This window comes from Pteropus medius, unplaced genomic scaffold (assembly GCF_902729225.1).
Source record: "Pteropus medius unplaced genomic scaffold, Ma_sr-lr_union100, whole genome shotgun sequence".
Lineage (NCBI taxonomy): Eukaryota > Metazoa > Chordata > Mammalia > Chiroptera > Pteropodidae > Pteropus > Pteropus medius.
This window is the reverse complement of record NW_024344240.1, coordinates 8,923,526-9,067,704: the sequence shown is the minus strand read 5'-3', so window position 1 is coordinate 9,067,704 and position 144,179 is coordinate 8,923,526. Positions and strand designations below refer to the sequence as shown.

The window sequence follows — 144,179 nt, the reverse complement described above, 5'->3', positions numbered from 1 at the left end:
ATACAAGATGAGCCTGGAATTTCTTGTAGTATCAAAATTAATAAAGTGCTAAAACACACACATACACAAATACACACACAATGATGAGGGCCTGCCAAGGAGATACAGGAATCAACTAAAAGAGTTCCCAATTGCCAAAGCTGGAATAATTTAAGCAACAAAATAAACAAGATAGTGCTAAATTTTAACCCAAGATGTAAAATAAATAAATCCATAAGTCCATACTGGTATTTGTTTGTTTGTTTATTAAAGAGAAGGAGCAAATCCTTCATGTAGCAGAATTCTAAATAATTCATGTGAATACTCTACTCTCAAGGAACAGAAAAATAACTTTTCACTCCCTAAGTGTGGGCTGAGCATAATGACTTTCTTCCAAAAAGTTCAGGCGGAGTGGGGAGGGAAGGAACATTGCAGTGCAGAAACCTGACAATACTATCTTAGGGGATTGAGATTAGCATAAACAGTAATAAGTCATGTTGATAGTGTATACTTTTGATAGATGTGATGAAATGACATCTTACTTCTGTTGTCTTCATCCTATAAACCCATAATCCAATCATGAGAAAATATCAGACAAATCCCACTTGAGGGATATTCTACAAAATTCCTGAACAAAATTGTCAAGGTTATCAAAAACAAGGAAAGATTGAGAAACTGTCACAACCAAGAGAATCATAAGAAGACATGACAACAAAACATAGTGTGGCATCCTGGGTGGGATCCTGGAGCAGCAAAGAGACAGGTAAAAACTAAGGAAATCTGGAAAAGTATGGACTTTAATGAATAACAACTTTTAATATTGGTTCATTAATTGTAACAAATTACCATAATAATGTAAGGTGTTAATATAGGAAACTGGGTTTAGGGTATACAGGAACAATCTGTACCATCTTCATAGTTTTTCTGTCAATCTAAAATTGTTCTAAAATAAAAATTATTCAAACAAAGCCTATTTATGCATAATTTTTCCAGGTTTATTGAGATACAATTGGCACAAAATATTGTCTAAGTTTAAAGTGTTCAACATGATGATTTGGTACACATATATTGCAAAATGATTACCATAATAAGGTTAGTTGGTGAATCCATCACCTCATATAATTACTTTTTGTTTATATATGGTGAGAACATTTAAGATTTACTCTCAGCAACTTTCACGCATATAATACAGTTTTGTTGATATAGTCACCATACTGTACATTAGATCTCCAGGACTTACTCATTTCCCCATTTTAGTTTATTAATCAGATCCATGTGAGTTTGATTAGCAAAACTTATTTTCTCCAAGCATGCTTTACCAGACTGAGTTGATAATTGAACTTCTGGTATCTACCATGTGCTCTCAAATTTTAGTGAGCTTAAGAATCACTTAAGAAACTTGTAAAACATACAGACCCTCTCCAGAGAATCACTAAGTATGGCCAGAAAGAGATCTGGTCATCTCCATTTGTTGCTACGGCTCTTCAGTGGTTCAAATACAAGTGATCAAGTACGCACTTAAGAACCTCTACTATACACACGAGAGCTTCTCACTCAATTTGACATGATTTTAATTATGACATTTATTTTCACTACTTTGGAAGATTCTTACTGCTAAAGTATTTGGAGAATTATTTTATTTAGGGCCAACACTCACCAAGAATCCATCAACTTCTTGGCCCAATGAAGGAAATCATTTGTGGAGGATGAAAAAGCACTGATTTTCATTTAAGATCTTATCACCATTACTTGTTAGCAGTATTGAAAAAAAAGGTGTTTTTGCTTAACCCTGATCTTTTGACTCTGAATATCCTGAGGCTTGTCACATAAGGTGCCTGAAGGTCTTCATAGAATAACTAATAAAACACATTATTTTATAGCAGGTCCTCAAATAAGGTCATTTCATTCAACATTGTTTTATTATAATGTTGATGAGATGCTGTGGGAACCTAACTCTTGTTTATATCAATTAGCCCATGGTAAAATTGATTTTGTTGTATGTTGTTTCTCTTAAAGTTTCAGAACCTATTGGTGATGTTAAATGAGGACTTACTGTAGTTCAAATGTTGTAAAAAAGTTAAAACATTTAAGTAGACTCAACAGGAGAGTAAAGTATGTTTATATAATTTTGATTTCATTCCTAAGGAGGACTGGAAGTATAGTAAGTCAGGAAACAGTCTAGTTGAAGTTTTGATAATGAATAACCAAGATTTAGAAGCAACTCTTTCTCTTCTTCACTTGTGAATTTGGGCAAATAACTAAGAGCTCTGAGTCTTAGCTTCTTTATCAGCAAAACAGAGTAATTCTATTATTTGTTGTGCCAATAGCACAAAGAATTTAAAAGTTTCCAGTGAGATTATGATGCAGGAAAACATTTTTTTATTTCAACTACAATAACTCATATACTCCTTGTGATTAAGAACCATAAACAAATTAATTGATTGCTATCTTTAGAATAAAAGGAATTACTGAAATGAAGAGTACCTTAAGAGGAATTAACGGTATATTAGATGAAGCAGAGTATCAAATCAGTTATTTAGAAGATAAGATAGCAGAAAACATCCATTCAGAACAGCAACAAGGAAAAACAATCCAAAAAAATGAAGATAGTTTAAGGGGCCTCTGGAACATCATCAAGTATACCAACATTTGCCTTATAGAGGTACCAAAAGGAGAAGAGAGAGAGAGCAAAGAATTGAAAACCTAATTGAAGAAATAATGACTGAAAACTTCCGTAACCTTGGTGAAGGAAACATACAACCCCAGGAAGCTCAGAGTCCCAAACAAGATGAACCCAAAGAGGCCCACACCAAGACACATCATCATAAAAATGCCAAAGGTTAATGACAAAGAGGGAATCTTAAAGGCAGCAAGAGAAAAGCAATTAGTTAACTGCAGGGGGCTCTCATAAGACTGTCAGCTGATTTCTCAACAGAAACTTTGCAGGCCAGAAGGGATTGGCATGAAATATTCAAAGTGGTGAAAAGTAATAACCTACAACCAAGACTATTCTACCCAGAAAAGCTATCATTTAGAATCAAAGGATAGATAGAGAGCTTCCCAGACAAGAAAAAGCTAACAGAGTTCATCATCACCAAGCCAGTACTATAGAAAATGTTAGAGAGACTTCTTTAAGAAGAAAAATTTTTTAAAAAGATCAAAAATATGAATGCTAAAATGGCAATAACTATATATCTATCAACAATTACTTTAAATGTAAATGGATTAAATGTTCCAATCAAGATAGAGTGGCTGAATGGATTTTAAAAAATAGGACTCTTGTATATGTTGCCTTCAAGAGACTCACTGCATATCAAAAGGCACACAGAGCCTGAAAGCAAAGGGATGAAAAAAGAGGTTTCATGAAAATGGAAATAAACAAAAAAAGCTGGGGTAGCAATACTTCTACCACACAAAATAGACTTTAAAACAAAGGCTATAATGGGAGTCAAAGGACCCAATATTCCCACTTCTGGGTATTTATCTGAAGAAACCCAAAACACTACTTTGAAGGGACATTCAAATCCATATGTTCATTGCAGCATTGTTTACAGTAGCCAATATATGGAGGCATCCTGGGTGTCCCTCAATGGATGAATGGATAAAGAATCGATATAGTTATACAATGGAATATTACTCAGCCATTAGAAAGAATGATATCTTGCCCTCTGCAACCACATGGATGAACTTAGAGGGTATTGTGCTAAGTGGAGTAAGTCAGGCAGAAAAAGACAAATGTCATATGTGGAATATAGAGAACAGGATAAACAAACAAACAACAGAAACAAGTTCATAGATGCAGAGACCATTTCGATGGTTGTCAAACTGGAGGATTGGGAGATAAACGAAAGGCAGAGAGGGTTAAGAGGTACAAGCTGGTAGCTACAAAATAGTCATGAGAATGTAGAATACGGCATGGAGAATATAGTCAGTAGTACTGTAATAAGTATGTATAGTGTCAGATGGTACTGGATTTATCGGGGTGATCGCTTCATAAGTTATATAAATATCTAATCACTGTGTTGTCACATGAAACTATATAATATTGTATGCAACTATATTTGAAAAAATATAAAAATATAAAAATTGTAAAAAAAAGAAAAGGAATTAACCTTCATTGCTTAGGGCTCTCTGAAGTATTACATTCTACTTAGATTGTTAAAAATGAGTAAATATGATTAGAATAATAGAGGAAATGGCTTTTGCTACCTCAAGGGACTGTCAATTTACATGCCGTTTCTAGTTTTATTTTTCACTCTTCAGCAGCAGAAATAATGTTCATTTATAATAAATTTTGAGAAATATAATTTGAGAGATATAGATAGAAATATTATTTATTGCTTTAAGTAAACCATTCGCAAAATGATTTATTTCTTATGAATGGACTCTGTGCCACGAGTTGAATTAATGAATTTTTTCTGAGTGAGATTGATGATTAAGCTAAGAATACTGTGAGAGCGAAAGTCACTAGCCCTCCTACATTGCTGAGCATGTTAAGCTTACTATAAAGTTTGTTTAAATTTCTATCTTCTCTCTTCTTAAACAGTCTTTAATATAAAACAAATTCAAACAGTTTAAGAAAAAGTTACCTCATTTATCTGCTAATCTTGTAAATATCCGGAGGGTGATTAACATGATTACTTAAATCCAACTAAGCAAAGGGCATTTTTGATGGTTTTATGAAGGAATTAGTTACTTTCTATTTTATGGCTGATCTTTTTCCTCTCAGCTACTCAGTATCATTATGGGGCATCTCCAGGCTGCCTTTATACACCAAACCTGTGACAAGAAACTGAGCTGTGTTTCGTCTGCATTTGACACCTTCGTCTCAGCTTTGCCTCATTCAGTTAAATCCCAAGATCATACCATGGACATCTTACCTAAGAAGACTTTCCTTCAATGTTCCCTTTCTCACCTGTACTTCTTTTCGGGAGAGATTAAATAAACATAATGATTAAAATAATGTTTTCTTGCTTTTTTGCCATATTACTGCTAAATAGACTTCCCCCTTTTTCTCACATTGAATAAGTGTTTCTGCACTACCCACTACCACCCAGAACTTCAGCCCTGGGAGCTCAGCATTTTGGTTTGAGATATCTAGTCCTCTGATCTGCTTACACGTTACTATTACCAGAAATATTTTTACTAGTCTTAACACTGACCTTTCCCCTACTTCTCCAGATTTATGGGGCAGCCATTTCTATTTTTCATCTTGTTCAATTCTGTGCCCACATATCAACTGTCTTTCTTTTAAAAGGGCACTTAAACTGTCATTTCCCAGAAGATATAAAAACTAAAGCAATGGTTCTCAAAGAGGTTCTCCAAGCCTCACCTGGGAACTTAGAAATGAAAATCCTCCACACCTCTTAGATGTGCTGTCAGAAGCTCTCAGATGGAGCTGGTAATCTGGGGTTTAACAAACTGATGCAAGATGCTAATGCTTCTTTGTGGGAGAACCACCGAATAAGAGGATTAGTCAGGGTCCTAGTAGCAACACATGGGTAATTGGGATAATTATCCCAGCAAATTTGGGTAATTTGAAAAGAGTTTAATGAGTGGAGAATGAAAAGAAACTACAGGTGCTATTAACAGAGAAGGTACCATCAAGGCTCCTATGCTGCAGGGAGCAAGGGCAGGGAACCTGCAGACGGGGAGTGCTGCGCCCAAATCACAGCCTGGAAGGTCATGTTAGATAGCAGTGTCAGGAGAGAGCCAAGATCTCGATCTCCCTCCACTCTCTGGCCTGTGTTCCCCATTGGACAGATCCCACAAGAACTCTACGAACATCGGATGGTCCATAGTGACAGCAAATAGCTGGGTGGAGAAGAGGGGGAGGATGAATCAGGAGGGAAGAAGAGAAGCTATCCAGCCTAACATACTAAGAAGGCACAGTTCTTACCAGCAATGAAGAACAGCCCAGTGGGTGATATAAACACAAATATAGCTTACTTGATATAAAGAAGAATATGCTAGAATTAGGGTCATCAACAATCTCGGTTTGCCTGAGAAGAGGGGTTTCCCAGAACCTGGGACTTTCAGTGCCAAAATCAAGAGAGTCCAGAAAATGACAAGCATTGGTGAGAACGTGGAGAAATTGGAATCCTTGTGCATTGCTAGTGAAAATATAAAACTGTGCAGACACTGAGAGAAACAGTATTATGGTTCCTCAAAAAAATTAAACATAGAATTATCACATAAACCAGCAATTCCCCTTCTTGGTATATAGCCCAAAGAATTGAAAACAAAAACTTGGATACTTTTACACACATGTTTGTAGCAGCAGCATTATTCAATAAATGGTGCTGGGAAAATTCAGTATTCTCATGTAAAAGAATAAAACTAGGTCCTTTTCTTATACCACTCCCCAAAATTAACTCAAATTGGATTAAAGCTTTTAGGGATCTAATTTGAAGAGAAAGGAAGCTGGGCACAAGTGATCCTGGGAATCGAGCACTCAGAGCAGCAGCCCCTCAGAACTGAGACAGTTGGAAATGGAAGTAGGGGTAGCAGTGTGGGTTAGGGTGAGGCAGTGCCATGGGCTATGGTTTCCAAATTTGGTCCAACAAACAGGGTCATCCTGTCACTACAGGAAGGCTGTACAGAGTTCATTTTTCCAGAAGTCTGATGGTGCTGAGGTCTATTATGGAATAGATTGGGAACTTTTTGCTAGAAAAAAATACCACTATCTGCCTAAGAAGCTTAAAATAAGAGGCCATTTGGAAAGATTTAACAAGACACTGAAGATTCGGAAAGAAAGGATGTAAAACCCAAAAAAATTCTTTCTAGAGATGAGTGAAGATGAAAAATAAAATTGTAAAAACTTGTGCCAGCAAAGCTGGGTTGACCCATGGGCATGACAGCCTTCTTGCCTACCCCCAGCCTCTCACCTATGTAAAAAAATAATAGATTTTTTCAATTTTATTTCTTTGAAAAATAATTGTGATGTTTTCAAGTGTTGCCTTCCCTTTGTTCTATCCCCAATAAAAGTTATTGTCACATTATTCAATGATTTGACTACTTTGTGTCTATCTTGTTTCTTTTTAGTGGAAAAATCTCACAAACATGAAACAGTAAGATATATGAAAAAACACTGTAGAAATGTCCCTTTTTACTAAATACTGGTAGGTCAAACAATAATCAAAAATGTTTATGAATTTCTGTTGAAATCATTGTTCTTTTCTCAACCTGGATTTAGACAATATTAAAAAAATCAATATCCACTAACACAAATACATATGTCTATCATTTACAAGTCATAACTCTGAATGTACATAAATTACAGTTTTGAATTATACTAAAATTATTATTTTTTCCTTATGGGGTGGGGAGTCAAAGGATACATTTTGAGTTTTTTTTTTCTTTTCCTTTTCTTCTTTTAATAAGGGTATGGGTTTAGTTGGTTTTCGTTGTGTTTTATCTTACAAAGACTTGAAGCCACTTATCTATCCTTCAGTTCTGCTGAATCCTTTAGAAAGATGGTGCCCACCCTAAAAAGAGAGAATTCCCCAAATTAAAATTGCTCTTAATTTTGGAGCATTTTCTCTAATGTCTGATAGATATATGTAATTTTATATTATATCTCTCCATGTAAATTTGTTTTATCTTAAATAAAATTCTACAAAGGATCAAAAAATTTAGAAAATCAATTAGAAATTAAAATGCCAAGATTGTTCTATCATATTACAATGAATTTCTTCTCAAACTGACAATATTTTAAGCAGGATGAATTACAAATTAATGTGAAACATAAAAAAATGAAAATTGAAGGGTATTTGGTTAAAGATGATGGTTAAAGATTTGGTTAAAAGAAGGCATTTAAAGAATTTTATTATTATTTCTGGAAACCCTCCAAAAACTACAAAAAGAGCAAAATACACACATTCAATTTCAGAGAAACAAGTACCAGTAAATATCTATAACAATAACTATCCAAAGACTCTAGAATATCTACAAGAGTTAGACTAGCTAGGATATCTATGAGAGTTGCCTCTTAACACCTAGACAGGAGTGAAATTATGGGTAATCTCTTTATTTTTGCTGATGAGAGGACAATTTTTTTATCGTATTTGGCTTGAGTAGGGTGATTTTTATCTCAAGTTTTCTGTTTTGCTAGGCTTTCGCTTTCCTGATCCTTTCACCATGTAGAGCAAGCATCATCATCTACTGGTATGATTCATATCAGGCTAATTGAGAGCCCAGTTGTCCTATAAGCTCACATTTTATTTAGGAAATTCTTTAATTTCATAAAAAAGTTCTCACTTAGTTTCAAAATTATCTGCTCCCTAAATACTTTATATTATAACTAATTTCTGAAGTGTACTTAATTAATGGTTTTGAGAATGCCTAATATGCATTTTCTCAGTTTTTCTTCACCTCAGGAAATTAAGCCTCATATTTTCCTTCTCTTTCATAGATGCCAGATTATTAAGCCTTGTTGTAAGTTAAATTATTTATTCAAATTAATGGTGGAACTGTGATGTGTAAAACAGTTATTGTCTATATTAGAAGGTTTTCATTATGGAAGGTAGGTCAGAATTGTTCTGTATGCCTTCAAGAAAACTAATGAATTGGAGTTACAAGGAGAATATTTTAAGAATCAGAGATTATGCAAAGATGAAATAAACTATGCTGGGTGGTAGTAACTTTTTCATCTCTGGAGCATTTCAAGCATGAGTTGGATATCCCTAGGGAATTTATATGTATTACAGGCATTTAAGCATTGTTTAGGTTTTTGGAGATGATGGCCTTTATGGTCTCTGATATTTTATGATTTTATACAACTCTATTTATAATTTAAAATAGATTGAATTTCAGAATATTGAGGCTAAGGCAACTGTTTGATTTTATGCTTTGAATCTAAATTACAATGGAAAAGATCATATGCCATTTAAAGAATTCATCTATTAAAATTTTATGTTCCTGAGAAGTTGCCTACTAATTGAGACTAGATTTTAAGTAATTAATTTCAGGAAAACTATCAAATATTTATTATATGAATAAGATCTGGATAATTAAACATGTAAAAAATACATGTTTATATTAGATTTTTCATCCATTATGCCTGAGCTTAAAGAGAGATTTGAGCTAGATGTATGATAAAGAGAGGCTTGTTGCCCTCAGCATCTGTGAATATTAGCCAATTTTAAGGAAACAAGGTTAATTTCATATGCTCTTTTGGTGCTCTATTTATTAAACCAATTGTCACTTTTATAACGAGTACTCATAGATGTTAAGTAGAAGAGAGGAAATAAAGTTTCATAAACTTGATTACCAATAATTGAAACATCGCACTTACTTGAGCAAGATAGTTATTGTTGTTTTCAGTGGGACCATACTCTAGCAATTGTGAGATTTTGCCTAGTCTTACCTTCTGCCACTAGGAAACAAATCCAGGCATATTTTAGAGGAGCAGATGGGCAGTAATAATATGTGTTTCCTAAGTATATCACTCAAAATCTAAATGCCCTCTCTCTTATTTGTTTCCTTATTGTACTATTAGAGGAGTTCAGACTACTTGAGTATTGTTGATAGCTATCTAAATTAACTCTATTTAAGGCATCTCTCAAGGATATTATTTCAATTACTAATATGTGAACAATTTTTTGTGATAGCAATGGGTGATGAAGCCTTTGCGTACCTCTACAATGATGTACTTTGGAATATATATTTAAAGCCTTTTTGTAAATTGGTCCATAGGCTTTCGTAAGAAATTATAATGAAAATAAAATGGTCTTAGAAGTACTAAATGTAACCCTGTATGAAAATATCTTTCAATTGTGATTTATCCCTGTTTTGTCATCATTACTGGTAAAATAATTTTATTGAAGTATCATCACTAATATAAAAGAGAACTTTAATAGAATCATTAGAACATGTCTATGACCATTAGTTTGAGGAACACCGGCTCATAATTTATGTTTTAGATAATCTTTAGAATCATAAAGTTTACAACTTTAATGAATTAATGACCATTGTTTAGATCATGTTTAATACAAGAAGTTGTCAATATTAGGTTCGATGAAATAAAACTAAGTATCTAAGGCTATTTGTCATTTCTAATAAATCATGCTCTTAAAATAACAAATACTCATCAGTAAAAAAACTACTAATAAGTTACTAAGAAGATTGAATCACTAAAGCTATGCATAAATGCAGAGTAATTTTACTGAAATAAATCATAATTTATTCCTTGTATTGTTAATTTATACAGATTTGGGGGCAATGTGCTAATTATACAAAAGAGAAAGATATGCTAAAATATTTACCCTGTGCTTATATAAAGGAGGAGCATAACCATCTACTGTGTAGACTATCATTCAAAGCACTTAACACATGACAACTTTAATCCTCACAAACCCCCTTTGGGTTGCTAATATTACGACTATCCCTATTTTCATTGTATAGATGGAGGGACTGAATTATGGAGGTCACTGCTCCAAGGTCAGAACTTATGAATGGCGGACTCAGGATTGGAACTAGACAGTTTGCTCTACACTTCATGTTCTCAGCCTTCACATGACGTCACGTTAGTTTCTTCGTTCTTTATTAATTTAGTCACTGACCATAAGCATCTAAACCAAAACTAATTTCACCGGTTTTGCACGTCAAGAGGCTTTTTTTCCCCTTGACCTGTTTTAGGATGGCACTTGAGAGATTGTTATTAATTTGGTTGTCCTCATCTACAGATAGCACATTTGCATTTCTGCAAAATTAGCAATTAGTTTCTTGGCTTGGCTGCAAACATTTTTATATAACTGCTAAGATAATAAACAACTCCTACTTTTCCATAAGCAGAGTTATCTGTTAAAATGCAAGTCACTAAAGGGCCAAAATTTGAAATGGTCAGTGATCATCTAAGAAGCAGTATTTGCCTGCAATAGCAGTCTTCCACGTCATGCAGATGCTCAGTGGTCGTTGTGCATGGTTCCGTATACCATAAGGGAACACTGAGCTCCTTCTGCTGGAAGTCAGCATACTCACCAGGCTGGTGGCCAAACACACTGGATGCTAAAATGTTTAGTGAGTATCTTTGATTAGATTTGTTCCTGCCCTGAAGATGCTTACAAGGTAATATTTATTTATCACATAATTTCCTAATTTAAGGCAATTTTTAACATGTAAGTTTTAAATACATTAATTTAAAATTTGTTCATAAACAATATAGGGCATATAGAGAATAGACATTCCTTACAGCCATCTTCAGCAATGCAGGAGGAATAAGCACAGACTTTACTGATATTTCCTCTGAGGATACACTTGGACTTTCCAAGACTCCTTTCTGGGTCACTGCCCATGGCCATTGCAAGCTGGATTCAGTAGTAATGGCAGCAGACAATCTTTGTTTTCTAGATGTTTTCCCTTAGGAGGTGAGAGTCAGTTTATAATGTGAATTCAAGGGGATAAGCTGAACCTGGAAGGTGAGGTGTAGGACTAAATTTCCAAAGATAGAAAGCAACTGAGGTAGCTTGGACATCTCTCACCCAGCACACTCACTGCACTGTCTGACACACAGGAGTGTATATCACATGAGTTTGGTAGAAAGGCCTGTAAATGCCAGACTTTAGGTGCCGAAGAACTCAATGCTTGATAAAAAGCTGTTTCCTGAAACTCTTCAAAGGCTACGATCTAATAACTTGTACCACAAAGATTAATCCACGTTTGACAAGATTGCCAAAATACTGTTCAATTTTTTAAGACACCTAATTATAATTTTTGTTAGCCCAGTTAAGATTTGCAGCTCTGAGGTTTCCACAAGCAGTCGTACATGATGTAACTGTAGTGCTCATTAACCAAGTGGCACAAAAGCAATGTAAATACAAAGCAGAAACCCATAGACTAGAAAGAGAGAAAAAGAAAGAAAAATAGTGATAGGAGAAAGGCAGGCTTAAATTTATATGTAACAAATACTGATTTTCAAAGGTTTTAAAGTGACAAACAAAAATAAAATTAAATATCTTGATATAATGACTTTGATGCTACTGGAAAGTAGAATTTTTCCCTGAAAAGAAATTAAAACCCGCAAAGTAGGTGGATCAAACTGTTAAGACAACCATCAGAGTAAATGATGTGTGATTTAGACCATGGAGCTAAAATTTTTAGTTTCAATTTTCTCTTTTGATACATTCTATTAAAAGTTAAAAAAAAAAACAGATTTCAAATTGTTTAGAGAATTTCTTAGCATATTTTGAAGTAATTTGACCCATTTATTTATTGTGCTTAGTAACTTTCTTATTAATTTGTATTTATTTTTAATTGTATAAAATAGTAAACTTTATTATATTTGCAGAAATAATAGTTTCTTGTAAGCTGTTGACCATTTTATTTCGGTTATTACATTCACTGAAGATATTTTTTCATTAGCATGTAGATAAATCTATCTTTTTTCTTTTCTTTATAATTTCTTTCTTTCTTTTTTTTTTTGTAAAATCAGAAAGTATTCTCCCTTCTAGGGTGGTGATAATATTTAACTTGATCACTGTTCTTGCTTTTAAATGGTGTCTACAGTTTCTATCTTTGATTCATCTTGATGTTATTTTGGGCAAGGGACTACACTGATTTTTTTTTAAAGCAGGGCAGATGTCTCCTCTGCCTAAATTTATAAAGTGTGTTGAGTTGGATAAACTGGCCTCTTTTCCCTGCTGCTTTATAAAAGGGATTCACTTCTGATGTGATGTAGGCTTCAATGATGGATTAGTTAAGGGCAGAGAGAGCTGTAGGGTGGTCTTGGCCAGAGACTGAGACACAAGATGTAGGTTGAGATGAACTTTGTAAGATTTTATCCAGCACTAATAGGCACCAGTATGGTTGACCCAGAGAGCTCCTTTTACAATGTGAAGGGAAGTCTAGTTTAAAAACTCAAAATAAATCATCTCACTCTTATTATCTTTCCACCATCGTTAAAGATATGAAACTGGCTTCTCTTTTTCATGCATATATCTCCTAGGCTACAAGCTACATAATTTAATTCGATTAAGCTTGCATTTTAAAAAAGGGCAAATCATCTGTTCTGAGTACCAAATCTTTTCTAGGGATGTTGTTAACTATTGGAGCAATGCACTTTTTTGAAGTGTCAATGACTTTAAATTTTTAAATGATGAAAATCAAAAAAGCACAGCTTTTCTCCTTTTTTTTTTCCTTTGAAGTCCCTCTTTCTACCAAATTTATCCATGAGCAGACATGGACAAAAGGTTCTGTTGTCTAAAATTGCGTAACACTGGATTTTAGGTTAAAGAACTTCTCCAAAATGACAAGAAGGGAATAAATTTGTTCTGAGTGGCTCTGCTAAGCACTGTTCTTGCCCTTCTGGAACTCATAGCCTAGATGTGACAGTCAAACAGACAGGATGATAAATACAAGATAAAGACATACAAAGGTGGACAATAAATTTAAAAGTCTAAGACATTTTGCATGTATATTGGACATCTTAGAGTAGAAGTCCAATATGATGCTTACTATGTTTGCACTTTGGAGACCAAAGGGAAGCTAGTGGCATTTTGGAGAGTCAGACTCAACTGGAAAGATAGAAGCCTAGGTCCACATCCTTCACACTATATATCCTTCCACCCTCACAATGACTTTCATATAGCAGATAATGGGTGTGGGTATAAATGAAACATGGATTTTCTAGTTGAAGCGAAAGGAAAAAGGGAGAGTAATGCTGCCTGTGGTAGAAATGGGAAGCAGAGACAGGAGTTAATCTGAGATGAGGGTAATTCCATTTGTCTGTAATAGCTGAACTGGCGAGTAATGAATGGAATTCATGGCCCTGACCCTGAGCTTGTCCATTAATCTCTCTAAGTATCAGTATCTTTATATGCAAAAACAGAGAGAGAGATGCAATTCAAGGTTGGAAAAGATGGTGATTTGGCTTTCTTGACTCAATCTTTAAAACTCTAGAAAAGAAATAGGTTGTCAAAATAATTTGCAACTAAAGCTCTGAACAGTACTAATATGGGTAGTGTCAAGAGAAACAAAAGGGGCTATGAGCTTGCTAAGACTGTCCTTAGGGGAAAGGTTTTATTTGGGAAAAGCGTGGATAGAAAGAAATATAAATAAAGCTATAGACATTTATGGGAAAATAAAGCATATATGTGTGTCTTTATAAAGCAGTGATAATAACCACAAAAGTTTTTTTTTTAAGTATATAACTTTTACATAAGTACAAATAAAAAAGAAACAGGAAAAATACTGTCAATATCAGAAAAAAATAACATTTAAAATAAATGTTTTAAAAAATCAGCAATGTATTTTCTACAAAAGACATTTAAAATTTATGAAAGGTTAAAAATGAAAAGGTGGAGAAAAATATGTCAGGCAAATGTGGAGTGAAAAAAAGCAAAGGTAGCAATTAAATATAAGATGAAATATATTTTTAAAGCTAAAAGCATCACACAAAACAAAGGAATGTTGTGTAGAGGTTAAAGGGAAAATATATTGAGAAAATGTAACAATTATACATAGATCTGCTTAATAATATAACCTAAAATTAAATAGAGCAACGTATGAAGAAATAGTGAGAAGAAATATATAAATCGATCATTATAGTTACTTAAAAATTAATGAGTAAAACACACATATGAAGTCTATGACCATACCCATTTAACTCCACCCTAATGAAAACAGGCTATTTTTAGCACCCAAGTTTTCCTCATGCCCCTTCTAGAAAATTAACTTCTATCATGGTTGAAATGTCTGTTCTTGGACATCATGTAAATAGAATCATTTGGTATATAATCTCTTGTGTCTATAATTTTAAATTCATTATTATGTCAGTGATATTTCTTCATGTTGTTGGGTGTACCAATAGTTCATTCTTTTAAATTGCTACATAATATACCAGTGTGAATACGCTGCAATTTATCCATTCTTTTATTGAAAAGCATTTATATGAACAAAGATGGTAGTGAGCTCCAGGATATGTGCTGGCAGTGGTGACCCAGACATTTTTTACCATATGTTTTTTTATGTGTACTTTTTCTAATAGACAAAAATTAAAAAATAAAATAAAAGTGAAATGACATTAATAATGAGCCTTTCTTTTGCATTATTCGTATGCATTTTATATGTTTCTGATTGTAGATCTGAACTCCCACAAAAAAATTGTACAAATGTTTTGAGATCTCAGAGAAATAACAGGTAGTGCTATATCTGGGATTTTAATTTTCCCTTTTTTTTATTTTTAGATGATATCAATTTATTTTTAATCTTAGCATTTAGCAAAATTTTTATAGATATTTATTTATACAATCTTAGCATTTAGCAAAATTTTTATAGATATTTATTTATACAATCTTTGTATTTGCAATGTATGATATTTTAAATTATCTTTTAATTAAAAAAGTACATTTTTACTTCTTTGTGAATGGAAACATTAGCTACATGAAGAAATATTTATGTATGCTTTGGTTGTAATATTTGTATGAAATAAAATTCCATATATTCTTCATTAACTGACAACTAAAAAATCTCCTGATGTAAGTATTGATCAATTTCTCTGATGTACCCAGTGGGACTAGTATACCAAATTCAACTGTCTATAAATACTTGGCCACTGAACACTTAATGCCTTGCGAAAAATTCTTAGTTCCATCTAAGAATGCACCTGGCTCCTATAAAAATGGTTTCCGCAATATGTGCAGCTGTAATTGTGAAATTATGGATTCCTCTTTTTCTCTTCCTAGATTTACTCATGCTTCCTCAAATGTTCCATGAGCCCTTTTGAGGTCCAATCTAACACAATAGCTTGTTGATAAATGAGTTTCTTGAATCATTCTGGCAAGGAAATTTCTGTTAACAGACTAAACTCAGAATAAGAAAGCATTGTTTGACAGAAGTCAATTTTGATTAATTAGAACTAGGGAAAACCTACAGTTTGTTTGCAGTCACAATATATGCAAATTAAAGATCAAAAAAAGACCACATTTTTGCCTGAGATCTTTCTATGAAGACCTTAGACTATGAAGATAAATCAAATAGAGCTAAAGGATATAGATATGTGAAAGTGGTGATATAACTAGTGATCACTTTTCCAGTTCAATTATTTTTGAACTATACAAACTGATATAAGAAACATTTGAGGCATTTTTGTATTAATCCAAGAAAGATCTATTTAAATATTAAGATGATTAATAAATTTATTTGGAAATGAAAAAATAAATTTGTACCTATACCTCAATTCTTTTACTGGGTGATATGATTAGTTTTCTGAAATCTTTAATTTCTATGAGAAAAAAACAACAACAAAACAAACATTTTTCACATCGTTTTTCATGAAAATTATACTTCATTTTAGAAAAAAGCAAAATTTAATAGTGAAAATAAAAAAGATTGTATCTAATAAATGATATAAACTAAAACAGGGACCAAAATATTTACCATAGTCGCTAAAATAATTTTAAAATACAAAATATAGTTATTAAATAATCTTCAAGTGCTGCTACACCATTACTTTTGGAATGGAAATCTAAATATTTTATTTGTAAATTTTTGTCTTAAAATTTTTATCCCAAGGAAAACATAGGGAAGAGAGCAGAGATCTTTTTAGCATTCCTTTGTTTCCTTGAATACATGGATATCCTCTGCATGTATGTCTGAGGGCACTATGATTTAACTTTTGTGGGATTTTGATGGTAGGCTGGGGTTAGGGTGGGGAGCTTAAATATCTTTTATTATTATTATTATTATTATTATTAAACAAAATAATGACATTGATGAAGCTTAAGAAAACGACCCTACAACATCTAATTAGTGTTTTGAAAGCATGTAGAATCATTTTGAAATCTTTCTAGGAATGTATAAATATTTGCACAGCACTTTTCAATATGCAAAACACTCTCATTTTCTCTCATTGCTAGCATCACAACAAACTGAGGTTTATTTCTTACAGATAGAGAAATGGAGGCTAAAAAAGGTTACATGTTAACCAGTAGTTTACTTTAGAATCTGTATTCGAACACAGTTTTATAAACTAAAAATGTTCTGCCCAGATCAGAATGTTACATTTTACGAAACCTACAATTCTAAGCAGCAAGATTTGCATAAAACTGGAATTTCCCAGAGGAAACGTGTTCTAAAGATGCTTAAATTTAAAAGATTTACCAAATTAAAAGGATGGCTACATTCAAGTCATGCATTTTGGAAATTTGACTATGGATATTGATGATTTGGGGCTACTGATAAACGTGGGTGAGTTACAGTACTGAAATCCTAATGTGAACAGATAGTTGACTGAAAGCACCAGACACAGGCAGCTTGTGCTGCCCTCAGAGTGCACAGTCACTGATGCTTTACCTTCTTCGCATTAGGCCAAAGCATCGTTGTGGACCCCTTATTAAGTGTAATTGGTTCACTTGGGTTGATAAGGTTCAGAAGTTTTCCTTAGAGCAAAAGGTATACAGGCATACCTTAAAGATATTGCTGGTTTGGTTCCAGACCACCACGGTAAAGGGAGTCACATGAAGTCTTTGATTTCCCAATGCATATAAAAGTTATGTTTACACTATACTGTAGTCTATTAAGTGTGCAAGATCATTATGTCTAAAAAAGTACATACTTTAATTAAAAGTACTTTATTGCTAAGAAATATTAATCATTATCTGAGCTTTCAGTGAGTCATAATATTTTTGCTGGTGAAAGGTCTTGTCTTAATGATGATAGAAATGCAACCCCCGTGGGGTGCAACAAATTGAAGCTCAATAAAATGAGGTATGCCTGTATTTATTTCTCTCAGGTTCAAAGGCTAGCTAGATTCAGAATGACAAAGCCAACATTGCAAACTTAGTTTCTCCGGCATTATCTTTGAAAATGTGGACTACTTCCTGTAGTAGAGCTGCAAAAAGAAAAAAAGATTATTACAGAAAATAGTTAACACACTCCTTATCTAACAAACCATAGCCTTCCAAGGTATGCTCATGCCGTCTCTTACATTAACATGTAGAATTTGGTCCACTCATCACTTTCAGTAACATCACTCTGTTATCATACTCATCTTGAATGTATGGATTCCTCAAAAACTTTAAAAAGAATTTGTGAAAAAATATTGTGCAAAGTAATTTTAACGAATTGATATTCTACAATATTTGTCATCTTTCATTTTGCAATTGCAGCCTAATAAGGGATGCTGCAAGTGCTAGAGGCATTTTGCTTTGGGCCTTCTAAGCAAAACAAAACAAATTTTCCTTTTACATGAATGTGAAGATTTATTTAGATGTCAGGTAGTATTTAATGGAGAATTTCTGAACTTCATTCTAAAAAAATTTTAGTGACATGCTCTATAGTTAAAACAATTGGAAATAATATGATAGCGCTGAGCAGGTATTTTAGCATGTCAAAAGTGTTGAAATTTTCAAGATTTATGTAAGTAATCTGGATAGTTCCAATTCCAGGTTGTCTTATTCTAATAAATACTACAGAGAACACATGAAAGTAGGGAATCAGGTAACTTTTAGAACATGAGTAAAATTAGAAGAGTTTAAATAATTCAAGTAGTCTGGAGAAATGGTCCTAGAAGCTGTGGATGTGTAGCCGGGATTTTAAAACAATGAGTAGTTCAACCAAAACATGGATTTGGCTATAGTCTAAAGGACACATGACTAGAATATAAATATACTTCAAAAAATGGAAAAAAATAAAAAATAAGGAAATAAAACAAGAAAAAAAAAAGCTAATATATCTGGAGAAAAGAGAACCCTTATGGACTGTTGATGGGATTGTAAACTGGTGCAGCCACTATAGAAAACAGTATGGAGATTCTTTAAAAAATTAAAAATGGAACTATCTTATGATCCATTAATTCCACTTCTGGGTATTTATCCGAAGAAATAGAAAACACTAATTTGAAAAGATATATACACCCCTGTGTTCATTGCAGCATTACTTACAATAGCCAAGATATGAAAGCAACCTAGGTGGCCACTGAGAGATGAATGGATAAAGATGTGGTACGTATATACAATGGAATATTACTCAGCCATAAAAAAAAAAAAAAATGAAATCTTGCCACTTGGGACAACATGGATGGACCTAGAGGATATTATGTTAAGTGAAGTCAGGGAGAGAAAGACAAATACAAATGATTTCACTTAAATGTGGAATCTAAGAAACAGATGAACAAACAAAAGTCATACATACACAGACCTGCCCAATGATTGCCAGAGGGGAGAGGGGTGGAAGGACAGGCAAAAAAGGTGAAGGGTACTAAGAAGTACAAACTACCAGTTATAAGTTACAGGGATATAAAGTACAGCATAGGGAATATAGTCGATAATATTTTAACAACTATGTACGACAGATGGTTACTGGACTTACCATAGTGATTATTTCAAAAGGTAAATGTCTAATCAGTATGCTGTACACCTGAAATATAATACTGTATGTTGCCTATAATTTAAAAAAAAAAAAAATTTTTAAAGCTAACACTTGAATGATTGAAAAAGTCAGCATTAACCGAAGGCAGATGAGCAGAGAAAGCTAGGAAAGGGAACTGGTGGGAAGGATGTGTCAGTGTGTGAGTAGCATTGAGAGGGTGCATCCCCACATTAGACTATAGAGCTAGACCACTATGGCAATCTGACAGCTAAACCTTGCTCCAGTTTCCAGCTTGCCAGGCAACTTTTTGATAATTCTTTTTGGTAACAAGAGAAAGAATTAATCTATTCTATACTATATACTCTTGGCAACTATATTACCACAAATAAGTATGATTTGGGTTTATACTAAAATCACACCCCATGAAGTGGCCTGTCTTAATACAAAAGCATGATGAAAAATTCATACAACTGATTCACGACTCTTATTTTTTAGGAAAGTTTGAGTCAGGATAGTTTGAAAATAAGAGCGGCACCGACATGCTTGCAAAAGGAAAGTGATAATTCAATAAGAGCATATATATGCTTTAAGAGTGGAGAAATTTCTTTTGACATTCCAGTTATATCCACAAGCTTCTATGCACCTCAATATTCTGAACTAGGACTTAAAACTTAGCTCATGGTGAGATTGCAACTCTTGACTGAGAATACTGATTATGGATAACATAAACAGCCAGTTTTTCAATAAAATCAAAACTCGTTTGAAAAACCTCTCCAATGTTTTAAGTAATGCACAATTGTTTGTTTTTATCACCAGTTAATGTGGGGGTGCTTCGGGAAATATTAGGTACCAAAGTTGGAAGGTGACCTCTGACTGGCACTCCAGGTCTCCATGGAAATATCAGGATTAGCGATGAGAGAATTGCTGTATAGAGCAGAAGTTTTGAATGCTGTTACTCATTCTACATTATTATTGTTTGCAAGGCACCTCAGAATTTTAAGTTATGTACAATCATTTTAAGTGCTAATTGTAAGAAGAGCCCTCTCGTAAGATTTCCAGAGTGTAATGGCCATTGCCACAGCTGAAAAAGTTGCTCGTGCTCCCTCGCATTCTTCAATACAGGCTAAATTTGAGGAATATTCATGAAAATATATTTTTTAAAAGAACCTACTTAAGCACATGATGGCATAAAAATACAAAAGTATACCTTTCCACTTGACTATGTATTACCTGTTTTAAAAGTGATATCTATGTATATGTTACATCTCCAGAAATCATACTTTTCAAACAGGTTGGATGAAGAGATAAGCTTGTAATATATAACTGCAATTGCTGAGAAAATTCAGGCATCGAGTGTGCTTGAGATTAGGCCCTACACTTCTGTAGAAGTTTAAAAATTCATTCTTAAGAAACCAAACAGTTCATCTTAGAAACCTGAGCTGGTTGAGCAGACATTCATTGATGGAACAGAATTCCAAAGAGATTATAAGAGACATCGACATTAACTATTCACTGAGTAATCTTACTACTGTGATGAGTGGAGGAATTAATTGGTGGCACTCCTAAATCAAACTTGTTACATGTGCATTCTATTATTGCTTTGATTAGATGAGTACGTGGAGGACTAATCATTCATTGTTATATTGAGGGTTGCCACTTGTTTCTACTCACATAGAACCAGTACTGCTGCTAAGCCTTATCTGTTTTAAAGTGGGAATTTAACAGGTGGAGCTCAACGTAAATGGTCTCCGAGTTTGAAACACCTGACAAGTATATAAACCGAATAGCTTACAACCGACTGTACAGTCACATTAAGAATTGTTGAAAACATTTCCATCTTACCCATAAAGATCACAAATTATACAAAGCATTTTTAAAAATTGGCTAAATATGGCTTGTTTATAGCCTAAAAGTATGACTAACATAAAAACTATCAATTAGTGGACATTAACATTTTTAACTACTTCCCAGTTATCACTAGTAAGCGTACGTAAAATAGGTAAACTTATGAAACTTAGGTTTTAAAGTAAATATTAGTTTTGTGGCTTTAGGCATCATTAAATCACATGCTTTTAAATCTTCTCTAGACCTAACTTAAAAAAAATTGTGGTGGGTTAAAAATGAATTTTTGTAGCTATTCCTTCACTTTGAATCTGAGTTCACTCTGTGCCTTGGTTTTACCAATAGACTGCTATAAATGACGTAATTTGACTTCCATCTTACTCATAAAAACCTGAGCTCCTAATTCTGAAACATTGGCCAAGTCACTAATTACTCTGAACCTGTTTTCTTGTCTTTAAAAGTACAAGGCCAATAGTGATGTCACAAAAAAAAAAAAAAGGTGAATTAGCACCCTCAGAGAATTAGCTTCCACGTCAGCAATCAAAGGCGGAAAAATTCTTCAACAAAATACTAGCAAACTGAATTCAGCAGTACATTAACAGAATTATACACCATGACCAAAGGGGATCCATTACCAGGATGCAGGGCGGTTCAAGGCCATGATCATCTCAATTGATACAGAAAAAGCCCTCAACACCTCTTTGTGATAAAAACACTGAAACTAGAAATTGAAAGGAACTTCCTTTAATAAAAGCCATATATGAAAACCCCACAGTGAGCGACAATGGTGAAAGCCTGAAAGCTTTTCCTCTGTCAGGAACACAAGGATGTGCATCCTCACTGCTTCTGTTAAAGACTACTGAACATTTCTGAAAGAAATTAAAGAAGATATAAATAAGTTGAAAGACATGTTTAAGAATTGGAAGACTTAATATTAAGGCAATACTGCTCCCAAAGCGATCTACAGATTCAATGCAATCTTCATCAAAACCCTAGCAGCCATTTTCCAAAATGGAAAAGCCAATCCTAATATATACAGATATATATACATATATATATATCTGTATTTCTCCATATATATAGCCATAGAAAGGGATGGAATATTTACATTGTTCACTTTAATATAAAAAAAGGACTAGGACAGATGACTTCTAAGATTTTTAAAAGGGTTTAAAATTTTTCTATTTTCTGGATAGGAGTACAGAGAGGGATTAAAAATAGAGTTGGCAATCAGCTTTTTAATGCCTTATTCTTAAGCACGAGGAGATCAACAAGGAACATCAGACAACTAAGGAACACTTCCAACATGAAATAAAAACACCAAAATTAATAAGAAAATAAAGGTCATAGAGACAAAAGAGTACGGAAAAACAATTTATATCTTCAGAGAGATTTAAAAAGATAATGATGGATCCTATCATGAAGGGTAATCAGAACTCTTCAAAGTTAAAACTGTAATTGCCAACATAAAATTTCAATAAAAGTTTGAAACATTGATGAAACTCTAAGACTAAAATACCAATCAGATAAAAAATAAGAAATCAGAATACAAAGGAGATTTAAAAGGTCTAACATACAGGAGAAAACGAAAAATTAAATACTTTTCCCTAGAGCTGTAGGACATGCATCTTTAGGTTAAAAAAGTTCGCTGATTGCCTGTCAGCGAGAAAGGAGACTGAGAACTGCAAGACATCATCATGCTATTTTATAGTTGTAGTTTAAAAAGGGGCTTCCAAAGATTTCTGGGGACCATATGGGTGGGGTAAAAAACATATAACCTGGATGTTAAAAGACAATGGAGTATTTCTGAAAAATTCTATATCCAATTAAATTGTCAAGTGTGAGCCTATTTTATTTGCAGAGATTCAGGAAATTTATCTCCCCCTGTTTCTTTCCTAGAAAGTTACTTGCTCATAAGCTCTAGCAAGAGAGCCCAAGAAACAATGGCTTTCCAACAAGAATATTAACATTACTTCATATTCTTAGAATGGTGTAGCAGGCTTAGAGAGCAACCAGATCAGTTTGAAGAGCTAATGGTTCCAAAATGAGGTCTCTGAGAAAATGTGACTTGAAAGAACATGAAGCATTTAAAAAGATTAAACTATGGTAATTACATGATAATAGCACAGGAGAAAAAAAACAAAAGCTTCAAGTAAAGACTATGGCTGTACAGAAAGGAAATGAATGGTAGTCAGGACTTGGCTCAACAGACATTTAGAGTCACAATACAGTAAATGTTAATGAAGCAGCAAGAAAGCAACTCACTATATAAGAAGCAGAGAAAGTTCTTATGAAATAATTAAATCCTCGTATCACAAGAAAGTAAATCAATAATGTAAATTGATTTATCAAGAAAGGGCAGTATAGTCATAATTTGGCACATAAGATAAAAATGGCTAAGAAAAGGTAAAATTATCTCTAGGTGGCAAAACTGAGAAATATGACAAGGTTTAGGGGCATATTAATTTACGTTTTACACATAATTTTAAAAAATAAATTATAAAAGTTTAAATAATTTTGCTCATTTTGTTCTTAGTATATCCAGGTACCTTTGCCAAAATAAACTACCCACATAATTCATGTATGCTTAAAGTTTACTTGCAATAAAATGTGATTTAAATATTTATTTTAATAAAGCTACATTTCTATTAGAATTTGAACAGTGAATTCATAGGTTTTGTCAAGAAATCACAATAGCTAATGTTTTGACTGAGTACTTAATCTGTTGTTTTTTTTTTAAATTGTTCAAAGCATTTTAGATTTATATCTTCAACACTTAATCTTCAAAATAATCTTATGGGATTGGTACTATTATAGCACCATTTTATAGATGAGAATACTGCGGTTCAGAGTGTATGCAACTTGCTCAAAGTTAAAGTTAGATCTAGAACTGGAACTCAGGCATTCTGATGCCAAAGCTTGTGACAATGACTTTTGTAAACCACTCAAAGGTAACAACTCAATTGATGACTTTTGATTTCCAGGTTTCATTTTTCTTTTTAACAACAACAAACAAATTGCATTTCCTTTTTTGCTTTATAAACCTGTATGTGAACACTGACAGGATGGATATAAGAAAAACTATAAGCAACGAAATCTAACATTAAATAGCAACATTAATGAGACAATGGATTTGATGATGTGTTAGCCCAACACAACTCCACAGCACAAATGACGACATATTAAATTTGAAGGGTTCCAATTAAGTAAAAATAGGCCACCTGGCTGATTCATTTAGACTCAACCAAAGGGGCTTATTTAACAAGACCACTCTGTATATAAAGTAACTTACTGCTTTGGTATTCTTTGCATTAAGATGTCATGGAAAGATTAAATAGAAACATGTGAAGTCATTTGTTCATTTATTCATTAATATGTTGTCAAATTCAGTTTTCTATACACTATGATGTTTATTCCATTTTCTGTACTGTTAGATATACATATTTAAAAAAATATTTAACTTATTTTTATGAAGAAATTAAATATTTTCTGAAAAAAAATCATTTTATTGTTCTCTAGCAACAAACCTGAAACAAATCTCATCCAACTCAACTAACTCATTTAAATACCTTTGCACCACAGCAATTTGTCTAAAGATCTAGTTTACACAATTCTATTCTACATAACACTGTTTTACCCTGTTACACAGTATACAATTAAAGAACATTTTTTGTAATAAACGTTTCTTTTGATATAATACAGAACAAGTTTATCCCACATCCCAGCACTCAAATATATTAAAAATGTATCTTTCTTTAAAAGGCACACACATTTACAGGTTCAAATCTTTATTGTTTTAAAATTCTACATGTCTTTTACAATACAATATTTCGTTATTTAAATGACCTCTAAATGGTTAATGTACAATGAATGTTTCTTCAGAAATTGAACCATGAATTATGATTTCATAATATGACTATTCCAAACAGAATAGTAAAGAAGTTGGGAAGGCTGCAGTGCTGCATTTGAAACTGTCAGTAGCACAAACTCTTCCCTTTAGAACCCAGGTGACCAATCTGTTGAAAGTGCTTTTGAAGATTGCTAATTATGGCTGATCTTAAAAATCAGTCAGTTAAATTGAGTTCTTTTTTGTTTTGAAATCTCAAAGGGCATTTAAAAAAATAAGTGAAACAATCTGCTTTAGTAATCTACAGAGGCAAACTCAAAATTATGATTATCTGCATGCAATAACACTCCTCTTTAAACAGTTTTGAAGAGTTTATACATTTTATAAAGAATGTGTTAAAGAGTGCAAGTATTCCGATATTGATTTCACAAAAGGACAAATGCTGGTAATAACTAACATTTAATATCTAAGTTCAAGCTAATGTATATGTAACAGGCTATTAATATGGCTAATCATAAGCCACAATGCAGAGGGTATGCCCTTCGAGAAAATGAATAGTTTGGTCCGCATTTCTAGAGTTATTTGGGTTAAAAAAAGAAAACAACAAAAAAACAAAACCATTTTAATTCAGCCAAGGGTTTTGATGAATTTATTGTTCCTAAAACATAGCCAGTTAAAACGTAAATCATGTACACCAATGAAGTATATTGTCACGCTGATTTTTGTATAAAAGGATGGCCTGATGTTTCTGGAGTGATAAATGAGCACTGTAGGACAAATCAGAAAAATGTCACAGAATGTATTAATTTCTTCCATAAGTTATACTTTCTTATTCCACGACACAGCTTTCACTCTGTAAAACTTTGTCCCCAAAGGAACCTTAAATCTGTTTTGTGCCTAAGAATAAAAGAAAAAAGGGAATCACTTTAAATGATTAAGTTAAATTACACAAGTACCATCCTGTCATACTACTCAATGCTACAGTATTGGGGGGAGAAGTTATTGAACTATACAAGATCTATCCCTCAACATAGTGAAAATATACTGAACCACTAATACTGATGGAAGAACATAGTGCAAAGTGAGCCATGTCATTACACTTGTTCCTTGATTTATGCGGTACTTTTTTTATACGAGTTTTTTCATATGCAATAAATATTCCCCGTTTACGCGGACTTTTTATACGCGATTTTCATTTATGTGGTCTCATTTTATGCAGTTCTTTCTTTTTCATTTCCATTACTGCTGATTACTTTCTAAAAGATAATAGTTTAACTCAGCAATGTACAAAGAACTAATACTACTCATACATGATTATTAATGATCTTCCCATTCATTAGATGGCAAATAAAAAAGCATGGGTGACTACTGATGTTTTTTGGAATTAGTTTTACAAATGATTTGCTGTAGAAGCTGAAAGTCATATGAAGGAAAAATGTCTTCTTTTTAAAACACTTTTACTTTTAGATAATGTACCTGGTCATCCATGCAATTTAGAACATCCAAATGTAAAAGTTGCATATTTGCTATCGAATATAACTTCCTTGATCCAACCTTTAGATCAAGGCATTATTTCCATCTTTAAGATTAATTATATTAAATGGAGACAATATTTTTTAATAAACATGAATGAGTCAGTTACAGAAGGCTGGAATAAATACATAGTTTTAAGTTGTATCAAGAATACTGCTTTAGCTTTGAGTGATATAAAGCTATCAACTTTAAATGCTTGCTGGAAAGCAATATGGCCAGAAGTGGTTGTATCAGGGAATGTGATTAAAACAACTAAAGAGGGATTAACTGGCATTATTAATTTATTAAACAGATTTCAAGAAGAAGGCTCTGACAATCTGAATGTAGATAATATTAACGAATTACTGGTAGATCACGATAATGAATTAATTCATTTAATATCTAAAGCCTATCCTGCCGATGAATACGACAGTGACCTTGTACCAGGTTTCATTCACTGCAGAAAATATTTATAAAGCTCTTCAACTGGCCACGAAACTGGAAAATGTAATTCTAGATACATATCCAAACATCCAACGAGCCTTAACATTTCAAAAAGATTTTAAAAATGTTGTAGTGAATATCAAAAAATTTATGTAAACTTAGCAAAAGATGGGGTTGGAAAAAAAGATCATTCAAAAACATAAACATAAATAATAAAACCAAAGTAGTACTTTCAAATATTTTATGCGATGAAGACAATGACTTTGTACCAATTAAAAAAGAGAAGGTTGATTGCTTTGGATTACAGTACAGACACCAAGAATGAATAAAATTTATTTTGGTTTCTCTGAATTTTTGTTAGCATTTTTTTGTGTGAAAATATGTGAAATAATTATTTTTATGACTTATATTGGCCTATTTTTTTTTTTTTCGTACTGACAGGCTCTTTTTACAGTTTTCTTCTTCATTAAAAAAAAAAAGACGTGTGGAATGGATAACCCACATAAGTCAAGGGATGGGTGTTTTTTAAGTATCAAAGAAACTTCAGTACTATACAGTTTAAGCTCTATTAGTGTCCTGGAGCAGAGGGGCCCCAAATTACAGTGAGTTAGGAAGAATGTTCACTAGATTTCACTGATTCTATTGCACTAGCACTTAAGGTATTATAGCCAGCTGCAATTTTAGCCATCAAATATTTTACATTATCTTTCTTAGATGAAAGCAGCCTATGAAAATAAGAAAATATCAACTCTACCTATAAAAAATTCACTTTAATCACCAGCTACACTGTGTTCTTTTTTTGTTGTACACAAAAACACTAATATCAATAAGTCATGGAACAGAAACTTGTAGTTTTCTCATTTAGGTCAATGAATTATTGGTAATCTATCTCTACTATCTAAAGATAAATAACATAAATACTTATAAAATTACTGGCTCAAATTTACACTCATTAAATTCAAGGTCTAACTCAAGTGAGCGAAAAGGTCTAGGACAGCACTATTAACAATTTCTATATAAAGTAGTATGAGAATCTTCTAATTCCTAGGTTTATATCATATGATGTAGTTTTTACCTTTTTGGCCTGACAATATTCCTTTTCCATTACTTTTCCAAGTACCCAGGGTCTTCTAGATGCACCTGAAGCTAATGAATCAAATTGTTAGTTTCTTTTTGAAAGTACAGTTATAACCATCAATGACACATAACTGCTAGAGTCAAAACAGACTAATGAAGTTCTCAACAGTGAAAGAATGTGTAAGACTTTTACAACTGCTGGCATCATGAAAGTATACAATTTACAAAACAAAACTGAATTCATTTTACTTTTCAACAAGTAATTCTTGCTTTTTAATCATTAAATATAAATGGTGAGTCAAATTACAGAACTAATGAAATTCAAGAAATACAAATAATTTAAGTACAAATCATAAACAAATAAATCTAGGTATTCTAAATTCGCTCAACACTGCCATCTACTGAAAGTGCTAACAAAGATGACCTTTTACAGAAAAAAAATTATTTTCTAGGTTCAAAGCTGAGCACTGCTTTCCGAGGGGCAGTGGTTTTAGCACCAGAGCTCCAGAGCAGAAAGAACCACACGGTTCCTGGCATGGCAGTGTGAACAGAGTTGGTGCACAATAAATCACTAACGAGGATTAAGAAGCAAAGAAAGTCTAGAAGGGTAGTATTTGCGTAAAGGGGAGATGGAAAAATGTGAGATGAAACAGGATGCAAAAAGTTGTACTCACAGGGCCTAAGTCTGACAATCCAAGAAGAGTCAATACTCATTCTCTTTAAATTCATTAGAAGAAAAGCTGTCATGAACAGGCTGAATTAAAAAGTACTCAGCCAATAAACTAAAGCCTCTGAGATTCCCACGACAAGCCAAAATTGATTTTTATTCCATAAACATAATTTAGCAAGATATAAATGAAGGGTATCCTGAACAAACCATCAGAAATGAACATACACAGATACTACCCTGTGACAGAAAGATAATAAAGCCTCCAAACCATAGGATATGGAAAATACTCTGAAGAATAATATAGCATTTCAGGCAGTTCATAATTTCTGAAAAAAAAAAAAAAATCAGCTAAAACTAAAAGATATACACATGTAGAGATAATGCAAATGGGGGAAAAATTAACAAAAGGTGAACTTGGACAAAAGTATATGGGTTCTTTTTTGTACTGTACTTATTATGCAACTCTTTGGTAAAATTTAAAAATCACTTTCAAATAGGAACTTGAAACAAGTGAAAAACAAAAACCCACAAAAAGAAAACTGCATTGACACCGCTGAAAAAAAAAACTATCAAGTTCATTGTTTTTAAGATATAAAACCAGTAAATTGTAAGCTTATCCTCTAATTTTTCAGTTACACGAAAATATACATATCTACGGGCATTTTATATAACCCACCACCAACAGCCACGACGAAGTGATCCTGTGCCATTGGCTTATTTAGCTCAGGAATTCATACTTGACTAGGTTATCATTCCAATTAAGAACAGCAATATAAATGGACATATATTCTTTTTTTTTTTTTTTTTTCATAATTCTGTTTAGGTGACATATCTCAGGGTATCGATTCTGGTGTTTTGAATTCTTTAAAGATCATAGTAGTAGTAATAATAATAATAATAATAATAATAAAGAATAGTAATAGGATAAAAAAGGCAAGCAGGTGTGGGGAATCTCTTGCCCTGTCATTTATGTTCTAGTACCGTTTACATCTCTACGTGCCCGCTTTAACCTATGTGGTCTCTCTCTGGGAACAGCTGGGGGTGAAGATGAGAAGAGGCTCCTGTTCACTGAATGATGATTTCACCACTGTTCCAGGAGCCTGACCTTGGCCAACTTCTAAATAGTTCCTTCTAAGGAGTGAACATTTTTTTCCTACAGGCTTTTAAAATAAAAAAAATCATGGCTGAATGTGAAAACTTTGTCCTAATACAATTTCATCTGAAATTTTATATTCTTTGACTCTAGGGGAAAAAAGAAAACAAATGGAAACAAATGAGAGCACAGGAATGGATATGAGGAGGAATACAGCCAAGCAGTAGGCTGCCATACAGAAACACAGAGAATGGTTTCTATAAGGCAAACAAAGCCTGTCATGGGACAGGGAATAATAGGAGCTGGACCTGAATATAAGTACCACACATCGTTAAAAAAAATCAATGTGAGAGGGAGACAAGAAGAACATAAATGTATATTCTTTTCCCTCCCTAAATGGCTTGATAACTAACTACATTGAGCTGACAAAGAAAATTGCTGTATCATATTGGTCAGTATAGCGATAGCAGGTAACTGGAAAAATAATCCCCTCCCTCTCCATCTTTTTTCTCCTATTTTGAGGAAAGAAAACAGATACTAGGAAAAGTCGGGGGAAAACATACCTTGTGGCAGTGAAAAGCTAATTATTTTGAGTCTGCTTTTAGGCTAGACTATTAAGTAGTCTAGAAATTATTTTAGAAGATTTATACCTGATTGGGGAAAATAGTTCAGTATATCAGACCCAGCAATCACTGGTCCACAGCTACATCTCATAATAAAGCATCCAACAAAGTTTTTAAAAAATTATTTAAACATGGTAGATGTTTTTAAAAAGTAATAGATAAAAGTAATAGATAATTGTAATTCAGCTTACTGCCTTTTTAAAAAAAAATTGACAAACAATGAAAAACAAGGCAGAAATATGGGATAAGAGACAAAAGACATTTTGTATAATTTTTTTTTTGCCAAAAAAAGGGTAATAATGCCTTTATAAACAAGTAAGCATGTAAGCTTAAATAGGCTGTATTGATATGAAAATTGTAACAATTTAAATCTGCTGTTGTTAGGGTATGAGATATCTGACCAATCGCTATACTGGTTTTAAACTGTCCACAGAATCCAGGAAAATAATCTGGATAATGCAGATTTTAGAAAAAACAAACAAATAACAAAGTAGAGTTTCCTCTCAGTGACTTAATTCTGATACAATTAGACAACAGGAAAGAAAAATCTTTTAATATATTCTTTCCACTCCAGGTTTATTATTTTAGTTATAGATGTGACACTTACCACCCTCACCTGGTTGGAGATCCAGGGCAGGCAGGGACTCTGAATGCAGAAAATATAAGGTTGGACTAACAGTAAATAATACATAATTGTCGTGGCGTTCATCTAGGATGATGAGTACCAAATCTCCCACCTGAAAACTGAATAAAGGAATATCATTTTATTGCTCTAAAAAGTTACTATCACCCTTATCCTAAAAACTTTTAAGTACATATTCTGTAATGTTCAACTATGTATTGAAATATCAATGCAATGTTAATTTTCACATTTACATGATATATATATTTTTTATTCTACCCAGCTCCTAATGGAAGTGCCGATTATACATAGTAGATGTTCAAAGAATGATGTCAGCGACTGTCAGAAACCAAAAGTTTTTTAAAACAAAAAAAAAAGCTTGGATGAAGGGTAGAAAAACCACCTACTATAGTTCGCCTAGTTATAGGAAGAAGATATTCATCCTATCCTTCCATGTTATAAGAAACATGACTTCTGAGGGCACAAGCTTACTTAGTCACAATGATAAAAAAATTACACTATTTCTCTAGTTTCCAAGTATATTTGCTTTTCAATTTGAGGGAAAAACCAATTGAGGTAGGTTCATGTTCTTAATTAGTTTTAAACAAGTCAATGGAAGTTTAGAATGAAGGCCTGAAATAAGTAAGGGAGCAAGGAAAGAAAGAAATGATATAAGTGCCTACGTGCTTTAAGTGGTGTCTGTCTCTTCAGAGTCTTTTGTAGAAATGTAGTTCGAAATAATAACAGGCCTTGAAAGTTACCCTTGAATTCCCTAGTCATCAAGATAATTTCATTTAGTAGGTCCTACACCTGATAAATCATCAAAATCACTGGGGAAGCTTCTAATGATAACAGTCTTTTATTCATTAATTGTTTATCCTATGAATACTCGTTGCTTACCCAACAATATGTGGTAGGCACTGCTTTGGCTAAACACCAGAAGATAAAATCTAAAAAGGTAGATGGGGCCTCTCTGAGGAAGTTTTTTAATTTGTTTTTAAGCTCATCTCTCTCTAATCTTTGAAAGACCATAAATTAATTTGATTTGATGTACAGCTGGTAGGTAAAGACAGATATCACCCTTTTAAATCAATGAAAAAAGATAAAATTCGAATGAGGTTAAAGTAAACACTGATATTTGACAACCAAAATTTGGTTAACAGATCTATTAAAGACTAAATAAAGGGTCTGTAAAAAATATTTAGTTTACTGATTTTTGTATCGGTACCAATGGGTATAGGAGACTGACCAGTGTTCATGAACTGCTAACAATACTTTTCTTTCTTATTACAGAGAGCCTCCTTTCAAATAGCCCACACCAAAAACTGATATATGACAATAGGGTAATTTGGCCCAGAAAGATTGTCTACTAAATTGTTCAATCAATTTAATAGTGTATTATGAATTTTTAGCAAACCAATAAAATGAAGTCTGAAAAAAATGAGAAAATGCTGCAACTTAAAAAATCAAGACTTTCCAATATAAAACGAAAAAAGACTATGGCAACAAATGAGATTTAAAAGATGGCACCGGCTGAAAAGTGAACTAGAGTCAAAAAGGCTCTAATTAATAATGATTAGAAATAATAATTAAAAAAAAAAAAAAAACTCTTGCTCAGTGGCCACCTTTAAGACCTTATTTCCAAAACTCTGGTTTCACATCTCTGCTTAGTGGCCTCTTCTAACTGAACGTCATATTAGTCCTTCATAATTGTCAAAGAAAGATTAGAAGAAAATTTAATTTTAATCCACAGATTGGAAATAAGAACAAAGGCACATTCATACCATGTTCTGAAATTCATTTCTTATTTGTTCCCACTTTTATTTTTAAAAGACTCAAAAAATGTTGAATTACTCTAAAAAAAACCCCTTGCTTTTCAATAAAAGATTTTTACAACAGTTCAATAAACCTATACTTGAAGGATTATAGTCACTAAAATATATTTTCATTAACAATTTAATATTATTCAGTTCAGTAAATTTTTTTCAGAGAAAAAAATACAAAATATAAATGAAATTACTTACTCTCTAATAGCTATCTTTTCCGAATGCCTTGAGGATACAGAAGACATGCTTTGAGACATCTAAAAATAAATGAACAGTTCATAAAACTTATAAAATTAAAGTACCACATATAGTTATTAGGCCCTTAAGGCAAAACCTTCTTCCACACATTCACATCTGTAGTCGCAGCTTTTAAGAGTCCAAAGTTATATGGTTCATTAATATAATTTCTTTCCTTCAACATTACTTTCAGTGGACAAATTTACCTACCTTTATGTTATTTTCTGAATCAAATTTGGCTAAATAAAAAACTGAATATAGAATATTTTATTTGTAATTACATATTTAATCTTAAAACTATTAGAGGAATAGAGATTGACATTTTTCGAGAAGGCTTTGAAAATTACAACACATCAGTTTCAAATCTTTCCTTCTGGCAAAACAACAAACCAACCAACAACCTCTTTAAGAAAAATCTTATTCGAAAGCCCAATATCTAACAATACTATGATGACTGAAATGAGGATAGGAGAATAAAGTTTTGGGAGTTGCTAAAATCTCTCCTCTCTCACCTCTAAGGCGACTCCTGATATGCCTCGGTCTAAAAACCCACTATTCTGAGCAAGCACTAAATAACGAAAGGACACTTACACTTCCCGAGCAGAGTAGGCATAAGGCCTAGCTGTAGAAATAAATGAAAGATAAATGAATTTCTCCTTGCTTATTATCTAATTTTGATAATCGGAATTTCTTCCGTTCCCTCTGAACATTATCTGGAATAATGCAGGGTCTTAATTAGTGTTTAAAAACAAAAGAGAAAGAGTAACAACAAATAATAAATAGAAAGGCCTAAAAGTGTAGAGCAACTGATTATTGAAATCATCCAAATGGTCTATGCTGCCAGTGAAGACAGGTTTCACCATCTATTTTTCAGAATATATTTAACTTTTAGATTTTTTAAAAAGCTTAAGTTTTTCATAAATTTATTATAAATGAGGGCTTAGACTTGAGAAAATACTATGTAAATACAGCTGTAAATCATTATGAAAGTATGAGTGGGGAAGCGTGGGGTACTCTTTGGATCTGAAGGACAAAATTCTTTCATTCATAAACGTTTCCCAAGCATCTACTAGGTACTGTGCCAGTTACCATTCTAGGAGCAAAGAATACAGCAGTGAACTAAAACCCTTGCCAAATAGAGTTTATATCCCATTGAGGATAGGGCATAAAACAAAATGCTGAGTGATGTCTGAGACGTCTTTTTGAAAAACAGTTTGATCTACTTATAGAACTATCAAATAGCCTTAAGATTATTTTGGTAATAAATTAATGACTGACGGACGATCTAATCACTATATGTAATTTCTGCTGTTCAAATACGAAATAAAGCAGATGTTTCCCTACAAGACACACCTTAAACTGTTCTATTTCCTTGTAAATTATAATTATTAGAATTTAAAAAATGAAGTAATTGCTTTGTTAAAATATGTAAGAGTGACTGTAAAAATGACTGTACAAGTGCTTGGTTAAATTCACAAGGTGGAATAAAGCCAAAACAATTCAGCAGACCATACAGGGGTGCACCTCATGCAAGGTGTCAGGTTCAAACACCTTCGGTATGAAAAAAAAAAAAAACCACGAAAGGATATAATGTATTAATTATGCACTTGAGTGAACATGTTACTCTTCAAAAGAGTTATGAAGAGTACCTCTAACTTATTTCTGACTTAAGAATCTTAACTCGATGGTACACATTTAATTATGAAATCCTATGAGATTATATATTGTTAATAATCGGAAAAAACTGTCTTGATTTGTTCACTGCTTTAAAATTATATCAGGTAGGTACTTGGTCAGGTTCATAGTCAGAGACAGTATCTCTGACCTGAAGTCATCACTCTAAGAATCGCTTGTCATCAATTACCAACATGGCTCAACGAAAACCACTAAAAATAAATCAAATATCCTTCTGATAGAAGATCTTTATAACGGAATACAATGTAAAACATTTTTAAATGTTAAGATCAACTGAGCAAGAAAAAAACTTACCAGTCTTTGATTTAACCGCTTGTTTTCTTCTTCTTTCAATTGTAAGGTCTGTAGAAAAAAAAAAAAATAGATACCTGTGGTTTATCCTTATATATACTCAAATCTAAACATAATGATTATTAAAATATTCTTAATCTTCAGATTGATATTTAGTTCTAGAATCAAAGGTTAGTGGGAATATTCTATGAATCCTTTCCAATTGTTTTAATCATTCACTGGCTTAAAAGATAATTATCGCAATTTTAGTACATTTACCTAAGCCAAGGTTTCAAAGTTTAACATGAATTAGAAACATATCAACTGTGAATCTTGTAAATAAGTAATAAATATAACAGATCTATCCCCAAAGACTTTGCTAGTATGTCTGGTCTAACAGGAGAAATCTGCAGTTACAGCATATACCCCAGTTGATTCTGATGTAGCTGATCATGTAAGCCTTTAATAATAAACAAACAAAAAATAAGCATGCTAGAATCCATTGTATGATTTCAACTAGATTCTTACCAATTAAGCTTGTAAAGAGCAAAAAAAAAAATGCTGAAAATCTTAAAAGCCTACAGAATGAGAAGTGGTTTATAAACAAAGATATATTAAATTTGAATAAAAAATTACATATTATCTGATAGTATAACTGGAAGAAAACCCCTGTCATTTTTTTCCTGTTCATTTCAGTTAATCTCTAATAAAGAACATAACTTTTCCTCATTATTAAATTTTTCATTATTCATGCCCGATTCTAGTATTTAATGCTTTGTTTCTGAAATACGTAAAATTCATACTTATAATGTTTTAGTGAATTCTGAGCTATTATTGAATAAAACTTCTGTTCCATATATTTTATAAAGACCACTAACCTTTCCTCTAACACAGACTTCAATTATTGGGAAGATATAACAAATAAGAAGCCTGAAATAATACCGCCAATTGTTTAGCAACTTCTCAAAATACTAACTGCAAAAATAACTTTAAAAAGATCTAATTTATAAAAACAAAGTGAGTATGTTTTCAACATAAGGTTTATTTAATTACATCCCCAGAGTGAACATATTAAACACTGTACTTCAAGAAAATAATTTACTTACTCGTTCTAACAGCATTATCCTCTGTTTTTCTTCAGATAGCATATGGATATTTTCTCTAAGAGAGATTGATTTTAGTTTAAGTCTTTTAAAATTCTAGACTTTATATTCTTCAATAACATTTTAGAAGTTTATTACTACAAAGCACTTTAAAATTAAGAATCTACGTTAAATTTTTAAAAAAGCAGCCTGTTTAAATTAGGGTACATTTCAATAGTGTGTATTTGTACCAGAAGTCTTGAACTTAGACCTATAAACCTTTTGGAACTATAAGCAAAACATTTTGTACATGCATTTTTTAGAATAATGTCTTTTACATTTCAAGATTTTCCCCCCAGGAATTAAAACCACTCTTCTTCCTATGTGTGAAAACATGTTAGCGATAGTGTAGTAGTTCTTCAAACTTATAAACAAAACAAAACAAAAATGCTACATGCCTTTGAGTAAGCTACAGATCGTAGTTTCAGTTTACAAAAATAAACCAAGTCTTCAAAAGTATATCTAAGTGGCTAAAATGTGCTATCACTATGCCATGTATGGATTTGCCTATCACACTAAAATATTCAAAAACTAATTAAAAAAGAAAAAAACAGTGTACAGGCTTTTGTTTTATATTATTTTTTATTGAGGCATAAAGACAAAACTGTAAGATACTTAAAGTATATACATGATGGTTTGATATATGTATGTACAGAGAAAGGAGTCCCTCCTTCAAGTTAGTTACCACGTTCGTCCTTTTTTGGAGGGGAAAGGGGAACAACACTGAAGTTCTACTCACTGGCCAAATTTCAGCTATACAATACCGCGTTATCCCCTACAGTCATCATATTATACGTTCATCTTATAACCGAAAGTTTGCACCCTTTTACAATCTCTCCCTATTCCCCTATCCCCAGTCCCTGGCAACCACTTTTCTACAGTTTCTATGAGTTTGACTTAAAAAATAAATAAATAAATAAAAGATTCCACATATCATTAGAGATACCATGAAGTATTTGTCTCTCTGTCTGGCTTATTTCACTTAGCATAATGTTCTTCAGGTTCACCCACATCACTGCAAAATGCAGGATTTCCTTCTTTCTCAGGGCTAAATAATAATTCATTATGTGTATGTATGTGTGTGTGTGTATATATATATATATATATATAATTTTCTTACTCCATTTATCCATTCATGAACACCTAGGAGGTTCTCATATCTTGGTTACTGTGAATAATGCTGCAAAGAACATGGATGTACATCTCTTTGAGATAATGGCTTCATTTCCTTTGGATATATACCCAGAGATGGGATTGCTGGATCATATGGTAGTTCTATTTTTAATTTCCTAAGGAGCCTCCATACTGTTTTCTATAATGGCTGTATCAGTTTACATTCCCACCAACAGTGCACAAGGGTTCCCATGTCTCCACATCCTTGCCAGCATTTTGATAACAGCCATTCTAATAGATGTGAGGTGGTATCTCATTATGGTTTTATCTGATTTGTTATCTCTTGCCTTTTTGATAACACACATCCTAACAGGTCTGAGATGATTAATGTCTCATTGTGGTTTTGATTTGTATTTTCCTAATAATTAGTGATGTTGAACACTTTTTCATATACTGACTTGCAATTTGCATGTCTTCTTTGAAAAATTATCTATCCAGGTCCTTAGCCCACTTTTTAATCGACTTGCTTTTGGTGTGTGTGTGCGTGTGTGTGCGTGTATGTGTGTGTTAAGTTGTGTGAGTTCTTTACATATTTCAGACATTAACAATTTAAAGATATGTGATTTACAAATATTTTCTCTCAACCTATTCCATAAGTTGACTTTTCATTTTGTTGATGGTTTTCTTTTTAGTTTAATATAGTCCCACTTGTTTGTTCTTCTTGTTGTCTGTGTAACATCCAAAAAAATCACTGCCAAGCCCAATGTTAAGGAGCTTATCCCCTATATTTCTGACAAATTTTATGGTTTCAGGTTTTATGTTCAAGTCCTTATCAATTTAGAGTTTATTTTTATGTATGGTATAAGACAGGTTCAGTTTCATTCTTTTACATGTGACTATCCAGTTTTCCCAACATCATTTATTGAAGAAACTCTCCTTTCCAATTATTGGCTCCCTCATCAAATATAGCTGACCATAAATGCAGGTATTTCTTTCTGGGCTCTCTATTCTGTTCCATGGAGTTATCTGTCTGTTTTTATGCCAATAGCATACTGTTTGATTACTATAACGCTGTAATATAGTTTGAAATCAAGAAGTGTGATACCTCCAGCCTTGTTCTTGCTCAAGACTGCTTTGGCTATTCAGGGTCTTTTATAAATCTATATGAATTTTAAGACTGCTTTTTTCTTTCTCTATTCCAATGCCACTGACATTTTGGCAGACACTGTACTGAATCTGTATATTGCTTTGGGTAGTATGGACATTTTAATGATGTTAATTCTTCCAATCCAAGAACATGGGATATCTTTCCATTTATTTGTGTTTTCTTCAATTTCTTTCATCAAATACAAATATGATTCTTTGTATTTCTGAGGTATTAGCTGCAGTATAGGGCTTTTATAATTTTCAGTGTACAGATCTTTCCCTTGCTTGGCTAAATTTATTCCTAAATATTTATTCTTTTTGATGCAACTGTAAATAGAATTGTTTCCTTAAATTCTTTTAGATAGTTTATTGTTAGTGAACAGAAACACAACTGATTTCTGTATATTGATTTTGTAACTTACAAATTGACTGAATGCATTTATTCTAGTTTTAATGGCTTCCTGGTAGAGTCTTTAGGGTTTTTTATATATAATGTCATGTCATCTACAAATTTTACTTCTTCTTTTCTAATTTGGATGCCTTTTATTTACTTTTCTTGTCTAATTGCTCTGGTTAGGACTTCCAGTATACTATGGTGATGCTGAAGTTTGCCGAATACTTTTTTCTATGTCTACTGAGATGATTACATAATTTTTACCCTTTGTTAATGTGATATGTCACTGATTGATTTGTAGATGTTGAACCATCCTATATCCCTGGAGTAAATCTCAATTGATCATGATGCATGACCCTTTTATGTGTGGTTTAATTCAATTGACTAATATTTTAAAGAGGATTTCTGCATCTATGTTCAACTGAAATAATGGCCTAAAATTTTCTCTTCTCATAGTGTTATTGTCAGGCTTTGGTATCAGAGTAATACTGGCCTCATAAAATGAGTTTGGTAGTGTTCTTTATTATGTTTTTGAAGCATTTCAGAAGTTTGGTATTAGATCTTTTTTAAATAATATTTGGTAGAACTCACCTGTAAAGCTATTTGGTCCTGGATTTTTCTTTGTGGGGAGGTTTTTGATTATTGATCCAATCTCCTTACTAGTAATTGGTCTGTTTGAATTTTCTATTTCTTCATTATTCTGTCTTGGAAGGTTGCATGTTTCTAGGAATTTATCCATTTCTTCTAGGTTGCCCAATTTGTTGGCTTATAACTAACTGTTCATAGGGGATTCTTATGATTCTTTGTATTTCTGAGGTATTAGCTGCAGTATAGGGCTTTTAAATTCTTCTGCAGGTATAACTGCTCAATTATATTTTAAGTAATGACTAAAAGCAGGAACTGTATCTTCTTCTAAATGTTAATTCTTATAGGAAGAGACTCAGACTAATCTAAAGTCACAAAGATTTACTCCGATAAGAGTTTTATAACTTTAGCTTTTACATTTTAAGTCTATGATCCATTTAAGTTTATTTGTATTGTATGGTAAAGAACCAATTCATTCTTTTCTATGTCCAGCTGTCACAGCAAGAGTAGATAACCTTTTTCTTGATTTTAGGAGAAAAGCATTCAGTCTTTTCACCATTAAGTACAATCTTAGTTGTGAGTTTTCACAGATGCATTTTATTAGGCTGAGGAAGTTCTCTTCAATTCCTAGTTTGTAAATGTTTTTATAATGAAAGGCTGCTGTATTCTGTAAAATGCTTTCTCTTTATCCATTGATATTGATATGGTTTATTACATATATTGATTTTCAGATATTAAACCAACTTGTATTGCTGCAATAAATCCAGTATGCATCTCTTTTGCATATTGCTGGATTCAGTTTATTAGTATTTTATTGAGAATATCTGTATCTATAGTTATAAAAAATATTTTTTAAATACAGAAATGAATTTATTGATGTGGAGTTTCTGATTCAGTAGGACAACATGAATCCCAAGATTTTAATTTCTAAGAAATTTAATGGTAATTTTGGTGTTGCTCATTTAAGATGACTGTACTAATCTAGTGTTTCTAATTCTAAAACGAACAGTTTTGTTCTATAATTTTAGAAAAACAAATAGAAAATTAAGGGAGATTTCTAAATTAGGTTAAAACAGATGGAAACCCAGCCCATATGAAAAGCAATCAAGAAAGCACCAAGTTTGCATTACTAGCCCTAACCTTGTTTTTTCCTTTTTAGCTCTACTGAGCTATAACTGATATGCAAAACCTGTACATATTTAATGTATACATCTTGATGAGTTTGGACATATGCATATAACCCATGATATCATCACAACCAAGGAATTAAAACTATCTAATTTCAAAAATGTGTGTGTGAGAGAGAGACAGAGACAGAAAGAGACAGAGACAGAGAGATTAGATTGAAAGGTACTGATATTCTTTTCTTGAGATATATTTTGATTCTGGTATCGGCGTAATATTGATATCAAAGAATATATTGAGTTCTCTCCTCTTCTTTTTTTTGGAAAAGATTATGAAGAACTAGCGCTGATTACTTAAATGTTTGATACTTTGTACTTCCCTACTCCACATTTAGTCTTCTATTTTAAGAAATTCTATAAGTTAATAACATTTTTAGTCTTTCATATAGCTGTAATATTTTTTGGTATCTACTGTAAAATATGGTTTAACCTCCACCAATGGGTAACTAATTACTCCAATGTCTCATTTCTTTTTCCAAACTGATTTAAAATGCCATAATTATATTTTCATATGACCATGGGTTTATTTCAAGACTACCAATCCTAGTAATCTATTTACTTGTGACTTTACCAAAAAATATGCTGGCTTAATTATTATCTACATAACTTAAGACTATATCTTAATACCTAGCAATATAAATTCCTACGTAGTGCTTTTTTAAAAAAATTGTTATCAACTATTTTTGCATGTTTATTTTTCTATATGAATTTTAATTGGGAATAGAATAAATAACTGAATAAATCTGATAAGAAAATGGTATCTTTACAATACTGTATTTCCATCCATCATTAACTTTCATGCCTTTTAATATCTTTCATAAAATTCTGTAGTTTTCTCCAAAAGGGTCTTATACAGTTTTTGTTAAATTCATTACTAACAAATCATTTCCTTGAATATTTTTTGGAATCTTTTATGTATATATACAAATCAGCTTTTGCTGGTCAATATGCGAACCGCTCTTCTTTTGATACATCTTTGACCTATACTTTGATGTAGTCTTATTATTTCTAATAGTTTTGTTAGGTCTTTGTGGTTTGAAAAGAATATTATCTTGAAACAATGCAGTTCAGCCTTTACTTGCCAATATTTATTGTTTATTATACTGTCGCACTGAATAGTGATGGTAACGGATGGCATCTTTCATTCTTTCTAAATTATGGAAAATACATCTATATATTTCAACATTAAATATGATGTTTGCTATATGTGTCTCATATATACCCTCAAAATAAGAATTCCTCTCTATTTCTGGTTTGCTAAGGTTTTTAAAAAATATTATTTTAAATTAACAAGCACTGAATTTTTATCAATTGCCATTTCTGTATCTACTGAGATGACCATATAATTCCTTCTCATATGATCAGTAAATACGTTTACATTGAGAGATATTCTAACGTTTAACTATTATTATTGCATTCCTGAAATATTTCATTGAGTCATGCTAAATGTATCATCTTCGTACTCCATGGTTATTAAATATGATAAAATTGTCTTCAGGATTTTTTACATCTATATTCACAAGCGAGATTAACCAATATCTTAGTCTCTATTATTAAAACCATATGTGGGGGCATTTGAGATCTTGCTCCCCAGCATACGTCATCAGTTTGTCTCAAATAAACTCTTATAAAAATTCTCTAAAAAATAAATAAATAAATAAATGAAATAAAATAAATAAAACTATACTCATGGTTATGATTTTATTCATTCCATAATTTATTGGTACCTTTTTATTTAATCATTTTATTAAAGCTCATTTATTTTTAGTAATTTCTTTTAATGAATGTTCTTTAGGTTATATAGTTCTCTCAGTGTAGCACTTTAATTGTATCTCTCATTTCTGATATTTGTTTAGTCTTTATTAGCTCAATTTTCATTTTCCTATCAATGTCTATGTACAGATGTGAATATATAGGTATTCAAATTTCCATATAAACTTCTATTTTTGTTAGTTTTAATATTATTGTTTGTGTTCAGTGGACTGAATTATATTAATATTTAGAACTCTGAGACCTTTGTTGATAATTTTAACTATTTTTCTATTGCTTTATTTAGTATTTACTTCATTGTTTCCTGAGAGCAAGAAGTATCATACCCTAACTGTGGCTCTAAAAAGTTCTCATTTTAGTTTTTTGATTCATACAAACCATTTTTGATTCACAGAAAACTGATCAAAGTCACATTTTTAAGCACTAATTAACAACTAATTACTTATGGTGAACTATGCCTTCTCCATATATGAAATTTCCTCTTTAATTTTTTAAAACCTTTGCATTAGGTCGCTTGGGTATTTTTTCATTATTATTTGCCTTTTATATCATTCTCAATCACATTACATTAAATATTCTGTATCATTTTTCTTTAGATGTTTCTCTTGTACACAGAATGCAATTAAATGCTTTTTTCCCCTGACGGTTTTTTGTTGATAGGTTGGTTTACTTTTTCACATACATTTGGACTTATTTCTGTCATTTATGTTTTCTAATACCATGGTCTCTTTATGTGTTTATGCTCTGCCTTTTTAAATAAGTTACATTTATTTGTTCTGTTTTTCACATACGTTCTTAAGCCTCATACTTTTCCAGGACTCAATTTAACCAGTTTCTACTCGTTTCTTTTGAACTAAACAGAAAACTATATATATTTTTAAGTTTCAAAAAACTATTCTGCATTCTTTCACCCAATACACTTTCACCAAAATGAATATATTCATTACTACAGTAATGCTTTTTCCTCCTAGGTAACAAACATCAAAGTTTAATCACTCCCTCTAAATAAGAATAGTTTAACACTACTGCAGTGATACTTATCCTGGCAGCCTAAGAAACATTTTGCACATATATAGTATGAAAACATGCCAAAGTGATTCATACAGACACAGAATCAGTACTGTTAAAATATTCCTCATACTTATAGGTTAAAGAATTAAAATATCATAACTCTAAGATATATGTGCTATGGACAACCAGTAGTGCTAAATATATTTCCTATCTTCAGAAATTTTATCTTACAGAAATGCAATGGTGGTTTAAAAGCCTGTATTGCTTAAGACAGTTGAAGACAGGTGTACTTACTGTACAGACATCATGCTTGTCTCCATTGCCGAATCCACTCTTCCTTCCTCTTGGGTTTCTATGGCCGATCTTTCTGTTTCACCTGGGAGTTCAGGCGCACAAGCTCCATAAAGTTCTGGGGCTGTAGCTACAAATGCTGATGGAACAAAACTGCTACCACGCAACTTACTGACCTCTTCTTCAAGTTTTTTCTTTTCTTCAAGCAATCGAGCTCGATCTTCAGATAGAGACTCTATCAAATCTGAAGGATACCCCAAGTTGAAATAAGCATTACAAAACATTTCAAATAATTTTTTTTAGTTTTAAAAAAGAATTCAAAATATCGTATTACAAAGTATTGCTAACCTTTATCTCGCTCTTGCTGTTGCATTGTACTTTTCAACTTATCATTAAGATCATTGATTATGTTTTCTTTTCTCATTTTCTCTCTTGTTAAAACAGTGTTAAAATTGGTCTGGAACGACAGAAAGATGAGTACTTAAATTATCTGCATGCACATAGCAGCTAGAGCTAAAGAAAATAAACTTGCAAATATTTTGAAATGGTGCATTTACATGTGGAGAAAATAAAGTGCAATTTACAAATTACATTTATTTTTAAATAGAAATGCTATACTGTGGTAAATAAAACATTATTATATTTTCCTAATTCCATATTAAGATATCATTATTGACCACATATTTATTGTCAGAGGAAAAGAGCAATAGCAAATGATTTTAAAATTTGGGGGAAAGAAAGAAAAATGGTCAATAAATTAGCAGGTGTTGTTATACACTTTCCTTTTTTTTTTTTTTTTTTTAGTAATCTTCCTGCTTCGGGACTCTTCTTTGTTTTTAGTTAAATCTGAATTGCAATAATAATATTTCTGAGATGACTTTAACTCATCTCCATCTCTTATCTGGTTATTTGTAATGGACACTGCACCTCTGCTTTATAATGGCTACACTTGTTACTCCTCAACTTTTATAAAAACTTTCTTAGTGTGAAGCTCATGTATCCAAATGCTTGCATAGATCTAACTGTACCATTTCTTTTATAAAGATGGCTGAATTGTCAAAAACGTAATTATAAGATCTCCATTAAGTTCTTGAAACTTAAGAGCAATAGATAATGAAAGTATCTAAATTGACTTTTTCTATCTTCCCAGAATTTCCAATTCCAAAATTAAGAGTCTATGATCCTTTAATCAATGCAAAATGCCAATAATACTGGTAACAGGGAGATTTAACAAGAATATGGCATTTTTAGATCAAAATTAGTGAATTAAATATTGAGTTAAATGTCCTTTCTAGCCAGAAAGCATGAGGGAAGATCCCTCAAAAGGTATATTCATGATATGTGTTTGTATTAAGCTGTTTCTATACATATTATTCATGTACAGAAAATTAATAAACATTTATGAAGTATACTAGTCATTTTATTTATTTTCATGATCTTTACTGTTTCTGTAATATGAAACAGATTTTTAGAAAAATTAACATAATTTATAATAAACATATTAGAATCCAGGGTAGTTAAGAACCAACTAAGTTCAAGTCACCCATATAAAAGTAGTCACAAATCAACTTCAATTACTACAACTTAACATCGACTATTTTAAATTGGAAGATACTTTGGAAGGCATCTCTCCTCATCTCATTTTACAAATATTAAAAGAAGCCTTAAAATAAGAACTAAATTTAAATGAGATAGCTGCCAATATTATAATTTTGGTTTCAGTCAGCTAATTCATCCCTTAATTTTGTAAATCTAGAAGTACCAATGCTAACAAAGGAGCATACAGAGAAAAAGGCAAGACAGTAAAAGATCTATTTTATACATAATGAATCATGCAAAATAAAAAGGTATGTACAGAGTCAGATTTTTAAATAACAGACATATCAATTTCCTTGTTTTCCGTGAAGCCTTTTTTTGGTTACACTTTCTCATTCCTCTATTTCAGGCTCTTCTTTCTTTCCTCAGGTCTTAAAAAATAAAGTTCCCAAGAGTTTTGAGCAACATTTCCGTATTTTCTTTCTGTTCCCTGATTGCCTTTTTTTAAAATTCTAAAAATATAATTTAAAAATACCATTTTAGGAAAAGGAAAACAACACATATTAAATGTGTTTATCAGCTATAACATGTGAATCAGTTCCAGAAAAGTATTCCTCGGGATACAAAAGGTACATAGATATTACCCCTGGCCTGAATTACAGCAGCAGACACCTGACTGCTCCTACATGTGCCCAGGTCTTGCAGTCCTCTACTCCACATCCTAGGGAGCAATCTTTATTAAGTGTAACCCAATTGTGTCATTCCTTTATTTCCTCTTCAACTGCTGTCCAGAACCGCAGGTGAAGTACAAACTCCTTGACAATGCATGTTATAGTCCTTAATGGTCTGGCCTCTACTTACTTCACAAGATTTACCACTCACCCGTGATCGGTAAGTAAATCAGCAATATTCAACAAAAGTCAACTGTAATATACCAACAGTCTATCATATGCATAAGAATTATAGAAAATGCAAAAAATGTGTACTGATCAGCACGTAATTTAGAAAATGTTGGAGTTTAATATCTAAGTATTAGTATTAATCCTTTCATTTTGCAATAAAACTAATCTGAGTTTTAAAGAGGTTAAATGATGTATACAAGATAACATAGGTAGTTAGAAATTAGAAAAGCTCAATTTTCATTTGAACTTACCTATATCGCATAATGACCTTATAAGAAATCATCAATTGCACAAAGAAATTATATTTGCTAATTTATGTTTACTTACTTTAGCTTAAAATAATGAAATGGGGGCAGAACATACCTGTTGTTCAGCAATCAAAGATGTTCGAACATTTTGCATTTCTTCATTCTTTTTTTTCTCTTGCTCTTCAAGTTGTTCTAGAAACTTAGCTTTTTCTTCCTGAAGCTTTTCTTGAAGTTCAGCAACTAGGCTTGAAGAATCTTCTCTGGTGGATTCAATGGCAGAACTTGAACGTTAAATAAAAGTATTAATATTTTTTTCAAAATTGTAGATGTTACCCCAAATGTATCAAATATTGTAGCTAGTTGACATCAGAAAGGCTATAGATCTTCCTTAAACCTAACAGTAGTTAACTGGTGTTAAAAATATGCAAATCCTCTTCTTTTTATCTACCAAAGGAAAGTGAACAAGTAAAACAGAAAAGTTTCATAGATTATAAACTCTCAAACGCCAACATGGCTGAATGACTGTATCTGCTTCTACCTACAAATAGTAATGTTTTCAATATAAAAATCAATATACCTCTCAAGAGCTCAGCTTCAAATTTCAGTTTTACTATTCCTACAACTGCCAAACTACATGATAACTGAGAGGTAAAAATCTGAAGATTATATATGTTGAAAAGTTTTCCAATATTTATATAGGTTTGAGCTCATTTTGTTAGCTAATGGATAAATGACACAAAACTAAAGCTGAACTTAAATGTTCACACACAGCGAATCTACATATTCCTGAATTCATATTCATTTTCCTCAAAACCTGCTAACCCCTTTGGGGTTGCTGACAAAGCACCAGATAACAGAAGAGGGCAATGCAAGGAGAAAAGTATGAACACAAGTATCACTATTATAATTGCCGGAATAGAAGTTACTCTTATCTACTTTCAACCTAATAATCCTTTATATCTAAGTTTGTCCAAGAAGTAGATAATTACATACAAGGTATTAGAATTTGCTAAGTCACAGGAAAAGTCACCCCATGTTAGTAAATATTCCCAAATTACTTGAGCAACTAGGCCAATTGATTTTTTTATATGTGCACTTACTCAGTTTTAGATGATACTTTATCAATAAAGGCTGCCCTATTCTCGAAAAAAGGAAAAATTACACAACTCTACCTTTCATATATTTAATACCATAAAAAGGCCTGGAAATTAAATTTAAAAAGCTGATACATTTGTTACTAGTTGAAAACTTCTACACTATTATACATGGAACTTGAAATAAAGCATCTTTAGTTGCGTTTCCCCACCATTAATAAACTATGTGTATAGCAAAAGGTTCTATTATACCCAGGATTTCTAGTAACTAGGAAATCTGCACTGAATACAAACTAGACTGTCTTGATGCTAGAATTCTCTTACCACTGACTATATTAGATTTGGGCCTAGTAAACAATTACTTTTTTATCTTGAGTTTTTTTTAAACTCATCTCTTGAGATTAAAAAATTAGATTAAAATTTAAAAATTCAAATGCTGCTGTACTTCCCTAGATCCATATCAAGTACCCCTGGAAGCATGGCTGTGAAAAGTGTAGTAAGTAGATTTTCAGATATATGCAAACCACACACATTTGCATTTTTTTTTTGTACACGGATGTATGAGAAAGCTCTTTCCTCTAAATTCTCAAAACTAATGCATGCTATCGATTTATCTTTCCCAGTTATATGTTATTTTAATTTTACATTTCCTTAATCTCAAGTAGACTGAACAGCTATTTGCATATAGGCTATTCACACTTTTATTTTTTAGTTAAGTATAGCTAGTATACGATCTCATATTGGTTATATTAGTTTCACGTGTACATCACATTTTTTATACTTTATGATGTGATCACCCCACTCACTCACTGTGTCACTGAGTAAACCGACCACAATATTACTGACCACACTTGCTTCCCTTTGGGCTGTTTCTGAAAGTCTGGTTTTTTTTTGCTTAATCTGTCTATTCATATCCTTTGCTCATTTTTCTAATGGATTGTTTGATCTGTTTTTTCTTTGACTTGTGGGAGTTTTTCCTCTGTAAGGCAGAGAAGCTGATAACTATATTCAGAATTCCCAGGAAGTTCTGGGGGTTGAAATTTGTCAATGAAAGATACCACACAAAATCTGGAATGCTGAAGAGAAAGTCCATCATTCTCCAGAGGTGGCTGTGCTCAGACATGTGGGCAACTTAAGATTCAGAAGAGGTTTCTAAGTAACTTCTTCTGCATTGGTGTTTCAACAGTTAATTGGTAAAAGTCCTAAAAATTGTAGCAGTTTCCTGATTAGTCATCAACGTCAGTGCTTCAGATGACTTTGAACCTAGATATTTCCAGGACTTTCACTCTCTTACCCTTCACCCCCATTGCCCAGTTCTCCCAAAGCTCATTTGACTTCTAATATTAGATCCTTTATTCCTGAAATACTTACAACAGGTTCTATTCTTTAAGCTCAATCCAGACAGATACAAATATGATCCTAGAGGAAAAAACTATAAAGATAGGAATCTGGAATTCTCTGATCTGCTTCGATCTGAAGGCAGCAGTGGCCTCACCACCAGTGTAAAATGGAACTCTGGCAGACTATGGCAAAATAGCTGACACCTGTAGTTGTCTGGGATCAAGTGACTAAAAAAGGCAAGGTTTTGGAGATGTCCCAGCTGTCTCTCCAAATCCCACCAAACTCCCTTACCAGCAGCAGCCTCTTCTCCCTTATCTGTGGAGATTAGTGTCACCTTACCTGAAGTTCCCTTCTCAACAAGTTGATCCTTCTTCTCAACAACCTCTCCCACCATTTCATTACTTCCAGACCCATTGCTACTTTCAAATCCTCAGGTTCCAGGGGAGTTAAAAATCTAACCAAAGAGGTACTGCAATTGCAAGATTTTTCACTTATAGGAAGTATATATGGGAATAGATCCAATGAAAGCACAAGAACGACAAACAACGCCGAATGTTAGCAATTAACTTTGCTAGGCTGACTGCCTGAAACCGGGACCCAATGGACGTTAAACAAAAATGTCAAAATGAGATCATCTGTACCACAGGTAGGCAATCAATGGCCTGCAGGCCAGATCCAGCCTGTTATCTGTTTGTGTTATTAAAGTTTTAGTGGGTTATAGCCCCACCCATTTATGTTGTTTCACTCTTCTCTTGACAGCAAAGCTGAGTAGCTCGGCTTAGATAGAGACCATCTGGCCCATAAAGCCTAAGATATTTACCGTGTGGCCCTTTAAAGAAATTTGTCAACCATTCTCTAGATTCATGAGTCTCAAAGTATGATCAATCCACAGAACCCTGGGGGTAATTAGAACACTTTTGGGAGATAGATAAGGTCAAAACTATTTTCATAATAACACTAAGATGATACTGTATTTGCCTTTATACCTTGGTGACATATGCACAGATGATAAAACCGCTGACACCCTAACATAAATTAAAAGATAGTAACACCAAACTGTACTTGGAGTCATCATATCTTTACTTCAAGGTACTCAAAATGAAAAAGGCGGCAAGTGTATTTTGGAATGACCTTGATGTAGAAAAAATTATTAATATTATTGAATTCTGACAATTGAATATAATTTTTTTAAATAGTGTGAAAAAATGACAAGTACACATAAAGCACTTCTGCCACTTACAAAGTATGTTTGTCTCATGGGAAAGTACTTGTACAACTGTTTTAGCTGTGTGCTGAACTAGCTGCTTTTTCATGCTATACTTTCTATTTGAAAAATGACAACCTGTGGTTGTTTAGACTTGGATTTTTCATACATATTTTCTCAAAAATGATCAATGTGAGCCTGTTATTTTAATAAACTGACAGAATTTGTTACCAATGATAAAATGTGACTCTTTCAAAAGAAATTAAAATTTAGAAAACTTCTATCTACCACTATGAGCTTGAGAGCTTCCCAGTACCTAAGGTCTTTCATATAAAATCTGTATGTATGTTTTACAAAAGTGATTTATCTGTTAATAAAACATGTCAACATATGCAAAATCTGCATTACTCGGTGAACCAGTGTTTTTCAAATGACCAATTCACTGGGCTATAAAATCATGCATGGGTAAAATATCCATTCAAAGTGCAACATAGTTCAATGGATATTAGCATAAAGAGTATAAAAAAATCCACTGACAAGGATTTATATTCCACAATGAAAAAGAAATGATCATTTGTTGCATTCTGACTTAGTGTCAAGGAAAAATATCCACAATTATCTGAAAAAGCAACTTAGACACACCTCTCTTTCCAAGTCCATATAAGTAAAAGATTGGATTTTCCATATACTTCGAGCAAAATATACTACAATAGATTGGATGCAGAAGTAGCAATGAGAACCCACTAAGCCAAACACAGATTTGCAAATATATAAAACAATGCAACTTGTCTCATTAATTTTCACCGTAGGCAAGTTTTCATTAAAAAATCTTACTTATGCTAACACGTAGATTTATTATTTTAAAATGACTAAACATTTTTAAATTTGTTTTAATTTCTCATACAGAAAATATTGATAGATATAATCCATATAAAAAATAACTGCAGTCCTCAATAATTTTTGAGTGTGTAAAAAGGTACTGAGACCAAAGTTAGAAAAACTTACTCTTGTTTTTTACACACATGGAAAAAAATGTAAAGACTACATATGACCAGCAAATCCTAAAATATTTACTATCTGTCCCTTTAAAGAACAAATTAACTGACCGTTGGTCTAGAGGAAGGTATCCAAAGAACGATGGTGATAGGCATACTGGAAGAGATTTATTATGTGTACCCTGGGAGGGGCCAGAGACTACTCCCTTCACCAAGGCTTTGAGAAAAACAACCTGGCTCTGCAGTGGTGCTCTGCAAAACAGGGATACCAAAGGAAGATGAAACCACTGAAATTCCATGAACATAATGGGAAAAATTCCGTCATTCCAGGAGTGATAGAGGCCAATTACTGACACTTAACCATTATATGTGGTGCCATTATTGGCAGCACTGCCAGAGCAGTAATCAGGTTTGACACAGAAAGATCTCTGGCAATGGCTGTCCCTAAGGCCATAGAAAATTGGCTGATAAAGGCTTCTTAAAAGTGTTTTTAAAAAACTTGATATCGTGTTCAGAGAGCAAACTTTTCAGAGCTAACGCAAATCAAGACTCACTCATCATCCCTCATCCAATTCCATGACCTGAGTCAGTCACCAACTACAATGCCCAAACTTCACATTGTTAGGCGTTCTTTCTAGCCTTCACCAGAAGCACCTGTAGTCATTTTCCAGGCTGAGTGTGTACTCAGGGAAGTCAATTAACCAATTTTGGAGGACTACTGAGCATTGGCTCTGAGGGGATTCTAATGCCACTGTGCTCGACTGGATTACTGACAGTGAGGTGGTAAGCGGAGTTTGAGCCCAGTGGCTCCCGCACTATATCTCCTTATATCCAGAATCTACAGTAAAACAGACACAAAAGCAACCGTTGGGGAATCCCTGTTGGTCCCTTCACATATAGAATGAGGACTATTATGGTAGAAAGAACAAAGTAAAATCCTTCAAACTCTCACTTCAAATGATACAGGGGAGAGATTTCTATTACATTCTTATCTCAACTTAAGTATGTGTCCTGCAGAAAACACCTAAAAACATGTAATGGATTATAAATTTAAATGGGTAGTAACTCCAGTAAATCTGCTATTTCAATATGCCCGCTTTACTGGAGCAAATCAACAAAGCCACAACCACATGACATGTAGCCACTGATTTGGTGATTTCTTCCCCCTCTATGCCTATTAGCATAGACCAGGGTTGACAAGTTTTTCTGTTTGTTTTGCAGGCATGGGGGACAAATAGTAAAAATATTAGATAGATAATCCCAGTCAGTACTCAATTCTGCCAAAAGCAGCCACGGGCAAAAGGTAAAGGAATGAGCATCTCTACCTCTGTATTCCAATACAGCTCTACTGACCAGAACAAGCAGTGGGTTAGATTTCCGCAGCCCACACATGGTTTGTCAACCCCTGGTGTAGACAAGCAGCAATATGAATTTTCCTACAGGGACAGTAATATGCTTTCACTCTTATCTCTGGGCTGTATCAACTCTCTAGTTGCTCAGCTAAAACCTAGTTGGCAGGGTTATTAGTCTTTTTGCTATTTCTCAAGATATCACACTAATCTAACATATTTATGGCAATATACTCCCTAGACCTAGTAAACAGGAAGCAGCAATTACCTGGGCTTACCAGGGCAAGACACCTAAGTGCCAGAGAGTGAGTGGTAAAGACCATGAAAATTCAGGAGCTTGTCAGCACAGAAAAATTTCTAAGTATTCAGTGGTCTGGGGATGTGAGATGTTCCCTCTAAGGAGAAGAGACAAGCTGCTGCTAGATGGGCATCTTTGAATTTTGGACACAATATGTAGTACATGTGTGTATGCTACCATGACTCCTTTACCAAAAAACTTTTAAGGCTGCCTGTTCTGTTTAAGGTCTGAAGCAAGAGGCCCTCTACAATAAGTCAACACTAACATGCCAGTTGCTCTGCCACTTGGGCCATATTTCCCAGCAGATATCTCAAGCATCTACAGCAGAAATGAATACTGCATGGAGCTTTTGGCAAGTCCTCTAGGAGAATCACAGTTGAGACCCCTAGGATTTTGTAAAATGGCTTGCTACTGGATCTGCATCGAGATTGAAAGACTGATCATGGTCTCCCAAGTTACCATGCGACCTGAGCTGCCCATCATGTTATCTTATTCATCAACCCGTGAAGTTGGGTGTACGTAGCAGTACTCCATCATCCAGTAGAAGTGGCATATCCAGAATAGAGCTCAAACAAGAGGTTCAGGTTTCCAAGGTACTTACTCTTGCTACATCGCTTTCTTTCTCTTCATCACAACTACTGCATTCACTATGAGGGGGAAAAATTTGCAGACCTGGTTTCCTGATAATTCTCCGTGATATACTGACACTGTTCAAAAGCAGAGGTTAAGTATTAGCATCTCACTGAGGAGTAATCCTGAAGAACATTAGTGAAGGGAAATCTTCCCAGTGGCAACATGTCAAGCAGTATACTTGAAGATGCCTAGGAGAAATGGCCAGGGATATAGATCTACAGTGACTCATGGAGAATGGCCAAAGGCTTGGAGGATAGTGAGGGACTGAGAAGAAAGTAGATTTAAATCTGGTGACAAGGAGATTACAGAAGAGAAATTCAAATAAAACTTTTGAAATAGGCACAAAGTATGAGGATATATATGTATATTATGTCCCACTGGGAGGAACGTCATAATAACGAGATACGCAAGTTGTGTTCTGTGAATATCAAATTCTTTAGGCAGCACACCAGTCCTATTCGAAGTTCTAACAAACAAACTGTCCAGAGGCAGGAAGTAAGGTTACATATGGGCTCAGCAACATGGATTTCCATACATCTAGTAACTAACTCTGAGCTCCCGAAGTTGTAGTCCTCCCTCGGAGACTAGCCAGCCACTTAGTGACAAGTCGACTATACTTGACTATTTCCATCATTAGAAAAAAAACAGTAACATGTCCTCACAAAAACAGTTCATTATTCTCCATATAGATTTACTTCCCCTACTCACAATATTTCTGCAAAAAACACAATTCCTGAACTAACATGCCTTATTCACTGCTATGGCATTCCACCAGAATTGCTTCTAAAGAGGAGATTTTATTTTACAGTGAAAGGTGTGTGGCTATAGCCTCATGCCATGTAAGTCACCGACCTTACCACATATGCCAATCCCTAAAGCTGCTGGCCTGATTCAATTGTGGATCAAATTATTTAAAACTTCGTTACGGTACTAGATGGGTGACATTTTGCATGGTGAGGGTAAAGAATGCAGTACATGCTCTGAACTAGACATTTTGTGAGACTAATTCTCCCACAGAATACATAGGTTGGAGAACTGAGGATAGAAACTGGAATAACTACTCTTTTACCTCATGAGCCATTAGCAAAAATTCTGCTTCCCATCCCAACAACTTGAGCCATACCGATATATATGGCAGATTTACCTCCCCTAAAAAGAATTCCCTTACCAGGAGATACAATCAGGGTCCCACTGAACTGGAAGCTTAAACTGCCACTTGGCTAATCAGGGCTCCTCATGCCACTGAACCAACAAAAGAGGTGGCTGTGGTACGTACTGATATAACCAAACTTAATTATCAATGGGAAACAGTTTCTCCTATACAAGGGCAGGGAGCAATATTATTACTGAAACTCAGAGGCTTTTCTAGAGTGTGTCTTGGCACTGCTGTGTCCAATGATAATGAGTCAAAGGAAAAACTACAGAAACTTAATGTAGGAAGGATCATTAATGATCCTTCAAATCAAGATGTAAAATCAGCTGAGGTAATGTCTAAGGTAAAAAATAAAGGGGTAATAGAAGGAAGCTATAAAAATCTACCAGAGTTACAAGGCCAATTACAGAAATAAAAACTAGTAATTAAGCCTGTGTATATTAATCAATTTTTCGTTTTTCCCTTCTCCCATTCCCCTAGTATGTAAAATGTGTTGTGATAATGGTAGTTTACCCTATATTTCACCATTTAACTTACACAATGTCAAAGAGAGATTGTGTCTGTGCAGAAAATGAATGAACATCAGTCAATATGTTCAATCTAGGATGGCTAGACTGACAAAAGTTTGAGTCTCACCTTTTGAAGAGGTGAGGCTACCTGAGGTGACATAAGGAATATAAGCTGAATCACGTTAGACAGAAACATGACAGTGTAAGTGTCTTTATTTGAAAGTTCAATATGAGTAATGTGTAAAATTACTCAGTTTAAAACAAGGTATACAGTGCTAGATTGTTTTCATCTTACCATTGCTCTTATATCTTTTCCAGAATCTCACCTGCACTGTAATGCAGATTCTATATTCTCTAGAATTCCCTTTATAACTTTAAGTTATAAAGGGAACACGTGCAAGATTTGGAAAGTAGAAAAGCAGCTGAGGCTTACTCTCCAGAGGTGGCTGTATCCAAATGTAGTTTCACAGTAGTTTACTGTCAAGTGAATGAGAACTACACATTGCATGCTGCAGACTGAGTCATAGCATTGGGGCTTTGAAGAGATTCTTGAATGTTGCAGCAGCTTCCCTGGAAGCCATGGAAACGATCAGCTTTGGTGGGTACTTTAGTGTCTCTTTATCCTCATATTTCACTTAGAGCTTTCCTGGCCTTCAGCAGTGACTCCTTGGACCTTAGCTCCCCCAGCTCTGTAATTCCTATATTAAATCCTCTAAATCCCCCAGAATACATAGTTTGTTTTCAAAACAGAAGTTTAATTGTACACCAATATGAGAGTATTACACAGGAGAGTCAATCACAAGAGACTATATAAAAGTTAAGGCAAGAAACAGAGGTTAAAATATATAATGAATGTACACCTATAAATATATTCACTTGGAAGAATTAATGATAGAACTAATTGATAATGTTTTAGAAAGTGTTTATTAGGTCACGAAACCCCTAAATAAATTTTAAAGAGTAGAAAAACTAAAGATCATTTTCTCTGCTCAAAAGGCAGTAACATCAGTTAATGAAAATAATAAAATTGCAAAAAAAAAAAAAAAAAAAGGCTATGACTGTATAAAACCTGGAGTTTAAAAACATTATCTTTTGAACCACCAAGGAAATAACTAAAATTGTAATATCAAGACAATAACAATGATGAAACTATATGGCCCCAATCTAGGACTCAGCCTTTATTAAACTCTACTAAGAGGAAACATCTTTTGTACATGCATACACAATTTAAGGGAAAACAAAAATAAGTAATTTTCAAATGAAGAATTTGGGGAAAAAGCTTCAAATAAACCAAAGAAGGAAATTTATAAGTTAAAAAAGAAAAAAAGAGTTCCTGAAAACATTTAAATTTTCAAAAAAAATCATTTCTCTAGAAATCTGAAATATTAATCCATTTTTAAAAGCCACTCATGGATTTATGTAGTGTTATTTTCAAAATGTTTGCAAGAAACATTAACTATTTAAAAAGTTTTTACTTCATAAGAATATCTCAACTGCTACATTTACTTAAGATAGTGAGTAAATCAAGGTACTGTGGTAACACAAAATTGAAACCTGAATCAACAATATTTTAATTTTACAATTATAGACTGAAGTTAATTCTTACCTTTTCACTATTTGATTCTCAAGATGTTTAACTTTTTCTAATAACTCTTTTTCAACAGCTTCTCTGTCCAATTTAAATTCTTTTAGGGCAGTCTGAATAGCTTCTTCTTTTTCACAATTAAGCTTCTGAATTAACTGTTCTCTGTCTTGTTCTTGGTTCATGATAAATTTCTCTTTGTCTTTTTCAAGTTTCTGGATAATAGCTTTATACTTCTCTTCTTGTTGAGTGATTTTTTCATCTTTTTGTTTTTCAAGAGCACTTAATTCTGAGTCCAATTTACTCCGCAGTTCAACTATTTCTTCTTTCAGGCTTTTTTCTATTTCAAATGCTTGGTGATGCAATGATGTTACTTTGTTTAATTCAGCTTTAAGCACATTAGATTCTTCTTCATGTCTACTAATTAACTCTGAAATGCACTGATCTTTTTCAATTGTCATTAAAGTTCTTAGCTCTGCCAAGCCCACCTGATAATTTTCATTATTATCCTGAATCTTTTGGTTTAGTTTACTTATCTCTGTTCTAAAATTTTCCGTCTCTTGATCAAGGAGAGATTTTAAGGTCTCCTTCTGCTGGGCTCTGCTTTCTTCGAGCAAAATTTTTATTTCATCAGTTTCTGCTTCCTTCAATGCAAGTTCAACCTCTAACTTACATCTCATGTCTGACAAATCAGAAACCTTGAGTTTTAAATCCTGTAGCTGTTGTTCTTTTTCCTGGATAATTGTGGCATGTGACTCTTGTATCTGATTGACTTTTTGTTGATTTTCGTCTTTTAATTTCTCCAAAGATACTTTATGGTCTGTCATAACTTTCTCGAACTCCTGTGTGTGCCTGACATGCAGAGTGTCCTCTAATTCCTTTAGATGACTTTCCTCTAAGCTCTGAAGTTCTGCCCTCAACAATTGGATCTTCTCATCATTTTCAACATGGAGCTTTTTTAAGTCTTCTAACACTAACTCCCGTGACTCTTTCAGTTCTTTAATTTCACAATTCTGAGTGTGCATTACATTTTCCATCTCTAATAACTTCTGGTCTTTTTCATTCTGCAGGCAGATGACTGCTTCTTTTTCATGTTTAACCAAAGCAAATTCATTATCTTTATTCTGTAAAACCTCTTCAAGGCATACTAAGTCTCCTTTAAGCTTCTTAATTTTATTTTCATTTTCTTCACGCTCCTTTATTAGTGCTTCAAGTCTACCTTCATATTCACTTTTTAAAGACTGTAGTTCTTTTTGATGTTTTTCATTTAGTGTTATTTCCAGAGAATATTTTACCTTTTCGATAATGTTTCTTATTTCTACTGCTGTACATTTTAAAGAATTTGAGAAGTCACACTGTTCTTTTTGTACAAATGTTCTAAACTGGCAAAGGTCCTCCTTAATGGTTTGTATGGTGAATTGTGAGTCTTGGGCAACAGCCCTACATTTTTCCAATTGGACATTTAGAGAAACATGATCTCCTGAATCCTCTTTACCACATATATTTGTATCCTGCATACGTCTACTGTCTATTGCATTGATAACTGATGAATAAAGTGATTCCACCATCATTTCCGGACTTTGTGGATCACTTATAGGATTAGGAGATGATAAATTTTCTTCTATTACAAACTCATTCACAGCAGACATAAAATCCGATTCAGGACTTTCTGCTAATGAATCCAAGTCTAATGAAGCTTGGTGAATAGTCTGTTCGATGTTTGGATGGGGAATAGTTTCAAAATCAAATGTATGTGCGTCAATGCTATCTGGAGACAATTCTTCTAAGGGACATACTGCAGGACATAAGGGATCCTGAACGGTGAGTGGAGGAGGAGTTCTTGGTGAGGTAGTAGTTGTAATTCCTGTTGCACTTTCTATCCTTGGTGAGGAAGCTGACTGTGGGGATGTCTGACTTATGGATGCCTGGAAAAAAAGAGGTATAGGCTTATACAGCTGCAGCAACATAAACACTTTACACTAATAAAGTGAACCACTTGAAAGAACTTAATTTGCCTTTTGTTCACTCAGTAGATCTGTAATGGTCTGTGACATTTCATCCAAACTTTGTGCTGCTTTTACCAAATTATGTAGAGCAAGTACATGCTGGTGTAGAGGTTCGAAGTCACACAGTAAGGGAACCCTGAAACAGAATGTAATCAAATTAGATTTCTTAAAGAAAAGATGAGTAAGTAAAACCAAATATTTTAACTGATGTCAAAAAAAACTACTGCATTATCATCCACTCTCAATCAATACCAGAAATAGTAAAGAAGCCTAAGATATAATCATCAAAGTGATAAATTAGAAATCTTCCATAGTATACAGAGTGACTACTAGAAAAAAATTACATGTAAGATTAATTTTTCTCATCATTTTTTAATTTCCCAGGTATTTCCCAAAGAAGCCATAGGAGACAGTCTAACATAAAATAGTTCTCTATTCTAGCATCTCCTAAGACTGTTGGTGCTACTTTCCACAGTTCCAGAATAATGAAAACATTATAAAGTGATATCTAAAGTTGAAAATATTTACATTTACCTGAGGAATGGCTGAACTTCTGAAGGACAAAATGATTGCAGAAACTGTAAATCTTTTAATGAAATATCTGGAAGTTCACAATCAAACTTTCGAGGCTTCTGTGTCTGTACAAAAAAAAATTATTATTATTTACCAAAAAATATACAGGACAAATTTATAAATGGTTTCCTATTATAATCAAATTCAGTAACACAAATAAGCAAAAATGCTTCAAGTGATCTATTAACATTTAATAGAGTAAAATAATAAATTAAAAATGAAAGACTATTCAATAACGTGGTGTACTACTTTCCTGAGTCTTAAATAACTGGGACACACAAGTTGTTGATGATCAACTGATGTGTTTGTTCCTGACCTTCACTGTTCCCACCATCTTTTCATGGGAATTCTAGCATTCCCATCGACATTAAGGAATTGTTTGTTTCACTAATATGCAGACTATTCCCAAATTTTTCCCTGACCATGAAGCTCTCTCTAGCTGTAGACCTATATCTATTCCTATTACCTTTTAGCATGCCTTATTGTTTTAACATAGTAAAAACTATTTGATCCCATGTAACACTTCCTTGCCATTCACTTGACTTTTCTAAATACAAGCTCTTAGTCAATTTCAGCATCTTTAAAAATATATATCTGGTAAGTCGTATCACTTTTTTATAATACTGCCAAGAAATGTACCTTTTGAAATAACTCCAATTGTTTCAATCATTACTAAAACAGATTTAGAAATGCCAAGATGCTCTTCATTAAACAGGGTTTAATGAAGAATGAGTGATAAATTCTATCACTCATTCTTAGATATTAAAAAATACACACATTTAAAAGCCCTAAGAAATCCTGCAACACAAAAACATGTTTAATAGCTAATGAGTTATGTCTGAAGAGAAAACAAACAAGCAAGCAATAAATTTACAGCATTTCCTAAACTTCTTTGACTGTGGTATCTGGTTTAGGAATATATCCAACTTATTTTTCGTGGTTTCAATAAAGACTGCCTGAGGGGTCACTCTAATTGCTTTGTCAAAACATAAATAAAACAAACGGGGAGGGTGGGTAGGTAGGTGGGCAAGAGAATGAAAGGGGAAGAAAATGGGAGGGGACAGGAGAAAAAGGAAGGCAAGGCAAGGAAGAGAAAGAAAAGAAAGAGGAAAAAGGTAGAGAAAGACAAAATAAGAATAAGAGAACCTATTCTTATCAATCTTAACTGTATAATAAGACTTATCCTCCTGTGTTATGAAGACTCTTGATCAAAAACTATGAATATATCTTAAAGTTTTAAAGCCAAAAACATTTTTTATGTTGATAAAAAAAAATTTTCTGATAAATATCTCTACTTCTGAAATAAAGGTTTAAACATATAGAATTTAGTAATAGTTAGGAAATACATACACAAAAGGATGGGGGCCAGGAGTCCAATCCTCTAAACAGACGATTTCTTAAAAAAGACTTCCCTGTGTAAAGAAATTAACAATATGGTTATTTTATACCTTTATTTAAGGTAAAAAATAACAGCAACAAAAAAAAATCCTCTAGTTTTTGAAAAATATTGACAATTCTTCATATTTAACAAGGTATTCACCCTACAGATCTTAAAAGGTGTGTCTATAGATTATAATGGTGATTAAAATCACACAGATGCTATATGCTACATTCATATCTATAAAATAAGAACAGTATTTTTTACTTAAAAATAAATTTAAGTTATTAATGAAGAATACTTACTAAATAATTTTCCAAAGGATTCCCTTTTTGACTTTTCAGCTTCATATAATCGCTTTCCATCTTTGACTAAAGCACCAGCCCACTAAGAGGAACAATGCTTGTTAATATCGCACACCAATTAATTAAGACTTATACATATTTAAAATAGAATTTAACTTACATACCTCTCTGTAGTGTTTTATGAACATTTTTCTCCTTACAACCTCAACAACAGCTAAGCAGTACATCTGAGGAACTGTACTAAGAGCTTCAACAATTTTGACTCTTTCCAACAGCTCTATTACGAGGCGGAGCAAAGCCTGCAATTTCTCTCCATCTTGATCAGCATGAAGCATTACAAAGCAACACCACCTACAGAATGACATTGTGACATACAAACTCTATAAAAATAATGGAATCCCAAGTTATTCAATCAATCATTTCAATATAGTGATAAGAGAAAAATATTCTATCATTTGAAAGAAATAAAAAATGTCAACTCTAAACATCCTAAATTAGATAAAATAGAATCACTTACTTCAGTCTAACATGTAGGTTAGTTGCTAGTTCTTGTTTAGCAGTGGTACACTTCTGTTTAATATCCAACAGTTTTCTATGATTTTGCAACATAATCATCAACTGATTTGCATGACTTAAGCATAAATCAGGTAATACAGATGCATCCTTCAAGTTTTCAGCTCTCATCTGATTAGCTAAAAATCCCTTTGAGAGAAAATATTTAAAGGATATTAACTTTATTCGTGAGAAACATGAACATTCATTTAGGAGGAAAATTCGTTAAACAAGAACTATTCTACTATCAGAATCTCCTACATTTTTGAATGTGGTTGATGTGGTCATAGCAAAAGATTCAGTTTTTAAGAAATCTATGCTCATCTATGTTTCATTTTTAGGATAGAAAAAAACTGAAACCCAGGAAGATAAGGTAACTTATCCAAGTACACATTTAATAGCCAAATTAAAACTAGAACCTGTTTGTCTGTCTAGACTCCTACTACGCATGGGTCAGAACATGACATTAAATAAAACATGGTCACTGATTTTAAGCCATGAAAAATAATAACTGATTTAATCTTGGCCAATGATATTCAATAGGATATTTTATACCTTCCCAAATAAAAAACAATCAATTGACTTTGCACTTTATTGGAAAGTCATTACTCTATTATTTCTGGACTATATTTTGTTCCACTGACATATATATTTTGTGCTGTTTTTAGAACGATGACTAAACTGTGTAATTTTAAAGCATTTTATTATGTGGTAGAAAAAGTATACTTTTTTCTTAGTTATCTTTACTCATTTATTTTCACAGGTGAACTTTACATCATTTTAAGTAGGCACTGTATTTAGGCTATAAATTTAGACAGATGTGCCAAAAGTCTTCTTTTGTACACATAATCATCCAAATGAAAACTCAACAGCAAACACCTAAAAATATGTCCAAAGAGACTGTAACCTCTTTGATAATTTCTTGATGAGGTTATTACTAAGTATTGTTGTTGTGCTTATAGGTATTTTTTCTTACTCTATTTACTAAATAATTAATATGTTATGTTTTGATTTGCACATTCATCTGACTGCCATAAATGCTACTGTAAATAATTATCCTAAGGTGTGATCATATTGATCAGCAAGGGACAGCAAGTGTGTCTTCCTACTTTCTAGTAGTAGTCTCTCTTTTCTGTTTCGTTTTTCCAAAAATCATGAAAATATTTAAATGTTTATTTAAAATTAAGTCAGAATGGTTCAATGTATGGAAATAAGACAATTTCAACAGTAACTTTATATTCTACTCTTCTTTCAATATGCTATATGCTCAAATGTGGCTAGACTTTTTCTGTAACAATCTATTAAAAATAACAAGCTGCTTTTATCTCCTTTGTCAAAGTCTTAATAGGTTTTCAATTATTTTTACTGAATCCAAGAAAAATATAGAAGCAATCCCCAAATCTAAACTCTAGACCAGTAATAAAGAATTTACTGACATCAAAAACATATTTGTAAGGACAACATTCTAAGAGAAAATACACCTGATCTGATCAAGACTGCTTGATTAGAAAAAACATGCTTGTGGAAATGATGTTTCAGTTAAAAACCTTGACTCTGTAATCCACTGGCAGCCAAACACATAATGATACATGAGTGAAAAGTTGCTCCAATGACCACATACTACCTAACTCCAATAGGTTGTCCCCCATCTCTCATGAACACCATGAAAATAATCTCATCCAATCTCTCACAGCCGGATACACTCAAGCAAGCCCAGTTGAAATTCATCTATCTTAAGGCCTCAATTTCTGTCTATTTTACAATTTTGTTCTCAATATGTAACTAGGTAAGCAAGATGATTTCTAAACACACTGATACTAAGAAGTACGTAGGGATACCAAGAAATAGTAACTAAAAAATAATTAAATGAGTATTTGTCTCTTAAAGTCTATAAGGACTATACTACTTCAGAGAGAAAATTCTTTTTAAAGAGTAAGAATATTATTTCCAGTTAGGATAAGGTGTTCTAAAAGGTAATTCTATGAGCTATCACTTCAGTTTAAAACACCAGCAAAAGCTGCAAACAAATTGGGGGGAGAGAAGATGCTTAAACAGGGCACTCCTTGATTACAAGACATCAAGAATTAGTTTTATAATTTTCACATGAACTGTACAGGGAATGTCTACTAAATTTTATTTGAGTTTGGTTTCCAGAAGCTTTAAGGGTCAAGGCCTGGAAAGCAAACAAGAAAGGCTCAACTCTAAGAGAAATGCTTCTTCTATTACTTTAAGAAAATGAGAAAGTACTATAACTTCCTTCATCGCAGCAGGTACACTCTCAGAGAAATGACTTATCCTTGCATGACAAAGCTTCATTTGCTGAATCCAATAGATCTGAGGTTAACATTGGAAATAATTTTTTTTAAATGCGATCAAATGTAAATCCATTCACTGTAACCTAACTACAGTACAAACATTAGCAATATTTTTTAAAAACCAAAAGATCTGCAGGCTCAAGAAAAAAGAGAAAATATCTAAAATAAGAGAACTGGAACTCCTGGTTTATTCAATCTGAAAAATAGTTCTAAAGAAATCTGGAGATTATAAAGAACTATTGGGTTAAAATAAATGTGAAAAAAATAACTAAGTATAATTGACTATGTCAAAATTAAAAATTTCTGTATAACAATCTTACCACTATCAACAAAGATAGAATCTATATTATTTATAAGAGACAAAGGATTATCCAGAGTATATATAATAAATTCTAACAAAACGATTAGCCTAAAGGAAATTTGGCAAATGACAATTCAGAGGAAATACATGGCAAACATTGGTAAAAAGGAAATTACTCTTCTCATTAATTACTTGGGGTATTGATCAATTTTTCCTTTAAGGAGGGTATAAAATTATCAACTAACATTTAAAATACACAAATACCCTAGTCTAGCAATGCTATTATTGAAGATTGTGCCTAAAAAATACTAGAACGTACACATAAAGATGTATTGGGATATTAAAACAGTATCTGTAATAAGGAAAAATGGAAACCACCTAAATGACCAACAAAGAAAGTTCGGTTAAATAAACTGTTTGATTCATTATGGAGGGTTAAAAGAGAATGATGTTGGAGAAGCAAAAGGTCAAGAATTCAGAGTTATGTCTTAATAATGGAAGATTGTGATGTAATGGTAATGTAGACCAAACCTCCTGTGGCATTAGTTAATGGAGATCTAAGGAAGCAGTGAAGGAGTAAAATATAGTGAAAGGGCCAGGATCTAGAAGGAAGAAACACAGAGAGATGAGTAAGGTAACTGAGAATGTCCTAGAGATAAGTGCTTATTCATGAAGAGGAGCTTAAGGCTAAGAGTAAGATCAGCAATCCTTCTGATAGCTTCTCATGGAACTAGAAAATAAGAAATCACAGACTAGTTCCAGTCAAGGAATACAACAATGGAACATACTTTGCATTTGTACCCCTAAAAAGTTATCTCCTTAGAAACAGAGTCTACTAAAGTAGACTTGGCCATCGTAAGGACTGGAAGACCAACTTCCAGTCACCTAAATCTTTGAAACTGGATTAAGGTGATATAAGATTATAAGTGCCACTGCCATATGCCAAAAACAAACAAATTCTTTCTGTAAGAAAATGTTATCCTAGGCCACATATTTCTCATTTTTCTTACCAAAATTAATCAGGCACAGAAAAAGTCAAGACCGCATGAATTAAAACTATGAGGAAAAACAGAAAACATACAGACACATAGACACAGGTAATGAAGTTAACAGACTTCAAACTACATATGCTTTATGTGATCAAAGAGATGATAACACTGAATGTCTTGGTAGACAATTTGAAGCTATATAAAAACACCAAACTAAAAAGGTAGAGATAAAAATAAAGAATAAAAATATCAAATCAATAGATAGATTTAGCAGCTTCAAAGCTAGAAAAAAATCTGAAAATTAATGTAAACTGTTAGGTCAAAAGAAAATATCTGGAATAAAACATAGATATAATGATAAAAAAAAATACTGAAAATAAGGGTAAATGGAAAGGACGAGGTGAAAGGTCTAATATATGTATAAGTGGAACCAATGAAGAAAGGAAAGAGTAAAACAAAGACAAGATTTGCAGAGAAACTGATTGGGGACTTTCCCAAATGATTTAAGTCATTAAGCCACAGATTCAAGTAGTACTACAAGGCCAATGAAGAAGCAATACAAAGAAGGCCAAACCTCGTCATGTTGTAGTAAAACTGCTGAAAAAGAAACCAAACATAGTGCTGAAAGCAAATGGCTAAGAACCTAGAATTCTATATGAAGAAAATACCCTTCAGAAACAAAGGTGATTAAAGAAGATCTTCAAATGATAAAAACTGAATTTGCCACTAAAATGAAATACTAAAGGATATTTTCATGTATATTAGACTTTAATACATCAAATACTATTTAAAGGAAAGAAGACAACATGAAAAATAAAATACGTAACTAAAAAAAAAATTTTAAATAAAAATAAGGCAAAAGAGAAAAAAATGAACAGAATTAAAAGAAAAATAGAAGAAAAATCAGAAATGATTAAAGACAAATACTCAATAATTACAATAAATAGGTGAACTAAATGTGTCAATTAAAAGATTTCTCAACTTACTTTGAGGCCTTAAAAATCCTGATACCAAAACTTGACATATACATAACAAATGAAAAATACACACATACAAGTTGACATAATTCAGTTAATCTAAATCCAGAAATACATTAAAAAATATACATATTATGGCCACATTGAGTTTATTCCAAGAATCCAAGGATGGTTCAAGATTTGAAATAGAACATAACTTTCTTAATCTGAAAAACGGTTTCTACTAAACGAAAGAAAAAACCTACTACAAACATTATAATGGTGAAATGTTGGCCACTTTCTATAGAATAGGAATTAAATAAGGACATGCACTACTACAACTACTCAGCCCTTTTGGATCCGTGTTCCAGTCAGTGCTAAAAGACAAGATAAAGAAATTCAGTTCACAGTAAGTAATGTGGCTGGATCCAAAATCAGGAGAAAAAAGAAGAGAGTCTAGAAATTACAAGATGAATTCAATCAGGAACTTATACATTTGTACCCATTAAAATGGTTATTCATATATTCTAATGAAAGAATACATGTAGAGGGAAAGTACTAGCAGAAGAAAGCGTGTATGAAAAGTCGACTCTTTTGCTACAGGCTGTTTCCCCAGAGTACTTGCCAGGATGGGCAGAGGACAAAGCCGTCTTTACCTAAACAAAGTCACCAGCATTGGGCACGGGTGGGGGGTTAATCCCTCTTCATAACGCCATTGCCTTCCTTTGGTGATAAATCTGATTTGACAACAGAGTTCTTGGAACATTGCATTAAATTAGACCGAAACCTTAAGTATTAATTAAATTCTTCGAAATTTCATATTTTCCTTCTGTACTCTATAAATTTCATTTTTTCTTTTAAATTTTTTTGAGAAGAGACTAGGAGGTACTCAGATGTTTAATATAATGACTGCTTTATCAAGTTCTTTCAATGTTTCTTTCCCAGCTGCTCACAGCATTTTCATGGTTTATCTTTCAGGAGTCATCTAAAATAGCCTCAGATCAGTTTATTTTATCCTATTAAGATTACATGGAAACAGTAATACTAAATTAACAATATTCAAGGATGATGTGAAAACGTGGTGCACACTAAATGGATGTTGCACATAAAATACTTGTATAAAAAAGCTATGAATTCCTTTTCCTGAGAGAAGTGTGAAATATGCACCTGAGCAAGTTCTTTCTGCTCATTCACCAGTCGGCCACAGCTAGCAATCATCTGATCCAGAGCGTACAGCCGGTCCTCGAGTCCTTTAATGGCTTTCATATTCTGATTATCAAGTTTGGCAATAGTCTGACGGCATTCTACTATAAATGGTCGAATAATCCTTGGATCAAGCTAAATGACAAAGACATGCATATGAATAAGTTTTCAGTTAATAGTTTAAAATGTATTTCACACTATTTTGATAATAGCTTCAGAGAAAAATGTAGAAAAGCAAAAGTATGGAAAATCTAAGTTTTCTTTTCATAAGAAGGTCAAAAACAGGATAATTATGTTAATAAAACAATTATTACTGATTATATTGAAATATACTAATAATATAGTTTCAGGAATTATACCTTTTGACCAATGTCACAAATCATTCAATTCTCAATATCCCAAAGAAAATGCTATTTTCAAGGTCTTATGAAGTAAAGCAGAGTTAAATACTAAAACACATTATTTGGTCATTAACTGTCTTATCAATCTAACTTCCCTCTAAAACATAACATCTTCAACTCACCTCCCTCCTGGAAATATCTTGGTCTCTTATCTTCTCAGGGAACTGAGGAAATGAATCAACTACACTTTCCCCTTTCCCTTGAAAGAATACTTTATACTGTCAGTCTTTTTGTATGTACTATCCATAAAAAACATTCAGCCAAAGGTCACCAATGACCTCATTTTACTTGGGGCTCTTATGTACATTTATCATTGAAGAGAACTTTTTTCCAAACTTTAGAAGCTTTCGGGCATTACCTTGGGGGTTCCTTCACAGTACCCTCCTTTGGCTCTTTTTCCCATCTAATCCATAAATATAGCTGAACCAGAAGGAATCAGTGTTTAGCCCATTTTTACTTTTCCTTGTATGACTTCAGCACAACTTCTGTTGAAATTCTAAATGACTTCCTTCTGCCCACAATGTCATCCAAAAAAACCATAGAATTACAGTAAAGGCTTCATTGATTTGATACCAATAAATCCTTCCAGGATTCCCTTCTTTTGAAAGTGAATTGCCTACTACATCCAGACAAACCCTGTGTTTCTCTAGCTCTGATCTTCATTTACCCAGATCGTCCAGCCTAGCTCTTTAACTCCATCTCTGCCTCTTTGTAAGGATCCTAATCAAATACTACCTCCTTCATAATGCTTTTCCTGATCTCCATAGTCAAAAGGACTGTAAATTATGTTTTATGTAGTGTCTGGTACACAGAGAACATAAAAACAGTTAAAACTAAATTATTCCATTGGAGGCTACATTTCTAACACCATGAAAAAAGTTAACAAAGCCATTCTTTAAATACAAGCAGCACTTGTTTTGCAGTGTATTAACTAAAACTTGCGCATATGAACATTTTCTCACTTTTCTCAATTTTGTGGTGAGTCTAATGTGCACACATTTCTAATCCAAAATATTTCACAAACCAAAGACTACCTGTAAATCATTAGGGTGATAAAGGGCTAAAAGAGATGGCTAAAATAGATTCAAATTTCCAACTTGAATTACAACTATACATAGACTTAACATAGTAATGCTTTAAAGAAGTAAAAGCGAATCCAAAAGCAGGGCTCCTGATTATGATGTCTCTGTATTCATAAATCACTGAAAGTACAACATAACTACACTGACAAATATTGAGGAAAATTTAGTAAATCACTAAATATAGGTTATACATATTAATAAGCAATTATTTAGCAAAATTTTAATAATTAAAGACAGTGCTACACTAATTTTTTACTATTAGGCTCTTTCCTTAACATTATACAAAGATTAACATTGTTGTTGTCTTAGAAGAGAAGAAACTATACAAATTTTCTTACCCTTGCCATTCTTCCCATCCCACCCCTAAACCCACCCCACCTACAATAGAGCAAACAATAATATTCCAATAAAATTACAAGTCTTCTGTATGAAATACTAAGTCAGGATTCAATAAATTATACTTGTATTATTCTGGACAGCTTAGAAATGTACTAAATGTACATGCCTCCAGTTATTAATCATCAGCAAATCAGTCTGTCTTTTTACAGTATAACCTCAAAGAGAATATCCAAGAGTCGTTCTAAGTTGAAAACAATTACAATCTAAGAAAATACATATTTTCACATATTTGCAACAATTCTAAATTTTTCTTGATGCGTTAGCATAGAAAAAGGAATAGTTCATTAAATTAGCATCTATCAATCTACATAAATATTATGAAATAGAGGATTTAAATAACTTATGGATGACAGAAGTAATAAATGAATCAGTGCCAAGATTTGAGCCCTTATGATTCTAAATCTTATGCAAGTTCTACAACACCTATATCTTGACTACTTTCTTGAAAAAGGTATTTGATTTTTGCAGCTGGAAATACACATTACAAACACTGCTGAAATGAGGATTAGCCTGTAAAAATAATGGCTTTAAAGAGAATTTGCTTTTATAGAACACCAAACCTTGGTATATAATTCATCAGCAAATAGTGTTACTGCTATCAAATAATCAAGTAGGTCAGCTTATTTTAGAAAACTATGTGAGATAAAAAGAAGGCATTCTGATGAGAGAGAAATCCCATACTCAGCTCAATCAATTATCTTTAGAATGGCACTAGTTGTATCAAGAATAAATACATAAAACTACTGAGACGAGAAAAATATTAATCTAATAAAAACATCATGGCAAAGTGCTATTTATTATGTGGTATATCCCATTAACAGAACATAACATATTGTGTAAGATAAAAGCATAAATATGTAAACAAATTCTACAAGATAGATTTTCATTGCTTTTGAGCAAATAATATTTTTTAATCTAACAAGAGTACTACATTAGTTATTATTTTGAACCATGTTAACTAATTCTATAACAAATGAGTACAACCAAATAAAAGTTTATATTTTGCTCTCACAATAAAATGGCCATGTAAAATAGCAGACTTCAGATATTACTGCTATGTCCTATGAAAGCAACCATTAACCTTTGAGAAGTCAATAATGTGATCTCCTAGTAAAAATACTATAGCTAACTTCTGTTTTCTGTAGGTATAAATTCCTGTGAATTTTTCATTAAGACAGAAAAAGATTGTTTCTTCCCTCTTGTCATACAAAATGAATAAAACTAATGGCTCTGTTAGATTTCATTTAAATATGCAAGCAAAAAAATCAATTTCAAGCCTTTAAAACAGTGATTCTCCTCAGTCTATAGCTCTATTCTCTGACTCATGCAGAATTATTAAAAAAAAAAATGATACCTCAATTATTCTAATCACAATCATGTGGTTGACTTTCCACAATCATAGATGAAATGCTTAGGCTACTAAAATGTCAGTAATTTATAAGGGAACTTCTTACTCATTTTTGGCACTAATCTTTGCATAACATATTTTTATACTCTCCTGTCCTGGCAAATGTCTTAATTGAAACTTTCTTTGATGACAAATAAGAAATGGTTAAAATGAAATGCCTATGCTAAAGGATGTCATCAAGGAAATGAATATTGAAAGATTTATGAAGAAACCGAGAATTTATTTTTACATTTTCCATTTTACTATCTTATAACTTAAGGCATGTGCAATTTTCCAGACATTCCAGACAATGTGCTGCCTTTCTCTCAATAACCAAAGATCAAGTCTCTTTTCAAATTCAGTACCCTTTGAGAAAAGTTTAACTATTCTGCCAATTACCTTTAGATAACAGCAGCCTTTAAAATATTATTTTGTATTTCTGTATCACTGAAACATGTGCCCCATCAACTTCCTTTCTGGCTTAAAGATTTTCCATAGGCTTATGGATCAGATTTGAAGAGGCATTTATTCCGCAGGTTTAAAAGTTTTTGTAAGTGTATTTGGGGGAGAATTTATTAATCCAACACAGAGGCTCACTAGAATTACAAAATATAACTAAAAACACAATGTTTAAGTTCTGATTTAAAAATATCTCAGGCATATGCAGTATTTAATATTTCTTTTTTTTTTTTTAAGTCAGAAAAAGGTTACCTCTTGAGGGGGGCAGTGGTGGTTAGAAAGAGGCAGACAGGAATTTTCTGGGAGATGGAAATGTTCAATGTCTTCTTTTATATGGTGGTTACTCCATGAACTAACCACACAAGAAAATGTGTATTTCACTGAATGTAAATCATTCTCTGATTGAATCATGGGATAACTGGATAATTGAGTAATTGGATAATTGATTATTTCGGTAATTTGGTAATTGGATAATTTATTGGATAACTGATACATTTATTGGTGAAATGGTTTGATCAATTTGTCTACTTTAAAAAAACAAGGAATGCACTGGAAAAAAAATTATTCTCAGTGTAAAAAATAAATATTTAACTGTAAAAACAAAAACAAAATTTTATCTTTTACTCCAAGATCCTATTTTTACTATAAGATACTATTCATTCTCCCATTATAGAGAATATTTAGTATAAATAATATAACTGTAAAGAGTTAAAATGACGAAGAGTACCAAATTAACACCACTTACCCTGCTCATGGAATCAAAGCACTTCCTGACCAATGACTCCACATCATTAGGTCTATCCTGAACATTTATCCAGTCTAACAAAGAAACATTAAAAAAAGGCAGATCTCCTTCTTTAGCATCTACTAAAGTTTCATCCTGCTGGACAGTACTATGACAAGATTCTCTAATTTCTTTTCCTCCTTCAGCATCTGTGGTATCTGGGGCTACTTGTTCCACTGACTTGTGAAGTGAGGTTAATAAGGATTTGTTAGTTGTTCTCGGCGTATCAGGAGAGAGCACCAGTTCAGTGGAGGTTTTCATCTCAGACTTTTCTGATCCCTCATGTTCAGGTAGAGAATCCAGTCTTCCCAAACATTCCCTGTAACTATGTCTGGTTAGGCACTCCAACAGTGGGATCTTGGCCATTACTGAAACCGCAGTTCCTAAACTTAAAATGCAAAAGATCTGTCAGTAACAAAACAGGACAGCTCTAATTAGAGATTAACATTTTGAAAGATTAGCATTTTATCATCATATACAGAAATGTTTATAGTAATCTACGAGGTGCTCTTTAAAAGAAACCTAGTTAGATAGGGAGAAGAGTTATCAACACATTTAAATTCTATTCTATAGTAAAAGTTGGCAGTTTATCCTAAACAAGTGAACACTTGTTTTTTATCAAACCTTAAGGTATAAGAAATTCAAATTTACAAAAGATTTACCATAGCAGTCCCTAGCAGAAGTATAATTTTTGGTCTTTAAGTCAATCAAGAATTTCTGATATACTGAAAGCACAGAATAAAATTAACAATCCTAATATACATTATTGTAACTCTTACATTTATCACCCCTTGAAAATAAACAAACAGGTAGAAGTTGTCAAAAGGCATTCAGGCTCTTACATTAAATTATCATATATAACAGAAATCTCTAAAAAAAGTGACTAGGTTTTTATATAAACTTTTAAAAGGTATTTCTAGTCTTAATCATCTCTTCTTTCTCAAGATTTATCCCATTGTCAACTTGAGGCCAAAATCTTCTAAGGATTCATTCCACAAAAGAGAGAAACTTGATTTTATAAATTTCACTTGAATGAATGAAAAAAAGAATGTCCTTCTAATTCAAGGTAATACAAAAATACAAAAACCATATAAATGAACGCAAAAAACAAAAAGCCTACACACACCACACACACACACACACACACACACACACGACAAAGGGCTACATTCATGAATCATTACTATATTTTTATATCCATTATAGCCCTTTTTAAAAAGAAGCAAAAGGTAGCAGATGTGCTTATATGTAAAGAACCAGTAAACCATTTAAGTGAGAGCTAGAACACGATGGCTTTTTCCATCTTAGCAAGCCTACATCGTATGACAACATTTAAAAAAGAAAATAAAATTTTCCTCGATTGCTAATATTTGAAAACTTTTCTTTTTCCATTAGATGTGTTATTTTTTTATTTTACCTTTACTTTATTGGATAGTTGGAGGCAGGGAAAGAGAAGGCAAAGATTCTTGGAAGAAAACAAGAAAAAGAAATGTGGGAGATCCATAAAATGTGTGTAAAACTGATCATAATTTTAGAGTCTATAAAAATCATAAAAGTCTCAAAAAATAAACCTCAATTATAAGTATATTGCCTATCAGAAATAATATTAATCACTAAAATTGCAAAGACATTTTAAACAAACAATATTATCCATTTTAATGGCACACATACTGAGTAAGTTTTAACTTGATGTCTTCTATGGATTGCAGATAATTTGAATAAATATTTTCAAACTTGAAAAGTAGCTTTTGGTATGAATTTGAACAGTCCTCCAGATTGGCCATGATTGCAGCCCAGCCTTGGTGCTGAAGATGTTCATCATGGACTAGACTTTCACAGAAAGAGCTAAGCTTCTTGGCAACTTCATACATTTCCTATATTGGGGGAAAAAAAAAAAAACACACACACACAATAAAAGAAGGTATGTTTCTGTGTACATATTCCCATATATGTACTTACATATACACATAAATGCATTCTAAACACATTTTAAAGAAAGCATTGCTAAGGGAATGTTTTATTTTATCTTATTGTTCCTGCTTGTTGCTGTGATAGTGGAGGAAGAGAAACACCTAATTCTTTACTGCTAGAAGAATACACTGGTAGAGAATCTACAGAGGGCAATTCAGCAATAACTGTCAAAAGTATCTATCATTTGACAAAGTGGTTCCTCTTCTCGGAATTTATCCTATAAGAGATTAAACAAAGAACACGAAAAGATTTTTTTATTTAAATACCATAAAATGAAATAGAAACCTCAACGTCTATCAAAAATTTATATTTATACGATGAAATTTATATAGCATTATATAAGATGAAATATTTTTGTATATAATATGTGGAAAGATCAATACACAGTATTAAATTTAAAAAGCAGGATGCTGGGTTTATAATGTGAATTTTCTATATTTATACTATTATATGAAAAAAATCACTTGTAACTGATTCAGCAATAACTGTCAAAAGTATCTATCAGTATTTTGAAAGATTTGCATTTTATCATCATACACAGAAATCTTACCACCTATTATGTTATATATATACACACACACACATATATAATCTATGAGGTGTCCTTTAAAAGAAACCTAGTTAGATATGGAGAACAGTTATTAACACATTTAAATTCTATTCTACCAGAAGCCGGGTAACCACTATTCTACTTTGAATCTCTTATGAATCGGACTATTCTAGATACCTCATATACTTGGGAATCATACAATATTTGTCCTTTAGTGTTTGGCTTATTTCACTTAGCATATTTTCCTCAGGGTTCATCTATGTTGCAGTTGCATCGTAATTTCCTTCCAGTTTAAGGCTATATGATATTCCATTATATGTATATATCATATTTTGTTTAGAAACATATTATGGAATATTATGTTTTATTAAGTTCTCCTGGAATTATTATCATTTAGCCTGTGTTAGTAGGCAAATACAGATTTGACTTAACTTTTTCACAATTTCTGACTTATTGATTTCACTTTGTTCTGTTTAATGCTTTAACTTTGTCAGATATTAATAGTGCTGTTTTTATTTTTTCAACATTCACCTACTAGTTCTATGTCTATCAATTTTTAAATTTTTTTCAATGTAATGTTTTAATATGCCTTTGTTTAGTTTTATTTGTTCTTTTGATTTCTCTCTAATCACTTAAAATTATATATTCTATTTCATCATCCTTTAATTTTTTATCTAACATTACATTTTTCTACTAATATGAAGTATCTATATTTCTCAACTAAATCAAAACTTTATTACTTTTTAAATAGCATGCAATCGTGTAGCCAAACGTTTTACTAGTTTATTTGTACACCAATATTCTCGCTTTGTTAATAATCCTAAAACAAATCTAAAGGACTCTACTATATAAATTCTACTTATAAACTTTGTGTTTTTAAAAGTAATTCTGGCTACTCAAAAACATTTCTGGAGTTTTTAATGCTTAGTAAGTATGTTCCAGAGAGATGAGATTATTCTCTTTTTATGTTGTATCCTATGTGAAAAATGGGGTAGTTTCACAAATGTACATATTATAGTAAAACAAAATGCTAGGATAGTTACTAAAAAAAGCAAATGTTAACACTTAATAATAATTTATAATTTCATTAATTTATTTTTTGTAAAAGGCAAATATTACTGTTTGGTTTATTTTAAAAGAACATTTTTTTCATTTTCTGAAGGTAAAGTGTGTCTTACTACTGATAGCTTAGAGTCAGTATTACAATAAAGTACTAGCAAGTTAAAGGAGAAATCCAATGATTGGCAAACAATCCATGGAGGCTGTAAACAGCAATATGAGAGGTGTGTATTGGAAAGAAACCTGCTTTTCCTCCAGGACCCAATTATGAATATAGGAAAAAGAATCACATTTTTAATAGTTACTTAAGTTCTCTATGCCTATTCTAACATAGGTACTTACTGATTAAAGCAATGATCAAGAGTCGTATACCATCGTTTATGAAAGAAGTTGAACAAATCATATTTAAGACCGCTTTCCACTCTAAGATTTTGTCATTGTTTAACACAGAATGAAAAACAATGTATGATTCTGAAATTTAAAAACCAGACATACTGACCACAAAATATTTTTTCCAAAAAAGTATTATTTTTTTCATGTTTTTTTTGCATGCTTATTCTGTAATTTAGACTACTTTGCTATTTAGATTTTATGCTTTTAGGAGTAATCAATTTGTTAGAATGTTCACTGATGCCTAATAAGTTAATAAACATAAAAATATCAGTAAGTACATGAATAAGACTTCATTTTGTTAAATATGCCAATTTTTAATTTTAAATTATACTAAATATAAAGTTATCATATCTCAAAAAATAATTATTTATATCTTACCACTGCAAGCTGTGTCCTTGAAGCAACAGTGTGAAAAACTGCAGGCATCATAAGAGACTCTTCAACTTTTATTTCCATGTCATTTTCTGTTGAAAAGGTAGTTTTAGGAATAGCAGGTGGAAGTTCACATAAGATCATTTCTTTGTTAAAAAGAAAAATTGGATTTGTGTCCTATAGAAGTAAAAATGCAAAAAAAAAAAAAAAAACTGAAGTAAAATATTACAAATACTGAACATGCACACTGCCCTCAATATATGAAGCAGATAAACCTTACTTTTGAATAGAGTTCCCAATTCTCTATCTCATGTGAAGTTTGAGCATGTCTGAATGAAAGGGCTCTTAGACACCTACCGTCCCAGCACTGTAGGTACACACTCTTCTATCTGCAGCCATGCATTCTCCTCCATTGACTACCAGCACCTGGTGCTGAATAGCAATCTTATATTTGCTATGAATGGCATGCTTAAGGTCTGTCACACTTAAATAAAAAGGTAAAAAAAATCAGTTATTTTCATTTCATTGACAAACATTTTTATTATCAAAATAGCACAACATAAAAATATTTAATAGATTAATGAATTTCACTATTAGGTTTTCCACCAAAACTATAAAAATATAAGCTTCTTATCTCTGAAACTGGATTTCATAATTAACTGCCTGATCTTAGGTGAATAAATCACCCACGTGTACATCTAAAAGTGAGTCTATGAAATACAGAACAGTAGACATGTTTATTTTTGTGCTCATCATATAATGTTTCAAAGGAATGTGCTCAAATTAGCATCAAATCTGTTAAAATCCTCGGACGTGTATTAAAATCTCCATATCACATTACAAAAACTATACTGTCTAAACCATCTGAAAATTATTTCCTTATCTTTGAAAATTGTTTCCTTATCTTATCCTTACTATTCCTTTACAGGTAAAATTGTATTTTATAAGAACTAGAACTTCTAAAAAAGAAAATAATTTCACAATGTCACTTTTGAGGTTATTAATTTCAAATTATTTATAATATTTTCAGTGTCAGTCTATTTATTCTCTATTGCTAGTAAGTCTTTGCTATTATGACTACTATAAAAATATAAGCAGATTTGGAAACATTTGCTATTTCTATTTCCTTCCTGTTTGGCCTCAAAATATATATATCTTTCCTCTCCATTTCTCACAAATATAAGAAGGAGGTATTCATTAGTAAATATATGAAATCCCTGCACAGCTGGAGAATTATTAGACATATGAGTCCCTAAGTGGGCTAAAAATATTAAACTGATTTTATTCTCTCATTAGCAAAACATTATTGTCTCTATTCATACAAGAGAATAAAAACAAATCATCAAAAAACACAGGACTGATACATGCTGCTTTACATATCTAGCAATAATTCCCTTAGCAATGTCCTATGAAACTTAGAATAGCAATCAGGTATGAAAACTTGCTTCTATTTGACAGCTTTGGTTTGAAATCAGTATGTTTGTTTGTGGGTAAGTTGTTTATTATAAATAACACAGTCATACCAACAGAAAAAGCACAACTTAATGATTTTAACTGAAGCATTTTTGAAAAAGAAACTGGGATGAAATATTTAAGACTTGCCATATCACTACTCCTATTAACGAAAGAACAGTTTTCTTAAAACCAAATAGTTCATTATAACTTGCTTGCACAAAATGCAAAGCTGATGAGAAAAATTAAAATACAGCTCACGTTTGCACTGTAAGTTCAGTGTCAAATGTTAGGGTAGTTCCAGTGTTAACCAGAAATACATATAACTTCATGATTTCTCTGGATTCTGTGAGCTTATACTTCACACTCCGATAGGGTTACTAAAAGAAACAGACAAGAAAAGTGGTCAAAGTTACAAACACAACTGCAAATACAAACTCCCTCACATAAGACACAGCACAGTCGTGCTACAAAAATAAAATAAAAAAAAGTTTTTTATGTTTAAGATGGCTAACTGGACAATTCAGTAAATTTGCCATTTAAAAACAAACAGTAATGAGACTAGCGAAAAGTATTAACTGTTGTACCATGGAAAAATAACAAAGAAAGAGGTCAGTGGTTAAAAAGTTATGTGTACACTTCATACTGTTTTCATGTACCACTCGAAATTAAGAATCAAACTAAAATCAAAAATAAAAATTTGGTCAAACACCTAACTCCAAAAGTTCTTCCCCCACTTTTTCCTTATAACAATAAAAAAGTCAAAGTTAAATTTAGTAATAGCAAATTAAAGTAGCCACTATTTGTAAGTTAAAGGAAAATGAGGTAGTACTAATTCCTTCCACTCAGCTGCCTCTGAGTTCCATCTCCATTCAGAGCTATAAATCCTCCATATATGAAACTCTGGCCCTAATAGTTTTACTACTTAGTGCACAGTTCTAGAAATCAGAATATTTTTAACACAACTCTGCCATTAACTGCTTGTCCAAGTCAAAACCTCATATGTGAAACTTCCTCATCTACAAAATAAAGGGAAAGATTTCTACACCTAGTATTTTATTTTTAACAAATACAGGTAAAAATCTCAAAGATTAATGAAAATAGTAAAGGACAATAACTTTTCAGAAACTAGTAGGTATCTTTCTTTATGTTCTTTCCACCCTAGCTTTAAAGTAAAATTATCAAGAAAGAAGGAAAAAGTAAACAAGGTTTTCAAATTAATGCTTCCCAAATCATTATTTTAAATGCCTTAGATCAAAAACTCTATTATAAAGATAGGAACTGTGACTTACCGTCAGGCACTGTGAAAATAACTACCGCTTTTCTTAAAAAGCAGATTAAAACTGGCTTATGTTTGCTTTGCTTGGTATTGGCAATTGAATGGCATTACTGGTTAAACTCAGTGAACTGAAAAAGAAAAATTTCTAAATTATTATAGAGAAATAATTCAGCATGTGACAGTAACATAAGGTTATTATTCTCTTCCTTTTAAAATTACCTTCTAAAAGAGTAATCGCTACTCAGTCTCTTTCTGACCTGCACATTAACTGAAACCACAAGCATATGACTTCGACCCACACCACACCATTAAAAGACATCAAAAAACTCTCTAAAGAAAACTCCCCCAAACTCTACAGACACTTCTCAGTTCTTAAAATATATAAAAAGACCCCGGGCTGTGGAGTCAAGACTGCCTGAGTCTGATTCTGGCCCCTTACTTGTATATGATCTTGAGCAAGTTACTTAACTGTTTGTTTCTTTTTTCATAAAACAGGAATAAAAATAGTACCTTAGAGAGCCCCTCTAACTCCAGGTATCCATACTCTAGTGAAATCCTCACTCTCCCTGCTCCCGCAGGTATGGGCAGGACCTATGATCTGTTCCTAACCAATGAAATATGCCAAAGATAATGGAATGTTGTTACATGATTGCCATTTAACATTATAACTTCCATTTTGCCAGCTTACTCCCACCCTTGCAAACTTTGATGTAATAAGCTGCCATATGGAGAGGCCCACAGGCAAGAAACTGAAGTTGCTTCTGGCCAACACCCAGCAAGAAGCTGAAGGTCTCAGTCCTGCAAAGAACTGAATTTTGACAACCACCATGCGCTTGGAGCAGATCAGTTCTCCATCAAGCCTCACACAAGACCCCATCCCTGGCTGACAGGTTCATTGCAGTCTTCTGAAAGATCCTGAAGCAGAGGAACCAGCCAAGCCACGCCCAGAAACTGTGAAATACATTTGTGTTGTTTTAAACAGGTAAGATTGTGGTAATTTCTTATTCAGCAAGAGTATTCCATACATAGAGATATTATGATAATTAAGTGAGAAAAAATATTAAGGTATTAGTATGATGCTCGGCAGATAATTATCATTCTCACAGATTAAAAAAATAAATAAACTAAGAATTAGGGACTTAAGTTATAGGTGAATGAGTGAGGATTTGAACCTAACTGACCTTCTCATCACTTTAACCAGTATTAACAGCAAAAAGACAGCGGACATCATGTGGCCTCTTTCCTTCCACCACAACTTGACATCCTCATCCTCCCCACCACTCCAACTTTTTATTCTCAAACACCATACTGCTTAAACTTCCCAAATAAAACAACCTGTTTGAAGTCTCTGAGTCTTCATTAGAGTTGTTTTCTCTGCTTTGAATCTTCCTTCCTCTACCTGCTATTACTCCTTACCCCTGCCCCTAGAGGCCCCCACCACACACACATTCTCTCAAAGACTTAATCCCAATCATGTCATTCATTAGCTGTGCTATATACTCTATGTGTGCCTCTATGCTTGCATATATTGTGATGTTTCTGTTCATATTTCTCACCTATAATGAATAGCAAGCTTCTTTAAAGCAAAGACCATGCATTCCTGGGAACTAGTTCTAAAATATATTCTAAATAAAATGAATGAATAATCCTATACTAGTAAAGTAGGGTTTATTCTATACCCTTGTGAAGACTGCTAAGAAGTCACATGCTTGACATCTACCACAGGATTTCTTCAAGTAGTTCTCAAAGAAAAATTCCCAGATTTTCCAACATCATTATCTCCATGATAACAAGCAAGGCCCCATTTCATTCACCACCGACACATGTGCCCCACTACTACCATGTATGGGTAATTCTGACACTCTACAAATGCAGTCCCAATGCCTCGGCTCAACTAAACAAATTAAAGCTCTATCTAACTAACATATAATAAGATATTCCTGTTATACCACCACAGATTAGCAACAAATCTTCTAATGAATAAGGGAAAGTGACTAGAAAGCCAAAAGATTTAAGTGACAAATACTGCTGGTTATCACAGCCTCTAAGTAACAGCTGGGTCCCAGGTGAGTAACATTAAACATAAGCAAGGTTCTCTGCCAACCCCTGTAGAGCCTGTAGTGTGAGAGAGAAAACATTTGTTAAAAGTAACTAAAAGTTTGATGATTTTATACCAGAACAGTCCAGTGTATTCTTACTTATAATTACTTATCCTTCACTTAATATTTTTACATTGTTATGAATGCTTCATAAACATCAATACTGTTGGCCAAAAAGCATTCCAACTTGTGAATTCACCATAATTTATTTACTTACTATCTCCCAGGGTTTGGTTTTTTAATCTTACAGATACACATTTTTTTTCTTATACTTAGGATTATTTCCATAAAGTAGATTTCTTAGAAGTAAAACTGCTGAGTCAAAGCATTCAAGTAGTTTAAGGCTATTTTTAAATGCTTGCTAATATTATTTATTGTATATTTGAACAGTTTTTTATTATTACTGAGTTTGAACTTTATTCATTCATAGATTGCCTAATATGTACAATGCACTATGTTAGACATGGAATATAATAGCAAACAAGATCGACATAGTCTCAAGACTACTACAAACCTCAATTACCAGAAAAAAATGAAATCCCTATCTTACAGGGTTAGCTTAAAAATTAAACAAGACAACACCTAAGACAAGTACTCAATAAACATAGTCAACTAATATAGATTTTGTACATTCAAGAGTCAGGCGTTGAAGATATAAAAATGATGGGGAAAAAGTTGTTGTAACTGCAGCCAGGAAAAGTAGCCAGAATTAAGATAAATATATTTTCTAAAAAGTGTGCAGTGACAGAAATATATGAAAGGCACTTACGTTGACAAGTAAAGAGCAGCAAGAAGGTGCAGCCCTAGATAAGTCATGCAGATCTAACAAAAGTTGGCAACAGAGAAAGCTAAGATGATAGCAGGGAATCACATGACTATGTTCAATAAAGATGTGATGAATAGATAAATGTCACTAAATGCCAAATCCAAAAGTATACACTTTATCTTATAGGATAAAAGGAGCCATCTTGTTTTCTGAAGGATTAGGTAGCTAAAAGAAAGGTAAGTAAAATGGAAGGAATATTGGTGGCAAAGATGATTCATCGATCCATCCATCCACCCATCCATCCATCTGCCCATCCAAATTTAACATTTATTGAGCTTATGAGCTAGGACTGGGTATTCTGTGAACAAAACAGACATGACCTTTGCCCTGATGAGGTTCAATCTTAAAAGAGAAAAAGGCATTCAACAAAAAGAAAGCAGACATGATATAAATTGTGATAAATGCAATGAAAGAGTGAGCAGGAAGTAGGACCTACTTTAGATTTGGGTGATCAAAACAGGTCTCTATGTGGGTTACATTTAAATGGGGTCATAAGGATGAGAAAAGGCCTGTCCTGTAAGGGCCAAATAAAGTAGTACAAGAAGACACAAAATTTTTGTGAGACTAAACATAAAATATTCATAATAATCATCACTACATTATTCTGTTTCTTTTGTTTCCTTTTAAATAGTTAATTTTTTGTTTTGATATAATTTCACACTTAGAGAAGTTATAGTAGCACAACTCCCTTGTACCTTTTATCCAAATTCACCAGCTATGTACGTTGTGCTCCATTTGCTTTATCATTTTAGTTTATAAACCATGCATACTTCTCACTTACACTCGTGCTCTCTCCCTCTCTACCCAATATATACATAGAGAGGGAGAAGGGGAGAACTATTTGAGAGTACTTTGCAGACACGATGTCTCTTTATCCATAAATATTTCAGAATGTATGTTTGCTAACAGCAAGGCTTTTCTTATATATGACCAAAGTATATTTATCAAATCAATAAATTTAATATCGATGCAACATTATCTAATCCAAAATCCATATGCAAATTATTGCCAATAAAATCCTTCATAGACCCCTCCCCCCGTTCCCAGGATCCAATTCAGGAACATTTAGCTGTAAAATCTATCTAAATCTCCTTCATTCTGGAACAGTTCAATCATTTTTCTTTTTCCTTTCATGATCTGGGATAATAATGCTCTCAATCCATTACAAGCTATAGAAATTACTAAGAGTAAAGATGACCTCAGTGCCATTCCCGTTCCATAACACTTAAGAGTAAAATGCAGGAAAATCTGACAAGCTGTAACAGCTACTATGTGCCTTTAAACAAACACCAATCACTTCATCTGATATTCACTGTAAGGAATAGTTCAACCTCAGAAACCACAATCGCTAAAAATGTTGACAAAAAAGTTGATCAAGACAAAACTTATGAGAATTAGTTTGTATACTTCATGAACAGTGTAAACAATTCCAAGGACAGTGTTGATTGCAGTGGCTCTAGGAATTAGGTTAGTTTTGAGTCCACTATCTAAGCACACTAGATAGTACTACTTGTTCCTTAGCTCATGTCTCACAGCTCCTAGGCAACGTTAATGACAGGATCGGATCCTTGACCTATCCTCATATGACATCCCATGTTTTCAGCAATTATCTATTGTTTATAGCCATCAAACTGGCAGTTTTAACCAGAAGCCCCCTTCTCAATCTTCACTCTCTACATCCTCATTTAATGTCACGTACCACCAAGGGACTATTCTAGAATAGCATAGAGAAAAATCTAACTCATAAGATCATTTATTATTTCCCCATGGGTCTACTAGCAATGGAGGTCTATGAGTTAATGCCAGGCTTAAGATTTCTATGGCCACAAACTGCTTTTATTTACTCCACAAGTCTGAAGCACATGGCACACAAAATAATCATTGCTAACACTTATCCAGTGATTCATTACATGCCAGTCATTAAGTTCAATAGTTTCGTAGGTATTACTTCACTTATTTTTCACGACACGTAAGATTATTACCGTTTCCTTTTGCAAATGAGAAAGATTCAGAGGTTACTCAAATTGCCTAAAGGCAGAACCTTAGTAAATAAAAAATTCAGGGTTTTGAAATCAGGTCAGTTTATAATATTCATTCAATAAAAATATCATCTGACAATCTAGTATAACCTAGGCATTTTCTTAGCTTTAGAAATAAAACAGAAAACAACCTGTTAAAAACTGCTTTCTCTCATGAAGTTTAAATTCTAGTAGGCGATGTGAAAGTTTTATATCTATACACAAATCTCATATCTTCTTTCGGAAAGAACAGCTACAAAAAATATTTTTAAGTAAAAACAATTTCAAAATATATGCTTGCACTTCTCTTGTTCTTTAAAGATATGTATATTGTTGGCTTAACAACAGCTATCACTGACTGCAAACATGAATTAAAGACTGTATCAGCTACACATTATCCTCATAATTCCTACTGTGAGAAAAGTTAGTATTATCCCCATAAATCAGATGACAACACCATGGCACAAAAAAAGATCAATTATTGTGCAAAGTCATGTACCAAGAGGATGGTACAACCAGATTTAAAGCCCATTGTTCAAACTAGCAGGAAAAAAAACTTGAATGTACTACTAAAACATATGCAATAAGCACATTCTATGACTTGACATTTTACTGTTTCTTTAGAAATTCTAAGGTTTTTTCCCCCACAAATTGTACTGCTTTCAACAACCATTTTTAAGTCTTCATTTTTCTAAATACAATACAAAAAACTTCCAAGATTAACAATGGGGGATAGGGTGGCAGAACACTTTGAAATGTAACATGGTAAGGTTTTCTTTCATTTTTTTTTCTTAACTAGGTCTAAGGCATTTTTAAATAAAGCTGGATATATGTAAGGAACAGTGTGAAGTGAACTGACTATCTAAATACCAACGGTAGGCCCTTATTTTTTCTATAAATAGCCTACAAGAATCTAGATGAACAGACATGCAGGCTTCCTCAACATTACTACTAACTGACCAGGGACTTAAGGCTACCTCCCACGTATCTCCCCTAACACTTAAAGTGGCTGGTTCCTACTCAACTTTCAGAGAGAGAGAGAGAGAGAGAGAGAGAGAAGAGAGAGAGAGAGAGAGACACACACACACACACTTTTTTAAGTGTATGATTTCATCTTATTTTTGTCCCTCCACCATTCTTTTATTCTCATTGCCCCATCTCCTTCCCTCTGGCAATCATTAGTTTGTTCAATAACTATATGACTATTTTGTTTATTCACTTTTTTTAGACAACATAAGAGAGATTACCTGGCATTTACCTTTCTCTGTCGGACTAATGTAGAACATCTAGGTTGTTTCCACATCTTGGCTATCACTATTAATGTTGCAACTCTGATTCATTGACTGGTTCCAACTTTTTTTGGAGGAGTCTTTAGAGTTTTCTGTATACATTATCATGTCATCCACAAAAGTGACAATTTTACTTCCTCCTGATTTGGATTACTTTTATTTATTTTTCTTCTCTGACTGTTCTATCACTTCTAATACTATGTTGAATAGAAGTGATAGTGGGCATCCTTATTTTGTTCCTGATCTTACAGAAAAAGGTTTCAGCTTTTCACCGATGAGTATATTAACACCAGGTCTGTCAAATATAGTCTTTATTATGTTGAGATATGTTCCTTTTATACCCACTCTGTTGAGTAGTTTTATCATAAAAGGATGCTGAATTTTGTCAACTGCTTTTTTCTGCATCCATTGAGATGATCATATTATATGGTTACTTATCCTCTGAATCAGTCTCGTTCTGGATTTGTACTTATTAGTAGTTTTTGATTATTGCTTCAATTTCACTGCTGGCAACTGGTCTTAATATTTTCTATTTCTTCCTGGTTCAGTTTTGGAAGATTACATACCTCCAGAAATTTATCCATTTCTTCCAGATTGTTGAATTTCTTGGTATATAATTGTTCATAGTATTCTTCAGTGATTCTTTGTATTTCTGTGGTATTGGTTATAACTTCTCTTTCATTTATGAATTTATATGGGCTCTTTTTTCTCGATGAGTTTGGCTAATGGTTTGTCCATTTTATTTACCTTTTCAAAGAACAAGCTCTTAGTTTTATAGATCTTTTCTATGGTTTTTAATTTCTATTTCATTTATATTCACTCTGTTCTTAACTATTTCTTTCCTTCTGTTTACTTCCAATTTCTTTTTTTTTTTCTAGTTAGTTTAGGTGTAGAGTTAGATTGTTTACTTGAAATTTTTCGTTTTTTTTTTTTGAGATATATCTGCATAGCTATGAAATTCTCTCAGAACTGTTTTTGCTTCATCCCATACATTCTGAAAAGCTGTGTTTTCATTTTGATTTGTCTCAAGGTAGTTTTTGATTTCATTTGATTTTCTCTTATCCACTGGTTGTTTAACAACATGTTGTTTAGTTTCTACTTATGTGTTTTCTCCAGTTTTCTTCTAAAGGTTGATTTCTAGTTTCATGTCATAGTGGTCAGAAAATGTTCAAGATTTGAACATTCTTAAATTTGTCAATGCTTATTTTATGGCCTAATATATGATCTATCTTAGATAATGTTCCAAGTGCACTTGAAGAAAAATGGGTATTCTGTAGTTATTAGATGAAATGTTTGAAAATTTTCTCTTAAACTGATCTGGTCTGATGTGTCATTTAATGCCACTATTTCCTAATTAATTTTGTCTGGTTGACTAGCCACTGATGTGAGTGGGGTATTAAAATCCCCTACTATTACTATATTACTGTGGATTTCTCTATTAATAATTGCTTTATATATTTAGGTACTCTTTATGTTGTGTGTGTAGATATTTATCATTGTCATATCCTTTTCTAGAATTGACCTTTGTAATTACTTAATGTCTTCGTCTTTTCTTACATTTTTTTTGTTTTAACGTCTATTTTCTCTGACACGGGTATTGCTACCCCAGCTTTCTTTTCATTTCTATTTGCATGGATTATCTTTTTCTATAATTTTACTTTCAGTCTGTATGTCTTTTGATTTAAAGAGTCTCTCCTGTAAGCAGCATACAAATGGGTCAGGTTTTTTAATCTATTCATCTACCCTGTGTCTTTTTATGGGAGCATTTAATCCATTTACATTTAAAGAACTACTGATAAGTATGTTCTTATTGCCATTTTGTTAATTTGTGTTTTCATTGTTTTTATAGTTCTCTGTTCCTTTCTTCTCTTGATCTCTTTTGTAGTGATTTGCTGGTTTTTAGTGTTTTGTTTGGGTTCCTTTCTCTTTATTCTTTACATCTTTTGCAGATTTTGGTTTATGCATATCATTCTTTATCTAGGTAGTCTATTTAAACTGCTAAGACATTTAAGTTCGAATATATTCTATAAGGTCTGCGATTTTACTCCTCCTTCCATACTTTATGTATACTGTCATGTTTTAGACATTCTTGTACTATGTATTTCCTAACTACTTATTATAGTTTGAGCTGAGTTTAATTCTTTTTTCTTTTCATCTTCGTAGCAGCTTCTTAAATGTCTGTATTAAATATTAGGTTTTACCTTTCTCGTATTTTTTTTTTTTTTAATTTCTGATTTTGGCCCTCCAATTCCTGCTTAAAGAAGATCCTTTGACATTTCTTTGTAAAGCTAGTTTAATGGTGATGAATTCCTTTAGGTTTTGCTTGTCTGGGAAACTCTTATCTTTCCTTCAACTCTGAGTAAATTATTTTAGATTGTAAGTTTCTTTCTTTCTGCACTTTAAAAGTATCCTGTTATGCCCTCTGGCTTGTAAAGTTGCTGCTGAGAAATCAGCTGATAGCCTTATGGGGTTTCTTTTCCATCTAATTCACTGTTTCCCTCTTGCTTCCTTCAAAATTGTCTTTTTTATCTTCAACTTTTACCATTTTAAATATAATAAGTCTTGGTGTGAGTTTCTTTGGGTTTCTCTTATTTAGAACTCTCTGTGCTTCTATGACTTCGATGTGTGTTTCCTGTCCCAAGTTAGGAAAGTTTTCAGTCATTATTTATTTAAATAAAGTTTCTGTTCCTTTACCTCTTTCTTCTCCCTGTGGGATCCCTATAATGCAAATGTTTGAGCACTTTATGTTATCCCAGAGGTCCCCTAAGCTATCTTTTTTTTTTTTTAATTGTTTTTCTTTTTGCTATTCTCACTGGTTGATTTCCACCATTCTGTCTTCCAAGTCGCTGATCTGTTCTCCCATATTAGCTAATCTGTTGTTGATTCCTTCTAAGATGTTTCTCATTTCAATTATTGTATTTTTTTAAAGTCTGCCTGGTTCTTTATTATACTTTCTAACTCTTTTTTTAAAGTTCTCCCTAAGTTCCTCCATTCCATTCTCAAGTTTGGTGAGTATCTGTACGACTGTTTCTTTTCATTCTTTAACAGGCAAATTACTTATTCTTGTTTTTCTTAAGTTATTTTCTTTTCCTGAAGACTTTTCTTATTCTTTCATCTGAGAGATAAGAGCATTTTCTGCCTTTTCATTTTGTTTGGCTTTCTATGTTTGTTTATATGAATCACACAAAATAGCTCTCTCTCTCAGTCTTCAAAAAGTAGCCTTATGTAGAAGTGGCCTTTGTGTAGGCTGTGTATGCTGGGTGGTTGCAGCAGGCCAACAGGAGCTGGGCAGGCATCTAAGACATCTAGGGCACTGGCCTACCAAGCTGGAGTGGCTGGCTCCAGGTGGAAGCAGGGGGAGCAGGTGTGTGTAGTAATGCCCTATTGATCCTACCTGCTCCCTTTGTTTAGGGCCAAAATGGACTTGGGAAATACATCCTGGAACAAACTGAAGCAACCCTGCAGGTAAGCCAAAGCACCTGGATAGAGCCCCCCACATACGAACGTGGAGGGGGACATAAACAAGGGCACTCACCAGCACCTCTGACCCTGGAGAATTCTTGTAGTCCCCCAACGGCTCCAGCGACTACCCAGCCTTCTCTTTACAGTCTACTGTCTCTCTGGTTTGTTGTACAAAAACTGGTCTCATGTTGAAAGACCTCTGTGTAGGCTTTATGGGTTGGGTAGTTTTGAGAAGCCAGCTGGAGCCAGACAGGGACTCAGGACACCTGGGGCACTGGCTCAAAAAGAACATCTATGTGAAAGTGGAGGGGGACGTAAAAAATGGCGCTCACAGGCTCCTACAACCCATAAAGTTCCTGTAGCTCCTGGAGGGCTCCCTTGACTTCCCAGCCTTCTCTATTAGGTCTCTTTCTCTTGTTTGTTGTTCAGAAGCTGTTCATTCAACCTTCAGTTGTCTCGCAGGAATAACTGTTCCCTATATACATCGGCAGTCCCCAACCTTTTTGGCACCAGAGACTGGTGCTCCTATGAGAATATAATGCTTGATGATCTGAAGTGGAGCTGAAGCGGTGATGCTAGGGCTGGGGAGCGGCTGCAAATGCTGATGAAGCTTCGCTCGCTCACCTGCCATCCCCTCCTGTTGTGCGACCCAGTTCCTAACAGGCTAAGGACCAGTACCAGTCCGTGGCACGGGGGTTGGTACCTGCTTTACAGAGAATATTTGCCAGCTTCTCAGTGAAAGCTGCACATGCTTCAGTTACCACCACCAGACATCTAATAGTCAAGAGCTGAAGCCCCACAGAGAACACATGCTGTTTGCAACAGGAACACCACATGGAAAGAACGGCAATAACAGCAGACAGGAAGCCTTCCAGGAGACAGGTTCAATTTCCCAGATTTCTTTCTAACAGACTCTGGATGGATCACAGAAATTACTCATTCTCTGACTTACAGGGAAGGAAAAAGAGGAGGAATCCAAAATGGATGAATCTTTTGATTATCTGTCTCATTATTTAATTTTAAAATTGAAAGATGTGACTTTGCTTTCTTCTCTAAACCAGTAGGTGGGACAGTGCTACAACAAGTGATTAAGGAGGGTTAACAGCCTTAAAAAAAAAAATGAGTTCCTATGAATTAGGTAAAAAAAAAAAAAAAAAATCACTAAGACCCGCAATAGGCAAAATGCATGAGGAAGAAGAAATTTAAACGATTAACAAATGTGAAACCCTTCAGTAATCAAATACAAATCTAAAAAAGATTATTTTTTACCTATCGAACAAGCAAGATTTTCAATCTAAAAGATTTCAATCTAAGAGATAAAATACGTAATGTAAAAAATTATTTTAGAGATGTCAGTATGAACAAGGAATTTATCTTTCCATAAAATACATATTCCATAGCCCATTTTTGCCAGCGGGGCTACAGAATATGTATTTTATGGAAAAAGCAATAAGTGCCCATAGAACTCTGTGAAGTAAAGAATTAACCTTATCCAAAGAGAGATCTGGCCTTTATCCTTGGCGATAAAGTGAGAGGAACTTTAGGCACCTGGAATGCCCTGCCAGACAGGTGTATCTTTATTTATCGGAGGGCTTTACGACAGTCTAACAATGTGAATTATGGTGGGGGCTCTGGGACGAGACATGGTATCACTTCTGAAATCCAGAGATAAATGGAGACTAAAGACATTAGTCAGATAACCAGGAAGGGCTAGAGGCTAAAGGTCAGCTCTAAGGACATTAGGTAATGGAACTCCAATAAAATCTCTGGACACCAAAGACTCAGGTAAGCGTCCCTAGTTAGCAATACTCAGTGTACTGTCACATATCCTGGCGAATAGATTAATACTACCTGTGGTTCAATGGAAGAAAATTATCAGAAGTTATGCATCTGGAAACTTTCCAGACTCTATGTGGACCTTCCTCCCCTTTGACTGCTTTTAATTTTAATTTGTATCCTTTTGCTGTAATAAAATTGTAATTGTCATGTATAGCACTTTCCTAATTTCTGTGAGATGTCCTAGTAAATTCTTGAACCTGAAGGTGGTGTTGGGGACATCGAAGCTTGTAGTCAGTTGATCTGAAGTGATGGTAGCCCTGGGCACCACCAAACTGGTGGCTGGTATCCAAAGGACAGTGGTCTTGTGGGTACTGTTCTAACTCTAGACTTGATTAAAATCATTGCACACTCACATTGTGGTTTCTAAAAGAATCCTTTGGACAAGTGGCTGACTCTGAAAGTCTAAAGTAGAAAAGGTCCCAATCACATAAGGCTAGAACATCTTAATGTGCTGCAAAGCGAAAAAGATGTCAAAGACTAATGAGACCATGTCAAAAGGGCAAAGAAATTAATTGTGGGGGCTTCCACTGACTAACATGGGAGAGTCTGACTATCAAAAGAATGATTACAAATAGTTAAATGGTATAAAATCCATAAAAATTTATATATTCATTATGACATCAAAAAAAGGGAAGAGAAACCCAGCAAGGGCAGCAACCTATTATAAAAACTGAAAATAAAAAAGTTAAGCACTTATCCTCTCTTTGCTATATGAACAATACTTCAGGATAACCAATATTTGATGAAAGAATGTCCTCTTTTATAGAAAAAATCCAGCTAATACTACAGACCAAATATAGATGATGACCATTTTGTAATGAAATAATGTATCTAGACAATAGATGTTGAAATAATCAGAAGAAATCTGACAGATGAATTAGACTGACAAACACATTAATGATTTGTCACTCTGCTCTTGACACAAATGGAAGTATAAAGCCCATCTAAAGAGGGTTCTTGACCCCTATCCTGCAAAAAAAAAAACCTGAACTTATTTTTAATCAAGCCTCTACATCTACCTACACTTACCGATTTATAAGTACTATGGGCTATAGAGAAAAAACATAAACAATATTCTAAGAAAACAATCAGCTAAAATGCAAAAATGAGCATTCTACAAAACAATGACCTAGTTTAATAAATGGCTTCAGAAAGAACAGGGAGGGAGAATTCTATTAAAGGAGATGTAAGAAAAATAATAACCAGATGTAATGTATGACTTGTTTGACTCCTGACTCAAACAAAATACTGTAAAAGAGACATTTTTGAAATAAATGTGGAAATCTAAATATGGACTAGGTATTAGATTCTACTGAAGAATTACTATTCTCTTTTTTGGACAATAATGATATTTAGTTATGAAATAATGAATTCTAAAAATGAATGTGCAAAATGATATTTGAGATTTTTTAAAACAGTCTTACAAATACAAATGGAGGGAAGAAAGAAGGGGTTAGTTGGACAGATAAGATCAGCAAAATACTGGTACTGCCCATGGGATAGATCGAGTTTACTACTACTTTTGTATGTTTTCAAGTTTCCATAATAAGATATTACAAAAATTATCACAATAATTTTAATCATCATATTCAATATGGTTATAATATAGGCTGGAATCTACTCTACTTTCTGGAAAGCAACTGCTGTTCATGGTGTAGGTTCTATAAAAGCGAAAGTTTTATAAACACACACTGACTGTCTTAAAGACACAATAAGAAAAGAATATTAATTTTTGTGTAAGCAAAAAACCCAGGTCAGATTCTAACCAAAAGTATGGTATATAAAATTAATTAAATGCTCTAACTGGCTGTCAAGGATCTTCCCTAAGCACTAAGGCCCACACTTCAAATTTCAACTAATCGAATAATTGTAATTAGAACATAAATAAATGGCCCGCTATACTTTTTTCCCATGTGCCAAATGCCCTACATTCCTCCAAACTGTACTGTAAATGGCTAGAAAAACTTGGTCATGTCTTATACCTCTCTCCACCACAGTACGTAACACCAAACCACTACAGTACCTAACGCACTACCTAAACATTGGACGATCAATAGATGAAGCCAAGGCCATGATAAAAACTAGAACAAGAACCAAAACTGAAAATCGGGGCTGGGAGGGAGAATCAAAGAGAATTCACAGGAATACTGTCTCTATTTACAAGATGTATGGTTTATTTACATATTCTTATATGCCTGCTATCAAAATATGACTTATCAATGCTGAATTCCCTTTTTCATATGGAATTGTTAAAACATTAAACAAAAAGGGACTTTAGTACCAAGCACATATTTGGTCATCCTGAAATTTAAAAATCCTTACACAGAAGTAAAAGAAACCTAAATTTTATCCCTACCTTAACATCTTTATTTCTGCGACCCTGAGAGCCAGTTACTTAATTTCTCTGAATCTGTTTCTTCATCTGAAAATTCAAAGGGGTACACTGACTGATTCCTCCAAGCTTCTATAAAATGCTACATAGTTACATTACACATTAAACCCAGTTTTAACTTATTTCACGTGCTAGTCACCAATGATTAAAAGAAAGAAAAAGCACGTGCTATCTGCCTTCAAGGAGCTTAATCACATAAATGAACATTACAATATAATATTACATGCTACAGAGAGGTGTGCAAAAGTTATACTGAAAAGGAATGGGCAAGACTTGAAGAACGATGTCTTCATATAAAGGAGGTAGCATTCAAAAAAAAAAAGAATACGTAAAAGCGAGTTCAGCTAGAAAATCCATTATTTACCCTCCTTGATCACATTTATTAAAACTTAAGGGGATAAGCTTAGCAAATCACTTATTTGCATTAAGAAATGAATCATTTAAAAGAGCTAATCCTTTTCTTAACTTATAAAAGCTGGGATTGCTCATTATGTACATTTTCCCTTAACTTATATAAAATCTTTTAAATTTTGTAAGTGAGTTGAATTTAAAGGATCTAGAATTAAAGTTATTACATTCGATTGTAAAGTAACAGCATAGAAGTCAATTGCTGTTGAAGGAATTATAAATTAACTTTATATGACATAAAATACAATCTTAGTGCATAATACAGTATTTATTACTTTTCACCAAATAGTAAAAGTTTTCTAAAATTTGGCATAATGCTCACTTTATATATAAACTTTTCTGACTTTCTACAAAATGAAATTATACATAATGTTACACAGGTTAACACAAACCAATTCTAATTAAAATCAATGTTAGTAACTCAACAATGGACAAAAGATTTTCTTATATTATGTGGCCCTTTGCCTAAACTGTCTTTAGTTTCTGTCCATTGAGACAATAATTATTAAGTACCTATACTACATACACATGTGCGTATACATATACATGCACGTATGTGTATATATGTGTGTATGTATATATATGTGTATATATGTGTGTATGTATATATATATATATATATATATATGGGGGAGGGAAGGAGGGATGCACACAGGCATGCACTGAGACTGTAAGAAAGAACATTTATAAAGTGTGTTAAACATACTATAACAGTAATTAAAACTGGGATTCTTGCCCATTCATAGACACTTAAATTTGCAACAGAACAGATTTAAACATATCTTTATATGCAAACAGAAATACAGTAACAGAATTTCAATTTGAGAGAAAAGATAAATTGTTCAAGGAACAATATTAGGACAAATGAATTCGATTTTTTACCTTTCAGATTACCACTAATGATTAAAATGAATAAACAGTGTTGACAAAATATTAGCACACTGACACAAGAAACTAAACTGGTATAACTTTTAAGATTTAATCTGGCAATATGTACCAAACTTTAAAATGTGTAAACTAACAATTCTACCTCTGGAAGTGTACTGGAAGTGACTAATAATCAGACAAGTGTACAAAGCTATACATCCAAAGATTTGCATTACACCATTAATTTTAACAACGAAAAATTAGAAAACTATCAATAGGGGTAAAATAAATTATGGTGCAACTATATAATGTGGTATCATTTAGACATTTAAAAATGTTTGTTAGATCTATATATACTGATTAGGGACATATTCAGTTAGAAAATCAAATTATGGAATATATTTTGTAATTCTGTTTGAGGATTTCTTTTTTTTATTTTATTAGCTAATACTCAGGCATGTATATGCATATACAAGCATCAAACTTCAACACCAATTTTTTTAAATAAATAATTGCACTTTAATGGCAAAGTAATAATTTATAGACAGATATAAGGTACACATTTGCAAAAAACATATATGCAAGCTGGTTTTACAAGTTAGAGGAACAGTAAACCAATAGAAAATACATCACCCAGTCCACTGACGCCAAGTACTTATTGTTGGGGCTTTACAAAGACTACAAAACTTTTCAGATGATTTATTTCACTGCCTCTGCCTATTTTCATGATATGTTACATCGAAAACGTACAAAATATAAAATGTATACAGATAAATGTTTCATAAACTAGTTTAAGTTGTAAACTAGGTGGACCTACTTGGATGTATTCCAGGAATTTGTTTATGATCATGTTTGGACTGTTTCTCAAAATGGAGGGGAAAAATTAGCAATTTTCTTAGATCACATATTATACAAGGGCAACCAGTTATTCATCCAGCTGTATGTACTGATGTTTTACAACAGGTTTGATCCATGTTTGAGGCTTCAAAGTTAGGGTAACAATTCAATGTGCCTAAATTCAGTTCAGATTTCCCTTAGGGCAATAGCACCGTGTGGAACCTACAGACTTAGTGATACTCTGAAAACTGCACAGATGTCTTGTATTGTTTTTGTTTTAGAGCAACACCAATCTTTTTAGTAACATCTCGGATGAGGGACTTTTACTTTCTCTGGTCTCCTTAAAAAATCACATTTATAGTCGTGTGAGGGGCGGGGGCACCGGGGGGTGGGGATACATTTCCATTTTGAAAAAGAAAAAACCCTGACATTTCTATGCATTACAAAGAAATAAAGAACCTGAATATGATGCCGTAGAAGAACTGGTCCAACTAAGAGAGCAAGACAATAATCTCCAACTGCTGTCCCCATTCTAGCCCCCAATCTGACTTCCCAGAGAAGACCTGCTCTCCACTCTACATGCCTCCCCTAGATATTCATATTTAGTTCCCCAACTGTTATCTTTATGTAGACATAAAATGGAAAAAAAGAAAAACTGTGATAAGAACATGAGATTCGGGATCTGAAGACCTATATTCAAGTCTTGTCCCCACTACTGACTATGTGACCCTGACTGACCTCATATAACAAATTATTTTGAAAACAAAAAGGAAAGAAACTACCTACTTCACAGGGTTGTTGTGAGAAAGTAAAGAATCCATATACACATATATGGAAGGGCTATGCAAATGAAAGTGCAATACAAACATCAATCACTGTTACTAACCCAGATCTCTGTCCTAAGTTCAGGACTACCACTTAGCTGATGGTAAATAGGTCCATTTAGAAATCATACTGTTATTTCAAACCCAACATGTCCAAATTTCAATTCAGTGCTTTTCCTTTAAAACTATTCCCTAACTCTTTTTGTCAACAAAGCCTATCATTCCCTTGTTACTTAAAACTTGTTATTTCTATCTAAATCCTATCTATTTTTTCCTTTATACTCCAACTCATTTTCTGATGTCATAACTCTTATTTTAGAGCCTGAAAACTCTTCTCACTGCCTTTAAGTCTCCATTCTGCTTCAACTCTTCCTGAACACTCCTACAAGTTACAATCACGGTACTCAGGCTTCTTCCTTCCTGGGATCTTCCCTAGAGCCCCACTGTCGCCTATAGCAGGCCACTAACCAATGGCCCACTATGCTCTGCCGTTGTTTCTTTGCAGCTACCTCTCCTGACCACCATGTAGTACTGTGTTCAGTACCCAGACAGTTTCACTTAATTTCATTATCTGCCTGTCCCTTTATGCATGTAAATTTGCCAACTCTGGTATAAAGCTAGAGTAGAATTAAAATGGCAGACTTTGAGACAAAATTTACCTGTATTCTAATCCCATCTTTCCCACTGAGGCTCAGGTAACTTTTACACATCATTTCACCATCTATAAACTGAAATGTTAACTTATACAGAGTGGATAAGAGGGATAAAAATAATGTATTTCAGATTCCTTTACGATGCAAGGAATATAATAAAAGTTTTAAAAATGGTGGCAATTATAACTTTAACATTCAAGGACTTTATAATTAACCCAGTTTATTTTTCCAGAAGTATCTCCATCCACTCCCTTAATCAAAATCTATACTCTCACTTCACACAGTCCTGTCAAATAAAATTCTCCCCATTTCTGCTTATCTGAATTTTATTTATCTGAGTATGGTCCAAAAGCATGGTCCTATTAGCACTTTTGAGAAGTCTTCCCTAATCACAGGTGGCCTACAGTAGTCTTTCCTCCTCCTCTGAACTTATAGAGCTCTTAAGTAGCTACATACAGTAATATCAATTATTTTATGTGGATGGAAAAAAAACTAAGATCATGGAAGGACATTTGTTCTTCCTAGATCCTGCTGAGACAGTCAGCTATAAATATGGAGGAAAGGGGATGTTTTTTAAAAATAGTAATTCCAATGCATTTATTCCCAGACATATAGGGGTTATGACTGGACTTTCAAGTCCATAAGGAAAAGAAAGAGAAAGCATCTCCTATGATCATAAAACACACCATCTATCCGATTTATCAAGTGAAGATTAATTTACAATTCTCTTTGTGAGATTATCACCATAATGATTAGGTCAATCATTCCAGCCAGTCTAATCTAGTCAACATTTAGAATTAGCTTCCTTATATGGGAGAACAAAAGGGAAAATCACAGATGACAATTTCTGATCTCCAAAACTGAACACATTCAGTCATAGTCAGAATCAGAGAAGGTCAGCCATCTTTCTCACATTCCCCAAAAGAGAACCTTTCCATACAGGTTCAGAGCCTCCTAAATGAATGCGTTGTTAAAACTAAACAAGTAACTTCATGTAAGAACAGCACCACAAGAATGGAGATAGCAGGAATACTTTTAAAAGTCTGGAGTAAGTCAGGTTTTTTCCCCTACATATTCTGGAAGTACATGTGTATATACAGATAGTTTTACAAAAGTGAAATAATATGTGCATACTGCTATGCAACTTGTTTGAGCTTAATATATACTAAGGGAATTTTTTCATATTGATACATATAAATGTATTACACATTTTGATATCTGCTATTCATAAAAATTATGTAAAATGCTTGAAAAGATCATTTGTATTTGGACGTATTAGTAAATAAACAGTTTAAAAGTTGTTCCATTTGAGAATACCATTAGAATTTGTCATTTTGAATGTCCCATTAATAAAATCTAAATTCATTTTGTAAGTATTACTGCATTTTAAAATATTTTTTCATATACGTCCTATCATTTGAATGGAAACTCAAAAGAACCATTAAAATGATTTTAAATCAAGTCTACTAAAAAGTAGCTCTCCCACCTCCAAAGTATACCAAGTATGGAAGCTACAGCCATTTTCCTGTATTACTGTCACCAGATGAGATATGACACCCAGAGCTGTGCATGATATATATTTTTTTAATGGAGAGTAATATTAGGTTGTGACTCACTTAAAATGTGAATTTTTTTTTATTCTTAATATGTAACTACATAGCAAAAATATTCTAGCTCTGTTGTATTTTAGGATACTAAGAAATGAAACCACAATTATCTATGTAGCTAATGTTGAATTAGCTTCATTTTATTAAGCCAAGACTATATTATGCAAACACATAGCAATATCAAAAGAGGATGTGTATATCTGGAATTTGCACAATAAGAATTTACACTCTAATGGCTAAAATAGCCATGGAAACAATAACAATATGGTACTAATTTGACTATTTCAACAGATATTCTGGATAATTACTAACTGATTATTATGTGTGGAATATCTACAAGCTGATAAAACGAAAATTCAAAAGAAAACAAAATCATAGGGGTGGAGGGAAGTCATTCCATAAGCCTCAGGGAACTCACTAAAACAGCTGTGAAACCAGAATCTAACCAATAAAAGAAAAGGTGCTTATAGGTACTCAAATACTGTACCTGCAAAAAGTAAATTAACAAAACCTTAACTTTATTGAGAGATGGAAAGAAGAGTAACCCTCTGAAGGCTCTGGACAACAGAGGTCCAGTTCACAGGTAAATTAGATTTATTATGTTCACAATAAATGAAAGAATCAGAGAAGTGATAACGTATATACTTTATTTATGACAGTAAGTACAAAATCTTCAAACTAGCACTCCACAATCTGCTTCTCTAGCATTATATCTCTATTTCAGCTTCTCCAAACAGTCTGCATTTGTAAATTATCTTTAAAATTTCCAATGGTTCACTATTTCCTACAACCTTATATACAAAGCTTACATATAAATTTCCATTGTTTATGTTGCCAGAGCTAAAACTGTGTTGCAGGAGTTTAACATTTCCGGCCTTGCTGGGTTTACTGGGTTACGTGTATCTCTGCACATGCAGGGTTAGCGTACATTACAGTTTCCTATGATCCCCCAAAAAAACGATTTGTAGAGCCGTCACTACCACTGCATTCTCTTACTACTTTCCTCCTTATCTGCGCCAATCCATCCTCAGTACTTAGTAACCTTTGAGTATGCCAAGTATCTCAGAGCCTTTGCACTTTCTACTCCTGCTGCCAAGAATGTTCTTTCCTCAGATAGTCCACAACTAGCTTCCTCACTTTTCTTTGGTCTTCACCCAAAAGTTATTAACCAGTGAGATCTTCCCTGGCCACTTTATCTAAAGTTTCAGCCTTCCAATCCTAAGTTCATCTCCTCCCTTTTCTGCTTTATTTTTTCCTTCTGAGCCGGTATGTACTACTCCATGTTTTTCTTAAACGAATACAGGGATTTGGTTTGGTCTGTTCACAGCCCAGCATTTCTAAAGCAATGCCTGGGACATAATGGGTACATGATAAAGACCTATCAAAACTTGAGGTGGCTGGGACACTTTTTTTTTTTTTTTTTTAAATAGAACTGCAGTGACTTATCCATGTTGGATCATGCTTTTTCTTCTCCTGGAAATAACCTCCTACACTTTATAAAAGCCCAAATCTCGTCAATAAATTTCCTTAAATTTCCAATAATGCTCATATCATAATTAATCCAGTTTTCTTTTATAAGGTGAGAATAATTTCATACACATTTTTATAGTCCTCATAGTAACTGGTTCAATGGTGTCTCTGTAGTAAGTAAAATAAATGTAGGAATGAATGTGTGTAGAAAGGGATTGGTATATTTTCACTTGAGTTTCTTGAGCCAGTATTTTCTATACTACACAAAAAAAGCTTAACTAGGGTTAGAGAATAATAGCATTACCTTAATGAGAAAATTTTACTAGCCATTCCTTTTTTAAAAAAACATTCATAAGTTATATACATTTGCAGAGTAAAGCATATAGCAGGTGCTCAAACATTCACTGAATGCATGAAATTTTGATGACAATCTAAAAATTAGAGCCAAATAAAAGCTTCTCTCAAGCTTACATAATAAAAATTCAGGTTCAAAAAAATGGCTTTCAAGAACGAAGGTCTTGTGTCCTCTGCTCTTTCATACTTTATGAATTTGATTTGCTAAAAGTCAATGTGCCATGCACTCTGACTTTGTATTTGTCAGCAAGGGCCAGAAAAATTTTCTCAAAGACAACAGGACTGCTTCGCTGTTTTCTCTGTCATTCAATAAAACCATATGAGAATTAGGCCAATAACTAATCATAACTTTGGCTAACATAAAAGACTGAAAATAAACTAAATAGAATTACTTTTAAAAAGTGGTCTAAGTCCATATACAATTTCCATCAACAGATATTTACCAACGTAAACATTTATGAACATAAAGTATCCCTTTTATAAAACTCTAGGTTTTAGAATGCAATGGAAACACTAAAATAAAAACATGATAGGACTACTACTGAGAGAATATGTTCATTTAGGCCATATTGTTACATTAAATACAGAAAGCAAAAATATCTTCAGAACCTTAGCAATACTCTACTTATAGAGCAAATAATCCCCCCAAAATTACATCAACCACCTTCCTCAGTGGTCCTTCGGTGTCTGATAGTAATATCAGAATTGGAAGAGCCCTCTATGTATCAAACACATAAATATCAGTTTTTTGACTAACCCAGATTTGTCTATTTAAAAGTGCTCTCCTCCTAGGTGACTAACCTTCCAACCCTTTGGATAAACCATACAAGCACCATCAACACACAAAAAACTAGAAACTATAAAGTGGTTAGCAAGATAGGCACATTTTCATATAACCCAAATCACTGCTCTGTGCACAGAAGACCTGAGGTGAACATTCCTATCTAGCTTAATGTCTTGTAGTAACGTGACTCTTTATCAACAGTAAGCACATTAGTCTTCCTTGGCACCCAGGCCCACAACACTTCGTGGTATGACTACACTTTAAAGAGTCATAATGATAAAGACTAGATCATGAAACTGTAAACAATAAACAGCACATCCACCAAGCGGTGGAAGAAACTATAAAGATATTCCCCGAGAAGCTGCCATTTTTCCTGTTGTTCTCCTGTTTCTACCAAAGAAGTTGTGAAATCCGCACACACACCCCATCCTGAATCTATCAGTGGGGCGCGCAGAGGCTGAGTCATTCCTAGGAGTAACTTTATACTGATCCTCGCACTCCAGGGTCGGGACAAGACATCTCCCGGTTCCTCCCACTGTACGCTTCAATCGGTCTCGGCCCAATTCCACTCTCCGGTTTCTCAAGTCAAAGACACCATTAGGGCTGAGCCTGGCAGTGGTTAACGAGTAAGGATGCGTCCCCGTAGGTTCGGGCGTCTCTCCCCCTCGACCACTCCTGCAAGTCAGCTGGGGGCTGGCCAGGGACGCGACAGGGAGGCACCCTGGAGGCCCCATCCGAGGAAGCAACAGACAGGCCCTGACAGAGTGAGTCCACCCTACACCTCCCACAGGCCTGTGGTGCTTCGACTCGAGCCGTGTGTCTCCACAAGGGCTGTAGTATTAGGGAGGCGACTGCAAGGCGACACCTGCCGAGGCCGGACGCACTGGGCCCGCGGGCGCACACACTAGCGGGCGGCGCTGTGGTCGGACCCGGACCCCGACGCCCCCGACCCAATGTGCTGGGGCTCGCCGCGCGGCCGCGGTGCCAGATGGGAGAAGGGGACACAGGCGGCGACAACACTTACCTGGCAGCACCTCCTTCTCCGTCGGGGGCGGCAGCAGAGCCGGCGACCCCTGGCACCATCTTCCGCCGCCGCCTCCTCGTCGGCGGCAGCTACCAACCGCTCATCCGGCACCACCAACCGACACAACCGCCGGTGTCCTGGTGCCTGCCGCGGCCCCGAACTCCAGACGGCAGGGAGGGGTCCGGGCGGAGAAGGGACGTTGTCAGGCCCCTCGGCTCTGGGTCGGGGACCGGGGGAAAGAAGGCCACGGCCCGTCAGAGCCGAGGGGCCGGGACGACAGGAGAACCCCGAGGCAGCACCGAGAGGTCGGCAGGGCAGCGGACACGGCCGCGGCTTGGTTTGTTATTGTCGACTCCGTCCCTTCCTCCGCGGAGCATGCCGGGAATCTGCGGGCGGGGGAGGGGCGCGCCCCGTAACCCGGGCCGCGCAGAGAGGCGGAGCGCAGGTCCGGAAGTCGACGGGCTGCCGGGAAGGCGGACCCTCAGCCGCCAGTCGCTGCCGGCCGGCCTGCCACTTGGCTGTCCTCCCCTGACCCGGGGAGACTCTGCTGTGGCCGCCTGTTTCGGTGCTAGCCGCCGTCCGGGCGCGTACTACCGCAAGGTGAGCTTGACCTTCCTCGCTATAGCGAGTTGGCCTGAGCTAGGCCGACCCTGCGGAATTTTAGATTAGCCCCAGTTGAAAAAGCTCGTTTCCCACAGTCTGTCGGGGAGTAGCCGGACTAGCCGGAGATCCGGAGTCCTTGTCGCCAGCCCCCGGGTCAGCCCGCAGGCCGGGGCAAGATCTGTAAGAGGATGAGGTACCGGGAGGGCTGTGCGCCGGCCAGGACTGCCACCTCCACCCCACCTCCCACCGTATCCGCGACCGACCGTCGGACTGCCAGCGAATGACAAGTGTCTGGTAACTCTGCCTGTGTGGGGGGCACAGTTTTTCTCAGACCATGTAAGGCAAAGAAAACATCCAAAAGAGAAGACAGCTAACGCTAGGTCGATTGCAATGAAGATGAAAGCGCTAAGCCACGACTACCTGTTTTCGGCTTTAAAAATACTGAGTTCTCTAATGAGTTAGCAAGAATACTATAATGGATGGGAAGCAGTTTCAGGAGAACCTTAATTTTGTGAAGATGCTCATTCAATAACTGGAAACCACAGGCTTGAGTATTAAAATCTGAGAAGTTACACGTAAAAAGAATTGTATAATATTTTAAATTCTTGTTAGATCCAGAAATATCTGGTATGAGTAAAAGCTTAGTCATCAGAAGGCTTTTGAGTTGTTTGCATAAAAATGAGTATTGTCACTCTTCAATGGCACCAAGTACTATTAGGAAGTAGTTCGCAGTCCTTCATTTGTCATAGTGGAAACTGATAAAAATGATTGAACCAACTGGTAAACGTGAGGGATTTTCAGTTTTCATCACACTAACCTGGATTCTGAAAGTTGTTCGAGAAGGGCTTATTATTTTTACCACTTTGTTTTTTATTTTACACTCCTGTGTATCCCAGAGTGATCTGGTCTTTGGGAAGTCATTTTACTTTTTTTTTTTAAGCTGGAGTTCTATTATTTCACCCCAGCAAGATACAGCAGAAAAGTGAAAATTAAGAGACTAAAATGTTACTATGCCTTGAGGGACAGAACAGTAATCAGTACACAGAAAAAAACGCAGTAGGAAGGGATTTGGCCAGAAAATTGGTAAGCCAAATACAGCCATAATAGGCCTCTAAAGAATATATTGGTGCTTGACTATCCTCTTAGTTGTCAATGGCATTCATCGTTACAGATACAACTGAAAACATCACTAGATTATGCCAGTGGTAATGTATTAAATAATAAAATGTTTTAAAGTTACTTGTCTCTCTGACTTCTTTCTTGGGAAAAACAAAATTAATCCAGTCCTAAATGAATGCATTATGTGACCCTTCTCTTAGTCATAAACTGGAAGAAATGACCAGAAGTGATTGGTTCGTACTTTAAAGGTTTACACCTCCAGAGTATAAATGTTAAGAGTTTATATGCTTCTCATGTTCTTTCCTAGTGATAAGTGAAAATGAATTAACATTAATTCTTTTACATATATATATATATGCAGGTATCTAGAGGAAATAACTATTACAGGTTACTAAAACTACAGGTGCCCACAATAAGTCTCAACAGTGACGTTTGCCATCAAACAAGGGTATTGAAAAACATCTGTACCCTCTCAATAAATAAAAACAAGAACAAAAAACCCTCATGCAACATTACTTCTCAACCAAGCTTCTAGTTAAGAAGTCCTCAATCCACTGTCTCATTTTTACTTACTGTGCTTTTCTCACTAAAATTGCAGATTAATAGGGCCCTCCAAATTATTGTGTTAAATAGACAATGCTGAGACTTTTTTTGAACTTTAAAAAGCATTTGTCATTTTAAATTATTTAATCTTTTTACCTCCCCCTTCCCTTTTGTAGTGTTTGTCTTGGTCCTGAAATCTGACCTTTCATTTGTCCTCTTCCAAATTCAGATAACTATAACAATGTAAATGATGCAAATATAAGATGCTACAGGAGAGGAGACAAGGGACCTAGTCTCGTTCTCATCACATTATTATTTTTGTAATTTAATGAACTTTTAGTTTCTTTGATAGATTTATAGTGTAGGCAAAAGAAAGTTATTCTCTTTAGGAGTATGTAGGGATTATACAGTTTACTGCTAAACACCCTAAGTATTTCAAGTTAGTTTCAACATTTGAAATCTGATTTTCCTTCAGGTCTCAACTTCAGTCTCACTTTCTCAGGGAATCCTTCCCAGACATACCCATGGTTCCCCTAGATTCTTAATGTTATGTCTTTAAGTATCTGTCTAACCAGCTGAAATGTAAGTTATTTTTTCATAGAGGAACTGTTTTCCCAGTATCAGATACACAGTAGCGTACACCCAAACATTTGTTGACTGCCCTATGCCTTTTTCAGGCCCTCAGTTTTTGACTCGACTCACCTCCCAAGTAGTTTCTTACTCCATCCAAGATCAATCTGATCATGACTCTTCTTTGCCTAACAATCTCCTCTGGTCTCGTATATTAGATGCAATTTAAAGTTCTTAACATAGCATAAGACTATTTAATACCAACCATTTCTCCAGCTATATCTCCCTGCACTTTTCCTTATTACATGTGTCTTATATGAGTTTCTTCATCAAGTCATGTTCTTCCCCTCTTGTTCACCTTTTAAAGTGATCCTTTAAAACAGATCTTGGATATTGGCCAGCTTCTACCTGCTAAACAATATAGTGATTGCTCATCCTTCTACTCCCTGTGCTCCATGTCACACAATTATAAATTTTTGTCTCCCCTCTTTTTGAATCCCTTAAGATAAGGAACTGTGAATTATTCATTTTTAAGTTCCTAGAACTTTATAGAAAGCTTGTCACATAGTTAGCAATTTAAATATTTGAAGGTTAACTAGGTAAGTTACTGTGGAAAATTCTTGCCCTCAAGTATCTCAAAAGTTCGTACAGGGGGGCCATTGAAAAATTATTGTAATGACAAGTTTATATGACAGTTGTCTCTTGATATCCTTGGGGAAATGAGTATCAGCCACCCCTTACTCCCATGCCTGCCACAGACACCAATATCTGCAGATGCTCAAGTCCTTATGAAAGATAAGAACTTAATATGAAAAATGTTATATAAAATGGTGCATTTGCACATAACCTTTGTACATCCTCATACATACTTTAAATCATCTGTAGATTACTTATGATACCTAATACAATGTAAATGCTATGTAAAACGTTGTTATACTGTATTATTTAAGGAATAATAACAAAAGAAAGTGTAAGTATTCGGTATAGGTATAAATGCAACTATCATAGGCCTAACTACATAGTATATGTCAGCAACAAATAACTTATTTTCTAGCTGTGGTTGGTTGAATGCAGATGTATAATCACAGATATGGGAGCTAACAGTACATAAGGATATTGAAAAGATTATAGTACACAGTTTTGTTTACTGCCTGATTTCAGATTTCATATATGTATTAGATATTTCTCAAACAACTTAGTGTTATTACCCTAATTTTCTTTTAGGTTATGTTCAAACAACCAGCAACCATGATTGATATAATTTGACTTTATTAAAAATATGAAACAATTTTTTATTTTTAAAGGTTAACCCCTTTTCTAAAGTTTTGGACTTTGTTTTTAAGATCATAGCTAATTTGGTGTGTAAACATGGTCATATACTACTGAGAGGCTTCTGCCACTATGATTATTAAGTTAATGTTTTCAGTAGTATTTACAGACCTTAAAGCTGCCCTACTCAGTTGAACTGTTGGTACTCACACATTATTAATGATAATGGTAGTTAACTTACAAGTGACTGTCTTCAAAGCTAGTGATGTGCTTAATGAGCTTGTGAGTAATGCTGTCTCTAATTCTGCAACATGTACAAGAAAATACTTCTAAAATGCTTAATTTTCAAACAGTTTTAAACCAATAGATTGAGACAAAACATTTTTCATGTTAAGTTCTTATCTTTCAATATTTAGAAGAAAAGCTCAGCAAAATATCTAAAAGTGGAGCTGGAATGTCAGCAGAAATTTACAGCCCTACAGATACAGATATGAATTGGGGTCAAACACCAAGTGGTACTTAGACTTCGGGAGCTTCTTTGTGACCTGTATTAAGAAATATATTTTAACACTAACATGGTACACACATACAGGGCACTGTATCAATGAAACCATGTTTTATGTAAAAGAACTTATACTGCTTGTGATATACTCTGATCTTTTTCTATTCTGTTCTATTTTTTCCAATGATAATCTTCACTAAATTGATTTTATCATGCTCTAATGGCTTGAAAGACATTCAATTCAATGACTTAGGTCCCAAACCTTGAGATTCTTTGCTCCTAGTTTTTCTATCAGCGGTTTCCTATTTTGGCTGTATACCTTAACAGTGAAGTCTATGGTTGTTTATTTTTAAAAAGCATAACCTAACTGAAGCCCATGAAATACTTGTGAGTGTGTCTTAAATGCCAAACATGGACTTTACAATAATAAACCTATTTGTTTTAATATCCCTATTAATTTGCAAAGACAGATAATAACAAAGATGTAGAAAAATTGGAACTCTAATAAATTGCTGGTAGGGTTTTCAAATGTGCAGCCACTTGGGAACAGATTGGTCGTTCCTCAAAAGATTAAACAGACTTATCTATCACATAGCCCATTAATTTCACTCCTAGAGAAATAAGACGTGTCCACACAAAAATTTGTACACATAGGTTCATACTGCATCATTTTTAACAGCTAAAAACTGGAAACAATCCTAATGTCCATCAACTGATCAATGGATAACCAAAAATGTGGCATAGTCATATAATATATGTAATCCAAAAATTTCAACTCCTCATTTAGTAAACTGAATTACTATATGACCCAGCAATTCCACTCCTAGGTTCCATTCCAAGAGAATTAAAAACCTGTGTTTACACAAAAATGAGATCATAAATGTTCACAGCAGCATTCTTAATATTCAAAAAAAAAAAAAAAAAAAAGGGAAAGATCCAAATCCGTGCAATAAATAGATTAAATGGCAGTGGAAAGGAAAGAGGTACTGGACACATCCTACAACATGTATGAAACTTGGAAACATACTAAGTGAAAGAAGCTAGTCTTATAAAGCCGCATACTCTGATTCTGCTTATATAAAATGGAATAGACGAATTCCTAGGCAGAAAGCAGATTAGTCGTCAGGAGCTGGGAAAGGGTTACTTTCAAATATGATTAAAGTGTTCTGAAATTAGTGATGATGGTTATGCAACATTTTGAATATACTAAAAAGCACTGAATTGTACACTTTAAAATGGTGGATTTGAGGTATGTGAATTGTATTTCGACAAAACAAAATTTTTAAATTCTATTTTAAAAGATCAAGTGAAATTTGTAAAGGAACAGAGAATAGCCAAATAAATCACTTGTTGCTAAGCTATGGTTCATTTAACCATCACCAAGGTGATTTAAAAGTACTTAAAAGTAGAAATCTGATTTAATCTTCACTTGAAGAGCAGTCCTTTAGAAGAAATTAATGGAAATGTAGTGATTAGCCCTGAGTGCAGGCAATAAAGTAGTGCATTATCTATATCATTGTTTAACAACAATAAGAAATATAACTATAATCAATTCACTTTTATTATTACCATGTGCCATCAATATTAAACAATACCAATGAGAAAATGTTCCTCCCCCAAAAAATCTTTTATTAGTCCAAGTCAAGGTTTCTCAATCTGTTGTCATTTTGAGCCAGATAATTTTTTGTTGTGGGAGGCCGATCCTACGCTTCTTAGGATGTTTAACTGCATCCCTGGTCTCTGGCCACTTGATTTCAGTAGTACTCTCTTCTTCACCAGTTATAATAACCAGAAGTGTCTCCAGAAATGCCAAATGTCCTGAGAAGCAAAATCACCAAGGCAGAGAACAACTGAAGTAATTCTAAATAAATGCTGTGGTTCCTATTTTAATAATGTATAAACCTCAATGTGAAAATAAGTATTTTTATTACTTATCTTTTAGTAAGCATTATAGTCTATGGAGAAGTTGATTTGTGTCTCCATCTTCTGTGATACTCTATATATCCTACATTTAAACAGTAGATTCAAAATATATAATGATAGCACCATAATTATAAGAATGCCTAAACCTAAATTGAATAATTTCAGCTCTATCTTTCTATGTGTAGATCATCCTCTAAATCTTGCTTGGTTCTCAATTTGAAAACACTTCTTCATATTTTTACTTTTTCCAAAAAAAAAGTAATGAAAAATACAAGGCTATTACTTTTTAAACTTATTTTTAAAAATTTTGTGGCATAAGTACATATTTGAACACCAATAAAATTATTTTTAATGTCTACAATTCTATCTGGCCTATATTGTTTTTCATTTCATGATTATTAATAAAAATAATTTTCTCATTTAGAGAAAGAAGGTGTTAAAATGATCTATGCTGGGTGCTAGATACGCCGCTGATTTCAGAGGAAGAGAATGGAACTAACAAAATTGAATGAGTGTGTGTGAGGTATCGTACCAGATACTTTGTATGCTTTATGTAATCTCACATAACAAACTGCCATTTCACATGAGGAAACTAAAATTCAGGCTTAATTGAGTTTTTCCTCAAATTCTATTTAAAATTCTAAATAGCATGAATAGATCGTACTGGAAGATTTTTTACTATCTCAATCTTGGACTGATCGTTGCTCTCTCAAAACCAAACAATATAAACACATACTATTTGTATAATATAATTAGTAACTTTTTGAAAATTGGGGTATTTTTGATATAACATATATTAGTTTCAGATGTATATGTACACCATGATTCTGTATTTGTACTCATTGCAAAATGATCGTGATAAGACTAGTTAACATTCATCACACTTACGTAGTTACAAAAAAATTTTTTTCTTTTGATGAAAACTTTTGAGATCTACTCTTAGCAATTTTCAAATGTGCAATGTAGTTTTATTAACTATAATCACCGTATATTATAGTGCTGTTATATTACAGCACCATGACTTATATAACTGGAAAAGTTTGTACCTTTTGACATCCTTCAACTCATTTCTCCCACTCCCTGCCCCTACCTCTGGCAACCACCAATCTATTCTCTGTATATATGAGTTTGGCTTTTTTGTTTTTGTTTGTTTTAGATTTCACATAGGAATGAGATTATGCAGTATTTGTATTTGTCTGATTTATTTCATTTAGCATAATGACCTCGAGGTCAATCCTTGTTGCAAATGTCAAAGTTTCATTCTTTTACATGGCTGAATAATATACCACATTTTCTTTATTTATTCATCAATAGATGGACACTTAGGTTGTGTCCGTATCTTGGCTATTGTAATAACTTTTAAACTTGTGCACATCACTTCTTGGCTTTTTGGCTAAGATCAAGTGTAAACTTGCGCACATTCATTTGTTCTCAATTTATTAAGAATTCCTCTCTAGAACATTAGTATACTTCATGGCAAGACTACTGTCTTGAATTATGAAACCATCAGTATATACATACATTTTAAAAGCAACATTTTTAGACATAAGTACTTACATCTCCAGTAGATGCCTAGTGTGCCATGCATTTAATTAACCGTTATCGAATGAATAATATTTCTTTTGTAGCTTGTATAGCCAACATGAAGTTGGCTCAAAGAAAAATTGTTTAAAAGTGGCTCTCTGAGTAAAGCCTTTGTGCACAATTTTAATTTGAAAGATATAAATAATTAGGAGGTAGAATCATTATAATAAGTACTAGTCTAAAATGCAAGACAGGAGAGAAGCAAGACTAGCATCTTTTAAAATATTCATAAAATATTCTCTAATATCTGTAATTGTAAACTTTTAGAGTGAATTCCATTCCTATGGTAGAAAGCTAAATACCAGGAAGTATATGGCATTTTTCTTTGGGATCAGAAATTTCTAAGTTTAGCCTTAGTAAAATTAATGACGTTAAGCGCTTCCTTGCCCCCACCACAAAGCGCATCATACCATATATTAAACAATGTCCTGTGCCAGAACTTGCATCAGTGAATAGTCAGTGTTATAAAGTTCTTACATGGAAGCTGCCCTTTGTCATGATATGGAAAACAACTGAGGAATCATTATATGAACTTGAACTTTAAATAATCTGCCTGTCCTTTAAGCAACAAAGCAACCTAACCTCTTTTATTTTTAACTAAGTATAGACAGGGTGTGATGGCCCTTAGCCAGCCCGGTGTGTCTCTGCAATTCAAAAGATGACTAATGAGGTACTGTTTACATTTAAAAGTAGAAAAATTATCCTTGATGTATACTGTTTCTTTGACTAACTGGTGATTGAGGCTATTAATGAAAATTATGAAAACTGTGAAAGTACACAGAGTTCAAATGCAGTAAAAGGCTATTTTTCTCCAACCCCTCCAGTTTACCTCTAAGGTCTTGAAATGATGGCAGTGGACTTGGATTTGATTTCTGTGGATATTCAACAACTCTATGTCTTCCCTTAGATACTGTAACTTGTAGTTTGGAATATCAACTACAGGCCCTCAACGTCCATGCCAGATGTCTAGCATGCTTAGCAATGTTTCTTATTACTCAGTGTTTTATTAGTTCATTCATTCACTCAACAAAAATATATGATGAACGAGGCACTGACAAGGATAAAGTGACATAAGAAAAAAACATTGTCCATCAGTAGCATATGGATAAGTACATTGTGGTATATTCTATTCATACAATTGAATACTACCCAGTAATTACCACAAATTTAATGCCTTTTCCATCTTAACTAAGCTCTTATCATGACTATAACTTTTGCATTTTGAGATGTGACAGTAAAACTAGCATGTATTTCTTTTTCCTTCACAATTTCATAGATAGAAAATTCATTCTTAGCATAGATCTTAGCAACCTTTTTTCCTTCCTTATTAAATAGAGAATTATCACCTTTTTACTTAAGGAAAGCACTTTCAGGCTTGTTTTGGGAATTTCTGAATTGTCAGCATCACTATTCTAGTGCTTTGGGCCATTATTAAGTAAAATAAGTGTTATCTGAACACAAGCACTGCTAGTGTCAATCTGATAACTGAGTCAGCTACTGACTAAAGGGTGGGAGTATATGTACAGTGTGGAGACACTGGATAAAGAGAACTCACGTCCCTGGCAGGGTGAAGCACAACTGTATGAGATTTCACAGTTCTCAGAATGGCACGTGATTTAAAATTTGTGAATTGTTTCTGAAATTTTCTATTTAATATTTTCAGACTGTGGTTTACCAAGGGTAACTAAAATCACAGTGAAGCGGTGAATAAAGAGGGACTACTGTACCCACATTGCCAGGGTATTGTGAAATAACAGTTGTAAAGAGTTGAAAACAACATCTGGCATGTAGTAAGTACTCAAGTAAGATTGTCTGCTATTATTTGCTCTAGAAATAGTCTTCCCCTTTCCAACTTTATGCTTTTGCTCAGGCCATTTTTCTGGAATATTTTCTGCTCACTTGCTTGTCAATAGGTTGCCAATATTTTAAAATTATTTTTTCCTGGTCTGCCCAATGCAATGCCATTTATTTTTTTATTTTATTCATTTATTTATTTTTGCCCTCTGAACCTTCATGGAACCACAAACCTCTTATGGTACCTCTACCCTGCCTTTCTGAAGTTATCTGGGTACTTGTCTTATTTATGTATGTGTGTGTGTGTGTGTGTGTGTGTGTGTATCATATCTAGCAAGATTCTTGCTGAAGGCAGGCCAGGGTAATCAGATATCATCTTGTGGATGATAAAGGAGATATATCTCCTGCCAGATTATATGTATAATCTTTTAAGTCATTGCATTTCTTTTAATGCCTTTATAGTATTCCATTACATGGAATATGATCATAGCCATATGGACATAACACCATTTATTTAACAGGTCCATTATGGATAGATATTTAAAATTTTTCAGGTTTGTTCATAGTTTGTTTACAGTTATACAATTATCATGGGAACATCAGGTTTGTTCATACAGTTTACAGTTATACAATTATCATGGGTTTTTTTCTTTCCTTCCCCTTGCTCTGCCTTAAGTCATGAGTAAACTCCCATGCAAAATCTTAAGGTTGTTCAGTAGTCAAAGGTCTTAGGTAGCAAAAAATCATTGCTATGTCTTAGAACACTAGAATGCATAAATATTTTTTCAGTCTCTGTCCTAAGGACCCATTGGTGCTTGACCATATTTGGTCAAATCTCCCTTGATTTGCTCCTTTGTTCTCTTCAATTCGGCCTCTAGACTCTCCCTATTCTTGCTTCTCTTGGAGGAGGTCATCAAGGGCACGTGAATGCGGTTGACCTGAGAGCTGGACAGGGCAATTGGAGGCTCCTCACCCCTCCTCTCCTTGGAATGTATGCTCTACCTATTGTTTCCACAGAGGGAGCTGTTCCAAGGACATAGCCTTGAGAAAGCAAGGTGTTCTCGAGACACCTGGAAAGTATACATGACCAAACCCAGCTAAAACTTCTATGTAAACTCTTAAGATTTGGACGGTGAGTGCTGAGATCTATTTGTTTTACAGCCACCCAAGACAAGCCTTGTAAGTTCCCTTGCTTATTAAATCTGACACCTATAAATCTGGAGTGGTCTGCCTCTTTCTTCAGTCTCTTCCTTCCTGTAAGAGGTCCAGTTTGCAAACCAACAGCTTTTGATGCGGTATATTTCATAGGCCTAGGTTTTAGGAAAATCGTATAATAGTTCATTTTTATTGTCTCTTGCTTGTTTTCATGTTTTTCTATTTCTTAGCCTCCTCTTTTCCTTCTTACCTATTCTTCAATTTCACGCTCATAAGAAAGGAATAAGTGCAATCATATACTTAAGTAAAAATAGTTGCTTTTTTTATGATCTCATATTTTAGTAAGAACTCTGTATTTTAATAAGGATTTTCAGAATCATCTGAAAAGCTAGAGAAAATCTTTTGGGCCGAGGAGTTTTCCTGTAATCCTAACTTAAAAACATAAACCTATTTGCATTTTTCCTTGTCGCTGGGCCATAGCTTTACATACCACCTTACTACACTGTTTCTCCAAGGGCTCCATGCTGCTGTCATCGGGGCATAATATTTTATTGTTCCAGTAGTACCCCCTTATTTGTAGTTTCATTTTTTAGTTTCAGCTACCAGTGAACAACTGTAGTCTGAAAATATCATATAGAAAATTCCAGAAATAAACAATGCAATAAACAAAAAAATTTAAATTGTACACCATTCTGAGTAGCATGATGAAATCTCAAGCCATTCTGTGCCATCAGGCCCTGGACATGAATCATCCCCTTGCCCAGAGTATCCTTGTGTTTACGCTCCCCCTCCTGCATTAGTCACTTAGTAGCTGTCTGGGTTATCAGATCAACTGTCACTGTATTCCAGTGCTTGCATCCAAATCACCCTTATTTTACTTACTAATGGTCCCAGAGCACAAGAATAGTGATGGTGGCAATTCCGATATGCCAAAGAGAAGCCTTAAAGAGCTTCTTTTAAGTGAAAAGATAGGCGTGTATAGGAAAAAACAATATATATATAGGGTCCTGTACTATCTGTGGTTTTAGGCATCCACTGGGGGTCTTGAAACATATCTCCCACAGATAAGGGGGACTACTTTATATATAAGTGATGTACATGGTGTCACTACTGTGCTAGTTGATGGTGAAGCCTTATTAAAAAGGAGAAATTCAGGCTGGGAACACTACATTCTTCATAGTTTTATTCAGTTGGGCTCTTCTGAATCTTCTTCCCAACTTGACTATTGGGCTTCTGTGTTTGTTTCTGCATTGTCCAATTTTAGCGAAAATCCTGCTAAGTTATTTTAAACAGAATCCCTCATCCTTGATATCTGATGACCCTCAATATCTAATCAGGTTCCTCCTCCTCTAGCATCTTCCAGGTGATATCTGCTCACCCTGGTCTGCCTTTAGCAAAAATCTTGCTTGATCAGTTTATTTAGAATCCCCTTAACCCTGATGTTTCCTCTTAGTAATTTTACATCCACTGACACTCCTACCCCCACATTCGCTGGTCACACATCCTCATTCTTCCTTGTATTAAGAGTTGAACTCAATCTCTCTCCCCTAGTGCAAAAGTCCATTGTATAGTCCCTCTGCTTATCACAGTAGTCCCCCTGAATAAAATCTGACCATTCTTTAAGAAGTATCATTTTCTACACATTTTTATTTAACATCTTTCATCTGTTCAACCTAATATATATTAGGCATTGTACTAGCCCCTGTGGATTCAGTGTTGATCAAGGCTCAAACTCTGAGGAGGCAACAGTCTACCCAACATACAATGTGACTTTTTTCTCCTTTTCCTTCCTATATCCTATTTTATATCTCCCACCTTCCCTCCTTTCTTCTTATTTTTTTCCTCCTTTTTTCCTTCTCTCTTTTTCATCCTGCCATGTTCCATGAAGGATTTGAGGTGAAAACTTCGCTCTCATTACAATAGCAAATACACAGTTAAATGTTCTGGTATGCAGTATGAGTTACTTAGATTTGTCTCATATTATTACATAGACAATTTATTTATTTTATTTTATTTATTAAATTAGTCATTCTTGAGAAAACAAGTCTGCATAATTATGGATTTTAAGACATTTGAAAATATCTTTTATGTCTTTTTTGGGTAATGCCTTCCACTACATTGAAGTATAGATATGATTGAATTCCTAAAATAACTTATTTTTCCAATTGATTTAGTAGTTGAGATTTAATAAATTTAGTTTCCAAGTGAAATTTTTGTAAATTTTTAAAATAGTATATACAGATATTAAGTAATACAGTGTGGCTCTTTTATGTGTTTAGGGAACAGAATCTAATTTCCTGTGGAGAAATTGCTATTTACTCCAGGAGTCACTGGGAGTGAATTACTTTTAGATAGAGTTTGCCCACTCCTGCTTGTAGCTATTTCTGTAGATGGTCTTAAAGATGAGAGATGTGAATAGTGACAAGAGAAAATTTCTGAAATACTTAAATTAACTTACAGCAAGCAGGAAGGTGGAAAATGAAAATTAGTAAACAGCCATAAGCCAAAATTAAAGGATTGCTTATATTCTTGAATGTATGTTCAAACTTTGAATCAACTTCCAGGTGGTTATTTTAGTGATTATCTAAAAAGAATTGCTAAACACCAAATGCCATCGCTCCTGCTTATATCTAAACTTGCCAGACTATTGCCCACAACCAATCCAGAAACATCAAATATTTCTTACAGACCATTCACCTATCCCACTTTCCATACTTCACTTTCTCCTACCCCCTTATGAAGAGCCAGTGTAAATTCTTTCAAAATAGCTTACGTCTTTCTTCTCCAAACCCATTGAATAAAAGAATCCCATCAATCCCAGGACAGCAGACATATTTGTCTTCTCCATTAAGGCCTGCTGCTGGTGGTTTAGACTGCATTCTCCAGGACCTGGTCCTTTTTCTGGCTAGCATATAGCTCAATAAACCCTTTCTTTCAGGACAATCTCTGTCTCGAAGATTTTTGTTTAATAGCATACTGCACATTTTAAAAAATAACACCAGGGGTCACTGTAAGCTAGAAAAATTCATACATGGTTAGAAATGAGTTAATGTTAATCACAATTTTGATTTGAATGGTTTGGTGACATCGTTTTAAATCTCTACTTTCATAACAGACCGTATTACCTTTAATCATTTTTAAACTGTCCCATTTTAATTCACCTGAAAAGAAAACTTTTTTTTTTTTAGAAGCGCTGTCACGATAGGCCAACAATGACAAAGTAATATACTTCCAAGATTTTTAGAAATCATTTTTTCCCAGCAAAATTAGGTATGATATCATCATTCTGTAGATAAAGCTGAATGCTTGAATTTGCTGTATGTAGTATAATCTCTCTGCCTAAATTTCCATCTGTTAGGAAGTGACTAGATGAGATGATTTCTAAGATCCTATATAGCTCATAGTTTTGTGATAACTCTTATTAAACTTGAGCCATCTACTGCTTTTAAGTATTCTTATACAAAGGGTCACAGAACTTTTCTCATGTTCCTGGAGGACCATTTTGTTTAGGTATAAGCCTTAGGGAGAAAGGAACTAGACCTAGGAGTATTTAGAGATTTAAATCCACTAAAAAAGAGATAGTTCTGGGATTTATGACCACAGAAGACAAACTTCTCTTTGAAAGGAACCAAATCTCCAAATCTAATGCTTTCCTTTAGATCAGACATTCACACATACCTCAGTCTCAACTTAATTCAATACTAAATAACTCCTTTCCCACTCAACATGAGGTTACCCTCTATTCTCCAGCAGTCTCTCAGCCACACCCAAGACAATCAAGAAAAGCAATGAAATGTTTTTTTCTATAGCAAGGTCTTGAACCAGGAACTTCCTTAGGTTTCTTTCAGCCATGTCTTCAAACTCCTCCAACCTTAACTTTGCTTAAGCCAGTTCTACTTTCTAGGACACTTGCTTTCCATAAATTGATAAATCACTTTCATTTACTTCATTGGTAATATGGCATCCCCTCAGAAAGCCTTTTGCTCCTCCTTTATTATCCTTCCCCAAGAATGAGTTCATGTGTTAAGTGAAAAATTACACAAATTATTGTGTCACTAAGCTGTTCAACCTTACCACTCTCAAATTCATTTTCTTGAATGGTAATCTGGTTATTATACACAGGTATATTTGCATTTCCAGTATATTTTAAATTCCTATGAAAAGCAGCCAAATCACATACTTTAGTGCAGACCCTAAACAGCCTATCATAGAATTTTAAATGGGTCAGAAACCTAATCTGGAGGATAAAATAAAACATTATTATTTATTTTGACTTTATAAGACCCCTTTATAGCCATGTGGGTTATTATGTCAATAACAGAATTTCCTACATTTTCCCACCACATCTGATTTATTTCATGTTATAAATCTGGTTATATGCTTCTTTGTTGTTAGATATCATAAACCCTAAACACATCTTAATTTTTCAAATACATAATGACTCATTATGTGAACAAAAAGATTGACAACACATTAGTCTATATATGTCTAACAATAAATGAAAGAGAATCACTATCAATCTTAATTAGTTAAAAAGGGGGTGAGGATAGGGAAAAGGATTATTGAAAAACTAACAAAGAATCCTTAGAAGGATATAGATTTAATTTTGGCATATCCACAAATCAGAGGAACACCTACATCTGGTTTCATTCCAGCTGAATGAAACAAATATTTTTCTTCATCTCCTTTCAGTGAGTATTTACTAAGCAATAACTGGTGTCTTAGTGATTATATAATGCTTAGCCTTGAGCATTTTATGAAACCTCACTGCTTCTTCCTTATAACAAAGCCACAGCTTATTTGAATACTTGTTTAACCATCGAGTTCTAGTATGGAATTTCACTGCAATCCTTATATTCTTAATATGACTATTTTGCAAATCCTGTTCATGAACCCAGAAACAAAGTCATGTAGTTAGGAATTTAGTATATAAAAGGTGTGGAGCAAGTATTCTGTATCTGGTGTAGGGACCTTAGGGCATTCATTCACATTTGATGCTCATTTCTCACTAACCTTAGACAGACTACAAAAGGAATAAAGGTCCAAGTAGCAAAGCCATAGAAGTGCTAGAAAACAAGTACAAAGCAAAACCATTCCTGTGTGTATTCTCTACTCAATATTCTACTACAATACTACTTCACTCTGATGCCAGACAGGTGTTTTCCATACTTTAAGCAATTCTGCAACAGCTGGATATCCTAAAATTTAACTCAATTATTAAACTATCTACCTGGAAATGGCATCAATCTCACAGGCTAAGGGTTCAGTGCAACAGGACTGCCATTCTCCCAACTCCCCTCTCATGCAACACAGATGTATAAGTGAATCTTCTTAAAGACCAAGAGATGGGTATTTTGAGATCCCATCTACTTTGGTAATTCTGTAATCAAGAAAAGATATCTATACCCCCATATTCACTGAAGTATTATTTACAAGAGCCAAGACATGAAATCAACCTAAGTACTCATCATTGGGTGAATGGATAAAGAAAATGTGATATATATATAAAAATAGAATCTTATTTGGCCACAAGATGTAAGGAAATCCTGCATTTGAGACAACATATATGGCCTCTGAGAGCATTATGCTAAGTAAAATAAAGACAAATACTGTATGATCTCACTTGTATGTGGAATCTGAAAAACCTAAACTCACAGATCTGGAAAACAGATTGGTAGTTGCCAAAAGCAAGGGATAGGGAGATGAGCAAAATGGGCAAAGGTGGCCAAATGGCATAAACTTTTAGTTATAAGACAAATAAGTTTGGGGGGTATAATGTACAACATGGTAATGATAGTTAACAATACTGTATTGTATATGTCAAAGTTGCTAAGAGTAAATTTTAAAGTCCTCATCACAAGAAAAAAAAAGTAAATATGTGAGGTGATAGATATTGACTAAATTTTTTTGTGGTAATTATTTTGGAATATATACATATTTATCCATTCATTATGTTGTGTAACTAAAAGTAATATGATGTTATGTGTCACTTATGTGTCAATAAAGCTGGGGCAAAGGAATAGAAAAGGAAAAAAAGGAAAGAAAGAAAAGAACGAGAGAGAGGGAGGGAGGGAGGGGGAGGAAGGAAGGAAGGAAGGAGAGAGAGAAAGAAGGAAGGAAGGGAAGGAAGGAAGGAAGAAGGAAGGAAGGAAGGAAGAAGGAAGGAAGGAAGGAAGGAAGGAAGGAAGGAAGGGAAGGAAAGAAAGAAAGAAAGAAAGAAAGAAAGAAAGAAAGAAAGAAAGAAAGAAAAGAAAGAAAGAAAGAAGAAAGAAAGAAAGAAAGAAAGAAAGAAAGAAAGAAAGAAAAAGAAAGAAAGAAAGAAAGAAAGAAAGAAAGAAAGAAAAAGAAAGAAAGAGAAAGAAAGAAAGAGAAAAAGAAAATGAAATGATAAATACTAAACTGTTAACAGTGTGTATTACCAAGGAGTAGAACAAGGTGTTTGGAGTCTCACAGAGCTCTTTTCATTTTTTAATACTGTTCTATAGTTTGAAATATGTGCCTGGCACAGTGCCTCAGCTAGGAATACAAGGAGGCTATCTCTCCTCCTTCAGCTAGCAGCCAGGTTGCAGCGTAGGGGGAAACAGCTGGTAAATGCAATGCAATGTCATGAGCACTGAGATTGTGTGATGTAAATGCTACATTTTAGACTTAGAAAACTCCCATTATAGTTATTTTTAAATATTAGTATAAAATTGCACAATAAATCAACTTAGCAACTCGGATTCAGGTCTCAAGAAACTTATAGTCTACGATAGACACACCAATCCAGATACACAAAAATAGAATAAAAATATTAATCCACAGAATAAATTAAGTACTTATTATTCAACATAAACAGGCAAAATGAAAAATGGAGACGACAGGAGGAGTAAATGCAGGATGAAGATTAGGTAGAAGGCTTTTCAATTTCAGTCCAAATGGGATGATGTAGATATAGGAAACAGAAGTCCTGTTACCAAACTACAGATCTCAGCATTTTAGTGGGTCATAAACTCTCTCTTGACTTTATTTAAAGCTATATTCTGACCCAGAAAAATGCACAAAATTCAGTGTTTTCCAGTAGAAAGACAAGAATCTCAGATTGAGAAACTACCATAGACATTTTAGTCTTTGGTTTCTCTTATATGTAAGGACAGATAAGAGTGGGTTGTGCTGTGGTTTGCTTTTAACCACAGTTAGGTCTGTACTTGTAATAATATAGTGCCCAGCAAACTCACTTCACAAAAGCTATTGCCATTCTTTGTAAGAACTGCGATTCTATTTATTAATAACATAATCTATATATGAATCAATATCTATATCCAAAAGAATCAGTCCTACTGAGGCTGAAAACGTGCCCTCATCTTTTGGATTATTAATAAATTGCCCCTCCAAAAGTCTGAGTAAGAAAGCAGGCAACAAAATTATGGAGGAAAATATGTGCAATTGCAGTTGCAATTATTACCATGAAATTCATTTTAAGAATGTAATTTTATTTCATTTGACTTGCTATGTGATAGCCATCATTCATATTTCCCCATTCCTGTAGAATCTAATTTTAAAAGATACTATAAACTAGTGTACATTTCATTGTGATGTGAACAGGGCATATATTTATTACTGCTTTTGCATGTTCCATCCTTCAATCAGGTGAAAGGTAATCAGAATATGAAGAGGAGTTTTAGATATCCATTTGTTTGGAACCACTGGGTGACCACAGCGGTTTGGTCATATAACAAAATGTAGAGTGTATTAGAGAGGAGAATAATATGAATTAAGTGAAGAAAATTTGTTTAAACAGGAAAGATGTTCAAAACTTTCCCAATACCACAGAAAATAATTTATGTGCAAAATTTGTGGAATTTAGAGAGTGATTAAATAAGGGTGGTGGAGAGATAGATCACAGATAAGGTTAAGATAAACTGTTTAGATTTTATCTTGAAGGAGTTATTTAAGGCATCTAAGCAGAGTTGTGGCAGAATCAGATTTGGCTTTTTGAAAATTGTTCTAGAGAAGATTAAAAAGATAAGAGTTCACAATAGGGACTAAGACAATTTAATTGGGAACAAGGAGGGAAATACCTGAGGTTTGAAAGATGACTAAATGGATGTTGCTTATTTTTTTCATCACTGTGGTATCCTTAGCTCAACAGTACCTAGTATTAGTTTAGGTATTAATAATAAACTTATGTTTATAATAATGTTTAACAAATAATGAGTGGTCCTTACATAATAAAGAACTTTTCAGTTTCTGGTTTGGTTCTTGAGCCATTCATTGAAGTAGGTAAATAAATAAATCTTTCTAAGCATCAAAACAGTAGAAAGCCTCTAAAGGAAAAGATAGAGATTTGACTATAAATTCTTTAAATGTCTATACATTACAATGGTTGTAAATAAAATTAGACAGCAGAGAATGAAGTAGGAAATGGTATTTGCAAAAAAAAAGAAAAATGATTGTATGCTTGTTAGCTATATAGCTCATACAAATCACTAAGAAAAATGTGAATAACTCAAAAGGAAAAAATGAGACAAAATAATACCAACAGGTAACTAAAGAAATAACAAAGAACAAAGAACTACCATGATCCAGCAATCCCTCCTCTGGGTATATATCCAAAATAAATAAAAACAGGATCTTGAAAAAAAATCTGCACTTCCATATTCATTACAGTATTATTCAGATTACCCAAGATACAGACACAACCTAAGTATCCATCAACAGATGAACATGGATTAAGGTGTGGTATATATACAATAGAATATTATTCAGCCCTAATAAAAGGAAATTCTACCATAGGCAAAATGGATGAATTTTGAGGGCCTTAAGCAAAGTGACATAAACCAAGCAGAGATAAGACAAATGCTGCATAGTATTACTTATTCATGGAATCTAAAAGAAAGACTCATAAAAACGGAGTAGAAAAAAAAAAAATGTATGCCAGGGGCTGAGGGTAGGAGAAATAGGGAGAAGTTGGTAAAAGATGAATAAGATCTAGGGATCTAATGTATAAACATGGAGACAATAGCTGATAACACTGTATTGTATAATTGAAATTTGATAGTAGAACTTAAATGTCCTCAAAAAAAAAAAATAGTAAAGTGATGAATGTGTTAATTAGCTGAGGGAAATCCTTTCACAATGTATAAGTATATCAAATCCTCACAACGTACACTTTAAATTTCTTACAATTTTATTTGTCAATTATACTTTAATAAGGAGAAAAAAATGACTAAAATTATGATTTAATGCATTTTGCTAAGTTGTCTCATGTTTGTTTTTAAGTTTCTCCTCAACAAAACCTGCCTGATACCTGACATATTTATGGAATCTGGTGTTTTAGGTTATGATAATGGCACTAAAGTGCTGCATCCTTTATTTCATTTAATCTACCCAGCACTGGAAGGTACTATTATTATTTTTATTTTATGAATGAAGAAATCGAGGCCTAAGATGTTTAATTAGTACAAGTTGTGCAGTGGCAGAAATAAGATTATATTTAAACCAGGTCTGAATCATTTAAAAATCTCTTAGCTACCATTCAGTATTGTCTGTTTTATGCTAGATTTTGTGGTACAATGGTATGGTTTGGCTTTTTAAGAAATGATGTGGTAAATTGTAGTGTTTTCAACCAGTTGTAATGTTTTCACTGAGAGAATTGGATCAAAAAAAAATTCTGCTTGGATTTCCACTTCTAGCCGTGATAGATTAAGAGGAATTGTATTGCACTCAGGCCTACCCTAGCAAAGCTTAAAAGTAAACCTCAAAAGTATCAAATAGGTTTCAAGTAATTTACCTGCATTTTAATTTTAATTTTAATTTTAATTTCTCTAAAAATATTTAGAGAAATACAAAAAGATCATTTAATAGCATAAAATTGACATTGGCATCTAATCATAAATTACCAGGCATACAAATAAACAGTAAAACATGTTTCAACACCAAGAGAAAAAAATATCAAGACACAGATCTAGAAATGACACAGCCAATACGATGAGCAGACAAGACGTTAAAATAGCTATTGAAAATACACTTCATCCACTTAAGGTTAGAGAAAAGCGTCAGTATAAGGAGAGGAGAAATGAAAATTGTAAAAAGATACAAATTAAACTTCTGATGTGAAAAATATAACATCTGAGAGAAAAAAACACCATGAGTAATGGTAGATAAGACAACATTAGACAGCAGAAAAAAAAATCGAAATTGAAGATAAAGCAATTAAAAATATCCAAAAAGAAACTCAGAGGAAAATATTTTTACAAATGAATAGAACAATGTAATATGGCTAAAATACATCACACATATGTACATATAATTAGAGTCTCAGAAAGGAGGAGGTGGAGGTACATCCGAATGTTTGAAAAAATAATAGCTGAATATTTATCATGTGTGAAAACTATAAGCCAATGGATCAAAGCTCAATAAACCCCAACTAAAAGAAACAGGAAGGTAAACACAACCAAGTACATCTCACTAAGAAGTAACTGGCAAATTAGCACATGAAAAGATGCTAATGATTATTAGTCATTAGAGAAACAAAAATTAAAATCATACTGAGAAAACACTTCATACCCACTAAAGATAAAATTAAGACTTCTAATACGAAATGCTGGCAAAGATATAAAGCAATTATAACTGTTATACATTTCTTGTAGGAATGTAAAATGGTGCAGCCAATGTAGAAAAAGTTTAAAGTCATATAAAACTAAATGCTTACCGTACGACTCAGTAGTCCCACTCTTGTATTTAGCCATGAGAAATAAATTCTTTTGTCCACATAGATAAGTACAGCAAATCTTTAAAGTGGCTTTACTCACAATAAACAAGAACTAGAAACAACTCAATGTCCATCAATAGGTGAATGGATAAATAAATTGTGGTATAGTCATTCCGTAGATTTGGTAAATCAAAGGACCAAACTACGGATTCAGGCAACAAGGCAGAAGAGTGTCAAAAGCATTATGTTAAGTAAAAGAAATCAGACACAAAAGCACTCCCCTCACACTACCCCTGGCCCTGCACAGAAGATTACATACTGTAGGGTTTCACTAATACACAGTTCTAGAAATGAATAAACCACAGTGACAAAAAGCAGATCTGTCGGTGAGTTTGAGAGGTTGGGCGAGGGGACTGACTTTAAAGTGGCACAATGGAACTTTCTGAAGTGTTGGAAATACTTTATATCCTAACTCTGGTGGCAATTGCATGATCGTATACATTTGTCAACATCAAATTATCCACTTAAAATTGGTGTTTTATTTCCTGCAAAGTATAGCTAATCAAAGCAAGAGTGAAAGAGGATATCCCAGAAGTTATGATAAAAATGGTGGAATGGGAAAAAAACAAAATGGGAGCCTGAAATCTATGAAGAGAACTGCTTGCTCTGAAGCACTAGAGACATTGGAAGGAGCCTGTGAAAACAGTCGGTTACTAGGGTGGAGCCAAGTTTGTTAACATCTGTCTAACTTGGGCGGAAGAGGGGGATAAGCGTGCTCTTCTAAGGCGTGGGGCAGAGAGAGAAAAGGGAAAGAGATCCCATGAGTTGTTAGGAGGACTTAAAGCAGATCATGACAATTAAGCAAATTTTTAGAAAGTAGATGCAAATATAGAGTTAAAACGCTGTAATAGCAAGCATAAAAGACTTGGACTGCTAGCTCATGGCATCTTTCCATCAGACACACTTTTCTAAGAGCACTCACAATCATTTGAACTAAAATATTGTTATTAAACTTTTAAAAACAATAACATTCAAAGTATACATACTGCCTTTCTTAAGACACTCTACTGAGTCAATAATTTAAGGATTAACTTAGTATCGCATTCCTTAGATAAAACCAGAAGGCATTCCTTTTGGGAACAGTTAATATGCTAAGAATAATTCTAAGAGTGGCTGCTTTTGACAATTAGAAATCTAACTCACAACAGCTTATTCTTCTGGAATAATTCCCTTCCATACAACTCTCTTATGTGTGATTGAAAGAAGTTTCCAAATCAGGCATTTCTGTTTATTCTTACGTCTACCCATGCAGACATATAGAAAGGCTAAGAAATCACATTAAACGGGATAACCAAAGCAACTTGAAGAAATTCCAAATATTTTTTTAAACTATGAATTCCAATCACAGGAAATCTATTTTAATTGTCAAAATTCTTATAATTTCTCAAGTACAAAAATACTTTAGCATATTTCTGCTAAAAACTATTCCTCTCAAAGAAAGAAAATTTAACTTTGCTCTACTTCCAGGTTTGTACAAAGACCATGCAGAAGCTAATTTCATTTTGAAAATTTCTTTGGTTTGTGTATGCTTTGATTGAAAGCTTAGTCAGTTAGTTTTCACATTCAATGAATAAGTAGTTTTATTTGGAAATATTTAATTCACAGTTAAATAGAATAATCTATAAGGAAAGTGTTTTTAAAATACATTTTTTTCAAATTCATTTGATTTAATAGCAAACTAAATGGCCAAAATATGACCTAACTATTCTCGCTCTTTATGCTGGCAAGAAATAATTTCGATACTTTTTGTTTAGTGTTTGAAATAAGCAATTGGGAAAAAAAAATCTTGATTATGTTTGAAAAAAATCTAATCTCACCTTTTCTTGTAGAGGTCAAGAGTCAGAAGAAAGCAAATGCTGTAGAAATACTAGCGTGAATTCATAGATCATTAAATTCTCTGGGTAATTTATGCACGTATGTATGCATATTCCACCTCTAACCATTTAATTTAAATTTAAAAGAAAACAAAAGAACCTTTTGGTATTCAAGTAGAGTTAGTTATATTTCTGAGGAGATAGGATATAAATTTAACCCAGGAGACTACCTTTACTTGTAAAACTTCGAGATGAGCTCTAGGCTAGAATAAATGAGATTGTCTCAGTTTATGCTTTGTTCCAGGCAGTAATAGGCACTAGAAATGCTTAAAAAAAAAAAAAAAAAAATCCAATCAGACCTGGTCTAGTCCTCAACTCAAGAAACTTATAGCCTTGTGGAAAGGAGTGATAAGTGAGCTATTGGGGTGCAATGACAACTCCGTGGGGTCAGTGCTCTGCACAAACAGCCCTGGAGAGCTGTGCGATCTCAGGAAGGACACTCACTTGGACATAGACTTTGAAGGAAAACTAAAGGTTAGGGAACTGGCAGAGAAGGGATTAGGAAAGGTATGCTGCAGAGTATTGCTCTGAATAAATTGAAAGATAAGCCAGAGAATCTGACCTAGAAGGAAGAAAGACCCTCCCTGCCCCCATCTTTTTTGGCCTCCAGGCTAAGGAAGGGTTAGCTAATAAGCATTGAGCCATTACTGTGTGTCTGGCACTATGCTGTAAATTTTATATATATTATATTATCTAATCCCCAGAAGATTCCAAGGAGAGTGAGGAGTAATCAGAAGATACTTGGCAGTAACAACTAGGAATAGTGGGGTGGCTAAAAATTTAAGAGCATTTTTTTTAATATGGGGCCAATTAATGATCTGGAAGCAGCTTAGGATAGTGACCCCACTGATAGGGAATGACAAGAGGGCCATGGGGAAAGTGATTTCCTCAGAAGAGAGACAAAGATGTTGGAGGAATCTTTGAAAACCCAGTTGTGAATGAGAGTTGGTTTACCATAATATAACAAGGCTAGGTTTCGTTCAGACACAGGATGGAAAAGTTGGGAAGGTGAGGAATGGAAGAGATTCGAATTTGGAAAAGGAAGCAATCCTAGGCAGTGGGACTGAAGATAAATAGAAAACCATAGAAGATCTCGAAATGTACATGGAAACAAATCTAGCCCCCGGCAGCCCTCCCTGCCCAGTATTGAGAAAAACTAAATTATATTTATCTAAGCAATCTTTTTTGTGTGTATTTAAGGGCCAACTTACAAAATCAAATGTTTTGTTGTCACTTTTTATATTGTTATTTTTGTTATTGCTGCTTTCTTCAATTTTTTTCCACTAAACCCTGATTTACAATCATCACTTGGGTGTTTGTTAGTTTTATAATGTCATCAAGACCCCCAGCATAGTTCCATATTTAAAGTAGGCACTTAATGAATGTCTCTGTTATGGAAGGTGGCAGGTTATGACAGAGTGTGGAGTTGGTATCCAAATCCAGTCTCCCCCTTGTCATAACCTTGTGCAAATGATTAACCTTTCCAAATCATTTTCCGTCTACAAAAGGGGATAAAAATATCTACCTTATATTGTTGTAGATTAAGCGAAATAGTGTTTATAGGATTAATCTCTGGACAGGATATGTATTCAATAGATGGCAGTTATTATTAACCATCCTTCTGCAGAAAATTTATTGAAAGGTGAAGCCGTATTTTTATTCACCACTCATTCAACTAATATTCGACATGTACTTTCTATTAAAGTGAATTTCAAATTTATTTATGAGAAATAAAGGGCATTTTTGATTATGGTAATATATTTACTTTTTCACCATCCTTTTCTTTGATCCGGACTTTTGAAATGTAAATTATCTTGTAGGATTTTCACATATTCTGGATTTGCTTGTTTCTTTGTGGTATCATTTAACATTCCCTAAAACCTGGAAGTTAGTTAAAATGTGATTAGATTACACTTTAATTAATTTTGGCAAATAGACTTCATGTCTGTGTACCTCCTATTATATATTAGGAGGCGTATAATGCCAAATGATCCAATTAGTAATAATGCTGTTCGATTACTTTGTTGAGATGTTAATGACCAGATTTTTACTTTGTAATAGCACTTTTTTCCTTTGCAATTAGTAAATAATTGGAGGGGTGATATTTCGGTACTTTGTGCCTATCCTAATACCAATAACAATTCATGATTATAGAATTCCATTGATGAGTCTTATCTCAATTAAGATTTTTATTAGGTGATGTGAAAGTGTTGATTGCCTAATTCCAGTATTTTTTTTATATTCATTAGCTGGCATTCTTCTGTTGAAAGAGAGAGAGAGACAGAGAGAGAGAGAGAGAGGAGCTTTTCCATATGAACTGAGGAAGAATTTCTACCTAAAAAGACAAGTGTGTATTTAATTGTTTCCCTTTAATTACCAATTTTTAGAGTAAGAAATTGAGACTGTCTAATCACTTGAATAGTAACACATTGTACTTTTTTCCCTTTCTCTCTCTTTTTTTTTATTTCTTAAACATCAAGGCTTTTATTTATTTAGCATTTTGCAATCAAAGTTATTATTCTTTTTGATGATCAAAACATCATCAGTTTGGACTGAGACTGCTTCTCAAGCTACTTCCTACTGATGTGTCTGATCATATGTAGAATCAGCCGTTTCTTTAGAGATCCCTGGTATATTTTAATGGATAATGGTATTCAGGAAGAAAGGACTGATAAATGTGCTTGTTGCTATGGAGATAGAATCACTTCAGTGTTCTTTCAGTGGAGACTGAAAAAGTATATATAAAATTAACATATATTTGTTTATTTTACCTACAATACACATAACTATAATTATATTCCCATATAATTACATTTTTTATTATATATACTTTAAAAATATATATTTAAAAATTTTTTCAAATTTACAGAAAAGTTGCAAGAATACAAAGGCCTATATATCCTTTACCCAGATACCCCAATAGTTAACATGTCATGCATTTTTTTATTATTCTATCTTTATTTCTTTATATACTTATCTTTTCTTTCTGATCTATTTGAGTAAATTTCACATGATGATCATTATACTTAATACTTCTAAAAAATAAGGACAGTTTCATACAGAATCACCATATAATCATCAAAATTAGAAAATCATTGTTGATACAATATCATCATCTACTTATGTATATTGATATTCCTGATCCAGATTTAATATTTCCTTTTGTTTTCAAAAATTTATTTTTAATATTTGAATTAAGCCCATTTGTGTTGTTTTCCTGTGACACATCTTTGGTCTCAGATCTCTCATATTATTTCTGATTAAATTTATGTATGTATTATATTTATTATATGATTTTACTATTTGGTACATTTTCTCTTTTTTGAAAATTAATTTAGATTAAAATTTTTTCTGTTGATATATAGAAAGGCTTATATTTTTATCCTAGTGGTTACCTTTTGACTAGTAACTGTGGTGTTCTACTCCCAATCTTTTTTTTCTCTTTATTATTTATTCTGATAAATAAATTATATTCTTTGACTTCCGCTTATTACCTGTGCATCAATCAAAAGCATACTCTTTCCCTTTTCTCTTGTATTTATTTTTTGGCAGTGTTATTTTTGCTTTGTTAGAGCATTTAATATTTACACACTATCTTTCTCTTTACCCCACCTCTGTAAACTCTTAAATATACTTTTGCTAAAGTTCCCCAATTGTCTTTGGTAGGAGAAATCTGATCTATAAATTTCTTAGGATTGGTTCATGTGTACAATAGCCTTAAATTCTTGTATATTGAATACTGTTTTGCCATTGGCTTAGCAATCTATAGACAGTTTGGTTGGAAATAAAATCCTTGGTTCATACTTTCTATTCTTGAGTTTCTGAAGAGTACTATTCTATTTCTTTGCTGTGTCTGTTACTGTCTAGAAGTCTGTTGTCAAAATGATTTTTTTTTTTCCTTCTTGTGATTGGCCTCTTGGATTGGGGCAGAGAATTTTTCTTTATCTTTAAATCTTATAGTTCTATTAAGAAATGTCTCACAGTTGATTGTTTGAAACACTTTTTTCCTTTTGTACGTAATGGGCTTTTCAATGTGTAGATTTAAGTTTTCTTTTATGTCAGGAAGTTTTCTTGAATTATATTTTAAAATATTAGTCCCATTTTACAGTTTTGTTTATCTTCTTCATGAGCTCAAATTTAGAAAGTACCGGATCTTCTTTCGCTGTCTTCTATATATGCTGCTTATTCTCTGATGCTTCCCACCTCTTTATGTTTTCTTTCTTTTTTTCCTCTATAAATTTCTACTGTAAATTCAGTCATATTTATTCTCCCTTGGCCACTAGTAATTTAATCTTCTTTTTTGAAATTACTTTATTTCTTCTCAATTTATTTCCTAAGTTTTTTTCCCATGCTCATAGCACCTGATCTTTCTGTGTGGTCTCCCATCCAAGTACTAACGAGGCCTGACCCTGCTTAGCTTCCAAGATCAGACATCAGGCATGTTCTAGGTGGCATGGCCATAGACCATGGACTGTGGCTCCACTGGGGCATGAACCCAGGACGTTCTGCGTGTAAAGCAGACCTGCTAACTGCTACACTATGGAACCATGTCCTATTTCCTAAGTTTGATCAACTTCTATTTCATATCTTCCTTCTGTTTGCCCATTTCTGAAATTTTTAAAATCGGATTCATAGTGTTTGTTCATATGTGTAATCCTTTTTAAATTATATTTAATTTTGTTAGAGTGTTGTGTTTCATTTGTTATTTGCTGTGAAGGTTTTATTTTTAATAGATGAGTAGAATGTTTTCTTCTGCTGAAAAGATTTGATTTCCATTTTCTGTTTCCTACTTTTAAAGTCTTTGGTAGATAAGTTTTTATTTTTTGTATTGGATTTTCCTGAATCAGCATCAGCAAGTAATCTTACAAAGTGCAAGTGGACACTTTAGGGAGTTGACCTGTTTTTGTTTTCAATTTCAAAAGTGCATTATTTTGTTACAGCAATTTAATGAAATTTCTTTAAAGAATAACTTTAAATATTCATTTGATTTGTCTTCTTTTGATTCCTTGACTATCTTGCTTTATCAAAACCTTTATCATCTAGCATTTTTATTTTCCTTTAAACACCATACCTCCAAGGTACACCTCATTCAAAGAGGCCTCATCTAACCCCAAAATGCTGCCTTTTCCAAACTGCCACCATTGATTCCATGGTCTTCTAGGCTCTTTCTTTTTCATACTTTGGTAAATAATCTTCTGACCCAATAGATCAGACCTGTCCCAGGATATCCTCACTACTGTTATGATATTTTTCAGGAAATAATTTAGTTCTACAACCGCTAGGAGCCTGACATTTTCCTCCTCTCCTATGAATCCTTACCTGACTATGCTATGATATGGCCTAAAAAATCAAGTCTACAACTCCACATGTTTACTTTCTTATTTTTATCGGTATGAAGCTTATAGTTTTCTCTGTCTCTTGGGTAATCTATAATCTAAGTTTGGGTGGCTTTATTTGTTCTCTTTGTTTTGTGGGAAGGATGTGTGGATGAACTTAAATTTAGGTGGCCATCATATCTTATGTGATGCCAGAATGATATCTCTTTTTCAATTAAAAAATAGAGAGAAATTAAGCTTTATTTTTATTCAATATGTGGATTGACATCTGTTATACCATTACCTCATTTAATAGCTAAGAAAACAGAATCTCATAGAGATCAGTTAATGTGCCTAATGTGATATGTCTACTTAGAAACTGGGCCTAAGAAAATAATCATATCTTTGAAAAACAGTATAGCTTCGTCTAGTTCACTGGCTCCTAAACTTTTAGCTTTAGGATCCCTTTGCCCTACTATATTGAGTATTCCAAAAGAGCTACTGTTCATATGAATTCTATTTATCAATATTTACTATAGTAGATATTAAAGTGTTTTAAATTAGAAATGTTTATTTACGAATTTACTTTAAAAATAGCAAACCCATCATGTGTTAACATAACTAACACTTTAAATTTAAAAAAATCACTATTTCCAAAGCAAACAAACAAAAACATTTAGTGAGAAGAGTGGTATTGTTTCATTTTTGCAAATCTCTTTAATAAATGGCTTAATAGAAGATAATTTGCCTCCTTAAATACGATTTTGTAATCAATCAGTTGCACTATGTCATTTTGGTTGAAGCATATGAAGAAAATGCAGTCTCACACAGATATGTAGTTGCAAAAAGAAGTATTCTATTAGTTTTTGCAGATAATTATGGATATTCTTCTTTGGTAGTTTTTCCAAACTTAACAAGTGATAGTTTTTTTGAGGGTTGGTTGCAATGTAGAATTTCAAACTATATTAATAAATTTTGTACTTTCTTATAATAATATCCATTTGTCTAGCATTTTGAATGGATCTTTTACTTATACAAAATTTTATTGCATGATACATCAGTCACTGGAAAAATATTAGTTTACTTAGTTATGTAGAACTTCTAAATGTTGATATTTCATTATAAAGTATATATTTTAAAAGGAATAACATTTAAAAAAAATATGATCACTGTGCTGTGAAGGTTAATGCCAGCAAGCTTAGAGTTGACTCAAGATATTTTGCTGCATGGTACTGTCAAGGCATGAAACACAATGATTGATTAATAGTGTTTGTGTAAAGATATGTCTGAAGTGAGTTTCAGAGTGGTTCATACCAGCTTGTTGGCTTTTTATATTAATAATTGTGAGATTGATATTTTGTACCTAATTTTAGTGAGATCACCAGGAGTGAGGAGAGCTCTGACGTGGAGCAACAATCTGCCCTCATGACCAGCAAGGTATAAGAAGTTCTGGTTCAGACTCCAGGTCAGGCTCCCTGATTTTGATGTGTTTGCTATACACACCCTCCTGATCTGAGAAAGAAAATACTGTCATTATTTTAGATGTTATGGTTGTCTACTTTGGACAATCTAAGAGAATCAATTGAAAAAAAATGTGATTTTTAAAATTACAAGAGATTTCAGTAAGGCAGCAAGACAAATGATTACTATTACAAAAACTGATAATTTTCTTATACATTGGCAATATCAGTTAGAAATATAATAGAAAAGACCCTGCCCCCAAAATATTTTTAAACACCCCAAGATAAATCTTACAAGGAAGATAAAAATTTTATATAAAAGAAACTATAAAATTTGTATTAAAAATGTTGTATAAGTAGTGAGATATGCTACATCCCTGAATGTAAAGACTTGACATGATTTAGATATAATTTTTACCTAAATTAACCCATACATTTGATTGATACCCCATCCAAATCCTCCAAAACATATTGTGTAGACATGGCAAAATGGAAAAGCCATTGCAAATAAAAAGAAAACAACTAATGCAAAGTCCTTAAAATGAGAATCTGTTTAGTGTGTTCAAAGAATAGAAATAAGACCAGAAATGTTGGAAGTGGTAAGAGCTGGAAGAAGATCAAAGAGATAGACAGGGGCCCAAAACTGTAGGGTTTTGTGGGCTGCTTAAATAATTTGAATTTTATTCTAAGTGCAACAGAAAGCCCCAGAAGAACATGATTATGAATTATATTTTAAATTTTACTCTGGCCAATAGTGGAAGAATGGATAGCTGAGGAATGAGAGTAGGAAAAGGTAAACCATTATGTAGTCAAGGCAAGATATGATTGTGACTTGGATTACAGAAGAGATGTAGATAAGTGAATAGGTTTGAGATACGTTTTAGAAGACAAATCAATAGTACTTGTGGAGAAGAGAATTATGTGGGAAAAGGGAAGGGGAGGAAAAGGAATCGAAGATTACTTTTAAGTTTTTGGTCTGAGCATTTGAATAAAGTGTGGTAGCATTTATGGAGTTTGGGAAGATTGTGGAAGGAGCATGTTTTCGTAAAAAAACAATGAGTATGTTGGACATGTTTAGTTTGGCATACCAGTTGGTTAGCCCCATGGAGATGTCAAATGGATGATTGGCCGTGCTGATCTGAAATTCAGGGGAAAAATCAGATGCCAAAGATATAAACGTGGAAGTTATCGGGGTGATAATAATTAAAACCATAAGACTGGCTGAGAAAAACTAAGAGAAATTGTTGATTAGGAAGAGAAGGGGGACAAAGACAGAACCTAAAATTTCAAAGACTGAAAACAATAGAAATTTATTTCTTACTCATGCTGCACATCTACTGCCAGTTGGGGAGGTCTCAGGCTCTGTGCACTGCAGTTAGTCAGGGGTATAACCTAGATGAGAAGCTCATCTTTAGCACTTACTGTTATCATACCAGAGAGAAAAAGAGTGACACCCATCATTTTTGCTCTTAACTTATTGGCCAGAATAAATCACCCAAAGGAGCCAGGAAGTATAAACCTCCCATATGCATAGAGAGCATTGTGCTAGAAATACTTGTCAAACAAGTTTGACTACCACCAAAGATTCCATTTCTGATGCCCATTTATCGTTTCTCTTCTCTCAATTGTAGACTGACTCAAAGTCACTTGCTTTGAGTAAGAGGGAGTGATTCAAAGAGGAAGAATTAGGTGAGATGTTTTACTGAATGTTAAAGTAAATATAACTAAGGAGAAGTAATTGTTGAGTTCCTATTTAGGATTTGTAGTTAGAAATATATGATGCCCATCAGAACAATTAGAGGTTGAGCTCTACCAACTTTTCTTCTCAGGTGAAGATTCTGATTGGCAGATCTTTAGGTTTGACCAATGCTGAAGTTTTACTACACAAGAATGATGAAAAGTATGTGGGGCAAGGGAGTTGAAGTTATATGCAAAGAAATGATTATAATGATGATGGACTATGGTTGAAACAGGTCATTGAGTGACTCAGTTATTCTTAAATTCTTTTGTGAAATAAAAAAAGAAGTGAAACTGTACCTCAGACACAGCGAGCAAGCCCTTTCCCACTTTACAGCCTCTTTCCTCATCTGTAAAAATAGAAATAATAATCTCTACTTTTCAGAATTGCTAAGATTGTAAACTGACAGTAATCACTATACAAGGAAATGTTTATAATTTTTAGAGATGCATATTCAGGTTTGTAGGGTATTGTGCCATAACACTAGGATTGACTAAACTATTTCTGCAAAGAAAAAAAAAGAGGGGTAGATGAAACAAATGGGTGTGAATTTTTGATAATTGTTGATTTGGGGTCATGGATGAATATGTATACATTGTATTTTTCTCTCTACTTTTGTATATATTTTAAAGTATCATAAATACAATTTTAAGCATTAATATTTTAGAAAGGTGCAGGTCCAAGAATTGTCTTTTTTGAAGACAGTCGTTCTATTGCAATTGCTTTCACTGGTTCTGCTCTGATCCTATAATGTGAACTTTATAGATTAACTCTTAGAGGATAATTTTATTTCTTATTTTTATGATTCTAGGAAGCATCTCACCTTTTGCCTTTATGTGCTACCTCTATCACTGTAAACATCTTCCTATTTCTATTTTTAAATTGGGAGTTTTTCCTCAGTAGAAAAGATTTTATGAAAAATAAAAAAAAAATAGGAAAAATTTCCTTCTGTCAAGAATAGAGGTTCTTCTGACACAGAATAGAGAGAGGGCCAAAATGGATGAACCATTAAAGACCATAGGCTTAGAATATAACTATATACTTAATTATAATATACCACTCTTTGTAAAACCTGAAATTTTTTAAAAATCCAAATTTAATTACTAACCATTTAGTTAGACCTTTTGGTTACAAGTGATAGAAATGGAACTCGAAGTCAGTTAAGCAAAAACAGGGAAATGCATTGGTTTGCATAAACATAACATGATAATTGTAGAAGTGACAGTGGCCACAGAGCTGAGAAAGATGTGGATCTGCTGAGGGTAAATCTGTTAGCTCTTTTTACTTCTATCAAGTCTATTCCTTCAGACCTATTTATCCATAAGGCAATGTACTATCTTGTGATAGCACTGGTCTAACCTCCTGTTAGTCTCATTACCAGTGTGGAGAAAGATTCTCCAATCTGATAGCCAGTTAGAAGGATCCAAGGAAAGAATGTTGATAGGCCTAGTTTGAGGCATTTTGCCCTTGCTAGAGCAATCACTATGGCCAAGAAGTGAACAATTGAGATTAATCCAGCTCAGTCTACAGCCATGCTACTTTGAACAAGCCCAATCCCGTCTGATCTCGGAAGCTAAGCAGGGTCTGGCCTGGTTAATACTTGGATGGGAGACCACCTAGGAAGACCAGGTGCTGTAGGTGTAAAAAACAAAAAAAATAAAAAATAAGGGATTGTAAGCTGACAAGGTCCTTGCAATCTGTGAGGTCAACCAAGGGTTACCTTGTTTTAAAAAAAAAGTGAGAATTATTGGGTATGAAAAGTGTCAATAGAGGATTAACAGTGTGATAGGATGGGGTGGAGGAGGGAGGCTCCTTTAGATCTTCTTGGGAGAGATGGCATTTGAGTTGAAAATCTTTAAAAATTTAAACTAAAAAAAAAAAAGAGAGAGAAAAAAACAGTTTATCCATTTCTCCCACTCTCTGTTCCCTGCCTCTGGCAATCACCAATCTATTCTCTGTATCAATAAGCTTTTCTTTGTTTGTTTAGATTCCATAGATAAGAGATCATTTGGTATTTGTCTTATTACACTTAATGCCCTCAAGGTCTGTCCACTTTGTTACATATGACAAGACCTCATTCTTTTTTACAGCTGAATAATATTCAAAAATCTATTTATATATATTATATATATTTACAATTTTTTATCCATTCATCTATCAATAGACACTTAGCTTATAGCCACACGTTGGCTATTGTAAATAATGTTGCTATAAATGTGGGGGTGCAGATATATTTTTGACTTAATGTTTCCTTTTTCTTCAAAAAGATCTCCAGAGTAGAATTGCTGGATCATATGGCAATATTTCCATCTGTCTTTTAGGAGATATAAACTCACAAGATTATTATAAAGATTATAAAGAAGATTATAATTATATTATAAAGAAGATTATAAAGATAATAATCTTCATTCTAAAGATATTATCTTCATAATAATCTTTATTGTAAAGATATTCTTGACAATTGCTACAACTTATTAATATCTTGACATTTCAAATATAAAAAATGCCAAAATTTTGTATGGTCAAAGTTACATGGAACCTCATTAAAATTGGTCAGTTCTGCCCCCTGGTAGGCATGGGGCAATCAGAACTGACTTTGTGGAGGAGGTCATGTTTGAACTAGACCCTGATAAGTGCAGTAGTATTTTTACCAACAAAGAAGATGGAGAACAGCATCCTGAAAAAGGCAGCAGCCAGAGCCCAAGAAGGAAAATGCCCAGCATGTCTGGAGAGGATGATTAGGATGCTACATGAAACAGGCCCTTTTACCCACGGGCATAAGAGGAGCATGTAAATATTATTTTTTTTAAGGTGTGTTACGAACGCCATTGGAAAAGAGAAATTCTAGAATTGGGTATGAGTTAGCCAACACTACAGATTCAGGATAAAAGGTGTCAAGATTTGCTGACTGGAAGAGACAGTTCTGGGAGCTTTGAATATTCTATTATCTCATATATTCCTCACAACAACTCCATATATTATGGCTGGATTCAAAGCTCACACTCTAAACTACTATTATATCCTTTTAACCTCACTTTTAATGTTTTTCAAAATAATGCATAAGTGTTCACAATGTAAAAACTGAGAATGCCCTAACTTGCAATACAGTGCCTGAGACTTCTTAGTAGCTACCCAATAAATGAGTGTTGAGTAGGTGAATGATTGACTAAATGAATTAATGGATGCAAGAGGTTCTCATAAAAAAGGAAAATCTTCTTGGGTCTGAAAGGCTAGGAGCATTAAAGGACACAGGAGGAAAAAAGAAGGAAAAAAAAGCTATTTTCACACTTTTGGGAGGCTACACAGAAAGGAGAATTAATATTGTTTAAAAACTGCATAAAATATAATGGAAGACTAGTCAACATGAACTTGTTGATTCTTTGGTTTCTGGTACAAAAAGAAATGTATATATGTGTGGTCAGAGGCCAGAACCTTCTTTCAAGGCCATTGACCATTACTTCTAATTTTTCTTTTGGAGATTAGGGCTTTTCCTAGAAGCCTATTTTTGGCAGCCCACACAGTTTGAAATTACCAATGCCTTTTTATGTCCTGCAGAATCTTGCACCTTTGGGAACATGCATTTTCATAAGAAGGAGCTGGTTGCAAGCTTATACCTCAATAATAGTGTTTAGTGATTATTCATAAGAATTACATCGAATACACAGTGGGTCATTTTGATTGCACAAAGACCATTGGGAAGATGACCACAACTTAAATTAGTCCCAAACTGTCAATTCAGTAGTCCTATTAAAGCCATGTCTCAAAAATGGTGGGAAGATGCAGAAAGAATATCTTTATAGTCTTTGCCCTTCTCATAGCCTTTTTCATTATCTAGTGAATGTTTGTATACAAATTATTTTTTTCTCGTTTCAGTAAACCTATAAACTATAAAGTTTAACACAGAATTATATTAACATGTTTTTAAAATTTTTTGTAGCTTATGATGTTTTGACATCATAAAAATCTTGCTGGAACTGGAGGGACTGCCTCTCCTCCTGCTAGCCAATTCTTAGAGATAACAAAAGTCTTGGCAGGGAGCATGTTTTTCATATGCAAATCAACCTCCACCAAGCCACCTTTTTATTCTCACACATTAAACCCATATTTTCCCTTTTCTAAATCATCCTAGGGCCAGGTACCAGACAACTAGAATCAACCCTATAGTTCAAAGCCTTTTGGAATTATTTAAATGAGTCAATCCCAAACTGTTTACTCTGCCCAACATTGCCTTTTCTGCAGAAACCCCAATAAAGGCTCTGGCCTTAACCTCACTCCTTTCCCCTCACTCCTGCTTCTGCTCCTGTTCAGAACCCAGTGCTTTCCCTGTAGCCCTGTGTTCTGTGGCATGCCCCCTTCTCTTGGGAAATGTAAGGAATGAATTCTTCCAGTGGCATTGTCCTGCCCATATTGTCACTCGGTCACTTTCAAAAATTAAAATCCCATGGATATTGTAAAAAATATAATAAATGGAGCCATTTTAAAATGGAGCTGGACCTGCATGTTAGAGAAACTGCCTTGCACATCTTATATCTGAAACCTTTGGAATGTTAAAAAAGGGCAAAATAACCTCTGGACAGGCACCAAATCAACCTCGTGGCCCAAGAAACTGTTTGTAAAGATAATAAGAAAGCAGATATTATGACTACTGCACTGATGACAGCTGGACTGAAAATTTAAAACATTCTTTAGAATAAACACCATTATATTTTGTTTTCTGCACCAATAGAAATGCCTTCTTTCTATTGATGTAATTGTTCCTCTTCTCTTTCTTATAAATACTCATTGTCTCTGTTTCCTAACTGCAACATTATTTGGGCTTTTGCCTGAATCAATCAGTACATCCCTAATAGCTACTTATATTGATCTCAAATAAACACTTGTTGCCTCTCATGTTGTTATGCAGCTGAGCTTACCCATATTTTATTTTAAAATCGGAGTGAATTCAGCTATATTGTAAAGAAGAAAAAAGTAAAAAAATACAAATAAATTTTGACCTGTAAAATTAGTATTTTGAATAACACAACAGGAAAAAGATTATTAAAATATATTTTCACAGGTTTTTAATACTTTCTAAGCTACTGTTTAAAAGGTAAAAGGAACTAAATGTTATTACTAAAGGTCAAACCCTAAATAGAAATTTAAAGAAAGAAAAGATGTATGTGTGTTTGTGTTTAGAAAGGCTTGTCGTCAAAGAACCTCAAACAAATAATAACCATATCTTTGATTTAAAAGTATGAAGCCTCCTAACTACAGAAGGAGAAGTTACTGGAATTCAGTTCATAGTTCAAAGTTTCAAAAGCTGTCTGCTATGAGATTATTTATCATGAAATGCTTTTGTATGAGACATTTTAAATCTAACACCATCTTCAGGTCATGTTTATTCACACAATATGTATAAGCGTTTTGAAATTTATCAGGCACATTATACCTAAACTCAGGTGACCATGTATCGTAGCATAATTATTGATATCACCCCCTTTCACTTTCAAACGTGCAAGCCAATTTAGACTGAAAATTACAACAAATTTCACATTTATCTGTCTAACCCTTACTTATTTCAGAGCAGTATGTTTTTGGCACATGATTAATGGAGTGTGTACAGCAAGAATTTTGCTATAAAATATTTACCCTAAAAAGAACCATGGTAAGTCCTCTAAACCAGTGCTTAATATAAACAGTTCTTAAGCCCAATGTCTGATCTTGGAAGCTAAGCAGGATTGGGCCTGGTTAGTACTTGGATGGGAGAACATTTTGGAAGACCAGGAGCTGTAGGCATAACTAATAAATAATAATAATAATAATAAAACATAAATGGTTCTTATAGTTAATACAAAATTACAGAGTTTATATATTACTGGTGGTCAATAAAATTATCACCATTATCAAGCCTGTTTTCTTGATTTTACTTGTAGGTTGACTACAGTGCCTTTGAATTGTAACCAGATTTCATTATTTGAAAGATGACTTTGAGAGGTCTATAGACCTATATGAGAACTCTCCACACGTAAAGGAATCACTAAAAAGCTTTTGTACACAGAGATGTACTGAAGATAAATCAAACCAGCTAAGACCTTTCATTAAACATGGTGCTCCCAACACTTCATGGATATTTAAAATAGCTGATTCCAATGTTATTCAAAATATATCTGATCTTCAGTCTCATATTTGTCCTGAACATTCCCTAGCACAACCTCAGAATAACCCTCCCCAAAGCCCATCAGATCATGACACCTTCTTTCAGTAGGTCTTGGGTGGATACATAATGAACCCAAATTCCCTGGTGTGGTACAGTCCCCTTCAAGATATGCCCACCCCTCCTCCTCAGCCTCCTCTCATATTTCTCTATTCCAGGTTCTCTCTGCCTCAGGTAAACTGACCTGAAGTAGCTGCCCAACATGGAAGACTTCATGGTTTAATTCTTTACTGGCATCTCTGGAGCTCCAAAGTCATACAAGAATTTATTTTTCTGATAATTATTTGTTTTAAAATTTTATTTGTTAATTTTCCTAATGAAATGAAAAAAATCATTTCCTTTCCTTACTTCCCCTGCCTAGAGGCAATTACTCAATTTTCAACATTGAGGCAAGCAATGGCATTCATTGAGAGCCTATCCTTTGATGAATGGGCCTATACCATTGCTACTAGGAGAGATGACTCTGGATGGTGGTGTCAGCAACACATGGAAGCTTAGTAGAAACACAAGTTCTTGGGCCTTACTCCAGACCTACTGAATCCAACAGGTGGTGAGACCTAGGAATCTGCCTTTGAACAAACTCCCTAGGTGATTCTTTCATGCATTAAAGTTTAAGAAGAACCACTTGGCCTAAAGCCTGAGATCTACTTCTCAGTATGGCTTTGTTTTCTATTTATTATCTGCAACAGAAATCTCAGGTTGAGTAGAAACATTATTTTTATTATTATTCTGTTTACTGTTGCTACTTTAAGTTACTTGTTCTGGCGATAAGAGTGAGAGAAAGAGGAGAATCTAACAAAGTAATGATTCTTGCCACATCATCAAGGTTTTAAATAAATTGGAGTGTTATGTCTAGTTCAGAGGTGGCCAAAATCTAAGACATTAGACCTTGTTAATCAAAGTGTGGTCCTTGGATCAAACACATGGGCATCAGCTGAGAACGTGCTTAAAATGTTCTTGACACACCTGTTAAAATGTTTTTTATTCTGTATGTGTGGCTCTAAGAGTTGGTTGGTTTCTGTTTTGCTCTCTCCACCGATGTAACTTTAATGACTAGAGCAGCGCTGGGAATGGAGCAGGGCTCAGTATCAGCTACGGCTGATGAACCAGTGGTAATTTTGTGTAGTCCCTCTGCCAGATGCCCACCAACCCAAACAAAAAGTCTCCTGACTAGTGAACTGCTGGTCTTGTCTTAACCAACAGCACATGGACTCATGGACTCATTGAATCCAGGGAGCAACTTTGGCCCTTAATTTGTGTAGATACAATGACTCACCCATCTCCTTTCTAGCACATATACCTCAATTTTCATCCACCCCAACACTGAGGGAGCTACTTCATCCTCTGAGGGAACCACTCAAAGATTTCTTCTTGGTGTGTCTCCCTTTATCAAGCAAATGTATAAACATCAGTGCCTGCTGTGTTGGTCATTTTGGGGGTGCTTGTCTCTTCTTTAAACTGGGGATAGTTTAGAGCAGAAAGTACAGATTTAATCGACACACTTTGTGTTCCAAACTTCAATGTTCCACGAGCCAGAGAAAAGAGGAGATCCTACACAATGAAATAAATAAATATATATATATGTATGTACATATATACATACATACACATATATGTATATTTAGCAGTAAGGCATATATGCATAACTGCTAAATTGTATACCTGAAACTTACTGGATTTCGTTAACCAATGCCGCCATAATAAAAAAATAAATAAAAATAAGTTAAAAAAAGGGGATCCAGTGATTTCTCCTGAGCATTTTTCAGGAAAATCTCTCCACTCTCCTTTGGGTAGATAATTTTTCTTTCCAATCATTAGGCCGTTAGGTGGATGTGAGTGAAGCGGGGAATAATGCTGGCCCAACCCAGGGACCACCCTGAAGATCTCCCAGAAGCACTCATTTTGCGGTTAAGAATATCTTTACATCCTAAAATACAAGAAAATAAAAGAACACAAAATAGCCACTGGTTTGGGCCGGCCACAAATGCCTGTCCAATTAGTACATACACTGTCCTCGCTTGACCTTAGTTTCATTATACCGTCATTATGATATCTTACATATGCCCAGAAGTTTATGAATCTAATTATAGCAGATTGAATTCTGGGTAACTGTACGCACAATAGACAAAGGGTTCTATAATAGCCAAATAACAATCAAATGATCCTGGGTGCCAATCATCTAACACCATCCCTGTAACCACACATCAAGTGCCAATATAAGGTTTCCTTCCCAAATTCTACGGGGCTGTGGCCATCTCTGGCATAGCCCATTTCTCTCTTGAAATATACTTTAATAAATCTTACTTTTCTTATATTTCGCTGATCCGTAATTCTTTACCATGATGGCAGAAAGAACCGAGGTCTTCTCAGCCCTACTGGGACAATGACAGATTTAGATCACCCCTAACGGAACACAATGATGTGTTAATACTTATCACGATTATAAGAAATGATAAATAAGAAATTCTTTTTGCCAGCACTATGATGAAGTTCATCTATATTAGCTAATTCTTGGCCCTCTGTGATATTACTGGGTGATTTTTTGTTTTCTTCTGAATGATAGTTTTAAATGTAGGAGAATTTCTCCTTCATCATTTAAGTTTGGGACGCAGGGATTCAAATGGGACAGGTTATGAGATCTGCTCTCAAGGTCAGGGGACTTCTTCATAGTAGGAAACATCGACCTGATCCTTTCTGGACCTCAAACTACTCTCCAGAATAAAGTGAAGGCATGGTAATTCCTACAGAGGGGAAGTGGGAATTGGGTCATTAGAGGATTGTTCTGGGCATAACACATGGCTGCCCAGCCACCTAGTCCCTCGGAACATGGGGATACCTTAAGTAAAGTAGCTACAAATGGGAATAAAAGTAGTTTAATTATTTTCCCCTTGAGCCCCAGGCAGTTTTGCTGAGCCATGCCTCTGACCAAGCATGATGACATTGAAGGAAAGGTATTTTTCTTTTCACTTCTCATGGGTGCATTAGTGAGAAACTGCATGGATGCTGAGGCTGGCACATTTTGGTTAACAAGGAAAGACCATGCCCTGAGCAATAATCACCATGTAAGACAGAGATAAGATATCTTTGAGTTTAGAATCACCAATTCCATTGAACTGTGTTAGCTTGAAAGTTAATAGAATGCTCTCCTCTTAAGAATAAGGTTTATGCTTCAAGCAGAGGTGAATTATTTCTGTTTTCTATGAACAATGCTAAAAAAAAATTAGTCAAAATAAAGTATATATTTTTTGAGATGACAAAGCTCCTCTTACAGAGGCCACATACAATTTCCAGACATCATGCACCTGTTCCTGGAAGATTGTAACATGTAATCATTTGTGATCATAATAAATCAGTGTGTCCTAAAGTTTGTCTCGTAGAATCCTTAGAGTCAAATAAATTTGGAAAATTTTGCCAGCTTATTTTCTTAAATCTTCATAATGAATGTGAGAATATTTAATGATTCTTAGAAACTGGGTGGTTACAATCTTCTCGATCTTGTTTAACCAATAAATTCTTGAAATTATTTGATCTTGAAATACTACCTTTACATGACACCTGATAATAGTTTGTGTAGTTCTGCCTGATATGTGTTGAAGTGCTTGCTTTTTTTTTAATTTGTCAGATTTCTTCCTTCCTTCCTTCCTTCCTCTCCTTCAATTAAAAAAAAAAATTGTTTTAGGCGAGGCAACCCTTAGTTGACCTCACAGATTGCAAGGACCTTGTCAGCTTACAATTCTTTAGTTTTTTTTTATTTTTTATGCCTACAGCACCTGGTCTTCCTAAATGGTCTCCCATTTCAGTACTAACCAGGCCCGACCCTGCTTAGCTTCTGACTAATTTGTCAGATTTCTTAATGCTCACGTGAGAGAGACCCTAAGCAACATTTTTGGTGTAAGATATTAAATATAATGAAAAAGCAGCTAAATTTGAAAATTGGCAACACAAATTATCAAAGAACAACAGACTATGGAATTATATGTTGTTATCTGGACTGTTGGCTAAATTACTGATCATCTGTTAGTAGGAGGCAGAGGAAACCAAAAGAGCCCTAATGGGCATATGAGAATAAAGAGAGGTTGAAGGACTGGTGATTAAGAATACAGATAAGGTTCAGAGGGAGTGAGGGAACAGAAATACCAAAAGATAAATAACTTTAAACAAAAAAGAAAAAGCCAGAAGGTTTTATATGTGGAAGAAGTCTAAGTGATAGTTGATTGTCATATATTCCCCTTGATGGAGTAGAGTTAAAATAAAGATTATTGGAGGTGAGGCAAGAGTGACAACGTGCTAGAAGAGTGTTGAAGAATCAACAGCTATGAGGGTGGCAGAATACAGGGTGAGAA

At 33.7% G+C, this 144,179-nt stretch overlaps 1 protein-coding gene and 2 pseudogenes across 4 annotated transcripts; 2 read left to right on the top strand and 1 right to left on the bottom strand.

Annotated features, from left to right (window-relative positions):
• Positions 1-24,897: 24,897 nt before the first annotated feature.
• Positions 24,898-101,797, bottom strand: RB1CC1 (RB1 inducible coiled-coil 1). Of its 4 annotated transcripts, none has more exons than XM_039868949.1 (24): positions 101,442-101,797; positions 78,702-78,816; positions 77,671-77,789; positions 76,315-76,441; positions 75,964-76,134; positions 73,284-73,486; positions 71,574-72,000; positions 67,065-67,235; positions 61,302-61,486; positions 60,949-61,135; positions 60,785-60,866; positions 60,452-60,513; positions 59,063-59,166; positions 58,538-58,664; positions 56,547-58,447; positions 46,480-46,645; positions 44,027-44,135; positions 43,682-43,922; positions 36,149-36,203; positions 35,067-35,114; positions 33,039-33,097; positions 31,009-31,136; positions 28,005-28,075; positions 24,898-25,870 (listed from the first exon to the last, which is right to left on the bottom strand). In XM_039868949.1, the coding sequence occupies exons 3-24, from the start codon at positions 77,739-77,741 to the stop codon at positions 25,793-25,795; spliced, it is 4,773 nt and encodes a 1,590-aa protein (XP_039724883.1). In that variant the 5' UTR covers positions 77,742-77,789; positions 78,702-78,816; positions 101,442-101,797; the 3' UTR covers positions 24,898-25,792. The 4 variants fall into 4 exon arrangements, with proteins under 4 accessions (XP_039724883.1, XP_039724882.1, XP_039724885.1 ...); XM_039868948.1 differs by having other exon boundaries at positions 31,000-31,136; positions 101,442-101,792; XM_039868951.1 differs by having other exon boundaries at positions 31,000-31,136; positions 46,480-46,624; positions 101,442-101,573.
• Positions 101,798-109,343: 7,546 nt separating this feature from the next.
• LOC120607624 (uncharacterized) lies at positions 109,344-109,479 on the top strand (annotated as a pseudogene).
• Positions 109,480-135,165: 25,686 nt separating this feature from the next.
• LOC120607486 (uncharacterized) lies at positions 135,166-135,284 on the top strand (annotated as a pseudogene).
• Positions 135,285-144,179: the final 8,895 nt, after the last annotated feature.

What these genes read in the sequence shown, in the direction of transcription:
- RB1CC1 (XM_039868948.1), bottom strand. Translation starts at nt 77,741, where the DNA reads ATGAAGTTATATGTATTTCTGGTTAACACTGGAACTACCCTAACATTT. An exon ending in TCATAAAACACTACAGAGAG is followed by an intron (nt 60,867 to 60,948) that starts GTATGTAAGTTA and finishes TGTTCCTCTTAG; the next exon opens with TGGGCTGGTGCTTTAGTCAA. An exon ending in ATCCTTTGGAAAATTATTTA is followed by an intron (nt 60,514 to 60,784) that starts GTAAGTATTCTT and finishes TTCTTTACACAG; the next exon opens with GGAAGTCTTTTTTAAGAAAT.